Genomic DNA, 142197 nt, shown 5'->3' with positions numbered 1-142197 from the left:
GAGAGTCGACTGTAGTATAACATGGGAAAAATATGTTTGTAACGAATGCGAAGTTTTTACAATCAGCAGCTTTAGCGCCACCCTCAGAGATTGAGAGACTGCTGTTGCGTTTGGTGAGCTCGGCTTTGAGACTCTAAATCAGGGCGGGTAGTTACGGTTCAAACACCCGAATCCACCTTGGCAGTCCACAAAACAGGTACCAAAAAATTGGGTCCCTAATCTAATAATCGAAATAATGAGAGGTTAATCGATTTCCCCGCAGCAATGTGATCTAAAATTTTCAAAATCCCAACACCCTAGTGGTAGCGTCACGTGATAAGACGAGGAACCTTGAGCCACAAATCCTAACTGATCTTGAATGTCTGGTATTTTATTTTAGCTATTGGTTCATTCCCCTACCTACGAGTGACGTCACTGTGTCTATGGTTTTACAACGGTTTCTTAAATCTAGTCAAACCTGGTTTACTGGATCGCTATGATCGGCTGTTGGTGGTATGGGCAAGCAACGGACAGCGGCTCGCTTCTCGGAAGAATTCGACTGCTTTCCACACGTGTCGGTGCAGAACACTAACCGCACGTCGAAGGAGACTCGCACGTTGATGATTCGAGCGCCGGCGGTGTAATTCTGAGGCGGTGTGTGTCCGATACTTCGTGTAACGACGATTGCTTCGGATTCCAACCACGGGAGGGCGCCACTAGATTCGACGGTGTACCGCGTGACTTTTCTTGGGTGGTGTCACGTACGTGGGCCGGTGGGGGAAGAGTTTCGTTCAATTGGGAAATGGCACCGTACACTGGTGCTAACTGGTTCTCTCTCCGAAATACACCCTGACTTGGCCGCTTCTAAGTTCCTCGACAGTTTTCCAGAAAATCCGCAACCAGATAACGGACACGGCTACTCTGGCCTCGCACCCACGTTGAACGGTAGGCGGTTACCTGTTCAACGTTTACAGAATAACGTTACTAATAGTTTGCATTCCGAATTTCCACCAACGCTTACCTGACCAAACCACTATGCTAGGATAAACTGCACTAGCCACTAATGCAAAACGAAAGGCACTTTCTTTTTGAAAATTCTTTTCTAAAAAGGTTTACGAACTTATGTTTAAGTTTATTTGCATAGTTCAGACACAATTCACTTACTGTATTCCTGATTATTTCTCACACCGCTAGGCTAACAGATTTTGTAACTTTTTATAAGGCTCACTTGAAGGTCTTTCCACAATGACGGTTTCCACAAAAGTAATTTTCAAACCCCGGTTTAGATCACGCGATTGCTGATCTTTTAATCGCTTCAAACAATACACAATAGGGTAACGACTGTTTATTTCGTTCTTAATCGCTAACAGTTGGCGCCAGCGGCAAAAAGTAAGGGCAACAACCTTTCAAACATTCAGTTTCTTTCACCGGCCGCCGAGCGACGACACTGTTGTTTGTATTCCTCCCACTGATCGCGCTACGCTGGATTCTCAAATTTCTCAAACTTTCAACACAAGCGCATGGAAGAATGGTAGTCGGAGAACTGTCAAAACGTATGGAAAATAATGAAAAACGTAAATTACTTGCAATTTGGAAACTGTATCAAAAAAGTAGTGATTAGAAATCAAGTGTAAAGTGAATACATAACTTTTTGTGTTTAGTTCATCTTCCGTAGAGCTTTCATGGCTTCAGGATTTCGTTTTTACTACCACTGAAAAAGAGCCATCTATTGCCTTTTCAGTTTTGAATATCGCCCTATTGTATCGGCGCTGCGGAAAAGAAATTAGCATCTCATTTACCCTGCTACTTATTTGAGGCTATCTCATTTACCCAAACATCTCGAATCGAGACGGGGTGTCCTTGAGTTGTTTGTCATTTTTAGCCTATCTTTTCCCCAAAATTTCGGATCTCTGCAAAGTGTGCATGCGTAAATGAGATCGGCGGGTGGAACTCACAGCAATATGTTTTTTTTTCGCGCGCAAAGCAGTTCCTCGTTTCACATAGAGATGGCGCACTCAGCATTTGAAAGTAAATGAAGCTTCATTCGCTCGTAAAGCTTCACTACTAAAGGTAGGTTCACAATGGGTGTTACATGTTTCACGTCAGACCAGACCAAGCTGAGGGTCGTGGGTTCGAATCCCACCGGTCGAGGATCTTTTCGGGTTGGAAATTTTCTCGACTTCCCAGGGCATAGAGTATCTTCGTACCTGCCACACGATATACACATGCAAAAATGGTCATTGGCATAGTAAGCTCTCAGTTAATAACTGTGGAAGTGCTCATAAGAACAGCTGAGAAGCAGGCTTTGTCCCAGTGGGGACGTAACGCCAGAAAGAAGAGGAAGAAGATGTTTCACGTCAACGTTTATGTTTAGAGCGAGTTATCCGATGTTGACCGCCAAAGTGATCCGTAACTGTGGGTGATCCGTAACTGTGTGGGCATGGTATAAGAAATGAATTTAATGTTTGGAATGATACTGTGATATTGAGAGTGGTAGATAGAAGCAAGTGAAAGATACAACTACAAAGTACGAGGAAAGGGACGGGCCTAGGATTGAACCCATGCCCTTCTGCTTATGAAGCAGAAGCGGTAGCCATTAGACCACCAACCCCGTCGTATGTGATTTTCTATGTATGTGATTTACTATGAATTCAATCCAAAAAGTGAACTGGAGCAAGAATATCAATTTTGTCCCACAGTTCTTATTATATGTTCTAATGTCCTTATGGATTTTTCGGATATTCGATTAAACAAAGCAAGTGTTCTACTCGGGTATAATATGTTTTATATATTGTCGCGTGGAACCTTAGTGCAATACATCAATATCAGTTCAAAAATTTCGGCAAACCTCTGGTTGATGTCGTTATATGTGTGTTATTACTTCAATTAACCGTCACTTGAGAGATAAACACATTATTATTCATCAGAAAAGTATACATTTGATGTCATTGATTTTCCTGTAACATATTGACTAAACAATACATGACTCAAAATAAAATATTTTAGATAGGTTTTGGGATATTCTACGTTTACAGAATGGTTTGTGTGCTAAGAATACTATTTACACTGAGTCATTGACAAGAGTATGCAAAATGGTTACCGTTATCTAATTAAAATCTTAATGATAATCTAAAATACAACTAACCTTTTGGACGTAGTTTCGCCTGTATACCTACATAAAATTGGCGCTTTCATAGTTGTTGTGCTTCGATAGACGAGTTTAGCTACGCTTTCTATATTGTACAAAACCGAAAATGTTCACATTTAAATGCATCTATATTGCGATACTCATTCCATTGCTGTGATTGTTGCGTATGATCCACACTTTGCTTGACCTGATTGCTTTTCAGCACAATTTCCATATGAAACATCATAAGTAAAGTTTCTTCTAAAACGCGATTTCAATTGCTTACTAAATGTTTTGTTCATATGTTACGTCAGTCAATAAGTTTTTTTTTGGTTTTCTTGAAATGAGTTTGTAAAAGTATGCATCTGGTTATATAATTGTGTGTGATTTCAAAATTGACTTGAATGTATTTAGGTTCATGCCACCGTCTACGGTTTGGTTTTCAAAAAGTTTATGTAATGTATACCGATATTTCAGACAAAATTGTTCAATAAGTCTAAGTTTAAAAATGCTGGATTTCTTGGTTTACTTTCTCTTTCAATTACAACAATACCGTAGGAGAATTTTCCTTGAATACATAACGGAGAATGGTAAGCTTACATAGCACCCTTTGAAAGGATAATTTAGCTACTGCTGTTATTGTTATTAACGGAAGAAAAAGTAATCGAAGAACACCATTTTATTTAGATTGTGCCCTAATGAATACTGTATCTTAATTTTGTTTGTAGGCCATATATTGTATTTATAAACTATTGTTGTGTATCGAATGCACCATGACATAAGTTTTTTTTTAAACAGAATCTTAAGTAAAACCTTAGACAAACACGTAAATTACGATTAATTCTTGTAAACTTTCCCCGCAAACATGTAGTAACTCTACCTGTTATTGGTAAGTCGAAATGCACCTGTGGTTGTAAAAATTGGTCAACCCTTTTTACTTGTTAGTCTAGAAATCACTGAATTACAAATACAAATTGTACAACTGGACAAAAATCCTGCAGGAGCTTCTAGCTTTCGTCCAACCAGCTTGCTTTCCTCTATATTTTTGAAAGAGTTGTTTTATACAAAATGAATGATCACCTTAATGGAAATTCAATTTTTGCCTATGAGTTCGGATTTCAATAGACATTCGACCAATCCTCTACTTTTACGTGTAAGGAGTTTGATTTGTTCCAACAAATCTGAGGGCTGTTCTAGTGGCCAACTCTCAGCATATTTGAATTTTTGAAACATTAGAAGCAAACACAGTTGCAATCTTCTACCATCACTTATATTGCCACGATAAGTGCTTTATATTAGAGATGGTCGGGTCTCGGGTTTTGAAACCCGACGGGTTCGGGTCGGGTTCGGGTTTGAAAATTTGAAAAATTTCGGGTTCGGGTGGGGTTTGAAGGCTACAAAATTATCGGGTACGGGTCGGGTTCGGGCTTGAAAAAAGTCGGGTTGAGTCGGGTTTGGGTCGGGTTTCGTGAGAATTGTAAACAGAATAGCTACCTGAAAGCTTCCCTACACGCAAAAAAATTGTGCGGTTTGAACTACTATTTTAGGGGGTTAACTTAAGCGCTCGCACCGGCAATTTTCAGCAGACCAGAAATGCGTTTGATTTTACCATGTCTGTAGTCGAAATCAGATTGTTGTAAATTATTTCTGTCAAATGTACCAGTAATGTGGTGAGATGTACTGTAAACATAGTAAATTGGTCTGAAATTGCATAGTAGTTTCAAGAATGGGCGTAGTCAGCTAAAATAGTAATTTTTACTACAGAATTTTTTCCCGTGTATGCATCAGAAACAATGAATTTACCATCTTTTCGAGCTCGGGTTTTATTCGGGTTTTTCTTACAAAAAAATCGGGTTTCGGGTCGGTTTCGGGTCGGGTTCGGGTTTGATCAGTGAAATAATTTCGGGTTCGGGTCGGGTCCGGGTTTGCTTTCAATTATTTTCCAGGGTTCGGGTCGGGTCCGGGTTTGAAGAAATAAAATAAGTCGGGTACGGGTCGGGTTCGGGTTTGAAAAAATGTGAAACCCGACCATCTCTACTTTGTATATCTAGGTTATGTTTACCGAAAAGCGATTTTTTTATATATTGTAAGCAGATGAATTCAATTCACCTGTTAAAACTAACTGCTACTGACTAAACTAAAGAGACTAACGTCATCTCTCATGGTTCTGAGATGTATGTTTTGCAATAGCACTGGCATAAATTATCAGCCATACATCATAATGGCAAAGGTGTACTGATTTGTTATTCCCATGAGAGTTAGGTGACAAAACCAGTAAATAATATAGATACCACCGTGATATCAATCGTATCGAACGTTGCTTATCATTTGCGGAAGTGCAATTTTTTATGTGTAACGTCAAAAAGGTCAAACTAATTTTAACACCAGTTCACTACCAAGTTGATGATGAAGCTTCATTCTTCGACATTGAGTGCTACCTCACTTGCTACCCGGACTTACAATCAATGATCATCTTCCGTCGTGGTAGTAGATGTAGGTATACCTTATATTGGTGCAGATCGCGATGAACGTTCCTTGAGGTAGACGTGTATAAAATCTCTCATTTCCAATACCAGTGAAACATTCGCTAAGCATGTTGTCAAAGCGTGTGTCGTATATCTTCATTATTATTTACGACCCAATCGTTCAACCAACCGTGGTGCTGTGACTGTGGTCGTAAGTGAATAAAAGGCATGAAAAATTGTCGAAAACAACCCACTCCAGTTATTACCTATTCCATTACTGTAAGTAGGTAGGTATGCACGCAAATCTCAAATCATCGCAAACGCTCCCCAGTGTGTGCTGCCCATACTCTAACTATACAATGCTGTTCGGTTTCTGTTTTGTGTAAACATGTACCGGAAAAAAAATCCAAACACCATAGGAGGGGAAATTAGAAGATGATCTTGTGTACTGAAGCCAATTTACTTAATCGAAACGAAAGCGAAAGTAACATTCTTCTTTTCCTTTACGACTAGGTGGCGGCTACGAACGTTTCATAAACGGGCAGGTATTTTAGGCAGACGGCCCTCTCACGTGGCTTCTATTCCATAACGATGTAACGGAAAGCATTCATGAGTCATCCGTTTTTCGTGGGGCCCTAATGACGCTGATCTGTTTTATCATACGTTGCAGTGATTGAAACGGCAGCGTTTCCCAAACCGTGGATAACGTTGCATTCAACGTGTTGAATTGCAAGCACATATCTAGTCCACACGGCTTATTATAGCCTGAAAATAAGCATTTGTAATTGTAACGAAATTGTAAATTTTTTATCATAGACATCGAATTTTCGGTTTTTGAATAAAGCATTCTAAAGCAAAGGGGTTCTGAAGAAATCGGAATTCTAAGTTTTATTTATCTAGACAACAAATATATGATTGTCGTTCAGAAGCAATAAGCTTTATTAAAACTCTCAGATTAAAACAAGTGGTCCCGGCATACTTCGTCTTGCCATCAAGTAGACTGTTGAAAAACGCCCTGTGACGTCCCATACAAAACGACAGTTACACAGCTAAAAATATGTTGTAAATTTCAGTTTATTTACATGCACATATTTGGAGCATCAAAATAAACTGAAATGTCAACGATAAATCGCTTATTTTTCAATTGAATGCACTTTAAATTTACAAGATCTTGTGATATTCAAGCATCTTTAGATGAAAATTAAACGTGGGGCTTAGAGATGGTCGGGTCTCGGGTTTTCAAACCCGAAACCCGACCCGAACCCGAACCCGACGGGTTCGGGTTCGGATCGGGTTTGAAGGTTAAAAAAACATCGGGTATGGGTCGGGTTCGGGCTTGAAAAAAATTGGGTTTAGCCGGGTTTGGGTCGAGTTTGGGGATAATTGTTCACAAAGTAACAACCGTATGCATCAGAAACGATGAATTTATCATCTTTTCAAAGTCGGGTTCTATTCGGGTTTTTCTTAGAAAACTTTCTCGGGTTTCGGGTCGGGTTCGGGTTTGTACAGCGAAAATTTTTCGGGTTCCGGTCGGGTCCGGGTTTGCTTTTAAATTTTTGTCTCGGGTTCGGGTCGGGTCCGGGTTTGAAGGAATAAAATAAGTCGGGTTCGGGTTTGAAAAATGTGAAACCCGACCATCTCTACTATACCCTTCTGTTTACGCTACATTGAAATTTAAATATTTTTATCTGTGTATATTCACTCTCGTTTTTCGACTTTCCCGGTGTATATTTTGAGTTTTTAAAACACACAAACACTTTGGAACACTTCAAGATTCTAACCTCCAAAAATGTCGTGAATACCAGGTCCCAACGCATCACCTTTTCATCGATTTCAAGGCGGCATACTATGGTATCGACCGCGTAGAGCTATAGAAAATCATGAACGAGAACAGCTTCCCCGGAATGCTCACGAGACTGATAGGAGCGACGATGGAAGGTGTGCCAAATTGTGTGAAGGTTTCAGGCAAACAATTCAGCTCGTTTGGATCCCACCGGCGACTACGATAAGGTGATGGACTTTCGTGCCTGTTGTTCAATATTGCGCTAGAAGATGCCATCCGGAGAGCCGGGCTTAAGCGCCGGGATACAATTTTTACTAGATCTAGCCATTTTCTTTTCTTCGCGGATGATATGGTCATTGTCGGTCGAACATTTGAAAAGGTGGCAGACCTGTGCAGTCGCCTGAAACGTGAGGCAGCAAAAGTTGGACTGGTGGTGAATGCTATCAAGAAAAAGTACATGGTAGCTGGTGGGGCCGAGCGTGACAGAGCTCGCCTAGGTAGCAGTGTTACAATAGACGGGGATACGTTCGAGGTGGTCGACGAGTTCGTCTACCTTGGATCCTTGCTGACAGCTGACAATAACGTTAGCCGTGAAATACGGAGGTGCATCATCAGTGGAAGTCGGGTCTCCACAAGAAGCTACAGTAAAAAAGATTCAGACCCGTACCATGTACAAAGCGCTCATAAGGCCGGTAGTCCTCTACGGGCATGGAACGTGGACGATGCTCGAGGAGGACCTGCATGCACTTGGAGTCTTCGAACGTCGGGTGTTTAGGACGATCTTTGGCGGTGTGCAGGAAAACGATGTGTGACGACGAAGGATGAACCACGAGCTCGCCCAACTCTACGGTGAACCCAGTATCCAAAAGGTGGCCAAAGCTAGAAGGATACGATGGGCAGGGCATGTTGCAAGAATGCCGGACAGCAACCCTGTAAAGATGGTGTTCGCTTCGGATCCGGTTGGTACAAGAAGGTATGGTGCGCAGCGAGCTAGGTTGGAGGATCAAATGCGCATCGATTTGGCGAGCGTGGTGCAGAACCGAGGATGGAGAGATGCGGCCACCAACCGAGTATTGTGGCGTGAAATTCAAATTCGCTAATAATGTTTGATCCTTTGATATTGTCGCTTGTTCCTTCCTGAGCGACGAACACTTAATGAACGTTCAATGCGTTTATCGAATAATATTGCGAATCCGGTTCGACGCATTCATTCCAATTTATATAAACAAATTATTACAAATCCTTTACCCAACCCTTTCCCATATCTAAACTCCCAGTGTTTACTTGTGAAAGTGTAGAGGACTCCTCGGCATCCATAAAGCAAGTACAGGTCGGACTTGGTTATGCGGAGCATCGATTTTCTTCACTCCGGATAATCGAATCACTAAAAGAAAACTTAATATTTACGATAAAAGAGCATAAATATTATCATTTTTCATTGTTTTATTTATATGATGCAGTGGCGTAACCAGAAATTATATCTAGGGACAATAGGGGTCTTGAGAAGAAAAAAAAAACAGCATACACAAAAAAACTTTTTTAAACCCCACTCATTTACGGCCAAAACTGCTAAACCATTCATATTGTATATTGCAATACTAAATTATTTCAAATTTATGCATAAAAACTGAAATACAAGAACATCAAAAAACATACTCCGGATAATTGAGTCTTAAATTCCGGATATTCTAATCCTGCATAATCGAGTCGGACCTGTAGCACGTCAACATTTCCTTCCCAACCCCAAATTGACCTGCATTCGTACGCAGCCGGCGCCGTTATTGTTTATTATAATAATGCGAGCACCAGTGCTTACATACTGAGGATGCTACAGATTCCGAGTAGCGTCTGTTGGTTCCCTGTGTAAGTACAGCTGTTTTTGCAATAACGGAATAGCAACTGCGGGCGCTCATGCTCATGTTCAACAGGTTCTCAAACAATTTCTCCATAAATTTCCTTTTGGGTTCCTCAAGAATTTCAAGAGACTTTCAGGGATCCTGGAAAACATTTCAAAATTCATGATTTTTAAGGAATTATTCGTGAAGTTCCATTAGGGATACCCTTAGGAAATCACAAAAATTAACACACAAGATCTTTAGAGATTCATCCAGGAAATTCATTCAATTTTCCAGAGATTCCTTTAAGCATTTTCAATGACTTTTTACATATGCTTCTTAAGGAATTCCCATAGGTATTTCTCCAGCAATTTCTAAAACTCGATGAGTCATCCAAAATTTTCTCTACGGCTCACTCATCTTTTTCCAAATTCTTTTTATAACTGCAGAAATTTTGTCCAAGGTTCCGTCTATAAATTTTTATGGAGATGTCTCCAGAATTTTTTTATCCCCTTCAAGATTTTTGTTTTTTTTTTTCCTTCCAGGAGGATGAGGATTTTCTTGAAGAAATAAATCGAGAATTCCCTTGATGATCTGCTTGAGCAATTTCTGTAGGAGTTGATTCAGACATCTCTGAAGGAATTCCCAACGAAACATCTGGAAGGATTTTCGGAGGAATTTCAGAACGAATCCCTGGCGAAAGCCCTAGAATTCTTGGATGAATCTCTGGAAAAATGGCTAGAGAAATCTTTGGAAAGAAAATCTAGGAAATAACTAGGGACAATGGAAATTCGCGGCAAAATTCTTGAAATTTCGCGTGAGACCAAGGCGATAAATTCAAAATTTCGCGATTTTGTCGCGGTCCCATTTCGGTGGAATTACATTAGATACAGCTTTTGTTTTTTCAAATGGTATTAGGTAGTTTTATATTAGAGTGCTAATGTAAAATTAAAAAAAAAGGCTAACAAGCCATAAAGTCGTCTTAGGTAGAAATAAACGGTTATAATTTTTTTGATGCAACTTCGACTTCATGTTGATTAGATCATATTTATAGCATAGCATTAATGACTGTACAAATCATCGGTGGCTGTACAATGCTTAACTCTATCGGTTTTGAGAAATCTATATGTACTGTCGCATAATAGATTTCTAGAAACAAAACAAACATGACATGGTATACGTGAGTTATAATCGCTAGTGGAATGGAAGAAATGCTAGTTCAACGTCTTCTTTATAAGATACAGAGAACCCAAACTATATTCATAAGATAGATGATCATTCAATAGATCATATATATAAGTGAAAGACTGGATTTCGCAGTGATTTTCATATAAATTATCCCTTTTTTTACTAATTTATGGATTTTTCTTAAATTTCGCGGCAAAGGCAAAATTTTGCGAATTTCCAATATCGCTAGAAATAACCTATGAAAAAAAAGTATGAATGAATCTCAGAAGTATTGTCACGAAAATCAGAAGATGAATTCCGAGAGGGATCTTTAAATGACCGTTTGAAAATCTTTGAGAAAATTGCCTGATGATTCTTTGGAAGTATTTTTAAAAACATACTATAGGAATAAAAAAAAAACAGAGGTTTACTGGAAATATTATTAGAAGCATTCTTTGGAGCATACCTAAACAAATGCCTAAACTCAAATCCTAAATTCGTTTTAGAATTTCTTGGTGAGATCCTAGGGAAATCCCAGAAAGAATATCGGAAGGCATTCCAGGAAAAACTCATGGAGGACCTCCTGGAGAAATCACTTAAGAAATTCTTCGAACTATTTGAGGGAACTATTAAGAAACTCTTCAATAATTAATGGCAATTTTGGCAAGAAATGTTAATAGAATCGCAAGAAGTATATTCGAGGAACTCCCCGAGAATTCCTCAGAACAGTCTTACGAGAAATTCTAGGAAGAATTTCTAGAGGATCTTTAGAGCGAATCCCTGAAGAAAGCCCTGGAAAATTTCACTGGAGGAATCACGGGAAAAAAAAACAATCCATAGAACAATAGGGTCCTAAAATGTTTAATAAAATTTTGTTTTTATTTAATAATACAAAAGAGCATGTTACTGCAACTACTTTAACAATTTTTCCCGACTATATCATCATATCAGGTTTAATTCAAAAATTGGGTCCATAAATGAACCTTGACACTTTTGATTATGTTTGACGTTCGCTTAGTCGACAAAAACACCACAGAGCTTTTAGTTTTAACACTGGGGTTGTTCCTAACTGACATTTCGAAAGGGACACGGGAAACAAAATGTACCCAAAATTTCAGTTTAAGCCAAGGGGTGACAAAAACTAAAAAAAAATGTTTTTGGACTTCAACAAACAAAAAACATTTAAAAATTGAGTAAACATGTATTTTTGGCCTAAACTTAAGCGCTTGTCTCTAAAATTGGGACAGGACTTTAGGACCCTATTCACTGAAAAAAATGATGGAATCGCTTGAGAAATTCCTGAATAATCATTAAAATTACAGAAACGGCCGCTATGAAAGGCAATAATTATTAAATGGTCGGCGTTAGGTCAGAGTGGACCAAGTACAAAACTTGGGAAAATTGGATTATTCTGCCATTAGATGCAAAATAACGTTATCTCCATTTCACTTTGATCCGATTTGATGAATGTTGAAAACTGAGAGAGATATGTAACAAATTTACTCTGGATGATCAATAAAAATCAATAAAAGTATGTAGTCAGAGTGGACCAAGTGCTTTATACCATAACAACGAAAACGATCGATGCGCTGAGAAAGTCTAGAAAATGCAAGACATTTCAAGTTATTTTCCAGATTTTTTGGCATGGAATGATTCTTCTTCCCATCCATCAATAGAAACTCATAAACATGTCATAATCCGATGGATCTTATTTTGATATCTGGCCATTTACCGTATTTGAATAGGTGATCAGAAATTGCAACAATTTCTGTGCAGACAGAGTGGACCAAGTGTCAAATAGCAACAAACTGATTGATTTTTGCATTTTTTGAGTCGATTTCAGAGTTCGATAGAAGTTTATGGTAGTTCTATGGTGTATGTATGGACTGCCCTAGAACCCGCTTATTGGACCAGTATATTTTGGTCGGTACTCAAGATTTTCATGGACTATGTGCACTTGGTCCACTCTGACTGAACGCATATTTGAATATTTCTGGTCTTCAATGCCCTGACCCTTTCAAAACCTTAATTTCCAAGGTATCGTAATGCCACTGGTTTTGAGATTGAAGATATGGATTATTGAAGAAATTTACGATACTGATGTTGAAGGGTCTTGATAATATGTTCAGCTTAAAGATATGCACCCAGTTTGACCACGCAAACATTAAATGATTGTTGTTTTTCTTGAAATTGTTCAGTCAGAGTGGACCAAGTGCACATAGTCCATCAAAAAATCGTTCTATCAGAGTTTCGGATTGTGATTTTTCATGTTTATCACTTCACATTATATTGTTTGGAAGTAACACAAGGATGGGTAGAAATATTGAACCAAAATTTTACTGAGATAAAAAAATACAAAGCATTAGACTTTGAGCCCGTTTTTCTCAAAATATGAAAAATGTCACTTGGTCCACTCTGACTTAACGCCGACCAAATGTCATAAAGTGGAGCGGTCCATCCAAGCAGCGGTTGCGGTAGGTGCCAAATCACTTTAGAAATCTGAGGAGGAACCCCTTAAGTATTAGCGGATGAAACACATTGAGGAATAGAAAAAAAAAACGAAGAAATCCTGCGAAGATCTTCGAACGATGTTTCTGAGGAAAGTTTTACATGATGCTCTAGATAAATGGTTGGGAAAGTTACCAAACGAAACAAAGGATAATGTTTTGCTAGACTTTTCTGCAGGATTCTCTGAAGAAGCTTGTATGTGAATAATGTCTGTACCATTTCCTATATGAAACCTGGACTGTTTATTGAAAAGCCCACTTATGTTTTTTTTTTTAATTTACTCAAATCTTTGGTCGAATATGCTGGAGTAATTCCTGGATGAAAAGCTGGGAATCTTCAGAACTGAAGGAACTATGTATTACGGTTCTTTTGAAATTTTTCCGTTCTGTGGTAGTCGCCGAGTTCTACTAATTTGTCTTTGGTTCTACCGCAGCTGTCAAAGTTCTACCTCAGCCACTATGGTTCGAAGGTGGCCAAAACCTCAAAAATCAAAGTTGTTTTCTCCGAACTGTAATATTTTTCCCAACTTCCTTATCATATTGGTAGTTTAAATCCAAAGTTTTAGGCAGATTCAATAAATTTTGAATTTTATACAGCTCTTTGAGTGAACCGTGGACATGATTTTTCGAGAAAATTAATAATTTATCCATAGTTCACCTTCTATTTATGAATTTCAAGAGAGCTCAAACCGCCATAGTATCTTCAGAGAAGTTATTTGTAGATACATAAAGTACACCTGAATTGAACAAAATTTTCCATTGAATTTAAACAAAGTAAATTAAGGCAAAAAAAACTTAAAAAAACATATTATTTTCTATAAAAGTACCCTAAGACATTAGTAGCCCGCGAATGCCCGCGATGAGAATAAGCTCATTCGAAAGCTAAAAATAAGAGCTTTCAAATAGGGTACAAATTGTTTTGCGAAAACATGCGATAGACCACTTTCAACACGGTTGAATGTTTACGGAGCGCAATTCTAGTTGAATAATAACAATTCTGTGATACGCTAGTACGTGCATTGCAATCGTAGTAGCCATGATTTCCATTCCTAGAAAGAACGAATAACTTGCACCAATATTTTCCTCCATCTTCTTTCTGGCGTTACGTTCGAACTAGGACAAAGCATGCTTTTCAGCTTATATTTCTTATAAGCACTACTGCAGTTATTAGCTGAGAACTTTCTTTGCCGATTGACCATTTTTGCATGTGTATATCGTGTACCAGGTACAATGATACTTTGTGCCCTGGGAAGTCGGGAAAATTTACTTTACGAAAAAATTCTCGACCGGTGGACCTCGAACCCAGGATTCTCAGCTTGGTCTTGCTGAATAGCTGCGCATTCACTACTATGGCTCTCTGCGACCCTACACATACAATATTTTGGCATTATACCTTAATTAAATATTGTTCATTTGGTATTATTATGGTATTGAAGTGCTTTGAATTAAAATTTGAACAGTTACTGAATCCACCAAATAAAATAACACAAATTAGCTCGTCTTATTTACATGGTCGAACGGAACTATTTCCTTCGAATGCAACCTCCAGATAAAATTGAACAAAATGAAAAAAATATTCCCAACGTCGATTTGCTTTTGCTGCCAAAGTAAGTATGAAAACAGAATAAAGCTGTAGACATGACAATCATGCTGAAACTGATGAAATGGATGATACTTGCATTGAGGCAGGGTTAGATCTGACATATTTATGGATAAATTCTGCATGAAATTTTCACAGTTTTTCAGACATCGCAAGAATTTCAACATATATTTTTAAGTGATTTGTCAAAACACGAGTTCTTAGTGATTTTTTTTACAAATTTGGATAATTGGCATGTTAAAAAAATAAAGGTGCAAATTAGGACGAGATTAACTAATTTGCATATGATAGTTTTTGTGTATAGCTTACACTTTTGTATGTAAATTGCTCAGTTTTTCTCAAAAATTTCACTTCAGTCAAGTTGATTTTACTATTGGAGTTAGGCATGAAAAACTTAATCAACAATATATGTTAAAATTCAAGCTATGCCTGACATGCTGTGAAAATTTTATTTAAATCCGTCAGTAAATAACTGAGAACAAGCCTGCCCAAGTTGATCATTTTGTATGAAAGATTGAAAAAAAAAATACAAATGTATTGTTCAAACCTGTATATTCTAAATATCAGTCCAAACATTTGAAAATAAAAGTCCATTGTGGGCTTCATAGCCGTGCGGTTAGTGTCACCGAGGCATTTAGCCGCATCGTGCTAAGGAGTGTGGGTTCGATTCCCGTCTCAGGCCGTAAAACTTTTCGAGAGGAATGTTTTCCGACTGTGCCACTGGGCGTTGCATGCTAGTCCGTTGTCTAGTGTGGTGCTTCCTTCAAAGGGCAAATAGCCCACTGGAAGCATTAACGTGTAGTGTCTCAATAATAGCTAAATATGGCATAAAATACGTTAAATATAAGATTTCAGCTATTTTAAGGAGAGTTTGAGGTTTTGTCGGACATTTGTTCTAGATCGAACCACTGTGCGCAGGCTTGAGAATCATTGTATCATTGAGTGAAACCAACTAATCAAACTATGCTTGTGGAGTCCAAAGGATTGAAAAACAGCAGAAAACAACAGTCATTAGCGTGGTTTCCAAAGCACCATTGCAGCCGATCGATTATGCTTTGTGAAAATCAGTAATGTGACAACTGCGGTAGCTTTCTGTTCAACAATGTTAATGTTTCACACTTAAATTATTTTACGGGTTCCTGTGAAATCCCAACAGCTGAACGGTTCGGTAAAATAAATTGACGGAGTACGGTAAATTTTTACAGTATTCGGTAAAAATTCACCGGAATCCGTAAAATTCCGACGAAATTACGGTGTTTTATTTCTCCGAACTGTTCAGCTGTTAAGATAACGGTGAAGTTCACCGTAAGAGCTTAGTGTGTTATCAATTCATTTTTTCAGGGATTTCCTGTAAAATTCCATGTCAAAATTTCGTTGGTTGGTCAAAAATTTATTTCAAGCCTTCCATAAGGTTTAGATGTTGTCTGTAAATTCGTATTAGAAAATTCGAACTTGAGAAATGTTCCAAGAAATTCATCTTCATGAGTTTAGCCGAGTTAATCAAGATGCCCAAACGTATATAATAGGGTGCGGTTCATGTTTCAAAAGTTCTCAACACTAAAAGTTTGTGTGTTGCTCTGAACTCAAATCATATAAAATGAGAAACTTCTAATATTCACTCGCTTCCTTGATCACGGCCTTTTTATGTGACAGGGCCGTATACGCATTTGTTTACATCGGTGGATGACCGGTGCGGGACTGTCATCTCTGTAAAAGGACTGTCAAAGTGCTTCAAAATCAGCTGATTTTAAACGTCTCGTGAAAAGGCTGATATTTTTGGTATTGATAATTCGAGTGACAATTAGAAGTTCGGCAGTCAAAACTTTGGCGAAGTTCTTCGTCGGCATTCTAATTTAGTGCTTCGCCGACGCATAAGGAATGCCTTTGTTGGCGTAGCACTTCGTTAGAATGCCGACGCCGAACTTTTGTTGGTGATATTTCATTTCTCTTATGAACTTCGGTCTAAAGTTAATCTGAATGCACAATAAAAAGCTTGTTGAGTTATTCGTCTTTCAATGAACAAAATTTTTATTTTGTGATTTTTATCGATTTCTCGCGACTTAGAGGAGCAAAAAATCCAAAATCAATATACTGTTGTGCTCAGAAAACGTTAAGCTACCATCTGGAAACAAAATTTGCCAACTTTTAGAAAAAAAAAAATCAAAAACTCAATTGCAGTGATTAAACATGTTGGGAACCACTGACATGAAGAATACTGCAATATTCAGATGCATTATAGGTTTATTAAGCATGTATGAATGGAATGCGTAGATGGAAAAAAATACAAATATTTGTGGATTGGATAAAATGTTTCCAATTGAGCCATTCAAAATTGGAAATTGAGCAACAATAATTTCCTGCCTACTATGTCATGGTGCACATTTTCGATACGGGGTCCATTTGAAGATATGGGACTGAGGGAATGTCAGGGACGAATACCATTGTCATTATTTTAAACGCTACATTCATCATTTGTTAACTTCACACATCTTAGCTACACATTTTCGCGTGACTATACTCTCCACAATATTTCCCAGTGCACAGCATACTCTAGTACAAAATGGACGATATGACATCTTCTATAAAGTATGACATGTAAATACATTTCCAATCAATTTTCTTTTTTATTCATTCTTGTAATCTTACTTGCCTTGCCTTCGATACTCGGGTCTCTTATCAACGAAAAAGTGTCGAAACCTTATCTATTTTTTTCACTTTCCGCTTACGGTTTTTCGTTTCGTCCCACATTGGAAAGAGCAGTTCATTTGTAATTTTAAGGCACTTAATTTCACAGCCACATCGGCGTATTTTTTCCTTCTTCGTCCATCAGCTTAACTATAGTTGTCCCGTTTCAGCAATCGCCGGGCTGCTTTGATCAATGGAGTCAAGGTTCGTAGTTCCATGCAGTCCTGAAGGAACGGATGTTGCAACAATTCGTCCGCCGATGCACGTTGATCAACTTCCACCTGAAGGCAGCGGTCGAGGAAGTCCTTCAAATTGTCCGACAGTTTTTCCCAACTCTTCACGTCAGGTCGCCCATTTGCTGCGATTAGATAGAGTGCTCGCAAAGGAGCTTGATTGAGATATGGTGGTTGACCTTCGATCATTTCTATCGCCATAATACCCAATGACCAAATGTCCACCTTCTTTCCATATTGCTTTCGTGTTACAACTTCCGGCGCCATCCAGTATGGTGTCCCAACCATAGTTTGACGCTTCTCATCCCCTTCGATATTGGCACAAAATCCGAAATCAGTCACTTTGACTGATCCATCCATCCCGAGGAGCACATTGTCCGATTTAATATCTCTGTGAATAATTCCCTTTGAATGCAGAAAGCTAATTGCCTGAAGAACCTCGCGACAAACTGCGGCAATCTGGCGTTCTTTCATCACTGTTTCTGTAACCACATCAGTCAGAGGGCCTCCATCCATGTATTCCAGAATAACCCACAGGTGATCATCTGTCTCAATGTAGTAGGCCTCAAGGAAGTTCACCAGATTCCGATGGTTGAAATCTTTCAGTACATTAATTTCATTTAGGATGGACTCTTTGGATGATTGATTTTTCATATCGATTGTCTTGATCGCGACTTTGTTGGATGTATGACGATCATTAGCTATGAATACTACTCCAGAAGCACCTTTACCAACTTCGACAGTTTTCTCGTATCGTTCCAATGGATCATTCATATTGCAGATTCGCTTCAGTTCGTTGTAAACTTGCATATCAGTTTTCGGTGTACGGGCATTTTGCTCCTTTGGCCTTAATATTAGCTCGGTATCAGCGTCTAAATCGACTTTATTGACCAAATCGTATGCACTTTTGTGATTATCCAATGCCGTGCTATTACTATGAATTATCATAGTTTCTTTGTTTCCTCCTTCCAATAGATTCAAATTCTGGAAACCTTTGGACAGTTTAGGATAGTTTTTCGGCTTAGGCATTACCTGTGGCTTTGGAGGCAAGGTCATCGCCTTCTTAGGCAATGGAGGTGGAGGCGGTGTAACTTCTTCATAAATTTCCTCACTTTCAATGGAATCCTCACTCTTGTGGGCATTTTTCATATCCAAAAACTGATCAATGGATTCAGTTTCCTCATGAATGGCATCTTCGGTTATAAATGGCTTAAACGGTTCAGCTTGTTCTTTTTTCTTGATCGAGTAATTATAGAATTTGACTGCCTGATATGCTGCCTCTGGGTTTTTGCTCTGTTCATCATGCGTGATAGATGCATCCATAAGCCTGATCCATGCTTTTGGCAGTCCCTCCAGATCACCGGTGAGCTTATTTTTACTGACATGTATTCCGTGCACCACGTTCGTGGGCAAGCCGATCTCCGATATTTTGTTCCGGTCATGGTCTTTGGCAGTTTTCCTGCCGAACAAACTTTTCATCATTTTTGGGAGTAGTAGTGCTCGGATCTATGATCCTAATCTCCACAGTTCCTTCGATATTTTTTCTCGCGTAGTATCACCAACCGTAATAAACTTTCGCACCAAATTAGTATAACGAGAACAACTCACAAGTATCCGACATTAGCGAGACACAATGAAACAGGAGTGGCCCTTTCTGTCTTCTTCTTCGCACACTTTCTTCACATCGATGAAGACTTCCGTATCTTTTCGTGCACAGGTCCGATACAACGTTCGCAAAGCATGTTAATGAGATTAACAAATGAACATTTACTAAACGGGTTTCCGTAATATCAACAATCCATTTGGTAAAACACAAGGACGAATCTAATTTAAGCAAAATATTCGTAGACACATAAGGATACTCCAGACTAGTGCTCGCTCTTTGGATGAATGACGAATCACCGCACGATATGGAAGTCACCACTAATACACATCGTCTACTACAAATTAGCGAGCCAACTCACACACAAATACTGGTTGCTCGTCGATGTTTTATTTGACAGCTGGAGAATGAAACACAGTAAAAAAAATGCAAAAGACGTGCATTCCAATTAGATTGCTTGCTTACCTGCATGTAACAGGAGATAACTGGACAAAATAACTACTACGAATGATTTGATGAATGTTCCAATTTTACCTACAAATAACTGTCTGAAATTTTCTTGTGAGAGTCTTGGGCTCGAAATAAATTTTCAGAAATCAAGTGCGGTCAATGATAGTGAACATTATCGCGTTTTCGTAAACGTTTCCAGATGTTTTATTTAAAGCTAATAATAATGGTGTATTAACGTACCAATTGTGATGTTTCTCCCATATGCATTTTTTTTTTTGAAACGTTTTGTTTATGCGCATTTTTTCAACTTCTCAAATCTTTATTTTTTTTTATTTTATCTTTATTAGAGAGATTTTCAGCCAGAGGCTGGTTCATCTCTGGCTTCTTCTCAAATCAATAATTTGTAGAAATATGTAAGACCTAATCAAAGATTGATGGCTCATATGAGTCCCGCAATTGATATGAACAATTAAAATGATGTTTCTACTACCAAAAGAATCGCCCAATACAATTGAGCAGTCAAAATTGATGTATGTTCAATTGCATAAAATGAACCAACCAATGTAAAATGGGATATCTTTGATAAAGCCCCAGGGAGCAACAAATTTTGTAAAAAAATTGAAACATTTTTGGCTTGTTCTATCTTCTAATGTTCATTGACCATACAAAGTAAATCACTTGTTTTTGGATCTCCAGTTAGAATCATTGGAATTTAATTTACACTCTTGTCATCTATGAGGATTTGAATTTCGCTTTGAGTTGCATTTTGACTCTGGTGTCATCTATGAGGAATGACATTCCAAAGATACCGGGTTTGGTTTCCAGTTCCAGTTCTAAATTGAGATGTTTTTCGGCTTCCCGTATATAGTGATGGTCTTTAAAATTCGTAAGTTGATGGATATATTCCAATCAACATAAATTTAGGTGAAGATGAATCGAAGTCAAAGTTCAAATTTTCAACAGCATGAATCTGGAGAACCAAACATCCGATTGAGCTGAAAACTTAATCGATTGGTCACTAGCTGGTGGTGACCAACCGATTTGGTTTTCAGCTCAAACGGATGTTTGGTTCTCCAGATCCGTGCTCTTGAAAATTTGAACTTTGGCTTTGATTCATCTTCACCTTAAGTTGTTTTATAAAAATCCCAAATTCTCATATCTTATACTTGGTTTAGTGTTTCTTTCCAGCGGAGTTTATGATTGTATCTTTTCTTAGTGCATAAGAATGTGTAAGAAAATCTCAAACGTGAGATTTTTGAGGTAAATCTCAAAAGGTTCTACTCTCTCTTGAGATCTGATTTATTGAGAATTGAACAATTAACTTGGTAATCAAAAATTGAGTACACTTTGGAGATAACTATCATTTTCATATTTAAAGCTAAGAATCCTGTTTCGGTTAAGAAAAAGTAAAAAAAATGTTTCAAGAAATATCCATTTGAAATGCGATCAAAAAAAACTGCCCATTTCAGAAAAGTTATTTTTTCGACGTTTATTTCATTCAAGCACAAAATTATATATTTTGCCGAAAATTCATGTTTTAAAGAATACAGATATTATTTTGTTATCAAAACGAAGTTCAGTTAAATTTAAATTGATCTTGTTTGATATGGTCGGTGTACAGACAGACCGGACTACATTATATTTGAGCGTTCTACAGATACGTTAAGGACTCCGTCATTTTAGTTTTTTCCGTTGCTATTTCAATACAGATGTACCATCTAATAGATATATTCCATTATTACAGCAAATAATGCAAATATTTCGATGTTTCGAGTGCTTTAGGTACGTTTTCCGAAAATCATTAAAAAGCACTTGGTTCAGTCTGTCTGAACACCGACCATATATAATATCTTCTGTTCAAATATAGTTGATGATTTTCCATTTATTAGAAAAATGCTTAAATATAGGGTGTCCCAGAAAGTATGGTCACGGCTTTTCCATACTGCCATTTTTAAACTAGTGCAGACAAAAATCTGATTTTCACACGTATTATTCTCGCACTAACTAAGAGCAGATTTTGAATTTTGAGTATTTTTTCCACAACCTGCTTGTATATAGTGTAACATTTCTGGAAGCTCCTCTTATCAGGTTTGCACAAATCACGTTATATCTGAGTGACTTTGTTGTACAAAATTTGTGCTGGGCCATAAAGTACGTACAAAAAAAATCTGAAAAAATATATGTATCATCGCTGATACGATAAATGATCAGACTATCACCTATTTTATTGGAATCCTAAACTTAAGTATATGAAATTTGAATAGAAACTAACAATCCGCTTTCAGCTGTGGTCAATTTTAGAAAGGGTCAAACTAAGTCCTTGAGTATCCGCTAAAATATGTGAAAATCTTTAATTTGTGTTGCCTATCCAAATGTAGAGATCTTTCACATAAGTAAGGATGAAATGAATCGTTTTTATTAATATTGAAAATACCGGGAAATCTATGATTTCGTTAACTTATCTTATGTGGAGAGAAAAATTAACAATTTTTAATAATTTTATAATTTTTTCAAGTGTGTTCTAGCAAAGCCGAATAAAATATTAAACAAAAATTCGTGTGGAACATCCTCAATGTACTTGGACTCGCCACATCGAAGGATTTCGATAAAAAACATTTATTATTAGTTAAGTTCCAACAGATAAGAATTGATTTTCTAATGTCAACATTTGTAATGCAAAAGTTTATTTTATCAAACAATATTTTCACAAACATCATTTGAAATACCCCAAGGAAAAATAAAAAAAAATATTTGTTTGGAAAAATGTTGTGATATTCAAGCATGGGAAAATCGTTTCACGTTGCATTCATTTTGCTCTCCTGAGCCAACGTGTGTAACCTGTGAAGCCCGATCACAGCAACACTACATAGAAAGTGTCGCGCGTTCATCCCGAAGAGAGAGATAAAACGCAGGCAAGAAAAATTAACCAACACTCTCTGATGTGTGTGTTCATTTGTTGATTCATTCACATCAATATGAGTCGCGCTGCGAATGTATCTCAATACAATCACAAGTGAATGCAATCTTTCATTCTCCGTGATTCTTTCGGGATCGTTTGTAGGATTGCTTGCCGCGAACGTTTGTTGGTCGCGCTTTGTGCTGGCATCTGACCGATGCAAACAAAACTAATTAAAACGACTCTGCGTATGGAATATGTCCAGCTTCTAGTTACTGGATGGGGGTGGACAATTAACAAGGCATTGTACAAAAATAACGTAACGTATGAAGGGGGGTGAATTTTTCATTACTGTTGTTACAAGAAGGGTCAACGTTTCTTAAGCAATTTACACAACTGATAATATTACTGTTGAATTTGAGATGCAAATGTTAAGTAAACGTCCTCCAAATGCGGTAACAAAAAATAATCAAAGGACATCTAGCAACAATTACATAAATCACCGCCGCCCTAGCAAGAAAAATCTGTCTTTGACATCGCATTTCTTGTGAAAAATCTTACCGCGTTTGGAGTTCCCGCAATTGATATATGCATTTCAAACGCACACAGCAATATAAACTTCTATAACAAAAAAAGTTGGCTTGGCAGACGAGAGAAAGTTAAGTTGTTTAAATCCAAGAAAAAATATGCACCATGCTCGCATCCTTTTAAAATGAATTTGCTAAACGAAGTTGGGTATTCATGAATGAGCGTTATGGAATTATGAAGCAGGGGAGTAGGGGTTTGAAAATAACAAAAAGTAATACAAAATAAGCAAATTGGCCTACTGCGATACTTTTAAATTTTGAGTTTTTGGCTTCGTAGTCTAGCACACTATGCCGGGCGTTAGGTTTAACGCAAAGAAAATGATTTACGCGATTCGTTGATTCCGGATTTTAAATGCAGTCACGATATGGAAGTGTGTAACCATCATCGATCATATTTTTACACATCAGCATTCTTTCCAAATATTACATAAGTTTTTGTAACTAATGAATCTTAAACATCTGAACAATATCGCCAGTAGCCCCTTTTGATTCTAGGGACGGACACTCACGTTTTGGTTTTATTTACAATATACATGTTGGGTCTTTGGCACTTTTAACAACCAACATATGCTCTACAATTAGCCATGAAAATTTGTTGGAACAACTTCAATAATAAAATGATAAACAAAATAATAATTAAGTAAAGACCGAAAAAATATTCACAAGGTTTAGGGTATTTGTTATGTAAACATTGCTTGAATTTTTCACAAATAGTGGAAAGTTGTTGGGAGCATCACAAAGCTATCGAATCGTCATGTTTCATAAAATTGATGATAGTTTTAGGTAGAAATTGGTTAATCTATTCAAATTTTATCAAAATAATATTGCTGCAATATAGATCAAAGGTCTTAGTTTTACTACTTTTATTTCATTATCAAGTGTTGGTTTGTACATTTTACGTTTTTTGCATTCTTCAATTGCTAAAATGAACTGCTCTTACGGCATTTCCAAGCTATTGAGAACCATAAAGCTTCTTACAAAATCAAAATTTTGCTTGTTTCCAATCGTTTGAAAAATTATTCTTATACTCAATAGATTGCACTTAAAAGAAAAATCATTTTTAGTTACAAGAATTAATGTGATACTTCTTCATAGGGTTCATATGACATCAGAACGAATGTTTTTGAACATTACTAATTGATCATCGCAGTACTTGACAGGTACATCATTCGTTTGTATCAACTTAAACAATAAAGCATTCGTGACTGACAGTTCCATCAAAAAATGGTAAACTAGAAACATCATACTGCAAAGTAAAAAATATTAAAAGCACGTTCTGCTGTAAAGTTTTATATATGTGTAAAGTGTTTGAGGTCAATAGTTTTCTAAATTATGTTTATCTATGGAAAACGTTAAAAATATCACAATGGACGATAATTTATAGAATCAGTTAAAGATGAAAAAAAAAAAATCATTATTTACGATTATCAAATCAATATTGATTTTCAAAAGTATCTTGAAGGACACATTTTTTCGCTATTAATGCATCTTTTTATTGCTTGATGGATTTGCCTCATACTTTCCAAATTTGCTATGTAAAATTACATTGTACATTTACAACTTAGAAACATGCAAGAATTATTAAAATCCTGCCAAAATTCATAGAGCTGCAAATTCACAAAGTTGAAGAATATAAATGTAATATCAACTAGCGGTGTACATATTTTTCGCTGGTACGGGACACCAAATGTCTCGTTTTACCCTTTCCGTTCCACCCCCAGACGTAAAACGCTGGATCGCTAAGTCCGTCAGAGACTATTGGGCCCAAGAGTGGCATCAAAATACTTCGGCTCAGGTTCGGAAGGTAAAAGGAGATACTTCTAGTTGGGAAGAGCTCTCCTCGCTTCACGACCAGAAAATAATTTCGCGCCTTAGGACCGGACATACCCGTTTTGCCTATAACTTTGATGGTAGATCCTTCCGTCAAGAGTGTGAACAATGCGGTATTTACAACTCAGTGGAACATGTAATCTGCCAGTACCCTCTGTACGAACACCACAGACGTACAAATAACATTCCCGGAAGCATCCGCGATGCCCTCGCAAATGACCCCGCATCATTGGCGGCCCTAATTTGCTTCCTTAAGGAAGTCAGACTCTACTCCCGCACGTGACGACTCTACAACCTGATCCGCTATCAGAGAATACATAGGATTGGACAACCGGTGGGCTTCCTGAAGACCTCTCCTTCGGGGGTAAGTCCCATCCAACTAACGTAACTCCTAACGCAACCGCACCATAATTTCAATGAACCTGCAAGAATCTCCACACCGCCACGACTGGTGGGCTCCCCGAAAGATTCCGTTTTCGGGGATAAGACCCATCCAACAACAAAGTCATCAATCGCAACCATGCCAACGATCCTTTTTCTTTTGCTCGGCTGCAGAAGTCGTCGTCCAAGCAAAGGCGCACGTACCCGTTTTTTAAAGTTGTGTTTATCGTCCTACGTTAAAAACCCACAATGGTGAGACCCCATGGTTGGGCTCAAAGGCTGGCCCCTCTGACCATCCTTCTCTACTCATTTTTCGTGAGATGCCCATCTGGCATTCCCATTCAGGTGAAGAACTAGCCATATGTTAATGTGCTAAAGTTCACCTTAATAAAGAAACAAAAAAAATATTTTTCGCGATCTATTAGAGATTGTCGGGTTTTACATTTTATTAAACTGAACCCGGCTTATTTTATTTTTTCAAACCCGTATCCGACCTGAACCCGAGACAATAATTGATAACCAAACCCAGACCATACCAGAAATCAAAAATATGCCAGTGTTTAAACCTGTACCCGATATGTTTTTAGATGAAACACCCTATTAAAAATCGGTTTTGAAAAAATAATACTATTTTTACAATTCATCGTTTCTGATGAATAAGCACGCATTCCGATTGTAGATCTGTTTTTAATGCTTACCAAACCCGACCCCAATCCGATATATTTCAGGCCCGAATTCGACCATTACCCGATATTTATTTTTTAGCCTTTTAAATTCGACCCGCTCCCAAAAATTTTCAAACCCAATCCCGACCATCTCTACTACCTATGTATGTAAAGCATCATCAGCTGCACAACTTGCGGAATCAAAAGTCTATGCTATGCTATGGATCGAAAGAATGAATGCAATTTCGCATTCAGTTGCGAACCATGAATTGAATCACTTGTGAATGTTTGAGCGACAATCCTGCGATCCAAAACAAACACGCGAACTACGTTCGCTTTGATTCATTTCCTTTTGCGTTAGTCATTCGCTGTGCTCATTCTTTAGGTAGTTCATTTGTATTTAGAGTCGTAGTGTTCCATTGGGAGAGGAATCCTGTGACTGCGAATGAACAGTTGGAGCCTGACAGCACACTGAACGGATTCATAAAGAAGAACGTGAATGAATGACTTTTCCCATGCCTGGTGATATTCATTATCAAAGTCGTGCCCATACTTTCTTGGACACCCTATATACAAGATTCTTCTTGGTGATCAAACGGTTTATAAAACTTATTGAGAGAAATGTTCTGTAGAAATTATATGATTCATTCGATTAAGGATTCATCATCGTTTGAAATCAATTTCAATAAGTGAAACAAACTTTTAATTTTAACCCTCAATTTTCCAGTATTCCTTTGATTTTCGACGAACCCTTACCTTACCCTTCAATAAAAACTATCATTTTAGGGGGTTAACTTAAGCGCTCGCACCATCAATTTTCAGCAGACTAGAAATGCGCTTGATTTTATCATGCCTGTACTGCCCATAAAAACATAACTGTCCCATATGGAACAAGTAGGCATTGAGAAAATAGCGCTCAAAGTTTGAAGTTTATTTTCAAATACAAATTTTCATAATTTTCTAGTATTTTTCTGCAAGCCTTGTTCATTAAACACCACCGCACAGATTACTCATTTTGCTTCTATTGATCAGTAAAAAATATAAACTTGAACACAATTTACGTTTTGCAGTTGCTGTCTGGGTTGAAAGTTCATATAGAGACTGTTATGCCTTTATATTGCCGTCCCATGCACCAAGCTCATATTTTTCCGCAACATTTTCAAAAAAAGTATGTTAATTTTTAAGGCCCAAACGCAATGATAGCGGAACGGCAACGGAATGCGGTACCGGTTCGCCAGGATGAACCATACCATCTCGTCTGAGCTGGCAACGAATGAAATTGAACTAACACTGAGTCGACAAGCTTGTTGTAGTCCATGCTGGCGAACCGGTTCCGCTTTCCGCTGCCGTTCCGCTATCATTGCGTTTGGGCCTTTATATGCATAAGCATAATAAAGTATATATTAAACCATACATGTCGCGATGAAAAAAGGTGTTGGTTCGAAAATCCATATGGGACATTTATGCTTTTATGGGCAGTGTAGTCTATATCAGATTGGTGCGATTTCTGTAGAATGTACCAACAGTGTGGTGTGGTGTAGCGTTAACATGGTAACATGGCATGAAATTCCATGGTAGTTTTAAGAATGTCTACGCTGAAACAGCTATCTAAGATTTAATTCATCAATATTTCACCTATCTGCAGTTGAAGTCAATGGGCATTTATTATAGTTGATTTGAAACGAAAATCAATCGGGATGCATAAGGTATAGGTATAGGTATAGGTGATACCAATAACTTTCAAATTTTACCAAATCTTAGAAAATCTACTCATGATAATGCAACTTATTCACATTGTTGTGTTATACGGAATCTTCATGCTTTCAAATTATTAGCATAACAGCCACGGGCATGTTAGTCGTTGAATGCTCGGGCAAACTAAAATAGTTACGGGAAGATAAAATGGCATCGATAACATTTTAATATGATGAAAACGTCAACCACCAAATAGAACAAACCGTAGATAAACCTGCTATAGTTTATTGAAAATTACGTTACTAACATATTGGGAAAAAAAACCCTAAAAGGTTAATCACAGTGGCCTTAAAACTCAATAAAAAAAGCTTATTGAGTGAGCCAAATGCAATAACTAAAATACATTCTTCCATCAACAATCACCAGAAAAAACATGCAACTTCTTTTGTGACATTATTTGACAATAATACAACACTATTTTCTAGTTCAACATACAATTTCGGGAAATCCCGGGATTTTCCAAAATATTAAATTATATAATATATAAAATTTTTATATATAATTTGGTTGAAAGTGCACGACGCCAAGAAGTTTTGTGTTCAGTCGAGGATGGATTACCAACTGGTGAGTTCGTTTCATGCTTGTGATAACACATTTTTCCTTGAAAGCGTAACTTTTAAATAATATTAAAACAAACTTTGTATGGTTCGTCACTATAAGTGTCGGCTTTTTTCTTATACAATTTCAATATACATATATTTTTCTCTTTTTGACATTATTAAAAATTATCTTTTGAATTGTTCGACATTGTGAATGTTGACGTATTTTTTAAAACTTCTACCATATCGAGACAAAATGCACAGTAATACTCATATGTAATTTTCAAACAAACTATGTATAGATCGTCACTACAAGTGTCGGCATTATTCCTGTTTAATATAATGTAAAATATATACATGTAATTTTCAGTTTTCGTCATTAATAAAAACATCTTTTGAATTGTTCGACATTATAGATGTTGACGTAGTTTTTAAAGTTTCTACCAAAAACTTCTCGAAACAAAAATACAAAACTAGCTTTAAATATAAGTCGTATATTTCCCCCTTGTCCATGGATCGCATCATCGACCAGAGGTGACTCCCAGATCTTTTCCTCCCTCACTAATAAACACCCTTCCCGTGGTGATTGTGGAGATGCAGAGGTATTCTCGGTCTCTAGAAGCAACAATCATTACACCCTGGGAGGGAGGCACCGATACTACACACGAAATATAGAACAAAGTTTGTTTGAACTGCAAGATAACTCCAGCTTGCCAACAACAATCAAGGCAGGCTTGGGAAAAATCGCTAGTTTTCTTTTGTTGTGTACTTTCGATCTTTCCTGACAAACATGGAAAAAGGGCCACAGTTTTCTGTACACCAAATATTAATTTTCATTGGAAAAAGTAAAACCATGCGTTCTTCAATACTTTATATTCAATCAGTTGAAAGGTGCTCACGTGACATTACTTGCATTATGTGCATGAATTGATTTTCATTCAATTTTTGTCACTTTTGATGAAATGCGAAAATGTGTTTTAATCAGCTACGCGCTTTTTCTATGTTAGTCCAATGTTTGAGATCTGGGCTCACAGTGACAGTTCGTGACAGCGGAATCCCGGCTCACTATGACGTACAGAAATTTTGAATTGGTTTCTCCCTCCCAGATTACACCCATCCCAACTGACTATAAGGACTTGGCCGGCGCCGTTATTGATCAATAATATTAGATCTGCTAAAATTGCACTTCGAGAGTAAGCGGAAACTCTCATCCCTTATTAATTTGGATCGTAGTGCAATTCTTACCAGTTCCGATCAATCACGGAGTAGCAACCATTGACATGTACAGTCAGTCTATGCTATGCTATGCTATGCTATGCTATAATTTGGTTGAAAGTGCACGATCAAATTTAGAATAAATTGATTTTTTTCTACATGCTTGCAGTCTCCATATAAAACTCTTTGTTTCTATTATATGGCAAATTGAAATACTGTTCTAAAACACCAAAAAATAACTTTTGAGCATCGATGGAATTATGAACTTTGCTGTTAAGTATTATTCTACACATAAAGTTTGAATTCTGTGGCAAATTAAGCAAATAAATTGCCTTACAAGTTGGCAAACTTGTATGCAAGTTGGCTGAAATAGTCAAATTTTGCATTTTCAAAAGCCAATATCTGAAAAACTAGACGTGCTGTAATATTTTTGAAACCGGCAATGGATTCAGCAACCCTTAATTATGTAAATAGCGGTATTTTGATGCTTGAGACAAGCACGTGTTCCATAGTGTTATCAGCAGAAAGCGTATGAAAAATTCTTGTAAACAATCCCTGGAATAATTGCTTGAAATGTTCACGGAGAAATTCCTGGAAGGATGTCAGTGAAGATTATACTGGAGGAACCTATGGAGGAATAACTCGCAAAACCTATAGAAGAATCATTGTAGAGATTTTCCTGCAAAAAAAACATGGAATAATATTTGGAGGTATCCCTATAGAAACACCTTACAGAATTCCTGAAGGAATTGCTGATGGTATTCTTGGAGCCCTTTCGGAACCGGTCTAAAAAATCTAGTAACAAATTATTGGAACAATCCCTGACGGAATCACATTGGAGTTCCTGCAGACATCGCTGTAGTGATTGCGATAGAGATTAAATTGGAAGAATTTTTGGTACAATTCCTGGAGGAATCTTCGAAGGAACTCCTGGAGAAATCTCTGAAAGAATGTCTGGAGAAATGGCTGCTGGAAACATTGGAGATATTTCGGGAAGAATTCTAGATAAAATATTAGGAGGTTTTTTCGAAGGAATTTCTGGAGCTGTATTTGAGCTAGTCTCAACACATGAATAAACACGTAGCTTTTGAGCAAGACCAAGCTGATGGGACGTATCGCCAAGAACAAGACGAAGAAATTTATGTTCTGTATTTGGCATGGACCTTCCTTGGCCGAGTGGTTAAAGTCCGCGGCTACAAAACAAAGCCATGCTAAAGGTGTCTGGGTTCGATTCCCGGTCGGTCCAGGATCTTTTCGTAATGGCAATTTCCTTGACTTCCCTGGGCATAGAGTATAATCGTACCTGTCACACGATATACGAATGCGAAAATGGCAGCTTTGGCATTAATAGCTCTCAGTTAATAACTGTGGAAGTGCTCATTGAACTGAAGCTGAGAAGCAGTCTTCGTCACAGTGTGAACGTAATGCCAAAAAGAAGAATAAGAAGTGTTGGCATGGTGTCTGTTTACATCTTGATGAAAATTCATGAATCAAGAGTTGTCGCATTATGGGACTATATGATGGTCCAAAATGCATAATGTGTCACTTTTTTTTGTAGCATCACTCCTAGAGGTCGCTGAGAGCTTCTTTTAGCACGAAAATGTTCGCTTTCAGAAGTTAGGAAAAGTCAGAAAATTTTAGATTTTTATATCTTTCCTCCACAGAGTGACAGCTCCTTCAAAATGCCGATTGGCCAAAAATGACCCCAATCCACAAGAAACGTTAAAGTACTAAGAGAGGGCATCTTATACAGTGAGAGGCAAAATAAAGTGCCCACCTTACCAGTTTTCGAATTTCTCTCATTGATTTGGTTCAAATTAAAGTTAACACACCTAAATCTTTTGTGATATTTTATTTTTGATGTTCTTTTAAAGTTGCACTTACGAAATTTTGATAAAAAAAAGAATTTTACTTAAAGAAAAAGAAAATCAATTTGTATTGAAAAAAAAGTAGTGACAAAAATAAGTGCCCACTTCCTTCTTGGCCCCAGAAAAGATGATTTAAGAAAAATAAAAAGCAATTTAATAGTTAATGTGTCCTCCTTTGGCCTTAAGGACTTGCTGGAGGCTCTTCGGCATGCTTTTCACCAGGTTTTGTAGGTGTTGTGGATCTAGTTCTTCCCAGGCGCGCTCCAAGGCTTCAAAATAATTATTTTTGTTGGTAACACCAGTTTTTTCAACCCTGGCATCGAGAATCGCCCACAAATTCTCGATGGGGTTGAGGTCTGGGCTTTGTGGAGGCCATTCCAGCGGTTTAATCCGACAAGACCGGAAAAAAGACTTGGTCTTCTTTCCAGTATGCTTCGGGTCGTTGTTCTAGAGAAATATGAATTTCTCTTCAAGGCCCGTCTGGATCAGCGAAACCTCCAGATTTTCCAGCAAGATGTTAATGTAGGAATCTGCCATCATTATTCCGTCGATTTTCACGAGGTTTTCTACTCCACTCCATGAAAAACACCCCCAGACCATCACATTTCCTCCTCCATGCTTCACCGTTCCTTGGATGTGGTGCTCTGCATCACACACGAGCCCGCCGCTCTCGGTTAGACAGCTCGAGCTTCAGAAGCGCCACATCCAAGGAACGGTGACGCATGGAAGTGTGATGTGATGAAATGTGATGGTCTGGGGGTGTTTTTCATGGAGTGGAGTAGGAAGCGTCGTGAAAATCGACGGAATAATGACGGCAGATTCCTACATTAACATCTTGCTGGAAAATCTGGAGGTTTCGCTGATCCAGACGGGCCTTGAAGAGAAATTCATATTTCTCTAGAACAACGACCCGAAGCATACTGGAAAGAAGACCAAGTCTTTCTTCCGGTCTTGTCGGATTAAACCGCTGGAATGGCCTCCACAAAGCCCAGACCTCAACCCCATCGAGAATTTGTGGGCGATTCTCGATGCTAGGGTTGAAAAAACTGGTGTTACCAACAAAAATAATTATTTTGAAGCCTTGGAGCGCGCCTGGGAAGAACTAGATCCACAACACCTACAAAACCTGGTGAAAAGCATGCCGAAGAGCCTCCAGCAAGTCCTTAAGGCCAAAGGAGGACACATTAACTATTAAATTGCTTTTTATTTTTCTTAAATCATCTTTTCTGGGGCCAAGAAGGAAGTGGGCACTTATTTTTGTCACTACTTTTTTTTCAATACAAATTGATTTTCTTTTTCTTTAAGTAAAATTCTTTTTTTAATCAAAATTTCGTAAGTGCAACTTTAAAAGAACATCAAAAATAAAATATCACAAAAGATTTAGGTGTGTTAACTTTAATTTGAACCAAATCAATGAGAGAAATTCGAAAACTGGTAAGGTGGGCACTTTATTTTGCCTCTCACTGTAAATGATACACACAGATTTTTTCCGCAACTTTTTACAGCATAATTTTGAAAAACGGATAACACTCCATCAATTTGTTACGGTGTGCTAGTTGACCGAAAGCCATTACCCCGAATGGGTAATTACCCCGAACGCCACTACCCTGAATGTGCCATTACCCCGAATAGTATGAGATACAGTACAGTATCTTGTTTTGTGTGCAAAAATGCGTCTCTAATGAAGGCTGGTAATTAATGGCACGTAAAATTCGTCTGTAAAATGTTCATCATATATTTATTCTTTCGAAATATCTTGATGGCAACTATATTCTTCTCATTTTTTCTGAGACAGTGCCTGTTTATATATGTTTATGTTTCGCAATTCAAGGGTTCATTCACAAATTTCATTTCGCTAACAATTGCCATTTTTAACACCAACCCAAGCAATATTTCGCTGTATTTACAAACTTTGGGGCCCAGGGGCCATTGTCTAGTGGGGGCCCTTTTCTCAGAAAAACATTTTGATACTGTAGAATAAACTAGATATGTTTTAATATTCTTTGTAACGTTTTCATTACTAGAAGCCAAACTATTTTATAACGTTCAAAAATGCCTTAGGTCGCTTATGAACGTAAACCATTTTAAAATTTAAATTAATATAAATAACTTTTTCTCTAATATTTTATATATCTTTGAAGATTTCGTTTGTTCATAGGTAAAATTCAATGTTTTTAGGGCTTATACTTCAACAACAAAATCCTTTCGGTAATTAATTCAAATAATGCTTTTTCTTTGGCTTGTTTTAATATTCAAGTTGTTGAACAAATGTATAGATTCACTTATCAGTTTTGAATATCTAAAATCTTATTCTGATTGCATGATCAAAATAATGATGGAAAAGTCTACTCTAGAGAAAAAATCAAAGATTATAATAGATTATATTCAAGAAATTCGTCTTCGTCGAGAATAAACTTTAAGAAATCCTGCCCAGAGATTTTACCTGGAATACTATCAGGGACTCCTACAAAAATCTCTCCAGAAATTCTTCTAGAGATTCCTCTACCAATTCTCTCAGAAATTCTTCCAGCGATGATGCTTAGAGGTTTTTTTCTCCTGGAAATTGTTGAGTATTCGAACAATCCAGTTTGTATAGGAGTTCCTTCAGATATATTTTTGCTAATCCAGGATTCAACAGTTGTGACCCTAGGAGATCTTACGAAGATTTTGTGAAGATGTTTCAAATGGGAATCTTAGAGGATGAACTAAGGAAATCGATAAAAAAAAGCCAAGTAAAATCCTGGGAGATTTAAGACTTCAAAGAAAAAATATACCCCCCATGGCCTTTAGGCAAGAGTTTTGAAAATAAACTGAATATGTGAACTAAAATATATTTTTTTTTTCATTTACCTTTGCATTATTTTCGGTCGTGTTGAATTTGTTATATAAAAATGAACAATATGTATGTCAGCTTAACATTTTTCGCGGTTATTTAACAGCTTTTAATTTACGCAACTATTGACACAGACAACAACTGTTTGTTGTTAATGTGAGAAGCATTTTATGACATTGTAGTTGATGAAATACGTCCAGCTATAGAACAAGCAGATCTTTTCATCAGCTTTCGTCGCTAGTGTGCATAGATACAGAAAAGCGAGCAACACTGAGTCCTAGAAACTGTTGATTTCAAAATATGTTACACCCTATTAGAATACGATTATGGATCCTGGGGTTGCGAAGAGTTTTCATCGTCAGTGGCCCATACATCTCTTGGGCGAATCATCATCACGGTTGATTTCAGCGAATAATCTCCGAGCCAGGGCTCCCAAAGAATTCCAGTTGATTGGTGCGAACTTGGATTCTCAGCATAATAGATTCCATTGAGATTTGATTCGGCACAACTAAAAATAATTATAAATTTTAATTGAAATCTGATTCGTAATGCATGCATTCTTATAACCTGTTAAACCACCATCCACTACCGTATGTTAAGGCACATGAAAATAAACCGTTGGATTTGTCGTTTGAGTGATCATACGTGCTGAAATCTTGATCATGATGGTAACTCATCGCGTCAGACGCATTGCCGTGGTAATCAGAAACCATCAGATTGAAGTTAAACTGCTCAGTATCTATTCTAAAGGTCTTATACTCGGCATATGCAGAATTACCTTCAAAGTCGAATAGCTCAATTCTCAATTCAACGTTATCATCGTATGTTAGACTGTAATGGAAAAGAAAAGTTAGAAGCAAAAAATCTTATGACCGGCGTCTAATAGTGACCTATGAATGAAATTGTTTCCAAACCAAAATTCGTTGCTCAAATCACCAAACCCGTTCTTATATTCATTCCAAGACCGATTGAAATTCTCCTGCAAATCAGTATGCTCCCGCCGTTGGATCACTGTCCATGCTGCTCCTTCCGTTGCAAACTTACAATACCTTCTGTTTATATCTCGATTTGCTTCATTCAGCTCACTCGAACCAAAAGTATAGACACCATCTTCTCGAATGGTCAACTGATGACATCCACTCTTGTCTGGTTGATGAAAATCCACTGGAAGATAAAACAAATTTAGCAGTTTCACTAGGTCCAACTTGAACCTTCTATTACCTTTTATATCATTTTCTTCTAAATCAAGTGTTGAGATGCTGTAATCATTCTCTGTTGTATAAATGACGAAATCTTCATTTGGCTCGGTTGTTACATCCAAATGGCTTTCTACACTTGTGGAACCATTGTGTCGTTGACATTGCAAACTGTTTCTCTTCTCGATTTTATCATCCACGTTAATAACCAACCGCTCTATACGTTTCAAAAGAATATCCGCACTATTTGTGAACGTTGTAATCTCATGATCAGTTCTTTTGCAGCAGCTTAAGATTTGTTCAAATTGATTCGCTTCCAAATCATAGATTCTAATCGTTCGCTCATCAACCGAACGGAGCGTATTTGAAAGACTTTCAAGGGAACGTGAATTCTTACGGCTGACTGCAAGGTCTTTCAACTTTTTTGTGGTAATTTTGTCAAGAAAATCATCTAGCTCATCGTCGAATTCCTGAACTTCTTTCTTCGTCTTACCATTACCGTTTCCGTTCTTTTTTGGGCAACCGGCAGAATTAAGTTCCAAACGATTTAGTTGCTTCTGAAGATTGCTAATTTTAGTCATTATTGCACTTTGCTCATGTGCCTCGTTGCGATCGTTTCGACGTGCTCGATAAGAACTCGACAATGCGTAAACAGTTTTGGTTATATCATGAAGCTTTTCATTTACAATGTCGACTTTATCAAAAATATGTTGGATTTTGAAATCTAAATTAGAGAGTTTTGATTCCAGCGGATGAGGGGTGCTTTCTTGGCTTCTGTAAAACAGTGAGATCAGTAATAAATTTACGGCAATGACGCTCAACTTACTTTTTTATTAAATCTAGTTTGTGATCCACGGATTTCATATGTTCGGTCCATGCACCAATGTGGTGTTGAAAAACATCCCAAACTTGTGACTTTTCCTGCAGCGTTTTCACATTGCTATCGAGACTGGTCATCGTCGTCAAAACATTTAGCATTCTCTGTTCTAAATTTATGAGATAATGCGTATTGAATTTCTCCAAATGTGCTCTAACATCTTGCAGCTGCTTTCTGAGATCATCACGCGATGAATTATCTTCCAGTGAATCAGCAACGGATGCTGTCTCGATGTAACACACCAAACACATCAAGAACACCACAAGACTAAGCTGAAATTTGAAAAAAAAAAAAGATTAATTTGGATTTCAACTTTACGATAACTAAATATAAAATATAGTTAACAACTCCTCGTATACGCCTCTGAATATTTGCGATCGGAATCTCCAAAATCTAGCGTGCTAAATATAGGCACCGAATAGTGTTGTTTATTTACGTTATAGAGCTATCCGGCGTCGAATGTCATTGTCACGGTTGTATCACCAAATGCCGGTTTATATTTGCACATTTTTCATTCATTTTTTAACACGGAATGACGAAGCATTTTTGTATGTAGGCCCATTTAAACTTTATCATTTTAATCATCACAAAACATAAAAATGAATAATCAATTTTAACTTTATTACTTCTGGTATATTCCGTTATTCAAACATTCACACGATCAAGCTGTTCAATATAATTACTTACTGCTTGCAAACTATTACGCAGAAACATGACTAATATGCGGTCAGTACATCAGATTTTTATAAAATACTTCCATTCGAAGAAAATAATTCGCCAGACAAAAAACGATCTTTTCTACTTGAACGTTGTAATCAAACTAACGCGATGTGAAATTGTAGTCTAGCCCACATGGGATATGTACGCAGAGAATGTTGCAGGATCTTCATAACGATGCTTCATCTTATGTGCGCATGTGCTCTGTGTTCAAAAGAAGTCTGATTAAAAAATTCGATGCGCATATGTAGCACCGAAAGCTTCACTAGCTCGATATGCTGAACGTCACTTCTAAAAGGCAAACTTGCATTTACTCGGCAGTTTCTCGATCGATTTTCGTAGCATGTGGTTTGCATCTGGGAAGTAAAACATTTTTTGAAATTTACGCACACAACTTTGAAATACAGCAATACTGTTTATAATGATGATCAATTTGAATATGATATTCATTAGACTGATGCAAATTTTGAAGTTTTGCTCCCGGTGTCAATTATGATGAAAATCATTCTCCCAAAATTTGAAGTGATTTGGAAGAAATTTGGTTGTGCACACGCCATTTGAAGTTTATATGGAAAGTATAAAGCAAACCCCCGGCATAAAAAATAACAAGACAGGCTCTTTACTGGTGTAAATTTTAAGTTTGATCATAAACATTTGACGTCCCTTCTATCGTACCATATACCATCCGGACCACTAGATCATTTTTTTGCAAATTTATTAGAGGTGGATAGGACTGACGTCTTCAAGTAGCTGTCAGTTTTCAGAATATATAACATTCCTAATATACAGAATATATCACCTTCTTTATGTACACCGTGAGGCAAACCATTTGTGTTCAATCCTCTAATAGCTCACCATAATAATCTCTGGAAATGTGAACAAACTTTTCTCATGTGAACTTTTTCCGGCTACAACTTTGCCGAAGACCACATTTTGATGGTACGTAAGGATAATTTGTTATCATTGATAACATGCCTTAGTCATGCTGAGATGATTATTCAATTACTTTCAGAGCTACACTGATTTTCTGCTGCAGAACATAGTAGCCTGGATTACTTTGATCAGTACATTCTGCCACACAGTGGTCAATATCTAATATTTTTGGCAAAAATTACGTATTCTCAATATTTAATTATTGCAGACCCTGTTATGGGCAAATTCACCATATTTTGGTTTTCATAGAACAAAATTTCAACAAAATTGCGAATTTCCATACATCTTTTGGTTTTGATCTTGTTTACAAAACGAATGTTTAGGCAAACTTAGACTTTGCTAGCTGTCCGCTCTAATTTTAAATCGCGTTCGCTTAGTCCTCCGAACAATGCTTTGGTGGAGCAATTATGGGTCGCCATTTCTACTGTCGCTGGAACATTATTCATCTGTGTTGTCTACATCCCTCCAGACCGCGTTAACGATGCAGCACTAATTGACACATACGTTGAGTCGCTTAGCTAGATAACTTCTCAACTTGGAGCTAGGGACAAAGTGATCATCCTGGGTGACTTTAACATGGGCTCAATCTCTTGGCAGCGTCATTCTCTTGGTTTCTACTACCCGATTGCCTCAAGATCTTTGATTAACCAGACGTTTCGTGATCTGCTTGATGCATACAGCACTGCTGGACTCAAGCAAGCCATTGGGATTGAAAATGAACACAATCGGATGCTCGATTTGTGTTTTGTTAGCGACCAGTTATTGGAGAGCTGCACGATTATACAAGCTCCATCGCCTCTCGTCAAACTCTGCAGACATCATCCCCCCATTCTGATGAATTTCCAAATATATCCGATTCGTCACTTCCACAACACTGCCGAAAGCATCTCTTACGATTTCAACAAGGCTAATTTCAACGGTATGAATGCTTTTCTTGCGCACGTTGATTGGGACGAGATTCTTCGGGACTACGATGCCAATTTTGCAGCATCGACAGTGTCTGGAATTTTGCTGTATGCTATCGACCAGTTCGTTCCCGTAAAATCCAGACCTGAACTTGCAAAACCACCCTGGTCAAATGCTCATCTCAAGAACCTGAAAAGAGTGAAGAGGACTGCACTTCGACGACACAGCAAGTTCGTACGGACACCACGAGAGCTAGCTATATGAAGGCGAACCAAGACTATCAGCAACTCAACGACCATTTGTACAACGCCTACCAAAACCGTATGCAACGTCAATTAAGGACTAATCCCAAAATTTTTTGGCGGTACGTCAATGACCAACGGAAAGAATCCGGATTACCTTCAACAATGAACGACGGTTCATCGGTCGCCGACTCCATCGGTGGGATTGCCGACATGTTTCGTTCACAATTCAGTCGTGTTTTCACCAACGAACACCTCGATTCACATGATGTTGCCCTTGCTATCAGGAACGTTCCACGTCTTCCAGGCTCTGGGCAACTGTGCATCATAAACGATGATATGGTTATCGCAGCTAGTAAGGAGATTAAATCGTCTACGGGATATGGACCGGATGGTATACCATCACTTATTATAAAACGGTGTGTGGACACGCTTGCAAAACCGTTAACTGCAGTATTCAATCCTTCCTTGTCAACCGGTGTGGCGCGGTAAATGGCTGGGCATGGCGTACCATTGGTACCTCGCGTACCTGCAGGAATGAAATAGACCCCTTTGTGCGGTCCTTAGCCTCTTGCCCAGCAACTCCTATCCCTACCTCCTCGTGGTACTGGCCGGGTTACGAGTAACCTTGGGGAAGATCGGGTAACCAACCCCCGGTGGGAACTTTGGTCGTATGCTGACAGGGAAGGGGGGGTTTGCTTTTGCAAACCTGGAGCGTCTGTACTCCACGTTAGGAGCGGCTCACAACAGTGTCTGTTCCCCATGTCAGGGGCGGCTGATCATCGCCCGAGTGCCAGAGAAGGACTCTAAGCTAAACTGCGCACTATGGCCCTCCGAACATTTAGGGGGAATGGTCCTCCGGAAATCTAGGGGGTTGGTGTCAGGCCCTGCAAGCCAACCGTAAAAACACATCAGCACAGGAACGTCAACGAGAGAATACGGATCGGAACAATCGGCAAAGACCACAGCGACGAAAATGGACTAGCGATTGGAAACTCGGTACGTGGAACTGCAAATCGGATATGTGGAACGGAGCTCAAGAAACGATTGGTTCGACGAGGTGTGCCAGGAGGTTTTAGAGGAGAAGAATGCAGCGCGGGCTGCAATGCTGCAGCATGGTACGCGGCAAAACGTGGAACCATACAGACTGAAGCGGAAACAGCAAACCCGCCTATTCCGGGACAAAAAGCGCCGCCTGGAAGAGGTGGAATGCCAAGAGATGGAGTTGCTGTACCGTTCTCAAGAAACGCGGAAGTTCTATCAGAAGCTCAACACATCCCGCAAAGGCTTCGTGCCGCGTGCTGAGATGTGCCGGGATAAGGATGGGAGCATCTTGACGGACGGACGCGAGGTGATCGAAAGGTGGAAGCAGCACTACGATGAACACCTGAATGGCGCAGAGAACACAGGCACAGAAGATCAGGACAGCGAAGGCGATGGCTACGTCAGCACAGCGGACAGCGGAAATCAACCAGCTCCCACGATGGGGGAAGTTAAGGATGACATTCAACAGCTCAAGAACAACAAAGCCGCTGGCAAGGATGGTATCGGAGCCAAACTCATCAAGATGGGCCCGGACAGGTTGGCCGCTTGTCTGCATCGACTGGTAGTCAGAATCTGGGAAACGGAACAGCTACCGGAGGAGTGGAAGCAAGGCGTTATATGCCCTATCTACAAAAAGGGCGACAAACTGGAGTGTGAAAATTATCGTGCAATCACTATCCTAAACGCCGCCTATAAAGTGCTATCCCAGATTCTCTTCCGTCGTCTATCACCTATAGCAAACGAGTTCGTGGGAAGTTATCAAGCAGGTTTCATCGACGGCCGCTCGACAACGGACCAGATCTTTTCCATGCGGCAAATCCTCCAGAAATGCCGTGAGTACCAGGTCCCTACGCACCATTTGTTTATCGATTTCAAGGCGGCATACGATAGTAGCTATGGAAAATCATGGACGAGAACAGCTTTCCCGGGAAGCTCACAAGATTGATCAGAGCAACGATGGACGGTGTGCAAAACTGCGTGAAGATCTCGGGCGAACACTCCAGTTCGTTCGAGTCTCGGTGGGGACTACGACAGGGCGACGGACTTTCGTGCCTGTTGTTCAATATTGCGCTTGAAGGTGTCATGCGGAGAGCCGGACTTAACAGTCGAGGCACGATTTTCACGAGATCCGGACAATTTGTTTGCTTCGCGGACGACATGGATATTATTGGGAGAAAATTTGAAACGGTGGCAGATTTGTTCACCCGCCTGAAACGCGAAGCAACAAGAGTCGGGCTGATGGTGAATGCGTCGAAAACAAAGTACATGCTGGTTGGCGGAACTGAGCGCGACAGGGCCCGCCTAGGAAGCAGTGTTACGATAGACGGGGATACCTTCGAGGTGGTGGACGAGTTCGTCTACCTCGGATGCTTGTTTGCGGCTGACAACAATGTTAGTCGGGAAATACGAAGGCGCATCATCAGCGGAAGTCGTGCCTACTATGGGCTCCAGAAGAAACTGCGGTCAAGAAAGATTCACCCCCGCACCAAATGCACGATGTACAAAACGCTCATAAGACCGGTAGTCCTCTATGGGCATGAGGCGTGGACTATGCTCGAGGAGGACTTGCAAGCTCTTGGGGGTTTCGAACGCCGAGTGCTAAGGACGATCTTCGGCGGCGTGCAGGAGAACGGCGTGTGGCGGCGAAGGATGAACCACGAGCTCGCTCAACTCTACGGCGAACCCAGTATCGTGAAGGTAGCTAAAGCTGGAAGGATACGCTGGGCAGGGCATGTTGCAAGAATGCCGGACAACAACCCTGTAAAGATGGTGTTCGCCACGAATCCGGTCGGAACAAGAAGGCGTGGGGCGCAGCGAGCTAGGTGGATTGACCAGGTACACCAGGACCTGGAGAGCGTGGGTCACAGTCGAGGATGGAGAGAAGCGGCTATGAACCGAGGGAATTGGCGAAATATTGTTGGCGAGGCTTTATCAAGATAATTGATGTAAAGCCAAATAAGTAAGTAAGTAGTTGTCAACCGGTGTCTTCCCAAACTGCTGGAAACATTCATACGTATTCCCAGTTTTCAAAAAAGGCTGCAAAAGTTCGGTTTCAAATTACCGAGGTATAGCCGCTTTGAGCTCAATCTCTAAGCTATTTGAGGTGATTGTGCTACGTCAGTTAGTTCAGAGCTACGCACACTACATATCAGAAGACCAGCACGGGTTCATGCCCAAACGTTCGACGACTACTAACTTGACATGTTTCATTTCTTTCGTGACTCGCCAAATTGAAAGTGGCCAACAAGTTGACGCCATTTATACGGACCTTTCCGCGGCATTTGATAAAATGAATCACCAAATCGCCTTAGCTGAATTCGACAAACTTGGCATGAATAATACTTTACTCACTTGGCTTCGATCCTATTAAACTGGTCGTAGCATGTCGGTAAAAATTGCAGATCATGTTTCTTTGCCCTTTCCTGCTTGGTCCGGCGTTCCACAAGGCAGTCACCTTGGCCCATTCTTGTTCCTTTTGTATATGAACGATGTCAATTTCGTCCTCAAATGTTTGAAGTTGTCATATGCTGATGATGTAAAACCTTACTACACGATAAAGCAGCCACAAGATACTGTGTTCCTGCAACGACAACTCGAAACATTTGCTGAATGGTGCCGCTTGAATCGAATGTTGCTGAATACTTCGAAATGTTCGGTAATTTCGTTTGGGCGCAAACAATCTATGATCCCGTTTGCCTACGCCTTGACAGATGAGCAACTGCAACGCGAATCGACTATCAAGGATTTGGGAATTATGATAGATTCCAAGCTGACTTTTAAGGACCATGTTTCATACATTGTGTCGAAGGCTTCTGCACAGCTAGGTTTCGTGTTTCGATTCACCAAAAAATCAAGGATATCTACTGTCTGAAATCATTATATTGCTCAATAGTACGCCCTATATTAGAGTATTCTTCGGTTGTCTGGTCACCGTATTATCAAAATGAAATTCAGCGCATCGAAACTGTTCAACGAAAATTCATCCGTTTCGCTTTACGTCATCTCAGATGGAGGGACCCATTGAACCTGCCTAGTTATAGCAGCCGCTGTCAATTGATCAACCTCGACTCTTTCGAAGCAAGGCGCAACGTTGCCAAGGCCTGTGTTGCGTCCACCGCAATAGAATGCGCGACAAAACCCAAAACAAAATTTGTTGAAACACTACACGATCACCCGCGTCAGATCTCATGCTCAACACTCAATATCTCCCTAAGAGTACCCCACAGCATCTCATTGATCGTAGGATCGCACCCCGATCTAACATAGCTATCACACTCAATCAGCAGTTATTATCGCACTTCTGACCCGTCCGGTTGAATACACTCCGTTGTTAAGCAAGTGACGAAGTACAGTTCAGTTTTTCTCCCGACCGAAAACCCACAGTGCAGTGATTGTTTCCCCCCAAGAACCAGTGACCATCCCGGATTGTTCCACTTCGCCGTTGTAGGCGTAGAGGCCATCGAAGAGGATTCCCTTGCATGGACATCTTTTTGGTCCTTCGAACCGGATAATCGTTCCGTTCGAAGTGGAATCAAGTGCGCCGTCGTAGTGCAAATTAATTGCCGTCGCGTGTGTGACCCCACCATTGCTCTTGCTTTGGCGCGCATTCGTTGCCCTCTGTGGGTAATAAATCGATCACCGATAATTTGATCGGTGCTGTGTTTGATCTGCTGCTGTGGTTTGGTCGGACGAAAAGTTGGACTTCCCGTCGCTTGTCCGTGTGTGATTGGACATTGAAGAAGATCACCGCGTGTATGGCAAAAGTGAAACGAACTTTGGACTGTGACTGTGAACCAGAAAGAAAGCGCAGTGAATTGGCGCTTGTGCACAGTGGTTGAAAGTGCAGAATCAACACTAGTGTTTGGAATCGTTTTACGGGTTTGTCGACAAAACCCGCACCCCTTTTCCTGCCGTTTTTTCGGGTTTCTCGTTAAAACTCGATCCAATCGTTTATTGGTTTGGGCGTCAGAACCAGTATCATCGCGTTTCCAGGTTTGGGCGTCAGAACCTGTGCCATCGTGGGTAGGGCTTGCGAGCATTGGGTCGGCGTGGCTTCGGTGAGTACGCATTTCTAGAGTAGGCAATTTTTTCGGATTTTTTGTGTGGAGGAGTGGATTGGCATCGCCGGTTTTTTGGATTTTGCTTGGTTTGTGGTGGTTTTGGTGGTCCTTGCTTGCTGCGTGGCGTTCTTAGGAAGCAAAAGGCGCTTCGAGAGCGCTCTAAATTGATGAGTGTGACTGTGGACGCGATAAGGACCATCGAAACATTTTGTCGATGAGTATGATTGCTGTCGGAGATGCAATGAAAGGCATCATACATTGTTGCATCCCTCCCCCAACGATCGTTCCACCCAACCCCAAGCAAAACCACCCATTCGAACTCAGCAATCCACCTCAAGTATCGACGACGAGTCCGTAATCCCAGCATTACTCTCAGTCCCCGCTCCACTTGACTCAACCATCACCACGTCCGCCACCCAGCAGCCCCACACTTCCAATGCGTTGGCTGCAGCCAACTCGACCAAGACTAGCTACTCAACTGTCTTGTTGTCCACCGCCGTGGTTAAAGTCCATGGCCCTTCCGGAAGATCCACATTCGTTCGAACCCTGTTGGACTCCTGCTCGGAGTCGAATTTCATCACCGAGAGAATCGTTCAGTTGTTGAGACTGAACCGACAAAAACAAGCTGCAGTCATCGCTGGAATGGGTGGATCCACAGTCAACAGCAATCAGTGTACCGTGACCACTTTCAGTTCCGTTGACTCCACCTATTCGAACACACTTACGTTCAGCATTCTCACCAAAATCACCAATGATTTGCCGGAAAGGAAGATTGATGTTTCCAATTGGCATATCCCTTCTACTGTGGTCTTAGCCGATCCAGATTTTGCCAAGCCGCAAAGGATCGATATGGTTATCGGCGCTCAGCTTTTCTTCAGGTTCTCCAACAAATCAACCAATTCTCCAGCGTACCGTGTTCGGCTGGGTAGTTAGCGGTCCTGTAAAAACCCATGATCAATCCCGAGGCTCTGAAAGAGTCGCTCTGCTGTGCACCACTGAGGATCTCGACAAACAGTTACCTCGATTCTAGAGAGTCGAAAGTAGTCCCAACAGTCGTGGCCTTCGAAGGAGGAAACAACCTGCGATAGGCACTTCTCAGCATCCACCACCCGTAACGAATCAGGCAGGTTCGTTGTGCGCTCACCAGGAAGAAGGAATTAGGAACCACGTCGCCGGTTTGGAGACCCGGTGGATCTTATCTCGCGAGGTACTAATGCTTGCGAGCTCACCAACGCTGCTCTGCTGTGGAAGGACCCATCTTGGTTAGCATCCGACGCGTCGGAATGGCCGAGCATGTTCCCAGTCCCAAGTTCCAAAGAATTCCATCCTGAGGTCCTCGAAATGCGACCTACTACACTTGAAGCAGTCACACGTTCAGTCGAGGCCCCCGATCACCCTCTGCCCCCCAACCGCTTTTCGTCGCTGACGAGACTCAGTCGTATCGCATCGTTACACCCCGGCACGTAGCGAAGGTCAGACTTGCATCTGGCGCAGTCTTCGGCCGGCCTATCGTGAAGGTCTGTCTGCTTCCCATCAACGATGACGCTCGTTCCACTTCCACTTCTGGCGAAGAGCCTAGTATCCAGAACAACAGCGCAGCATCTGATGCCAACCTTAGATCTTAAGAGCATTGAATTGTTAGATTTAAGTACACAGTGAATTCTTGAATTTTTAATGAAATACTTCATGGTGGCCGGTATGCTGCGTCCACCGCAATAGAATGCGCGACAAAACCCAAAACAAAATTTGTTGAAACACTACACGATCACCCGCGTCAGATCTCATGCTCAACACTCAATATCTCCCTAAGAGTACCCCCCAGCATCTCATTGATCGTAGGATCGCACCCCGATCTAACATAGCTATCACACTCAATCAGCAGTTATTATCGCACTTCTGGCCCGTCCGGTTGAATACACTCCGTTGTTAAGCAAGTGACGAAGTGCAGTTCAGTTTTTCTCCCGACCGAAAACCCACAGTGCAGTGATTGTTTCCCCCCAAGAACCAGTGACCATCCCGGATTGTTCCACTTCGCCGTTGTAGGCGTAGAGGCCATCGAAGAGGATTCCCTTGCGTGGACAGCCTGTTTTATTTGCGATCTTTTGCAAGGCAACATGGATTGCCCTGCGTTGCTCAACATGCTAGACATCAATACACGGCGCCGCAATCTCCGAACTCACTCGTTTTTCAACCTTTCTGTCACTCGTACTAATTATAGCCTTCACGAACCAGTCCGAAACATGTCGCGTTTATTCAATCAGTGTTATTTTGTATTTGACTTTAATGTATCGCGTGAAAGAAATAAGTGTAACTTTAGACGTGTCTTATGTTAGTAAAAATTTGACTTCGTCGCTTTATGTCTTAGTTTTAAGAATTTTCTCATTGGGGTGACCATTCTACCTGTTGACTAATAATATCAAATAAACATTCTTCTCTAATCGATTCCTTAGACTTTTTCTAAGAAGCATTTGGGTGAAATATGTCCGCGGGGAGTGGCGGGGAGTGATTTGTATTATATGAAGCAACTTTCCTTTTATATTTTACCTACCTACAATAATACCTGTTAATTCAATGGGATTAATGTGAAACATCTCGAGATCCAAGGATGGCTGTCACAATGGCCGACCTACGCCCCTACTGACATTTTCAAAAGCACTAAACTGAAGAAATAGTTGACAAACGTTTCTAATCTTGAAGTAAATGGAAAACCGAATTAAGTACTATACTATTTAATTTCACTAGAGTTTGTAACCTTTGACATATACGCGTATTTTGATTGAGTTCTGTTTGATCTTTCGACCTTGACACTTGCTTTTGCCGGGGCGAGCGACGAGGGCAGGATCAAACATGTCGCGCGTTGGTCTAGTAAGTGAAAAAGTGGCGTGATCGATGAGTTCGGTTGGAGTAACTGAAAAAGTGCCGCGATCGGTTAGTTCTGTTTGATCTTTCGACCTTGACGCTTGCTCCTGGGCAGTGCATCAAGAAAGCCCGAACAGTTTTTTTTTATTCTTTTTGGGTCGCGCGCTAATTTTTTTTTTTTTTTTCCTGAGTGCTTTTTTATAGCCGAGCAAACGAGTGAAGCCGAAAGTGGATTGTGGCTGCTCAGTCAAGGATAACGGATCAATTGGTGAGCTCGTTTCATGCTACTATTTCTAATCTATAAAATATGTATGACTTCACATTCAATCGTTACAATGGTGGGATGTAAATATGATTTTTCAACAAACTATGGATGGTTCGTCACTGTGAGTGTCGACACAAACTCTGATTCATGATTTATTTATGTTTAACATTTTTTTTTCAGAACACCTCTTATATACCTTTATTTTTGTAATTAAAAAAACTTTGAATGGTTCGACACTACAAGTGTAGACTTGCGAAAGGTTCACTTTATTCAACAAACTTTGGATGGTTCGCCACTGTAAGTGTCAGCATAAGAATAAGAGTGTTCTATGATGTCCCAACCAATCGAGTTTTTTGTTTCTTTTCAAATGAGTAAAATATAATAACCCATGCTTTCGTCCTGACAGCTGTAGGAATGTTACATTTAGGTATTTGTTCAACAAACTTTGAATGGTTCGTCACCTCAAGTGTCGGCATAATTTTCCTCTACATAGAAATTGTTCATTTCAAATGAAAATATTATATTAACGTATAAGCATGTATATATCTCACAAATCATTGTTTATCATGGTCTAATCGCTTATCAAAGTGAATCCTATGACCCAACGATCCTTCCCATTAACAAACATCCCTCCCAGTAACCTTTGTGGAGATGCAGAGGCAAACACGGTCTCCAAAAAGCAAAGGTTACACACTAACATCCCTTCCCCCAATCCCACCTGACTGCAAGGACGTGGCCGGCGCCGTTATTGACCCTGTATAAATAGAGGCACTGAATTATGCACACTGAAGAAGATTATGGCCAATCCCAGCCGAACTTCTAGTTGATTCTTTGTGCATTTTCACTGACTTCGGTCAATCACGGAATAGCAACCATTGATATGTGTAGTCAGTCTAAGCTAAGCTAAGCTAAGCTTTGACATATACGCGTATTTTGACCTCATCTGTAAGGCTGTCTTCACTGTCGTGTACTAGACTCGAGAGTCATTTATTTCTTACAGTTGATTGGAGGAAAGGATTGTAATTGAAAGGATCCGCTATTTATTCCCTTCGAATCCCTAGATAAAGCCAAGAAATTACACCGATATTGTCCATGCATCAGAATCCTAGTCCTTACTTCTTCAAACTAGAGAACTAATCAAAAAAGAAATAGAAAACAATTCGACTCATTTTTTCTTCTTGTCTCGAGATCATTCTCGGCAACTGGGAAAATCGAGACTTGTCACTTTCAGCAAAGTTTAAAAATGTATAACAAGGGCTAATAAATGTTCCTTTGACTACTATAATATGCTGTCCTCTTCGTTTGAAGCTGTCAGAACTAGGATTCACTGGTAGATCTTTACTCCATAACGCACCAAGAAAAGGTTATCTACCCGCGTTTTGGGTCGAGAGCTCATTTTGTAATACGACCATTTTAACATACTCGGTAAGTAGGCCTTGACAAGGGTTGGTGGATTTTTTCTGCGCTTGTCATTTTTTTTCTGTTTTTCAGGTGATCTCTGAGTATTGACGAATTGGATGTGAAGCAGTAATTTTCGTGTGTAGGAGAGCTAATCTGAAGGAAGAAGGGAAGGATCGATAGAAGAGTCATCAAAACAGAAGTTTTCCGTAGCAGCTGGTGTTACGATCAATAGACTGACTATTCTGGTGCCCGACGATTTTGGTGTTCGACGATTCTGGTACTCGACGATTTTGGTGCCCGGTGACTCAGGAGGAGAAGAAAGAAGTGGAATATTTCTTGCTGCGTTGATTTCGTGCTGGTGCTGGTTTTATCCATCTAATTCTAGTGGATTGGTGTTCGTTAAGTATAATTTTTATTTGTTAATGTTTTTTCTATTGTGATTTAATTCTGTTACATAGTTCTTTATTTTCACCCCCGTCGTTTTCCTATTATGGAGACTGACGGGGATGGAGACAAATCTGCAGAAAATTCGATTCTCCAGGAATCGAGTTCATCAGATAAATCATTTCGAATTAAAACATATCCTTCAACATTTCTTGGTCCTTTTGTTGTTTATTTCCGTAAAAAGGATAAACCAATTAATGTTTTATTAATTTCTTCAGAAATTTATAAAACTTATAAGTCTGTCAAGGAAATTAAAAAAATTTCTCTTGACAAACTTAGAGTTATATTTGGATCCCGTGAAGATGCCAACTCTTTATTGGAATCTAAATTATTTTTCAATTTATATAGAGTTTATGCCCCTTCAGATTCATGTGAAATAAGCGGCGTAATTTATGATGAAGACCTAAACTGTGAAGATATTTTGAATCATGGTTTAGGATCTTTTAAAAATAAATCAATTTCGTCAGTTAAAATTCTAGAATGTAATCGTTTATCCAAATTAACTTTTACTGACAAGGATTCTTTTTATACCCATTCTAATTGTATTAAAATTACATTTGAAGGGTCAATTTTACCGGATTATGTTATAATTGATAATGTTAAATTCCATGTGAGGCTTTATTTTCCAAAAATAATGCATTGTAATCGATGCCTTCTTTTTGGACATACAGCTAACTTTTGCTCTAACAAACCTAAGTGCTCAAAATGTAATGGAAATCATTCATCCTCAGATTGTGAAAAAATTTCTGATGTTTGTTTTTATTGCAGGGGAAAACATAATTCATTAAAAGAATGTTCTGTTCACATTGCTCATCAACAAAAATTTAATCAATCTATTAAAAATAAAAGTAAATTATCATATTCAGAGGTGACTAAATCTTCTGAAAATTTTAGTTCTCCTAATATGTTTGTACCTTTATCTAGTATTGATGATAATGATCTAAATCATGAGGAAAATAACTTCATTTATAAACCTCCCAGTAAAAGAAAAAGGATTCACAAGTCATATCAAAATCATGATCCACAGCCATCAACGTCTTTCGATATTAATTTCCCCCCTTTAAATAAAACAAAATCTTCTCAAAATATACCTGGTTTCAAGAAAGATAATGAATACACTAAATATAGCAATGATGATACAAATTACAATAATTCTAGTAATAAATCTGAAAATTATATTAGAGTTTTTAGGTTTGAGTGACTTTTGGAAAAAAATAATTAAAAAGTTTTTACCATTTTTAGCTTCTATTCTTGAAAAGTTAAACTCATTTGGACCCCTCATCAGTTCCTTTTTTGCCTTGTAATGGCTAAATTTAATCTTAATAATTTGAAAATTTTACAGTGGAACTGTCGTAGTATCATTCCAAAAATTGACAGATTGAAAGCATTGATTACTAATCATAATTTTGACATTTTTTGTCTCAATGAAACATGGTTAGAAGATTCAAAATCGTTTCGTATTCCATCGTTTAATATTATTCGGAAGGATAGAAATATTTCATATGGAGGTGTTTTAATTGGAGTTCGTAAAAATATTGAGTTCAAATCTTTAAATTTAACTTCCAATTCACAAATTGAATGTGTTGCTGTTTTAGTAAAATATAATGATTTACAATTTTCTATTGTATTCTATATATACATTCCTCCCAATGTGAAATTTTCTGTAAATGATATAAAATCAGTTTTAGAAAATATCCCACCTCCTTTTTACATACTTGGAGATTTAAATGCACATAATTTAGCATGGGGTAGTGATAAAACTGATGGTAGAGGTTTCTTAATAATGGATTTAATTGATGAATTAAATCTAAATATACTTAATGATGGATCTTTTACTAGGATTGCTATACCACCTGCTTGTCATTCGTGTATTGATTTATCTCTATGTTCAAATAATTTATCAATTAGAACTGTTTGGAATACTATTGATGATCCTAACAGAAGTGATCATTTACCAATAATAATTGAAATTCAAAATCCCATCCGTAAGAAATTTTCAACTAAAAACAAATAATTACAGTCCGCATAAAAAACGTAATCCAACTCTTTGGTGGGACAATGATTGTAGTATAGCTTTAAAACATAAATCTAATGCCTTCAAAAATTTTCGTCGTTCTGGATCTAGAGATCATTATTTCTTATATTGTAAAGCTGAGGCACAATTCACTAGAACTATCAAATATAAGAAAAGAAATTATTGGAGAACTTTTATCGAAAATCTTGACCCTCAGACTTCATTATCAACGTTATGGACTGTAGCACGAAATTTGAGAAATTTTGATGCCTCTTCTCCAATCATTTCAGAATATTCGGAAGATTGGATTAGTCAATTTGCTTCTAAAATTTGTCCTGATTTTGTACATCGTTATATTCCTTTTAAAAATACAACATCATACAATTATTTTCCCGAACTTTGTGCTAAATTTTCGATTGAAGAAATGGATTTAGCTTTGTCAAGTACCAAAAATACTGCTCCTGGTATTGACAACATAAAATTTATTATTTTGAAAAATTTACCTTTAGAAGGTAAACTATATTTACTTTCTGTATATAATGAATTTATTTTACAGAACGTATTTCCTACTGAATGGCGTTTCATTAAAGTAGTTAGTATCATTAAACCTGGTAAAGATCCATCATTAGTCAATAGTAGAAGACCAATTAGTTTATTATCATGTCTTCGTAAATTAATGGAGAGAATTCTGGGCTGAAAAAAATAATATTTTTCCTTCATCTCAATATGGTTTTAGGAAAGGTCGTGGATCTCGTGATTGTATTGTAAAAGCGCAATCACAAATTGAACTATCATTCAATAGAAAACAAGATGTTGTTTCTACGTTTCTTGATGTTTCTGGTGCATATGATTCAGTTCTCATAGATTTACTTTTTGAAAAAATGAATGATTGTAAAATTCCTCCATTAATTTCCAATTTTATATGTAATTTATTTTCATTCAAAATAATGCATTTTTATCATAATGGTTCTTCAAAAATGATACGTTATAGTTATTTTGGACTACCGCAGGGTTCTTGTTTAAGCCCTTTTTTATACAATTTATTTACAAGAGACATAACTTCTATAATTCCTAACGGAACTTATTTTATCCAATTTGCTGATGATAAAGTAATTTCTGTTAGTGGAAAGAATCGAGAAGTTATTCGTCATTTCATGCAATGTTCTTTGGATAATATTCATACATGGGCTCATAATAATGGATTTACCTTTTCAGTTGAAAAAACCAAATTTATTTTATTTTCCCGAAAACATTCTCCCATTGACATCAATTTATATCTTAATAACCATCAAATTGAACAAGTATTTGATTATAAATACCTTGGCATATGGTTTGATTCAAAATTGAAGTGGAATAATCACATTAAATATATCCAAATAATTTGTTTTAAAAGAATAAACTTTCTTCGTACGATTACTGGTACTTGGTGGGGAGCTCATCCTCATGATATGATAACACTTTATAAAACAACAATACTTTCAGTGATGGAATATGGTTGTTTTACCTTTTCAAGTGCTGTTCAAACACATTTTTCAAAACTTGAAAAGATACAATTCCGTAGTTTGAAAATTTGTTTAAAATTGTTGAATTCTACTCATTCTAAATCTGTAGAAGTTTTGGCAGGTATAATTCCACTTAAAAATAGATTTCATGAGTTAAATTCTAAATTTTTAGTACAATGTTTTTCAAATAATCATCCAATAATCAATATTTTGAATTCTTTATATGAAATTAATCCTACTTGTAGACTTTTAAATTCTTTCACATATTGTAATACTGAAAATTTCATCCCATCTAACAATGGTTTTTATAATCATAATATAAATGTTCATGCATTTCGCCCATGTATCGATTTATCATTACATGCAGAACTGAATCATATTCCTCATCATTTACATTTTCATTTTGCTGATAACTTATTCAAACGTAAATTCGTTGGAGTTGACCCTGAGAAAATTTATTTTACAGATGGTTCTTTGATTAACAATACTGCAGGGTTCGGCGTGTATAATATGCATTTGGCTCATTTCTTAAAGATGGAATTCCCTTGCTCTGTTTTCATAGCTGAATTGACTGCTTTATATTTTGCGTGTAATTTGATTAAATCGTGCATTCCTAATGTATATTTTGTATGTTCTGACAGTTTGAGCTGTCTTCAAGCTTTAAACTCTGTCAAATTTTGTTTTAAATCACATCATACTATATTGATGTTAAAAAGCTTATTACATGAATTACATAGCAAGGGATATTTCATAAAATTAGTTTGGGTTCCAGCTCATTGCAACATTTACGGTAATGAACAAGCTGATTCTTTAGCAAAATTTGGTGCTTTTCGTGGTAGAATATATAAACGTATCATTTGTCCTTCCGAATATTTTTCTAAATTGAAAAGAGATTCCATAAACAGTTGGCAAACTTCATGGGATACAAGTGATAAAGGAAGATACTGTTATTCTATTTGTCCTAGGGTTAATACTATCCCCTGGTTCAAAAATTTATCTGTTGAACGGAATTTCATATGTATTTTTTCTAGATTAATATCCAATCATTATATTTGTAATTGTTATTTATATCGTATGAATTTAAAAGATACCAATCTTTGTGAATGCGGTTCATTTTATGAAGATATTGATCACATTTTATTAAAATGTTCACGTTTTATTGTACCCAGAAACAAACTTTTCAATAAAATAATCAGCTTGAAATATGAAATTCCAATTTCAATCAGAGATATTTTGGCTCAGAAATGTTTTCCCTTGATGAAAATTTTCTTTGAATTCCTAAATGAAATCTCTTACCATGTTTGATACTATCTTTTTTGTATATTTTTTGCTTTTTATTTCAGATTGACCTCACTTTGGAACTGGCATTCTACGTGATGATCCTTGTATTGGCGATTACGGTTCTGTAATGGATCCATTCCGGATGAACCTTTAGATTTAAATTTCTTATTTTATAATGTTTTAGAAAAGATAAAGAGGTTTTGTGCCTTTTTGAGAAGATTTTTACTTAAAATCACTCAAAGGGGCTTTTCCCTCTTTCAAAATTATTAGTTAAAAATAAATAAATAATAATAATACTCGTGTGGATACTCTATACCTTGAAAAACGCAGAATATTTCCAACACGAAAAGAGCCTCAAATATTATCTCGTGAACAAAATGAAAAAAGAGTTAATAGAGAATATAGAGTTGATTAGGCATGATATTTGATACTTTTTATACATTGTTGCTATTTCTGGGAAACAAAATGTCTACCATATTCCTACAGTATACCCATTAAAAAATATTTGCGAAAATCGTCATACTATGGATTATGATCATTTTTACGCAGCAACTAAAACGGATCATTAATTTAGTTAATTGTTTGATTAGTTTAATATGTCTAACCTCAGGTTTTAGTTTTGGGCATGATGTTTATCTGTGACTTTCCGCTAACAAGAGTGGGTTGGAAGCATACAATCCAATTTTATCATGGGATCATCACGCACAATCTTTGTAATAGGATCTTTGGGACCGTCCATAAATAACGTAGCATTTAATGGGGTAGGGGAGAGTCTACGAGATGTTACCAAAAAATATACAATATTTCACGAACAGTCATTCAGTGAACGACCATGTCTGCATCCCTAACACAGACATCTCTTCCGAACACCGTACTTTTGCCAGATTTGTCTTCATTCGTTTACTCTAACGTGTAAGCATTACTATTTCTGCCTTTCAAAATGTCTGAAGTCGCCGCTGCCGCAGCCCTTGCTGTCTCGCCAGCCAAGGCCTAGAAGCCAAGGGCCCCTAAGGGACAGGGCAAGCCAAAGAAGCCATCGACCCATCCCCCGGTGAACGATATGGTGGTTGCTGCTATCAAAACCCTGAAGGAACGGAACGGATCCTCCTTGCAGGCCATCAAGAAGTACATTGCTGCCAACTACAAATGCGATGTCGCCAAGCTTGCCCCATTCCTGAAGAAGGCGCTGAAGAATGGTGTCGAAAAGGGCAAGTTTGTCCAAACCAAGGGAACTGGTGCCTCCGGATCGTTCAAACTGAAGGCTGATGCTAAGAAGGCCGCCGGTGAAAAGAAAACGAAGAAGGCCGGTGAGAAGAAACCCAAGAAGGCTGCCGGAGAGAAGAAGAAGGCTGCCAAGAAACCAGCTGGAGAGAAGAAGGCCAAGAAGCCAGCCGGCGAAAAGAAAGCCAAGAAGCCAGCTGCAGCGAAGAAAGCCAAAGCTGCCGGTGCAAAGGCTGCCAAAAAGGCCGGAGGTGTAAAGAAGGCTGCTGCCCCGAAGCAAAAGGCCACCAAACCTTCGAAGACCGCCGCAAAGAAGCCAAAGACCCCAAAACCGAAGAAGGCTGCCCCAGCCAAGAAAGCTGCCGCAAAGAAGACCGCTGCCAAAAAGTAAAGTTAGCAACTTTCGGAAGCACCCGCAACTGTACTGTGAAACAGTATTCATTATCCAATCAGTCCTTTTCAGGACTACCAATGAAGATCATATCAAAGAGTTACTACTAAGAATATTCCTTTTACCGTACGATCGATCATTTTCTCAAGGTGAAGAGCACACATCTAGACAGTCTTTCAAGCTGATACCTTGACCGATTGGTCATTCGATAATCAATCGAACAATTTGTTTTCAACTTGAATGTCTGAAATTATGCTCTTGCTTGACGATTTGAGGTGTTGCTTCGATTCATCTACATTGTAACCTACGTTCTTTTTTTTCTTCTTATTTTTCAATAATGAACAACGGACTGATCTCAACCTGCAAAAGGGCCAGGCAGAGAAGTAGGTCCAGTCCCAACCAGTAGAGAAAAAAAATAATAATAAATAAATAAAAAATAAAACAAAAATACCAATCTTGGGTAAATGGTATTCAAAATTCCAAATCTTGGGTAAATGGTATTCAAAATCTACTTACATGCTAACTCCAGGGATGTACGCAGCCCATTTTTAACACAAAACAATTGCCAATTTCCTTATCGTGTATCTCGGGGGTTTTCCTTTTCGAGGTAATACAAACTGTTGCTGATGGTGTGTCTCATGCTTCTTTGCTGGAAAGCATAACTATCACTGTTCTATCCACATTGGCGGAGCTCAGCATCGCTTCCGAAGGAACGGTTGCTCCTATTTTTCACTGATCACTTTATGCGTTTAAGGAAGCAGGATCCATAATTGTTTTTCGATCATTCAAACCCGTAGCCGTTAAGGCGAAGCAGGCCGTCGTTGAAATTTGTACGCGTCGTTAATGATTGTTGCTAATTCATCTAACGATTTCGAATCAAAGAAAATCAGCTAGTTTTGCACTAACATAGCTGAAAAAGTATCAGCATACCTTATGCATGTTAGTGCGTACAGTGATTCTTTTTCAAGTCAATATAAACTATCACGACTGAGTTTTATCACTTTGAAATGCATGCTGAAAAGTCATCATTGTTGCCAAAACGAATGACGGGCCTTAAGAAGTTTTGCATTATAATGTGTTTTGTTTTAGAATGATATTCACAGTATAACATTCGTAATATTCCGTTTCGAATGAACGACATCCAAATTATAAGAAAAATGAACCATTCACAATGGAATTTCTTTCTTTATTCGTTAGGCCAGTAAATTCTGATCTTGGACGGAATGGACGCCGTTCATATGGAGTGTGAAGTTCATTAGAGTGTGAAGCAAACAAGGATGACGAAAACTTCCATGCAACAGGATGTCGTCGTTCTCTCGTCTCTACCAACACGTTCAACCAGCCGCTCGAACGAACACGCTAAAAAAATATAGAGATGATTGAAAAGTTTCAAGCACCCCTGTGCTGTGTGTCAGTTCTGTGTTATATGTTTTTAGCGTGGAAGCTCAAAGCTGAGAAAAGCTCACACGGAAACAGAACCCAACACGTTCGAACACGCTAAAAAAATATTTATAGAGAACAGAATTGATTACGATTCACACGAAATCGGGGTTTTGTAGACCAACAAGAAGTTTGTGTCATATTTTGCTATGCAGAAAAATCGCTCCTGTGCTGGTTTCTTCTTCTTTTATCGTAGGGGAAATAGGGGCATAATGAACACGTTAAGCAAATGTTCGTTTTAAGACCTTAAAATGGCAATATATTTAATTTACCCGTCGCTATTTTTAAGGTTGATGTTAGTATGACGTGCTACATTCATTCATGATGATAAAAATCATATCATATGTCAGAAAAGCGAGATAGAAAATTTGGCCGAAAACAATGCTGGTAAAAAGGTATCGGGGCAAAATGAACACCTGCATGAAATTTAGTGATTCTAATATATTTAATGACTGTCAATCGTTCCAATATGTAAAAGGGCTCTTCCTCAAACATAATAACTAAAAAGAACCTTTCTGGGTTCGTTACTTTGCTCAAAAATTGGATTTTTCCTCGGCCTTGCTTATGTGTCAATTTGAAACTGAGAAAAACTTTAAGTCAAATTTTGAAGGACAATTGAAGCAAAAAATAATCTTTTATACCGTCAAACCCTTCAAATGCAATACAGATTTCATGCGGTGTATGAACTTTTGATGAAGTATGCATATTCTCAGATATTGAGGGGGTGTCCATTTCGCCCCGTATGTTCATTGTGCCCCTAATCCCCCTACATTTTATGGCTCACAGAGATGATTGAAAAATTTCACGCACCCCTGTGCTGTGTGTCAATTCTGTGTTATATGTTTTTAGCGTGGAGGCTCAAAGGTGAGAAAAGCTCACACGGAAACACAAACCGACCCAAGTTTGGCTTCATTTCACTCAAATCGGCTCTTCCGGGCGATAGCTCCAATTTATCGTCATGTACTACCATATTAAAATGCGTTGTATTGGAGTGGAATGCATATAATTCTATATTCAGGAAAAGATAGTTTTACGCTGTTTATAAATATGAGTTTATTGTTAAATTTTATTGTGGCTGATCGACAAATGCCTAATGGTTCGATGTGTTGTTGTATGCTGGGGAGTTCCGTTTCTAATAACCAAAATTCAAAGTAAAATATACAAATAAAGGCACACTACGCATAGAGGAATTTAATTCGTTCATCGTTATTCGGTTATTAGGTCAGTGGATTCTGAAATTGGGCGAAATGGATGCAGATAATACGGGGCGTTGTTAGAGTGTGAAAAATCAAAACTGGAAGACCCAACATTGGAATAGAAGGGAAGGTTGTTCGCAATTAAAAGAGGCAAAGCATAGGCACAAATGACATAAGTTATACACATGACTGCCATACTGTCTCAAGCGCCCACAAGTTCACTAAAAGCCGTCCCCATACTATGAGACCGAAAACACTCATATTGTCAACAACAACAGTCACCCCACAGTTATGGGTAGCACTCTGATATGGATCAGAGATGGATTAAAACGGGAATATCTCATCAAACAGAGTTGCAATTACGCAGAACACATTTTACCTACGTGAGCCATAAATCTGTGCAACATCGCAATCAATTATAAGATGCTCGATCATATTTTTTCCGACCGTATTCCCACAAACGTTGATTCATAACTGTGGGGCATTGAAACCCGTACCACAGTTATGGATCATTTATTTTAATCATGTCTTGTTCTGAAAAGTGACCCTTAGTTGATCCATAACTGTGGGGTGACTGTAGTTGCGATTGTACCTTCCGTATTTTTTTTTTTTTATGAGCCATACAGTACGCGCGTCGATTCGCCGTTGAAAACCATACCATACCATAGATTCCGAAAGAAACGCCAAAAAGTATGCTTTCAGTAACATACCATTCACTTACCCAGCAGATAAAGTGCTGTTGTAGTGTTTTGATCAACTACATACATGGACCCACCTCTCTCACTGATCCCCATCTTCGGGACTATCGAAATGCAGTTTTGAATGAGGAAAACCGTGTTCTTCTAGACTTTATCAGGTTTCTCAGCTGAGGTAACCGTTACAAACTTAATCATACCGCAAGGCGGGGTAACTTTGGTAGTTTTGTGGAGTATAATCTGATTATTCCTGCACACTGTAGAAAACATTTTTATCTTAAATTTTGCCGTCGAAAGTTGGCATTACCGTAAAACGGGGTAACTTTGATAGTGCGTGACCCACAACATACTGAACGAAATAACAAAGTTTCTGTCAATCAGTTAAGCAAACCGAATGCAGAAGTAAAGAGTATTAGTATGACACTTGGAATCAAGTAAATTTGAGAATTTATATGCAAATATTAAAAATTTATAAGATTTTTCCATTTTTTAAAAGCTCACAAACAATCTGTTCTACGATCACTATTCGATGAAGCCATAATGAGTTCGTCACTTGTCCTTGACAGCCTAGTTGTAGTAGAACATGAATTCGGACTCAAATCTCTTAGCGAATACCATGCTTACATGGTGCTTTGTGCTTTGTGATTGCACAGATCACTCGAGTTAGTTTTCGCGCGTTTCCGAAGTAATTTTGCACCACAATCTGGGTGTGTTAACGATGTGGATGACGACGTTGGAAGCGGTTTGTGGGTGCTCAGTCGAAAACGGATTATCAACTGGTTTCATAGTTTTGTTTAAGATGAGTGAAATATGATGACACACATTCATTATATACAATCAATCACTGCACGGTGGTATGCGCCAGATGCTCAACAACGCATACCGAAAAAAATGAAGTTAAGCAAAACAAGCAAAAACGGAATGGTACAGTTATGCAGAATCAGCACGAACGATTGCTACCTGACAATGAAGTCCGGGTAGGAGATGCATGCACGTGAGTGGTATGAAGCTAGATGGAACTTGTGTGGATAGTTGAAGGCGTCAAAACGAACGATTTAGGTAGTAACTGTTTCTTGAGATTTCGCCGAGCTGGTTATCGTATTCGCCCTGCTAATACAGCGTAAACTTGGAAAACAGGAATAAACTTATCTGAACTCTAGAGCAACAACAAAACACACAGCCTGATGGCTACGAATGACACGGGTAGGAGATGCATGCCCAACAACAACAGTTATGCAGAATCAGCACGAACGATTGCTACCTGGCAATGAAGTCCGGGTAGGAGATGCATGCACGTGAGTGGTATGAAGCTAGATGGAACTTGTGTGGATAGTTGAAGGCGTCAAAACGAACGATTTAGGTAGTAACTGTTTCTTGAGATTTCGTCGAGCTGCTAATCGTATTCGCTCTGCTAATACAGCGTAAACTTGGAAAACAGGAATAAACTTATCTGAACTCTAGAGCAACAACTAAACACACAGCCTGATGGCTACGAATGAAACGGAGAATGTGTCGGGAGGAGGGGTTTACGAGTCGTTCATGACGGCAATCAAAAACTTGCTTGTTGGATACATAACACCGTACGATGGCAGACTGCTATTAGTAATTGAATATTGACCTGATAACTCTTTTGGGAATGTGTTTGGTGGCCCTGAAAAGGGCCGTTTTGAGAGCGGAAATATGGATACGATTTAACCTCCGAAACCGTACAGAGTACGTCCCTGACGCTTCAGAGCGTAGACAACATCCATGGCGGTTACGGTTTTACGCTTGGCGTGTTCAGTGTAGGTAACAGCATCACGAATGACATTTTCCAGGAATACCTTCAGCACTCCACGGGTTTCCTCGTAGATAAGACCAGAGATACGCTTGACTCCACCACGACGAGCCAAACGACGGATGGCGGGCTTGGTGATACCCTGGATGTTATCACGCAAAACCTTGCGATGACGCTTAGCGCCTCCTTTTCCTAGTCCTTTGCCTCCCTTACCACGGCCAGTCATTTTGTATGTTTAGTTCGGTGTTCGACTACGGTTGTAATGAAACTGATGCCTTCCGCTGGCGGACTGCCACTTTTATACCCGCACGAGGGGTGCTTTCTTCTTGCCATTCTTGCTTTTCTTATTCTTTCGGGGCTTCTGATTGGTTGCCTGCGTCGAAACAAGCATATAAAAGTAGACGTCGAGTTTTCGACCCTCATTATTTCGCCTCGTTTCAACGCATTCGTTTGGATTGTAAAACAAACTTCACCATCATACAATGGCTCGTACCAAGCAGACTGCCCGTAAGTCTACTGGAGGAAAGGCTCCTCGCAAGCAGCTGGCTACCAAAGCCGCTCGCAAGAGCGCCCCGGCTACCGGAGGAGTCAAGAAGCCCCATCGTTATCGGCCAGGAACCGTCGCTCTGCGTGAAATCCGTCGCTATCAGAAGTCAACTGAGCTGCTGATCCGCAAGCTGCCCTTCCAGCGCCTGGTTCGTGAAATTGCTCAGGACTTCAAGACTGACCTGCGCTTCCAGAGCTCGGCTGTCATGGCCCTACAGGAAGCTAGCGAGGCCTATCTGGTCGGTCTTTTCGAAGATACCAACCTGTGCGCCATCCACGCCAAGCGTGTCACTATCATGCCCAAGGACATTCAGCTGGCTCGCCGTATCCGTGGAGAACGTGCCTAAATTTGGTCTACGTTAGTTACCATTCTAAAAAACGGCCCTTTTCAGGGCCACTACCACATTCCACAAAAGAGTTATTAGGAATTATTCCCTCGGAATAACTGACGAAGTCAACTTATTCCCATATTTTCGCTAAATCCAGACTAACTCTTGGCGCATTTCGGCTAAAATACACCATTCGACTTCCAACATCTTTGTATCTCTCGCTATCGTGAAAGAGCCAATAAATCGGTTACATTACGCTACGCCTAGCCTACGCTAGCCAATTAATCGGTTACATCCTGAGCATTACGCCATTATTGTTTTTAACGGCAGGGCAGACTGAACGACGCAGGTAACGACATATGTGTTCCGTTTGTATCGAGTGCACAAATCGGTAGGCAAAATGACAATGAAACGGCTTCAGCATCAGCCGTGATTTCTCTACCCATATTTCAAACTTCTACCCCTTTATGGCAAACGATGGAGGATGTGGTGTGTGAGGATGCTCGATATTCACCTAGAAAACTTAACTCAAAGCCCACCTTTGATAATGACAAACTAACACTGCTGGCATGTTTCCACCAGCAAAACAGCACACAATCTAGGTGGAAGTTGAGAATAACATTCCTCGTAACTTAACTCTAAGCACACCTTTGTTTATGACAAACTAATAACATTCCTCTGACTTAACTCTAAGCGCACCTTTGTTTATGACAAACTAACACTACTGGGATGTTTTTTTCCACCAGCAAAACAGCACACAATCCAGATGCAAGCAGCAGTGGTTGGTGCTAAACGAATGCGATTGGTAGCACCACCAACGACGGCGAGTGGCTGACGTGCTGTGTGCCGATAGTAGTTGGATATTATTTGCAAATGACACCTATACGTACTTATACAATAGTTTACTTTACACCAAATACATAATTTCGAACAACTCTCTAGCGGTAGAACGAATATTGTCGTCCTGAAAAGGACGGTTTTGGTTTGATGCGCACGGTCTTCAGTCGAGCGGGAAGTAATTTAGGCCTTCTTTTCGGTTTTCTTGGGCAACAGAACAGCCTGAATGTTTGGCAACACACCACCCTGTGCAATGGTAACGCCAGACAGCAGTTTGTTCAATTCCTCATCGTTACGGATGGCCAACTGCAGATGACGGGGAATGATTCTGGTCTTCTTGTTATCACGAGCAGCGTTTCCCGCCAATTCCAGAACTTCAGCAGCCAGATATTCCATGACGGCAGCCAAGTAGACTGGAGCGCCAGCACCAACTCGCTCGGCGTAGTTGCCCTTCCTGAGCAGACGGTGGATACGACCGACCGGGAACTGCAATCCTGCCCGGTTGGAACGGGACTTTGCCTTTCCCTTAACTTTGCCTCCTTTGCCGCGGCCAGACATTATGAGATAGTAGGTTTGAGTTTAACTAACAGAGAAACGTTTACAAAGCGTACGTAAACTGTACTGATGGGGAATCGCCAGAACGAGGGTTATTTTATACATGCGCAGCACTGCGATGTACCAATACCAGGGAGGTAGAAGTGGAAACATCGAAACAGCAAACAAATCGAAGGGGCGTAGCGGTGCTCTCTATTCTACGAGTATAAAAGATAAACCGCTCCGGTCGAACGGCATCAGTTTCTGTTTCCCTTTGGATCGAAAACAACGTCAAACCTATAGCGATGGCACCGAAAACCAGTGGAAAGGCCGCGAAGAAATCCGGCAAGGCCCAGAAGAACATTGTCAAGGGCGACAAGAAGAAGAAGAAGCAGCGCAGGAAGGAGAGCTATGCCATCTACATCTACAAGGTGTTGAAGCAAGTCCATCCCGACACTGGCGTTTCTTCAAAGGCTATGAGCATCATGAACAGCTTCGTCAACGACATCTTTGAACGTATTGCCGCCGAAGCCTCCCGTCTTGCTCACTACAACAAGCGCTCGACAATCACTTCCCGCGAAATTCAAACCGCCGTCCGTCTTCTGCTTCCAGGAGAATTGGCTAAGCATGCTGTTTCCGAAGGCACCAAGGCCGTCACCAAGTACACCAGCTCCAAGTAAATGACGACCGACATCGAATAATCGCAGCAAACCAAAAGGCCCTTTTCAGGGCCACTATTTCAATCATAGAAAAGAGTTAAATTCGGAAAAAATGACCCTTCGCAGCGACTGTAATACTCAATAGCTAAACCGACTGTTTCGTAATGGCGAACATCATACCACCCCATCGTAGTTTGCTTACATGATTCAATGTCAAATTGATCCCCCAACTACTTGTTACCAAACTTTGGTTGTTTCAAAATATCTACTTGGACCTCTATGCTTTGCAAAAAGCCTGACTGAACTGACAATACTTACCGAATAGTGCAATGACGCCCTAAACTCAACCTGTATGATTTGCTGCCTACTTTCAGGTATCGCACAGAGAGAAAATAATATCATTATGAGTGAAACGGTCTGCCTTCTCGTATCAGACAGCAGCAAAGCAATATATCGATCTAGCCTAGTAGCAAAAGTAACATATTCAACAAAGTGAGTGAGCATTAGCCCATTACGTTAGAATCTCAAATCACGCCAAAGTACGTGAACTTAATTTCAATCTTTTAAAATATGAACCATGGAGCTCATGCTACGCTCATGGACGGCGCCGTTTGTGCTAGTGGTGAAGGTAGGGCATTAAATTTTCCCTATTGAGGTGTCCTTGTTCTCCGTACCGGAGCGGGTTCCACCAGGCCTAACGACAGACATTATATATCAGTACTCAGATCTTCAAGGCTGACGAGCAATCAATCAGTTCTACAAATAATCAACAACTGCAGCAACTTTCGGCTGCATCCCGAAAACGATTCTTAAACCGGAAACGTATAGGCGCCGTATGTACACGTACATTGTTTGGTGCTCTCGCGTTTTTCGGTTTCACATTTCGGGGATCGATTACCAAAGCTTCTTTTAATTTCTTGCTTACATGGAATTAACAGTAATGAAACCGACAGAAAGTTTAATTAACCAAACTACAACAAACGCGGCACTGACCTAACGCGTTGATTCTTATTCAGGGCTATGCATGTCCTACAGACTCGCACTGGCAGCGATGTTCTTGCGGGGTGTGCTGTCTGATATTACAGATTGTATTTTATTGTAGCGAGTTTGCAGTTATAAATTTCAACATAAACCAAAATCTTAACTAAACATTCACTATCCTGTGCAGTGCGGTGGCATCGATGGCTAAGGCAACGCATTTGTTGAAATTGGACAATCAACGGTGGGTATATCTCAAGCGGGTGAGAGTTGCTTTGTTTTTAAACGATTATGAGTTACATGACTATTTTGTTTACAGATTAAAATAAAATTGATTGATTGACATTTTTATCGAGCCCATGTTGTGGGTATGGTTTATGGAAAACCATCAAATTAACATTGTTAAAAGTTTACTTAAACCAAACCCACGAACATCGCCCGTCAGCACTGGGAATGACTTTGTTTGAGACCTGTTATGAGCCATAAGGTAACGGATTTTTCATAATATATGAATGTAAACGCAAAGAGCGACTATTGATGTTTCTAAATTCATTACCGGCAAGCATGATAGCATTGTTTCAATAGTTGCTATTAATTGTTTTATCTAGCGAAGCCACACCATATGAAGCACGAGTGCCATTACGACATGTTTACGTGGTACTTTTCTCAATGCCAGCCCAGTGTAGCGGTAATGGGCTGCTAGCGAGATTCATATACTCGCCAGACGGACATACTAAAATGTAAATATGTTTAGTGAAGAACGGAAAACTGAGTTTTAGAAAGATGTTACCAAAAAAATATACAATATATCACGAACAGTCATTCAGTGGACGACCATGTCTGCCTCCCTAACACAGACATCTCTTCCGAACACCGTACTGTTGCCAGATTTGTCTTCATTCGTTTACTCTAACGTGTAAGCATTACTATTTCTGCCTTTCAAAATGTCTGAAGTCGCCGCTGAAGCCGCTGCCGCAGCCCCTGCTGTCTCGCCATCCAAGGCCAAGAAGCCAAGGGCCCCTAAGGGACAGGGCAAGCCAAAGAAGCCATCGACCCATCCCCCGGTGAACGATATGGTGGTTGCTGCTATCAAAACCCTGAAGGAACGGAACGGATCCTCCTTGCAGGCCATCAAGAAGTACATTGCTGCCAACTACAAATGCGATGTCGCCAAGCTTGCCCCATTCCTGAAGAAGGCGCTGAAGAATGGTGTCGAAAAGGGCAAGTTTGTCCAAACCAAGGGAACTGGTGCCTCCGGATCGTTCAAACTGAAGGCTGATGCTAAGAAGGCCGCCGGTGAAAAGAAAACGAAGAAGGCCGGTGAGAAGAAACCCAAGAAGGCTGCCGGAGAGAAGAAGAAGGCTGCCAAGAAACCAGCTGGAGAGAAGAAGGCCAAGAAGCCAGCCGGCGAAAAGAAAGCCAAGAAGCCAGCTGCAGCGAAGAAAGCCAAAGCTGCCGGTGCAAAGGCTGCCAAAAAGGCCGGAGGTGTAAAGAAGGCTGCTGCCCCGAAGCAAAAGGCCACCAAACCTTCGAAGACCGCCACAAAGAAGCCAAAGACCCCAAAACCGAAGAAGGCTGCCCCAGCCAAGAAAGCTGCCGCAAAGAAGACCGCTGCCAAAAAGTAAAGTTAGCAACTTTCGGAAGCACCCGCAACTGTACTGTGAAACAGTATTCATTATCCAATCAGTCCTTTTCAGGACTACCAATGAAGATCATATCAAAGAGTTACTACTAAGAATATTCCTTTTACCGTACGATCGATGATTTTCTCAAGGCGAATCTCAAGGTGAAGAGCACACATCTAGACAGTCTTTCAAGCTGATACCTTGACCGATTGGTCACTCGATAATCAATCGAACAATTTGTTTTCAACTTGAATTTCTGAAATTATGCTCTTGCTTGACGATTTGAGGTGTTGCTTCGTTCGTTTTTTTTTTCTTTTTTTTTTTCAATAATGAACAACGCACTGATCTCGAACTGCAAAAGGGCCAGGCAGAGAGGTAGGTCCAGTCCCAACCAGTAGAGAAAAAAAAAATAAATAAATAAAAAATAAAACAAAAATACCAATCTTGGGTAAATGGTATTCAAAATTCCAAATCTTGGGTAAATGGTATTCAAAATCTACTTACATGCTAACTCCAGGGATGTACGCAGCCCATTTTTAACACAAAATAATTGCCAATTTCCTTATCGTGTATCTCGGGGGTTTTCCTTTTCGAGGTAATACAAACTGTTGCTGATGGTGTGTCTCATGCTTCTTTGCTGGAAAGCATAACTATCACTGTTCTATCCACATTGGCGGAGCTCAGCATCGCTTCCGAAGGAACGGTTGCTTCTATTTTTCACTGATCACTTTATGCGTTTAAGGAAGCAGGATCCATAATTGTTTTTCGATCATTCAAACCCGTAGCCGTTAAGGCGAAGCAGGCCGTCGTTGAAATTTGTACGCGTCGTTAATGATTGTTGCTAATTCATCTCACGATTTCGAATCAAAGCAAATCAGCTGGTTTTGCACTAACATAGCTGAAAAAGTATCAGCATACCTTATGCATGTTAGCGCGTACAGTGATTCTTTTTCAAGTCAATATAAACTATCAAGACTGAGTTTTATCACTTTGAAATGCATGCTGGAAAGTCATCATTGTTGCCAAAACGAATGACGCGCTACTTAGCCTTCATGATTGTTGCTAATTCATCTCACGATTTCGAATCGAAGAAAATCAGTTGAAAAAGTATCAGCATACTTTATGCATGTTAGCGCGTACAGTGATTCTTTTTCAAGTCAATATAAACTATCACGGCTGAGTTTTATCACTTTGAAATGCATGCTGAAAAGTCATCATTGTTGCCAAAACGAATGACGGGCCTTAAGAAGTTTTGCATTATAATGTGTTTTGTTTTAGAATGATATTCACAGTATAACATTCGTAATATTCCGTTTCGAATGAACGACATCCAAATGATAAGAAAAATGAACCATTCACAATGGAATTTTTTTTCTTTATTCGTTAGGCCAGTAAATTCTGATCTTGGACGGAATGGACGCCGTTCATATGGAGTGTGAAGTTCATTAGAGTGTGAAGCAAACAAGGATGACGAAAACTTCCATGCAACAGGATATCGTCGTTCTCTCGTCTCTACCAACACGTTCAACCAGCCGCTCGAACGAACACGCTAAAAAATATAGAGATGATTGAAAAATTTCAAGCACCCCTGTGCTGTGTGTCAGTTCTGTGTTATATGTTTTTAGCGTGGAGGCTCAAAGCTGAGAAAAGCTCACACGGAAACAGAACCCAACACGTTCGAACACGCTAAAAAAATATTTATAGAGCACAGAATTGATTACGATTCACACGAAATCGGGGTTTTGTAGACCAACAAGAAGTTTGTGTCATATTTTGCTATGCAGAAAAATCTCTCCTGTGCTGGTTTCTTCTTCTTTTATCGTACATTTTATGGCTCACAGAGATGATTGAAAAATTTCACGCACCCCTGTGCTGTGTGTCAATTCTGTGTTATATGTTTTTAGCGTGGAGGCTCAAAGGTGAGAAAAGCTCACACGGAAACACAAACCGACCCAAATTTGGCTTCATTTCACTCAAATCGGCTCTTCCGGGCGATAGCTCCAATTTATCGTCATGTACTACCATATTAAAATGGGTTGTATTGGAGTGGAATGCATATAATTCTATATTATATATATTCAGGAAAAGATAGTTTTACGCTGTTTATGAATATGAGTTTATTGTTAAATTTTATTGTGGCTGATCGACAAATGCCTAATGGTTCGATGTGTTGTTGTATGTTGGGGAGTTCCGTTTCTAATAACCAAAATTCAAAGTAAAATATACAAATAAAGGCACACTACGCATAGAGGAATTTAATTCGTTCATCGTTATTCGGTTATGTCGTAAACTGCGCTCTTATAAATACGGAACAGTAAAACACACGTCCGTTCTCACGCAAATCCGTTTCAAAACTGATTCAAAGGGAAGCTTTCATTTTTCCCGCGAACTACTTCATGCTGAGCTTTTCTACACTCTCGACGATATATAATCATCTTTATTAAAATTGAACTTCAACTTTACTTGTTCAGAATAATTACCCAAATGAACAATAATTTACCCACTTATAACTATTCCCTACATTCACCCTCTCCTCTACTCTTACTTAGAATCTATGAAATGAAAATCTCGCACTTTTTTATTCTAATCAAAGTCATAGAAAATTTAACAAGATTTTTCATATCATAGTTTATATTTTCTAATACACCGCATACAGCTCTGTCTGGTCATGCTGTTTTGGATTGAGCTTACCAGACTCGAAACATTCTATTAGCAGCAGAGTCAGAGAAAGTTTCACAAGATTCTTATCACATCATAGTTTACATTTTCTAATACACCACGTACAGTTCTGTCTGACCTTAGTCATGCTATTTTGGATTGAGCTTACTAGGCTCGAAGCATCCCATTAGCAGCAAAGTCAGAGAAAAATTCTAACAAGATTCTTTTCACATCATAGTTTACATTTTCTCATACACCACGTACAGTTCTGTCTGATCTTAGTCATGCTATTTTGGATTGAGCTTACCAGGCTCGAAGCATCCCATTAGCAGCAAAGTCAGAGAAAGTTTCACCAGATTTTTTTCATATCATAGTTTATATTTTCAAATACACCGCGTACAGTTCTGTCTGATCTTAGTTATGCTACTTTGGATTGAGCTTACCAGGCTCAAAACATTCCATTAGCAGAAAATTTAGAAAAAAAAATCTTCTCACATCATACTTTACATTTTCTAATACACCACGTACAGTTCTACCTGATCTTAGTCATGCTATTTTGGATTGAGCTTACCAGGCTCGAAGCATCCCATTAGCAGCAAGGTCAGAGAAAAATTCTAACAAGATTCTTATCATATCATAGTTTACATTTTCTAATACACCACGTACAGTTCTGTCTGATCTTAGTCATGCTATTTTGGATTGAGCTTACCAGGCTTGAAGCATCCCATTAGCAGCAAAGTCAGAGAAAAATTCTTCTCACATCATACTTTACATTTTCTAATACACCACGTACAGTTCTACCTGATCTTAGTCATGCTATTTTGGATTGAGCTTACCAGGCTCGAAGCATCCCATTAGCAGCAAAGTCAGAGAAAAATTCTTCTCACATCATAGTTTACATTTTCTAATACACCACGTACAGTTCTACCTGATCTTAGTCATGCTATTTTGGATTGAGCTTACCAGGCTCGAAGCATCCCATTAGCAGCAAGGTCAGAGAAAAATTCTAACAAGATTCTTATCATATCATAGTATACATTTTCTCATACACCACGTACAGTTCTGTCTGATCTCAGTCATGCTATTTTGGATTGAGCTTACCAGGCTCGAAGCATCCCATTAGCAGCAAAGTCAGAGAAAGTTTCACAAGATACTTTTCACATCATAGTTTACATTTTCTAATACACCACGTACAGTTCTGCCTGATCTTAGTCATGCTATTTTGGATTGAGCTTCCAGGCTCGAAGCATCCCATTAGCAGCAAAGTCAGAGAAAGTTTCACAAGATTTTTCTCATATCATAATTTACATTTTCTAATACACCGCGTACAGTTCTGTCTGATCTTAGTTATGCTATTTTGGATTGAGCTTACCAGGCTCGAAGCATCCCATTAGCAGCAAAGTCAGAGAAAAATTCTTCACACATCATACTTTACATTTTCTAATACACCACGTACAGTTCTGCCTGATCTTAGTTATGCTACTTTGGATTGAGCTTACCAGGCTCGAAGCATCTCATTAGCAGCAAAGTCAGAGAAAGTTTCACAAGCTTTTTCTCACATCATACATTACATTTTCTAATACACCACGTACAGTTCTGTCTGATCTTAGTCAAGCTATTTTTTTATTAAGCTTAGACCAGAGTTGGATTACAAATTTCGATCAAGTTTCAAATCATCTTCCAATCCACTCCAGAGTTGGATTTCAATTCTCATTACACGCAAACAAATAATCTACTGAATCCATTTCAGTGTAGACCCGACTAGGTCCGATGGTACATCAAATCCATCGACCAACGCACTACCGAGTTAGATTTCAACTTTCATTAGACCCGACTAGGTCCGATGGTATTTCAAATCCATCGACCAACTCACTCCCGAGTTGGATTTCGAATTTCGATCAAGTTTCAAATCATCTTCCAACCCACTCCAGAGTTGGATTTCAATTTTCATTAGACCCAACTAGGTCCGATGGTACTTCAATTCCATCGACCAACTCACTCCCGAGTTGGATTTCTATTTCGATCAAGTTTCAAATCATCTTCCAACCCACTCCAGAGTTGGATTTCAATTTTCATTAGACCCGACTAGGTCCGATGGTACATCAAATCCATCGACCAACCCACTCCCGAGTTGGATTTCAATTTTCATTAGACCCGACTAGGTCCGATGGTATTTCAAATCCATCGACCAACTCACTCCCGAGTTGGATTTCAAATTTCGATCAAGTTTCAAATCATCTTCCAACCCACTCCAGAGTTGGATTTCAATTTTCATTAGACCCGACTAGGTCCGATGGTACATCAAATCCATCGACCAACCCACTCCCGAGTTGGATTTCAATTTTCATTAGACCCGACTAGGTCCGATGGTATTTCAAATCCATCGACCAACTCACTCCCGAGTTGGATTTCAAATTTCGATCAAGTTTCAAATCATCTTCCAACCCACTCCAGAGTTGGATTTCAATTTTCATTAGACCCGACTAGGTCCGATGGTACATCAAATCCATCGACCAACTCACTCCCGAGTTGGATTTCTATTTCGATCAAGTTTCAAATTATCTTCCAACCCACTCCAGAGTTGGATTTCAATTTTCATTAGACCCAACTAGGTCCGATGGTACTTCAATTCCATCGACCAACTCACTCCCGAGTTGGATTTCTATTTCGATCAAGTTTCAAATTATCTTCCAACCCACTCCAGAGTTGGATTTCAATTTTCATTAGACCCGACTAGGTCCGATGGTACATCAAATCCATCGACCAACTCACTCCCGAGTTGGATTTCTATTTCGATCAAGTTTCAAATTATCTTCCAACCCACTCCAGAGTTGGATTTCAATTTTCATTAGACCCGACTAGGTCCGATGGTATTTCAAATCCATCGACCAACTCACTCCCGAGTTGGATTTCAAATTTCGATCAAGTTTCAAATCATCTTCCAACCCACTCCCGAGTTGGATTTCAATTTTCATTAGACCCGACTAGGTCCGATGGTATTTCAAATCCATCGACCAACTCACTCCCGAGTTGGATTTCAAATTTCGATCAAGTTTCAAATCATCTTCCAACCCACTCCAGAGTTGGATTTCAATTTTCATTAGACCCGACTAGGTCCGATGGTACATCAAATCCATCGACCAACTCACTCCCGAGTTGGATTTCTATTTCGATCAAGTTTCAAATTATCTTCCAACCCACTCCAGAGTTGGATTTCAATTTTCATTAGACCCGACTAGGTCCGATGGTACATCAAATCCATCGACCAACCCACTCCCGAGTTGGATTTAAATTTTCATTAGACCCGACTAGGTCCGATGGTATTTCAAATCCATCGACCAACTCACTCCCGAGTTGGATTTCAAATTTCGATCAAGTTTCAAATCATCTTCCAACCCACTCCAGAGTTGGATTTCAACTTTCATTAGACCCAACTAGGTCCGATGGTATTTCAAATCCATCGACTAACTCACTCCCGAGTTGGATTTCGAATTTCGATCAAGTTTCAAATCATCTTCCAACCCACTCCAGAGTTGGATTTCAATTTTCATTAGACCCGACTAGGTCCGATGGTACATCAAATCCATCGACCAACCCACTCCCGAGTTGGATTTCAATTTTCATTAGACCCGACTAGGTCCGATGGTATTTCAAATCCATCGACCAACTCACTCCCGAGTTGGATTTCAAATTTCGATCAAGTTTCAAATCATCTTCCAACCCACTCCCGAGTTGGATTTCAATTTTCATTAGATCCAACTAGGTCCGATGGTACTTCAATTCCATCGACCAACTCACTCCCGAGTTGGATTTCAAATTTCGATCAAGTTTCAAATCATCTTCCAACCCACTCCCGAGTTGGATTTCAATTTTCATTAGACCCGACTAGGTCCGATGGTACATCAAATCCATCGACCAACCCACTCCCGAGTTGGATTTCAATTGTCATTAGACCCGACTAGGTCCGATGGTATTTCAAATCCATCGACCAACTCACTCCCGAGTTGGATTTCAAATTTCGATCAAGTTTCAAATCATCTTCCAACCCACTCCAGAGTTGGATTTCAACTTTCATTAGACCCAACTAGGTCCGATGGTATTTCAAATCCATCGACTAACTCACTCCCGAGTTGGATTTCGAATTTCGATCAAGTTTCAAATCATCTTCCAACCCACTCCAGAGTTGGATTTCAATTTTCATTAGACCCGACTAGGTCCGATGGTACATCAAATCCATCGACCAACCCACTCCCGAGTTGGATTTCAATTGTCATTAGACCCGACTAGGTCCGATGGTATTTCAATTCCATCGACCAACTCACTCCCGAGTTGGATTTCAATTTCGATCAAGTTTCAAATCATCTTCCAACCCACTCCAGAGTTGGATTTCAATTTTCATTAGACCCGACTAGGTCCGATGGTATTTCAAATCCATCGACCAACTCACTCCCGAGTTGGATTTCAAATTTCGATCAAGTTTCAAATCATCTTCCAACCCACTCCAGAGTTGGATTTCAACTTTCATTAGACCCAACTAGGTCCGATGGTATTTCAAATCCATCGACTAACTCACTCCCGAGTTGGATTTCGAATTTCGATCAAGTTTCAAATCATCTTCCAACCCACTCCAGAGTTGGATTTCAATTTTCATTAGACCCGACTAGGTCCGATGGTACATCAAATCCATCGACCAACCCACTCCCGAGTTGGATTTCAAATTTCGATCAAGTTTCAAATCATCTTCCAACCCACTCCCGAGTTGGATTTCAATTTTCATTAGATCCAACTAGGTCCGATGGTACTTCAATTCCATCGACCAACTCACTCCCGAGTTGGATTTCAATTTCGATCAAGTTTCAAATCATCTTCCAACCCACTCCAGAGTTGGATTTCAATTTTCATTAGACCCGACTAGGTCCGATGGTACATCAAATCCATCGACCAACCCACTCCCGAGTTGGATTTCAATTGTCATTAGACCCGACTAGGTCCGATGGTATTTCAAATCCATCGACCAACTCACTCCCGAGTTGGATTTCAAATTTCGATCAAGTTTCAAATCATCTTCCAACCCACTCCAGAGTTGGATTTCAACTTTCATTAGACCCAACTAGGTCCGATGGTATTTCAAATCCATCGACTAACTCACTCCCGAGTTGGATTTCGAATTTCGATCAAGTTTCAAATCATCTTCCAACCCACTCCCGAGTTGGATTTCAATTTTCATTAGACCCGACTAGGTCCGATGGTATTTCAAATCCATCGACCAACTCACTCCCGAGTTGGATTTCAAATTTCGATCAAGTTTCAAATCATCTTCCAACCCACTCCCGAGTTGGATTTCAATTTTCATTAGATCCAACTAGGTCCGATGGTACTTCAATTCCATCGACCAACTCACTCCCGAGTTGGATTTCAATTTCGATCAAGTTTCAAATCATCTTCCAACCCACTCCCGAGTTGGATTTCAATTTTCATTAGACCCGACTAGGTCCGATGGTACATCAAATCCATCGACCAACCCACTCCCGAGTTGGATTTCAATTGTCATTAGACCCGACTAGGTCCGATGGTATTTCAAATCCATCGACCAACTCACTCCCGAGTTGGATTTCAAATTTCGATCAAGTTTCAAATCATCTTCCAACCCACTCCAGAGTTGGATTTCAACTTTCATTAGACCCAACTAGGTCCGATGGTATTTCAAATCCATCGACTAACTCACTCCCGAGTTGGATTTCGAATTTCGATCAAGTTTCAAATCATCTTCCAACCCACTCCAGAGTTGGATTTCAATTTTCATTAGACCCGACTAGGTCCGATGGAACATCAAATCCATCGACCAACCCACTCCCGAGTTGGATTTCAATTTTCATTAGACCCGACTAGGTCCGATGGTATTTCAAATCCATCGACCAACTCACTCCCGAGTTGGATTTCAAATTTCGATCAAGTTTCAAATCATCTTCCAACCCACTCCCGAGTTGGATTTCAATTTTCATTAGATCCAACTAGGTCCGATGGTACTTCAATTCCATCGACCAACTCACTCCCGAGTTGGATTTCAATTTCGATCAAGTTTCAAATCATCTTCCAACCCACTCCCGAGTTGGATTTCAATTTTCATTAGACCCGACTAGGTCCGATGGTACATCAAATCCATCGACCAACCCACTCCCGAGTTGGATTTCAATTGTCATTAGACCCGACTAGGTCCGATGGTATTTCAAATCCATCGACCAACTCACTCCCGAGTTGGATTTCAAATTTCGATCAAGTTTCAAATCATCTTCCAACCCACTCCAGAGTTGGATTTCAACTTTCATTAGACCCAACTAGGTCCGATGGTATTTCAAATCCATCGACTAACTCACTCCCGAGTTGGATTTCGAATTTCGATCAAGTTTCAAATCATCTTCCAACCCACTCCAGAGTTGGATTTCAATTTTCATTAGACCCGACTAGGTCCGATGGTACATCAAATCCATCGACCAACCCACTCCCGAGTTGGATTTCAATTGTCATTAGACCCGACTAGGTCCGATGGTATTTCAATTCCATCGACCAACTCACTCCCGAGTTGGATTTCGAATTTCGATCAAGTTTCAAATCATCTTCCAACCCACTCCAGAGTTGGATTTCAATTTTCATTAGACCCGACTAGGTCCGATGGTACATCAAATCCATCGACCAACCCACTCCCGAGTTGGATTTCAATTTTCATTAGACCCGACTAGGTCCGATGGTATTTCAAATCCATCGACCAACTCACTCCCGAGTTGGATTTCAAATTTCGATCAAGTTTCAAATCATCTTCCAACCCACTCCCGAGTTGGATTTCAATTTTCATTAGATCCAACTAGGTCCGATGGTACTTCAATTCCATCGACCAACTCACTCCCGAGTTGGATTTCAATTTCGATCAAGTTTCAAATCATCTTCCAACCCACTCCCGAGTTGGATTTCAATTTTCATTAGACCCGACTAGGTCCGATGGTACATCAAATCCATCGACCAACCCACTCCCGAGTTGGATTTCAATTGTCATTAGACCCGACTAGGTCCGATGGTATTTCAAATCCATCGACCAACTCACTCCCGAGTTGGATTTCAAATTTCGATCAAGTTTCAAATTATCTTCCAACCCACTCCAGAGTTGGATTTCAACTTTCATTAGACCCAACTAGGTCCGATGGTATTTCAAATCCATCGACTAACTCACTCCCGAGTTGGATTTCGAATTTCGATCAAGTTTCAAATCATCTTCCAACCCACTCCAGAGTTGGATTTCAATTTTCATTAGACCCGACTAGGTCCGATGGTACATCAAATCCATCGACCAACCCACTCCCGAGTTGGATTTCAATTGTCATTAGACCCGACTAGGTCCGATGGTATTTCAATTCCATCGACCAACTCACTCCCGAGTTGGATTTCAATTTCGATCAAGTTTCAAATCATCTTCCAACCCACTCCAGAGTTGGATTTCAACTTTCATTAGACCCAACTAGGTCCGATGGTATTTCAAATCCATCGACTAACTCACTCCCGAGTTGGATTTCGAATTTCGATCAAGTTTCAAATCATCTTCCAACCCACTCCAGAGTTGGATTTCAATTTTCATTAGACCCGACTAGGTCCGATGGTACATCAAATCCATCGACCAACCCACTCCCGAGTTGGATTTCAATTGTCATTAGACCCGACTAGGTCCGATGGTATTTCAATTCCATCGACCAACTCACTCCCGAGTTGGATTTCAATTTCGATCAAGTTTCAAATCATCTTCCAACCCACTCCAGAGTTGGATTTCAATTTTCATTAGACCCGACTAGGTCCGATGGTACATCAAATCCATCGACTAACTCACTCCCGAGTTGGATTTCAATTTCGATCAAGTTTCAAATCATCTTCCAACCCACTCCAGAGTTGGATTTCAACTTTCATTAGACCCAACTAGGTCCGATGGTATTTCAAATCCATCGACTAACTCACTCCCGAGTTGGATTTCGAATTTCGATCAAGTTTCAAATCATCTTCCAACCCACTCCAGAGTTGGATTTCAATTTTCATTAGACCCGACTAGGTCCGATGGTACATCAAATCCATCGACCAACCCACTCCCGAGTTGGATTTCAATTGTCATTAGAGCCGACTAGGTCCGATGGTATTTCAATTCCATCGACCAACTCACTCCCGAGTTGGATTTCAATTTCGATCAAGTTTCAAATCATCTTCCAACCCACTCCAGAGTTGGATTTCAACTTTCATTAGACCCAACTAGGTCCGATGGTATTTCAAATCCATCGACTAACTCACTCCCGAGTTGGATTTCGAATTTCGATCAAGTTTCAAATCATCTTCCAACCCACTCCAGAGTTGGATTTCAACTTTCATTAGACCCAACTAGGTCCGATGGTATTTCAAATCCATCGACTAACTCACTCCCGAGTTGGATTTCGAATTTCGATCAAGTTTCAAATCATCTTCCAACCCACTCCAGAGTTGGATTTCAATTTTCATTAGACCCGACTAGGTCCGATGGTACTTCAATTCCATCGACCAACTCACTCCCGAGTTGGATTTCTATTTCGATCAAGTTTCAAATCATCTTCCAACCCACTCCAGAGTTGGATTTCAATTTTCATTAGACCCGACTAGGTCCGATGGTACATCAAATCCATCGACCAACTCACTCCCGAGTTGGATTTCAAATTTCGATCAAGTTTCAAATCATCTTCCAACCCACTCCAGAGTTGGATTTCAACTTTCATTAGACCCAACTAGGTCCGATGGTATTTCAAATCCATCGACTAACTCACTCCCGAGTTGGATTTCGAATTTCGATCAAGTTTCAAATCATCTTCCAACCCACTCCAGAGTTGGATTTCAATTTTCATTAGACCCGACTAGGTCCGATGGTACATCAAATCCATCGACCAACCCACTCCCGAGTTGGATTTCAATTGTCATTAGACCCGACTAGGTCCGATGGTATTTCAATTCCATCGACCAACTCACTCCCGAGTTGGATTTCAATTTCGATCAAGTTTCAAATCATCTTCCAACCCACTCCAGAGTTGGATTTCAATTTTCATTAGACCCGACTAGGTCCGATGGTACATCAAATCCATCGACCAACTCACTCCCGAGTTGGATTTCAAATTTCGATCAAGTTTCAAATCATCTTCCAACCCACTCCCGAGTTGGATTTCAATTTTCATTAGATCCAACTAGGTCCGATGGTACTTCAATTCCATCGACCAACTCACTCCCGAGTTGGATTTCAATTTCGATCAAGTTTCAAATCATCTTCCAACCCACTCCAGAGTTGGATTTCAATTTTCATTAGACCCGACTAGGTCCGATGGTACATCAAATCCATCGACCAACCCACTCCCGAGTTGGATTTCAATTGTCATTAGACCCGACTAGGTCCGATGGTATTTCAAATCCATCGACCAACTCACTCCCGAGTTGGATTTCAAATTTCGATCAAGTTTCAAATCATCTTCCAACCCACTCCCGAGTTGGATTTCAATTTTCATTAGACCCGACTAGGTCCGATGGTATTTCAAATCCATCGACCAACTCACTCCCGAGTTGGATTTCAAATTTCGATCAAGTTTCAAATCATCTTCCAACCCACTCCAGAGTTGGATTTCAATTTTCATTAGACCCGACTAGGTCCGATGGTACTTCAATTCCATCGACCAACTCACTCCCGAGTTGGATTTCTATTTCGATCAAGTTTCAAATCATCTTCCAACCCACTCCAGAGTTGGATTTCAATTTTCATTAGACCCGACTAGGTCCGATGGTACTTCAATTCCATCGACCAACTCACTCCCGAGTTGGATTTCTATTTCGATCAAGTTTCAAATCATCTTCCAACCCACTCCAGAGTTGGATTTCAATTTTCATTAGACCCGACTAGGTCCGATGGTATTTCAAATCCATCGACCAACTCACTCCCGAGTTGGATTTCAAATTTCGATCAAGTTTCAAATCATCTTCCAAATTCAAATGATTCAAAGGGAAGCTTTCATTTTTCCCGCGAACTACTTCATGCTGAGCTTTTCTACACTCTCGACGATATATAATCATCTTTATTAAAATTGAACTTCAACTTTACTTGTTCAGAATAATTACCCAAATGAACAATAATTTACCCACTTATAACTATTCCCTACAGGTTATTAGGTCAGTGGATTCTGAAATTGGGCGAAATGGATGCAGATAATACGGGGCGTTGTTAGAGTGTGAAAAATCAAAACTGGAAGACCCAACATTGGAATAGAAGGGAAGGTTGTTCGCAATTAAAAGAGGCAAAGCATAGGCACAAATGACATAAGTTATACACATGACTGTCATACTGTCTCAAGCGCCCACAAGTTCACTAAAAGCCAATCTCTGGCATCACTGCTGTGAAATAGCTGTTGAACTTTGTGCTCTGCTTTTTCTGCAAAAAATTAAACCGAAACCAAAACAGAATTGCTGACTGCTGTATATTAAAGAAAACTCGCTGTTGCTGCTTTGTCATTGGACATATATGTACCTCGATCTTCATCAAATCTGCTGTTGTATTCTATCGATCATATGCTGCTGTTGCTGTAAAAGTGCTTCGAATGTGCTGCAATTAATCTCCACCATTAATCGCTCATATCTACTTGTGACTGTATCCAATCTGCGAGAATAAAGGATCTTTTCCGCTGGTTGTTTTCATTTCGCCCATCACCGCCACCCGCCCGCCATCGCCTATAATCAAGTCCTGCTGTCAATCCTTTTCCCTATCGGAGGATCTGCTGTATGAAAGATCAATACCAAACATCCATCAACACATCACCACCACCACCACCAGGATAATCCAGCGCTGCTCGTTGCTATTGGCGTTCCGGCTCAGTGTGAGTAATAATTAGCTATATTGCTGATAGGGCACGTCTAAGCCATTCGATACAACCGCACGCACGTATACATTTAGTATAGCGCCATCTTTTGGCCGACACTAAAACTATGACTCATATCAGTCTGAAAGAGTTGCCAGACTTGCTTTCGAAAGCTCTAACCGAACATGCTAATCGTCTGCTAGCGAATATCGAGCACAGCCAACAATTTTTGTCCGATAAGTTGGACGATTTCGGCGATCAGATTTTGAAGCTTAAGGCAGAAATTAACAAGCTAAAAAATGAAAATGATTGTTTGAGGAAAGACTTAGCGTTAATTTCGTCAAAAACAGATACAGTTTCGAATGTGGTCGAAAAACAGGAAACTGCATTAGACCTCCGGCGAAGATTAGAATTGTCGTCAAACGCCATTCTGTTAGGGATACCTCGGGTGCCAAACGAGAATACCAGAACTCTTGTTACCATGACATGCAATACTCTTGGTATCGATGAGGCCAATTCTATTGTTTCGTGTACTAGATTACCTTCATCTAAAACTGAGATCAGCCCAATCAGAATCGTATTCAAAGACGTGCATGCTAAGGAACGTCTAATGGAAAAAAAGCTAAAATTTGGTCCCCTGACTGCATCGATGATATCCGGAATTCGGTGGCCCAATGGTTGGACCAATAAGATTTTCATCAGAGACGATCTTTCCCCACTCGCGATGGAAATCTTTCGTGAGCTCAAAACGCTACAACCTTTGCATAAATTCCGTTACGTCTGGCCTGGACGTGATGGCGTAATATTCGTGAAGTTTCATGAGGATTCCTACCCGGTTAAAGTTCGATCACGTGATGACCTGAGGAATTTATTTTAAGTGCCCAAAATTGAAGCTGCTGATAACACTAACAGTTTCATATAAAAAATATTCCTACAATGAATTCGAACAACCTTGCAAAAAATCATCGCACTAATTCTTTGGATGCAATTTTTACACCTGCCACTCTCAATGGCCTCAATACGTTGCAAATTAACATTCGCGGAATCAACCGAATGGAAAAGCTGGATTCTCTTTGCCTTTTTCTGCAAAATCTTCCCGTTGTCATTGATATCCTTATAATTGGAGAGACCTGGATAAGAAGTGACAGAAGCAAGTACTATAACATTCCTGGATTTAAGAGTTTAGACCTGCACTTCCGCATGTTTCTGGAAGCCACTGACTTCTCATGCTTGCAACCTAACGAACGACTGTTGGCAGTTACGGATCGTTTCATGCAGCTGAAGCAATCGTTTACTACGCAGATATCGGTAAATGTCAAAGTCAAGAGGAATGTATGCCCTTGGCTTAATCTAGACATTTGGAAGTTGGGTAGAATCTCCAACAACCTTTTTCAAAGGTGGAAGAGAAATCGCCAAGATGAGCACGTCAAAGATCTGTTAACTCATGCAAATAAAAAACTGGCAGATGCTAAACGTCGTGCCAAATCTGCATACTACCAACAACTTTTTTCGACCAACAATCCCAAGCAGTTATGGAACCGGATTAACAATATGCTAGGAAATCAACTTGATTCAACTAAGCAACAAACGCTTATAGTGGATGATACTGAGATTACTAAGCCCGAAGATCTTGGAGATGCGTTCAACAACTTCTTTTCATCTATTGGAAATAGTACTGCTAGCTGCCTTAATTCAGACGGTAATATTAACAAATTCAATACTATGGACACTTGCGGTCAATCTATATTCCTGCGACCTGCCTCACCAACCGAAGTATCCAACATCATACGAGTGTTAAACAGCTCTAAAGCAACTGGAGTTGATGATTTCCCAGTATCAGCGCTTAAGAAATACAGTGCTGTCCTCTCCCCAATTATATGCACCAGCTTCAACGATAGCCTTACTTCTGGAATCTATCCCGACTGTTTGAAAAAGGCGCTCGTTTACCCTATTTTCAAAGGTGGTGACCCTAAAAATCCCAGCAACTATCGACCTATATCTGTTCTTCCTGCTATCAACAAAGTATTCGAGAAGCTTCTGTCTGCGCGTCTCCAAAGCTTTTTGGATAGTACTGCTCTACTCAATCCCAAACAATTTGGATTCAGACATGGATCTTCAACAGAAGTAGCTGTTTTGGAGTTAGTCGACGATATTGCGAATTGTATGGATAAAAAATCGGCAGCTGGGGTAGTGTTCTTGGATCTCTCAAAGGCCTTCGATACGATTAACCATTCGATTCTTCTAAAAAAACTAGACGCATATGGCATACGTGGCGTTGCTAATGATCTGTTGCGAAGTTATCTGCTGAATCGTCAACAAAAAGTAAGAGTCTCCGGGATTAGTAGTGAGTACCGTAGCAGTAACTGTGGAGTGCCTCAGGGCAGCAATCTTGGGCCTCTGCTGTTTCTTATCTACATCAACGATATTGCAAAGCTCCAAATTAAAGGACACCCTAGACTGTTCGCCGATGATACTGCAATCATGTATAAGAGCAACTCCGTAACAGAACTATTTGCAGACATGTCAAACGATTTGCGTCTGGTAACGGCGTATCTAGAAAACAATTTACTGTCATTAAATCTGCACAAAACAAAATTAATGGTCTTTGGAGCTAGAGAGAACCATGCTGCACCTCATCCAACATTGACAGTAAATGGCGTAACGATTGCAGAAGTTTCGTATTATAAATACTTGGGCATCTACATTGACAACAAGCTACGTTGGGATTGCCATATACGAAATACTGTTGATAACTGCGCATCGTTGTGTGGAATTCTAAGAAAGCTGTCGAAATATGTGCCACAACATGTTCTACTAAAAATATATTTCGCTTTTATCCATAGTCGGTATCAATATGGTATAACGACTTGGGGTACAACCTTCAACACATACCTTAAAGACATCCAAGTTCAGCAAAACAGATGTGTTAAAGCAATATTCAAATTGGATTACCTGCACCCAACAAATCAGCTTTACAGCACCACTGAACATAATATTCTGCCAATACAAGGACTGTACATCATGCGAACAGCCACGATAATGTTTAAAATCCTAAACAATCTCAATCTGCATCATAACTGGAACTTTAATGCTGCTGCACATCACCATCAGACTCGATATGCTCATTTGCTGCAGAGAACTGGCTTTAGAACGGAAGTTGGAAGAAGAAGATTTCAAAATTTAGGGCCGGCAACATACAATCGATTACCAGAAGAAATCAAGAGTGCTCGAACGATTCAACAATTCAGGCGTAACCTTATACTTTATATAAAATCTAATATTGATCAATTCATTGTTCGATAGTATTTATGTAGAACTTTCTCTAAACTGAATTCAATAATGTAACTCGACTAATTTAAATAGCTATTTCAATAAGCTCTAACGTCCCTTTTAAGGAACACTAGTTCGATAGGGATTGTGAGTATTATTCTTATTGCTTTGTAGAATGATCATAAATAATAAATAAATAAATAAATAAAAATAAAAAAAAATAAAAAAAAGCCGTCCCCATACTATGAGACCGAAAACACTCATATTGTCAACAACAACAGTCACCCCACAGTTATGGGTAGCACTCTGATATGGATCAGAGTTGGATTAAAACGGGAATATCTCATCAAACAGAGTTGCAATTACGCAGAACACATTTTACCTACGTGAGCCATAAATCTGTGCAACATCGCAATCAATTATAAAATGCTCGATCATATTTTTTCCGACCGTATTCCCACAAACGTTGATTCATAACTGTGGGGCATTGAAATCCGTACCACAGTTATGGATCATTTATTTTAATCATGTCTTGTTCTGAAAAGTGACCCTTAGTTGATCCATAACTGTGGGGTGACTGTAGTTGCGATTGTACCTTCCGTATTTTTTTTTTTTTTTTTTTATGAGCCATACTGTACGCGCGTCGATTCGCCGTTGAAAACCATACCATACCATAGATTCCGAAAGAAACGCCAAAAAGTATGCTTTCAGTAACATACCATTCACTTACCCAGCAGATAAAGTGCTGTTGTAGTGTTTTGATCCACTACATACATGGACCCACCTCTCTCACTGATCCCCATCTTCGGGACTATCGAAATGCAGTTTTGAATGAGGAAAACCGTGTTCTTCTAGACTTTATCAGGTTTCTCAGCTGAGGTAACCGTTACAAACTTAATCATACCGCAAGGCGGGGTAACTTTGGTAGTTTTGTGGAGTATAATCTGATTATTCCTGCACACTGTAGAAAACATTTTTATCTTAAATTTTGCCGTCGAAAGTTGGCATTACCGTAAAACGGGGTAACTTTGATAGTGCGTGACCCACAACATACTGAACGAAATAACAAAGTTTCTGTCAATCAGTTAAGCAAACCGAATGCAGAAGTAAAGAGTATTAGTATGACACTTGGAATCAAGTAAATTTGAGAATTTATATGCAAATATTAAAAATTTATAAGATTTTTCCATTTTTTAAAAGCTCACAAACAATCTGTTCTACGATCACTATTCGATGAAGCCATAATGAGTTCGTCACTTGTCCTTGACAGCCTAGTTGTAGTAGAACATGAATTCGGACTCAAATCTCTTAGCGAATACCATGCTTACATGGTGCTTTGTGATTGCACAGATCACTCGAGTTAGTTTTCGCGCGTTTCCGAAGTAATTTTGCACCACAATCTGGGTGTGTTAACGATGTGGATGACGACGTTGGAAGCGGTTTGTGGGTGCTCAGTCGAAAACGGATTATCAACTGGTTTCATAGTTTTGTTTAAGATGAGTGAAATATGATGACACACATTCATTATATACAATCAATCACTGCACGGTGGTATGCGCCAGATGCTCAACAACGCATACCGAAAAAAAAAATGAAGTTAAGCAAAACAAGCAAAAACGGAATGGTACAGTTATGCAGAATCAGCACGAACGATTGCTACCTGACAATGAAGTCCGGGTAGGAGATGCATGCACGTGAGTGGTATGAAGCTAGATGGAACTTGTGTGGATAGTTGAAGGCGTCAAAACGAACGATTTAGGTAGTAACTGTTTCTTGAGATTTCGCCGAGCTGGTTATCGTATTCGCCCTGCTAATACAGCGTAAACTTGGAAAACAGGAATAAACTTATCTGAACTCTAGAGCAACAACAAAACACACAGCCTGATGGCTACGAATGAAACGGAGAATGTGTCGGGAGGAGGGGTTTACGAGTCGTTCATGACGGCAATCAAAAACTTGCTTGTTGGATACATAACACCGTACGATGGCAGACTGCTATTAGTAATTGAATATTGACCTGATAACTCTTTTGGGAATGTGTTTGGTGGCCCTGAAAAGGGCCGTTTTGAGAGCGGAAATATGGATACGATTTAACCTCCGAAACCGTACAGAGTACGTCCCTGACGCTTCAGAGCGTAGACAACATCCATGGCGGTTACGGTTTTACGCTTGGCGTGTTCAGTGTAGGTAACAGCATCACGAATGACATTTTCCAGGAATACCTTCAGCACTCCACGGGTTTCCTCGTAGATAAGACCAGAGATACGCTTGACTCCACCACGACGAGCCAAACGACGGATGGCGGGCTTGGTGATACCCTGGATGTTATCACGCAAAACCTTGCGATGACGCTTAGCGCCTCCTTTTCCTAGTCCTTTGCCTCCCTTACCACGGCCAGTCATTTTGTATGTTTAGTTCGGTGTTCGACTACGGTTGTAATGAAACTGATGCCTTCCGCTGGCGGACTGCCACTTTTATACCCGCACGAGGGGTGCTTTCTTCTTGCCATTCTTGCTTTTCCTATTTTTTCGGGGCTTCTGATTGGTTGCCTGCGTCGAAACAAGCATATAAAAGTAGACGTCGAGTTTTCGACCCTCATTATTTCGCCTCGTTTCAACGCATTCGTTTGGATTGTAAAACAAACTTCACCATCATACAATGGCTCGTACCAAGCAGACTGCCCGTAAGTCTACTGGAGGAAAGGCTCCTCGCAAGCAGCTGGCTACCAAAGCCGCTCGCAAGAGCGCCCCGGCTACCGGAGGAGTCAAGAAGCCCCATCGTTATCGGCCAGGAACCGTCGCTCTGCGTGAAATCCGTCGCTATCAGAAGTCAACTGAGCTGCTGATCCGCAAGCTGCCCTTCCAGCGCCTGGTTCGTGAAATTGCTCAGGACTTCAAGACTGACCTGCGCTTCCAGAGCTCGGCTGTCATGGCCCTACAGGAAGCTAGCGAGGCCTATCTGGTCGGTCTTTTCGAAGATACCAACCTGTGCGCCATCCACGCCAAGCGTGTCACTATCATGCCCAAGGACATTCAGCTGGCTCGCCGTATCCGTGGAGAACGTGCCTAAATTTGGTCTACGTTAGTTACCATTCTAAAAAACGGCCCTTTTCAGGGCCACTACCACATTCCACAAAAGAGTTATCAGGAATTATTCCCTCGGAATAACTGACGAAGTCAACTTATTCCCATATTTTCGCTAAATCTAGACTAACTCTTGGCGCATTTCGGCTAAAATACACCATTCGACTTCCAACATCTTCGTATCTCTCGCTATCGTGAAAGAGCCAATGAATCGGTTACATCCTGAGCATTACGCCATTATTGTTTTTAACGGCAGGGCAGACTGAACGACGCAGGTAACGACATATGTGTTCCGTTTGTATCGAGTGCACAAATCGGTAGGCAAAATGACAATGAAACGGCTTCAGCATCAGCCGTGATTTCTCTACCCATATTTCAAACTTCTACCCCTTTATGGCAAACGATGGAGGATGTGGTGTGTGAGGATGCTCGATATTCACCTAGAAAACTTAACTCAAAGCCCACCTTTGATAATGACAAACTAACACTGCTGGCATGTTTCCACCAGCAAAACAGCACACAATCTAGGTGGAAGTTGAGAATAACATTCCTCGTAACTTAACTCTAAGCACACCTTTGTTTATGACAAACTAATAACATTCCTCTGACTTAACTCTAAGCACACCTTTGTTTATGACAAACTAATAACATTCCTCTGACTTAACTCTAAGCACACCTTTGTTTATGACAAACTAACACTACTGGGATGTTTTTTTTTCCACCAGCAAAACAGCACACAATCCAGGTGCAAGCAGCAGTGGTTGGTGCTAAACGAATGCGATTGGTAGCACCACCAACGACGGCGAGTGGCTGACGTGCTGTGTGCCGATAGTAGTTGGATACTATTTGCAATTGACACCTAGACGTACTTATACAATAGTTTACTTTACACCAAATACATAATTTCGAACAACTCTCTAGCGGTAGAACGAATATTGTCGTCCTGAAAAGGACGGTTTTGGTTTGATGCGCACGGTCTTCAGTCGAGCGGGAAGTAATTTAGGCCTTCTTTTCGGTTTTCTTGGGCAACAGAACAGCCTGAATGTTTGGCAACACACCACCCTGTGCAATGGTAACGCCAGACAGCAGTTTGTTCAATTCCTCATCGTTACGGATGGCCAACTGCAGATGACGGGGAATGATTCTGGTCTTCTTGTTATCACGAGCAGCGTTTCCCGCCAATTCCAGAACTTCAGCAGCCAGATATTCCATGACGGCAGCCAAGTAGACTGGAGCGCCAGCACCAACTCGCTCGGCGTAGTTGCCCTTCCTGAGCAGACGGTGGATACGACCGACCGGGAACTGCAATCCTGCCCGGTTGGAACGGGACTTTGCCTTTCCCTTAACTTTGCCTCCTTTGCCGCGGCCAGACATTATGAGATAGTAGGTTTGAGTTTAACTAACAGAGAAACGTTTACAAAGCGTACGTAAACTGTACTGATGGGGAATCGCATTTTTTTTTTTTGCATTAAATTCATGTTTATTTTTCCATTTGTTTTACAAAAAATATTTTTACAGATTAAGAGTTTGACCAGAGTGGTCCTTCAGCTTTGTTTGCGATGGTGAATTTTGGTGGATGTTTTTCATGAAGATGGTTTTACCCTAGTTATTATTTTGGCCTTATTGGCTCTGGTGGTTTTTAAAAGAAAATTTGTTATCCTAGCTACTATTTACAAGACTACAATAAAATAAAATTTGATAACCTAGGGGGGAACGAGGTCCCGGATGACCTGCTGGCCAGATTGGTGGCAACGAGCCCTGAATTTCTCGATTGAGTCACCAAAGCGCTCTTCTAAAGTTTTGATCTCGGCCAGACGATGGACCTCGGTTGTCCTCGTTCTCGGAGGACTGTTGAGGATCATCCGGAGGAACTTATTTTGGGTCCTCTGGAGCCTCAGATGGTGGGTTTTAGCGCAACTCTCCCAGATTGGAACGCCATATTCAATTACTGGAAGAATGACCTGTTTGTAAACAGCAAGCTTGTTCTTCAAAGACAGAGTTGACTTCCGGTTGATGAGTGGATAAAGTGCTTTAAGCAAGATATTGCTTTTGATGACCGTTTTGTCAACCTGCTGTCTGAAGAGAAGCTTGCTGTCTAACGTTAGCCCAAGGTAGTCGGCTGCATCAGACCATTCCACCGTTGATCCACCGAGGGTGATTTTACAATCCTCAGCCGGAACAAGTCTGGGGGATTTGGAATAGGGGAAGAGGATGACCTGGGTCTTCGCTGCGTTGATACAGATCTTCCAGCTGTTCAAATAATCTGACAAGACGTTCAGGCCTCTCTGGAGTCGAGATGTTAGTGCTCTCGTGAATCTGCCGCTGTAGACGACTGATGTGTCGTCAGCGAACAGTGACAGAGAGCCGCCTTCAGGGAGCTGAGGCATGTCCGAGGTGAACAGGTTGTATAGTAGGGGACCTAAAATACTGCCCTGTGGGACACCTGCGGGGATGTTGTGAGGGTCTGAGTTGACTCCATTAAGGGAAACCCTGAACGTCCTGTTAAACAGATAGTTTTTGATGATTTTCACCAAATAGGTGGGAAGATTGTATCGGTGCAGCTTGTACACCAGGCCGTCGTGCCAGACGTTGTCAAATGCTTTTTCAACATCGAGCAACGCCATGGCGGAGGATTTGGCAAGGGACTTGTTCCGCCTGAGGATGTTGGTTACTCGAGTCAGTTGGTGCACGGTTGAACGACCGCGTCGAAAGCCAAACTGTTCCTCGAGCAAGGTGTTGTTTTGATCGGCTGCCGAAAGCAGCCGTCTGTTGATCGCTTTTTCAAGGAGCTTTGATAACCCTGAGAGAAGGCTGATGGGTCGATAGCTTTTGGGGGAGGAAGGATCCTTCCCAGGTTTCTTAATGGGGATGACTTTTGCTGACTTCCACGACGAGGGGAAGTAGCTAAGTCGAAGGCACTGATTGAAAATCAGTGCCAGATGTTGGTAGAACTGGAGACTCAATTGCTTGAGCTCCAAGTTCAGGATGTTGTCGAAACCTGGGGCCTTCATGTTTTTGGATGTTTTGAGATAGGCCAGCAACTCGTCAGCAGTGATCTCCAACTCCTCCGAGAAGTCGTTGGGAGATCGGTGTAGGTTAGCTGCGTGTTCGGAAACAGCAGCGTCGTGTGGGCTAGGAATGTCTAGCCCTAGATTGTGGGAGCTGACGAAATGCCGACCTATCTCAGCAGCCTTCTCCGCAGGGGTTATCAAGCGATCCTTAGAGTCGGTGTTGTCTAATGGGATCAACGGTGGAATAGGTCTGGGTTTGGATTTCAAAAGTTTGGTCATCTTCCAGAATGGCCTAGCACAATCTGGGAGAGAGCGGATCTTGTTGGAAAAATCATCGTTCCTGAGGTCCACCATTCTGGCCTTGATTATTTTGGATATGCGATTGACTTCGCTTTTCAACGCAGGCAGACCAGAGCGTTGGTACTGCCTGCGTTTGGTGTTCCTTAAACGAATGAGATCTTTGGTAACACGATCGATAAAAAGGGTGTTGCTCACCTGACCAGATGCTGGTACATGCTGTTCTCGGGCCACGGAGATGGCCTCTTCGACGCTCTGCAGATGCCGGTCGATGTCTTCAGCGGACGCCAGGGGAGCCTCGTACTGGATGTTAGCGTCGACACACCGCTGGAATTGGCCCCAGTCGACACGGTGGTAGTTGCGCCGGGTGACCCGATGCCGGTTGACCAGGGAACCAACTTCTGCCACCACCGGGTAGTGGTCCGAGCTCAGGTCCTGGTGAACGACCGGTTGGGAGATGTTGTCGGCCATGTTGGTCAGGAAGATATCAATGGTCGCATGGGCCCCGGACCGGCTCAGGCGGGTGGGTGAATCCGGGCTCAGGATGGTGTAGTGGCCTTCCTCCAGGTCCTGTTGTAGGATGAGGCCGTTCCTATTTCGCCGGGGGTTTCCCCAGATCTCGTGCCTTGCATTCAGATCGCCAGCCAGGATGAACTGTCCCTGCCGCCGTGTCAGTTTGACGATGTCTTGCTTTAGGGCCGCCGATGTTCCGTCGTTGATGTTGGTTTGCTTCGGGCAGTACGCCGCGATGATCGTGATTGGGCCGATGGAGGTTTCCACCCGAACACCTACGGCCTCGATGACTTTTAGTTGGAAGCTCGGCAGCAGGGTGCAGTTTACGTTCCTCCGCAGAGCAACCGCAACGCCTCCACCTTCGGATCCGCACCGGTCAAGCCGCACGAGCCGGAAGTCGGGGATGAAGATGTTAACTTCCGGCTTGAGGTGCGTCTCCGTGATCACGGCTATGTCGATGCCTTCTTGGTCCAGGAAGGCGGACAACTCTCGGTTTTTGCTCCGGAGGGAGCAAGCGTTCCAGTTGAGGATCTTGGTGGTGGCCTCACGGGCCATATTTGGCGAGAAAGGCGAATACCACCGAGTTGGCGGCGTTGATCTGCTCCGACTTGGAACGGCAGGCGCGCAGCCGTTGGAACAAGTCCCTGGTGTACTCCAACATTTGCTCCGGAGTGTACAGGGAGCCGTCGTCGGAGGGAGGAGTGCCGGGGACACTGCGTCCAGGATTCCCCCATCCAGGAGGGGGCGCATTCTGCACCGGAGGGGCGGCGGCGGCGGCCGCGAGGCGATGCTGAACGGAAGGGGCCGACTGGCGGGATGCCTGCCGGTGGGTTGGCTGGAGCGGTGGCAGATTGGGCACTTGGTAGCGGGGCGTCGGGAAGTGCTCCTCAGTCAGCGGTGGGGGTGGTTGGCGCTGGCGTTGCCGTCCCAGCTTCTTGGCGGACGCTTGCTGGCGGATTGCCAGAAACTCCGCACGTTTGGGGCAGTTGCGGCTGCTGCCCTCGTGGTTGGCGCCACAGTTGGCGCACTTCGGCTCGATGCCCTCCATCGGTTGGCAAGTCGTGGTGGCGTGCGCACCGGCACATTTACCACAGCGGGGCTTCATGTGGCAGTTTCGTGTCCCGTGACCGAGCGCGAGGCAGTTGCCACACTGCGTCACGTCTCGCTTCTTCGGGCGGTAGCGCTCCCATTCCACCACGATGTGGAAGAGCGCTTTCACCCTCGTCAGGCCCGCCATGGTGGTGGACCCCTTCTCCAAGTGGGCCAGGTAGAGCTGGTCCCGATGTCGTCCTCCTTGTGCTCTCCGGATGGGGAACACATTCGTTAGCTTGAGTCCAGCCGCCTTCATTTCGTCCACGATTGCCTCCGGGGTGAACTCCGGCAGCCCTCGGACGAGAACTTTCAACGGCTTGCTGCCGGGGGCATCGTGGGTGTAGAATTCCACCCCTTTTGCCTTCAGCAGCTTGCCGGCCTTGTCGAAGTCGGCGCCCGAAGCGCACATGATTTTGGTGCCGGTATGGCACAGCTTGAACAGCGGCCGGATGTTGTTGGCCGCTAGCTCGGATCGCAGCGCCGAGAGGTCCTTCGACGCCGTGAAGAGGGGGGGAACCTTCGCGCCCGGGGGGGCTTGGTCCACAGGCAGGGAGGCAAACTTGTTATTTGCCAGCAGCCTGCTGTATGCCGCCGGGTTGGCATCTTCGTTTCTGGCTCGTTTCGGCGCGCTGGTCTGCCCGCTGTCGGCCAGCGGGGCGGGGGTCGAGGCGGAGTCCGCCTTTTGCTTCCGATTGCGACCCATCGCTATGGGCCGCGGTTGCTCTGCTTCGACTAGCAGAGATGCTTTCTGGCTAGCCACCCCTAGGAGGTAGGTTAGCGCCGGAGAGCAGTCGCGGGAGCGGGAAATCGCGAAAAAAGAGTGCACTTCGCACACGCACGGAAGAGAATTCGAACTTGTGTCTCGCAACTCAAAAAGACACGCAACCGTTCACAACGGCAGTTCGATTCGGAATGATGGGGAATCGCCAGAACGAGGGTTATTTTATACATGCGCAGCACTGCGATGTACCAATACCAGGGAGGTAGAAGTGGAAACATCGAAACAGCAAACAAATCGAAGGGGCGTAGCGGGGCTCTCTATTCTACGAGTATAAAAGATAAACCGCTCCGGTCGAACGGCATCAGTTGCTGTTTCCCTTTGGATCGAAAACAACGTCAAACCTATAGCGATGGCACCGAAAACCAGTGGAAAGGCCGCGAAGAAATCCGGCAAGGCCCAGAAGAACATTGTCAAGGGCGACAAGAAGAAGAAGAAGCAGCGCAGGAAGGAGAGCTATGCCATCTACATCTACAAGGTGTTGAAGCAAGTCCATCCCGACACTGGCGTTTCTTCAAAGGCTATGAGCATCATGAACAGCTTCGTCAACGACATCTTTGAACGTATTGCCGCCGAAGCCTCCCGTCTTGCTCACTACAACAAGCGCTCGACAATCACTTCCCGCGAAATTCAAACCGCCGTCCGTCTTCTGCTTCCAGGAGAATTGGCTAAGCATGCTGTTTCCGAAGGCACCAAGGCCGTCACCAAGTACACCAGCTCCAAGTAAATGACGACCGACATCGAATAATCGCAGCAAACCAAAAGGCCCTTTTCAGGGCCACTATTTCAATCATAGAAAAGAGTTAAATTCGGAAAAAATGACCCTTCGCAGCGACTGTAATACTCAATAGCTAAACCGACTGTTTCGTAATGGCGAACATCATACCACCCCATCGTAGTTTGCTTACATGATTCAATGTCAAATTGATCCCCCGACTACTTGTTACCAACCTTTGGTTGTTTCAAAATATCTACTTGGACCTCTATGCTTTGCAAAAAGCCTGACTGAACTGACAATACTTACCGAATAGTGCAATGACGCCCTAAACTCAACCTGTATGATTTGCTGCCTACTTTCAGGTATCGCACAGAGAGAAAATAATATCATTATGAGTGAAACGGTCTGCCTTCTCGTATCAGACAGCAGCAAAGCAATATATCGATCTAGCCTAGTAGCAAAAGTAACATATTCAACAAAGTGAGTGAGCATTAGCCCATTACGTTAGAATCTCAAATCACGCCAAAGTACGTGAACTTAATTTCAATCTTTTAAAATATGAACCATGGAGCTCATGCTACGCTCATGGACGGCGCCATTTGTGCTAGTGGTGAAGGTAGCATTAAATTTTCCCTATTGAGGTGTCCTTGTTCTCCGTACCGGAGCGGGTTCCACCAGGCCTAACGACAGACATTATATATCAGTACTCAGATCTTCAAGGCTGACGAGCAATCAATCAGTTCTACAAATAATCAACAACTGCAGCAACTTTCGGCTGCATCCCGAAAACGATTCTTAAACCGGAAACGTATAGGTGCCGTATGTACACGTACATTGTTTGGTGCTCACGCGTTTTTCGGTTTCACATTTCGGGGATCGATTACCAAAGCTTCTTTTAATTTCTTGCTTACATGGAATTAACAGTAATGAAACCGACAGAAAGTTTAATTAACCAAACTACAACAAACGCGGCACTCACCTAACGCGTTGATTCTTATTCAGGGCTATGCATGTCCTACAGACTCGCACTGGCAGCGATGTTCTTGCGGGGTGTGCTGTCTGATATTACAGATTGTATTTTATTGTAGCGAGTTTGCAGTTATAAATTTCAACATAAACCAAAATCTTAACTAAACATTCACTATCCTGTGCAGTGCGGTGGCATCGATGGCTAAGGCAACGCATTTGTTGAAATTGGACAACCAACGGTGGGTATATCTCAAGCGGGTGAGAGTTGCTTTGTTTTTAAACGATTATGAGTTACATGACTATTTTGTTTACAGATTAAAATAAAATTGATTGATTGACATTTTTATCGAGCCCATGTTGTGGGTATGGTTTATGGAAAACCATCAAATTAACATTGTTAAAAGTTTACTTAAACCAAACCCACGAACATCGCCCGTCAGCACTGGGAATGACTTTGTTTGAGACCTGTTATGAGCCATAAGGTAACGGATTTTTCATAATATATGAATGTAAACGCAAAGAGCGACTATTGATGTTTCTAAATTCATTACCGGCAAGCATGATAGCATTGTTTCAATAGTTGCTATTAATTGTTTTATCTAGCGAAGCCACACCATATGAAGCACGAGTGCCATTACGACATGTTTACGTGGTACTTTTCTCAATGCCAGCCCAGTGTAGCGGTAATGGGCTGCTAGCGAGATTCATATACTCGCCAGACGGACATACTAAAATGTAAATATGTTTAGTGAAGAACGGAAAACTGAGTTTTAGAAAGATGTTACCAAAAAAATATACAATATTTCACGAACAGTCATTCAGTGGACGACCACGTCTGCATCCCTAACACAGACATCTCTTCCGAACACCGTACTGTTGCCAGATTTGTCTTCATTCGTTTACTCTAACGTGTAAGCATTACTATTTCTGCCTTTCAAAATGTCTGAAGTCGCCGCTGAAGCCGCTGCCGCAGCCCCTGCTGTCTCGCCAGCCAAGGCCAAGAAGCCAAGGGCCCCTAAGGGACAGGGCAAGCCAAAGAAGCCATCGACCCATCCCCCGGTGAACGATATGGTGGTTGCTGCTATCAAAACCCTGAAGGAACGGAACGGATCCTCCTTGCAGGCCATCAAGAAGTACATTGCTGCCAACTACAAATGCGATGTCGCCAAGCTTGCCCCATTCCTGAAGAAGGCGCTGAAGAATGGTGTCGAAAAGGGCAAGTTTGTCCAAACCAAGGGAACTGGTGCCTCCGGATCGTTCAAACTGAAGGCTGATGCTAAGAAGGCCGCCGGTGAAAAGAAAACGAAGAAGGCCGGTGAGCAGAAACCCAAGAAGGCTGCCGGAGAGAAGAAGAAGGCTGCCAAGAAACCAGCTGGAGAGAAGAAGGCCAAGAAGCCAGCCGGCGAAAAGAAAGCCAAGAAGCCAGCTGCAGCGAAGAAAGCCAAAGCTGCCGGTGCAAAGGCTGCCAAAAAGGCCGGAGGTGTAAAGAAGGCTGCTGCCCCGAAGCAAAAGGCCACCAAACCTTCGAAGACCGCCGCAAAGAAGCCAAAGACCCCAAAACCGAAGAAGGCTGCCCCAGCCAAGAAAGCTGCCGCAAAGAAGACCGCTGCCAAAAAGTAAAGTTAGCAACTTTCGGAAGCACCCGCAACTGTACTGTGAAACAGTATTCATTATCCAATCAGTCCTTTTCAGGACTACCAATGAAGATCATATCAAAGAGTTACTACTAAGAATATTCCTTTAACCGTACGATCGATGATTTTCTCAAGGCGAATCTCAAGGTGAAGAGCACACATCTAGACAGTCTTTCAAGCTGATACCTTGACCGATTGGTCACTCGATAATCAATCGAACAATTTGTTTTCAACTTGAATTTCTGAAATTATGCTCTTGCTTGACGATTTGAGGTGTTGCTTCGTTCGTTTTTTTTTTCTTTTTTTTTTTTCAATAATGAACAACGCACTGATCTCGAACTGCAAAAGGGCCAGGCAGAGAGGTAGGTCCAGTCCCAACCAGTAGAGAAAAAAAAAATAATAAATAAATAAAAAATAAAACAAAAATACCAATCTTGGGTAAATGGTATTCAAAATTCCAAATCTTGGGTAAATGGTATTCAAAATCTACTTACATGCTAACTCCAAGGATGTACGCAGCCCATTTTTAACACAAAATAATAGCCAATTTCCTTATCGTGTATCTCGGGGGTTTTCCTTTTCGAGGTAATACAAACTGTTGCTGATGGTGTGTCTCATGCTTCTTTGCTGGAAAGCATAACTATCACTGTTCTATCCACATTGGCGGAGCTCAGCATCGCTTCCGATGGAACGGTTGCTTCTATTTTTCACTGATCACTTTATGCGTTTAAGGAAGCAGGATCCATAATTGTTTTTCGATCATTCAAACCCGTAGCCGTTAAGGCGAAGCAGGCCGTCGTTGAAATTTGTACGCGTCGTTAATGATTGTTGCTAATTCATCTCACGATTTCGAATCGAAGAAAATCAGTTGAAAAAGTATCAGCATACTTTATGCATGTTAGCGCGTACAGTGATTCTTTTTCAAGTCAATATAAACTATCACGACTGAGTTTTATCACTTTGAAATGCATGCTGAAAAGTCATCATTGTTGCCAAAACGAATGACGGGCCTTAAGAAGTTTTGCATTATAATGTGTTTTGTTTTAGAATGATATTCACAGTATAACATTCGTAATATTCCGTTTCGAATGAACGACATCCAAATGATAAGAAAAATGAACCATTCACAATGGATTTTTTTTTCTTTATTCTTTATTTCTTTATTCAGGAAAAGATAGTTTTACGCTGTTTATAAATATGAGTTTATTGTTAAATTTTATTGTGGCTGATCGACAAATGCCTAATGGTTCGATGTGTTGTTGTATGCTGGGGAGTTCCGTTTCTAATAACCAAAATTCAAAGTAAAATATACAAATAAAGGCACACTACGCATAGAGGAATTTAATTCATTCATCGTTATTCGGTTATTAGGTCAGTGGATTCTGAAATTGGGCGAAATGGATGCGGATGTGGGTCACAGGCGAGGATGGAGAGAAGCGGCCATGAACCGAGGGAATTGGCGAAATATTGTTGGCGAGGCTTTATCAAGATAATTGATGTAAAGCCAAATAAGTAAGTAAGTAGGATGCGGATAATACGGGGCGTTGTTAGAGTGTGAAAAATCAAAACTGGAAGACCCAACATTGGAATAGAAGGGAAGGTTGTTCGCAATTAAAAGAGGCAAAGCATAGGCACAAATGACATAAGTTATACACATGACTGCCAAACTGTCTCAAGCGCCCACAAGTTCACTAAAAGCCGTCCCCATACTATTGTAGCATACCCTAATACACAAATGTCATACATGCAAAGTCAAACTGTAATAAAATTTACTCACCAATAACAAAGCAACGACCGTGCGCAAAAACGCATAGTTATGCAATTGTAAACAACACATCTGGAAGTCATTAACCACCAAGGCGCACCGTTCTATCGACTCTCTCTCTACCTCTACTTGTGTGGCGCGAGGGCCGATAGCCCGCAGCGCGGAGGATTCAAATTACAAAGCCATGGGCACTTGAAGCAAATAACCCAAAAGAATCGATAATGCAAGGATAGGCAATTTTGGCTATTTGTCACTCCAGTCGTCTCCTTTACATATCTATATCACTCTTTCAGACACATGCACTGTATTGTATTTGACAGGGTATAAAAACCCTAGAACTTTCAGACAATAAAGGATTCTTTTGATTTAGCTCGACCCAATTGGATGTTATCCAATCTTGGCTATCGACCACTACGTTGAAGACTCCAATGCGACCCACTTGGTGAATACCAGGATGGCTATCGCACCGTAATTAAAGTAAGTCCGTCGCGTTTGCACCGTAGTCGTGTTCGTTAAGTGAAAATTGGATAAAACCAGGAAATGGCGACCGTTCCGATCGAACCTGATGAATAAACTTAGTGATAAGTGCATATAGTGAAACCCAATAGTTGAAGATGGGTAAAACAAGTTCGAAGTCTGACGTAGTGCATAATGCGGACCCACAAGTACGAATAATCAACAACCAAGAATATCATGCTGAAATGTTACAGCAGCACGAAACACTAATTTATTTGATCCTGGGCATAGTGGCTACTCAGTTACTATTGACTCTGTACTTCATGCTGAAGAAACGCGAGCGCAATCGAGCGTTCAAATTGGCCAAAAGTGTGAACAATTTGGCAGAAGCGTGAGTGATAGAAAATTTAAAAAACAGAAAAGTCAGTGGAAAAAACACAACAAATCTGATCAGTGTACCTGTGCCATTCATGCAAGGAGAACTGCAATGAAAAAGTGTGAACTAAAACCTACAAAATGGCAACTCTTAATTTGCTAAAATCAGTGCTTGAGCAATTGGATATTGCCAGGGAAAGGTGCATGGAAGTTGAATTTGCAGTGAATGCTAACGTTAAGAAACTATTGCAAATCTTATCAGATCAAGGACTGTTACAATTAGTGATCTGTAATAACGAACAAATCATAGTGAAAGTGAACAAAGAGGCATCAAGTTTTAGTGCATTGTCACAACTAATCACAGTAAGAAGAACAAACTTGTTACAAATAGCTGCAAAGCTGGTGCCGACTGTGATGGGTAATTTACTCATTTTTACAAGGATGGGAGTTATGTCCCACCACGAAGCTTTACACCAACGTATGGGAGGTCAAATAATTGGAATGGCTTTCTGACCACCAGTGATCGTGTTAGATAGAAGCTGTGACCATAATTGCGACCGCCCACGTTTGTTTTATTCTACACACCGGGCGTTAAGTGCAAATATTCACGAGACAACACGAATTACCCGAAGCAGTGAAATTGAGTGCCAGTGCGTGAGGATTACCAACGAGACGAACCCTGATGAAGTAGTTTTGTGTGCCGCTCCATGCCGACTGATACGACGACTGATGCAGTTAAATAACATGTCGCTGCCAGATGTACCAATCAAGTAACATAATACAAAGGTATGAACATAACTGAAAATAGATTTATTATTGATGAGGGCATGAAAAGTTTGAATAATATCCTGAGGAATTTAAATAAAGCGCCCAATAGAAAATATAGGCAATTTACATTAAAGCAAAAATTGAACCATGCAAAATTAAATTACGGGCGAATTACAGATGCCTTAGCTAAAATTGAAACGGTGATAGAGGAGTCAGAATTATTATTTTTAACTAAGGGAGCTCGACAAGTTTACAGTGACATACATATTTTAATATCAACCAAGCTTGAATTCGCTGCAATACATGAAATCAGCATATTCTCATTAGGTTATGCAATTCTTTTTATCAACAAATTAAAAAGTAAAATTAGTCCGAAGATGGCAAAAGTAGATATTAAAACTGGTGCCACACTTATTCATGTGTATGATGGTAACCCAACAAATTTAGATACATTCCTGGATTCGGTTGCACTTTTCGCAGACCTCGTTGATAACGATAACGCAGCCGCATCACAGGATGTTAAAAATGCTGCTAAAGCCACCGCACTTCGATTTATAAAAACCCGACTAACAGAAGCTGCTAGGCAAGCAATTCCAGAAAATGCGACTCTCGATCAATTGATCGACGCATTAAAGGCAAACTGTTCGCCGAAAACCACAGCTGATAACGTTTTAGCAAAGCTAAAAAGTACAAGGCAATCAACTTCCGCAGAGGCTTTCTGTACAGAAGTAGAGAAGCTCACCCAAGAGTTGAAGACTATCTACATTAGGAATAGAATTCCAGCAGATGTGGCAACCCAAATGGCCACCAAAAGTGGAGTTGACGCACTAATTGCCGGTACGAAAAATTCGGAAACAAAAACAATATTACGCGCAGGAACGTTTACTAAAATAAACGATGCGATTCAAAAATTACATGAGAATGATGCAACACAAAAGGTTCAGGGATCTCATTCAGAAGATAGAGCTAAATCTTCAAACGGTATTCAAGCACAAATGTTTATGGCTAACAGGAACCAATACCGAGGCCGTGGACGAGGTAGCAATCTTAACTACGGACGAGGAAACTATAATTCTTACAACAGATATGGAGGCAATTGGCGAAATAATAATTTCAATCATCCACAACATTACCAACCGCGTTTCCAAAATACGAGAGGGCAAGGGAACTATCGGGGTCAATGGAACCATAGAGGACGACCATCGATTTACCTTATGCAACCTAATCCACAAATGATGAACCAATCGGTTCAGCAACAACCTCTAGCTCAACAAATGCAACAAAATACTCAACAATCAATTATGCCAAATCAAAATTTGCAAAATAATCAAACACAAATGCCAAACCAACATTTTTTAGGCACACCGTTTGGACGGTAGGCACTATAAATGCAGCCGTCTCTAATTACGTAAATTTATCTTTAGATTTATCAGACACTCGATGTACCTTCATAATAGATACTGGTGCTGATATATCTATTATAAAGGCAAATAAGGTGAAATCTACTCAAATTTACTATCCAAACGAGAAATGTATTATTTCAGGAATTGGTCATAACGGAATTTCGTCACTAGGTAGCACTTTTGCTAAAATATCTATTGAAAACGTATCAGTAGAACAGAAATTCCATATAGTAGAAAATGATTTTCCAATTCCAACAGATGGAATCATTGGAAGAGATTTTTTAACTAAATATCATTGCAAAATTGACTATGAACCATGGTTGTTATCCTTTACGATAGACCAAGTACAGATTTCAATACCAATAGAAGATAATTTTCAGAAAATGTTGTTTCTACCATCTCGTCATGAAGTTACTCGATATATACCAGGAATGCAGTTACAAGAAGATATGGTTGTATATTCACAAGAAATTCAACCTGGAATATTTTGTGGCAATACAATAATATCAGCCAAAGAACCCATATTCAAATTTATTAATACTACAAATGACGTAGCTTATATCGCATATGCAACTTTCAAACCAAAAATGCAACCGCTTAAAAATTTTCATGTCTGTAAACCCAAGAAGGCTAACAAAACTCAATCAGAACGACGAGCAAAAATCTTGTCAGAAGTCAATATGCATGAAATTCCCACTTACGCGAGAAATGATTTTGAAAAATTAATAACTGAATATGAAGACACTTTTTGTCTGCCCGATGAAATTTTAACATTCAACAATTTTTACAAACAGAACATTAACTTAAACGACAATGTTCCTGTGTACATTCCAAATTATAAAACAATTTATTCGCAAGGAGAAGAAATGGAAAGGCAAGTTCAAAAGATGCTACAAGAGGACATTATTGAACCTTCTGTGTCATCTTATAACTCGCCAATACTACTAGTACCGAAGAAATCAGAAAACAATGATAAAAAATGGCGTTTGGTAGTAGACTTTCGTCAACTAAACAAAAGAGTTCTACCAGATAAATTCCCTTTACCAAGAATTGATAGCATTTTAGATCAGCTTGGTAGAGCTAGATATTTCAGCACTTTGGATTTGATGTCTGGTTTCCATCAAATCCCCTTAGAAGAAAATTCAAGAAAGTTTACAGCATTTTCGACAAATTCTGGTCATTATCAATTTAAACGACTACCATTTGGATTAAACATTAGCCCGAATAGTTTTCAAAGAATGATGACCATCGCTATGGCTGGGTTAACCCCAGAGCGTGCATTTGTCTATATAGATGATATTGTGGTAATTGGATGTTCTTTGAATCACCATTTGCAAAATTTAAGATCAGTTTTCGAACGATTGAGAAAATACGAATTAAAATTAAACATTTCGAAATGTAAATTTTTCAGAACGGAGGTTACATATTTGGGCCATAAGTTAACGGATAAAGGAATAATACCTGATGAATCAAAATATGAAACAATCAAGAATTACCCTATTCCTAAAAATGCCGACGATGTGCGAAGATTCGTTGCTTTCTGCAACTACTATCGCAAATTCGTCGAAAATTTTTCACAAATCGCATATCCTTTGAATCAACTTCTTAAAAAGAATACTAAATTTAATTGGACTTCGGAATGCCAACATGCATTTAATCTTTTACGTCATAATTTAATGTCTCCTAGGATATTACAGTATCCCGATTTCTCTAAAGAATTTACATTAACGACAGACGCATCCGATATAGGTTGCGGAGCTGTCTTGTCACAGGCTACAGAAGCAGGAGACCAACCAATAGCTTTCGCTAGTAAAACCTTTACACAAGCAGAGAAAAATAAACCGACCATACTTAAAGAATTGTTAGCCATACATTGGGCGATAAATTATTTTAAACCGTACCTGTATGGTAAACGATTCACCATCAGAACCGATCATAGACCACTTGTCTACCTTTTTGGGATGAAAAATCCTACCTCAAAGCTGACAAGAATCAGAATTGAATTAGAAGAATTTGATTTTGATGTTGTATATATTAAGGGTAAGGAAAATGTAGCAGCTGACGCATTATCACGTATAGTTACTACATCAGATATGTTAAAAGCAGTAGATGTACTAGTTGTAAATACTAGATCTATGACAAAGAAAAATATCATTAGCAATAATAAGAAAAATATAAATGAAAACACAGAGATTGATCACCTCTTGTGCTATGAAATTGAAAATCCCTATGAAGCAAGAAAATTAATGAAACTGTCGACAGAAATAAAAAACAATGCAATCAAATTTAAAATATTGAAGAAAGATAACAAAACACTTCACGCACAAGTGCACGAAGATGTCAGAAATGGAAGTCACGCATTAGTGCATGCTCTTCCAAAAATTGAAAAAATTACAAAGGGATTCAAAACGAGGAAAATAGCAATGTCTGCAGATGACTACATATTTAAAATGGTACCAATCAATTTATTCAAACTAATGGTAAATAAAACATTAAAGGATTTACAAATAATTATTTTTAAAGAACCAATCTTCATAAACAACATAGATGATATTAGGAATATTCTAACTAATCATCATAATACCCCTATTGGAGGTCACGTAGGACAGCATCGTCTGTACCTCAGACTCCGTGGAAAATACAAATGGCATAATATGAAAAATTCTATTGTTCAATTCGTCAAGGCCTGCGAATTGTGCAAAAGAAATAAAATATTGAAGCACACTATACAACCAATGGTGATAACAACAACACCGTCCAAAGCATTCGAAGTAATTTCCATCGATACGGTAGGTCCACTACCTAGAACACCAAATAACAATCGTTACTGTATTACTATACAGTGCGACTTAACAAAATATATCAAAATTATTCCAATTCAAAATAAGGAGGCAAATACAATCGCAAGAGGTATAGTTCAAGAATTCATATTAACATATGGACACTTTACTGAAATGCGTTCTGATCAAGGTACCGAGTATAATAACGAGGTAATAGAACAGATCAGCAAAATTCTTGAAATCAAGCAAACATTCTCAACCCCATATCACCCTCAATCAATTGGATCATTAGAAAGGAATCACAGGTGTTTGAACGAATACCTGCGATCGTTTACTAATGAACATCAAACTGATTGGGATGACTGGATTAAATTTTACGAATTCGCGTACAATACAACACCCCACACCGAACATGGTTTCACACCGTTTGAGTTAATTTTCGGAAAAAAGGCAAACCTTCCACAGGATATTATACAAACCAGTAATGAACCAATATACAATTTTGATTTATATAAGAACGAATTAACATATAAATTACGTAAATCACAAGCAATAGCAAAGGAGAAATTAATTATACAAAAACATCAAAGAAAAAAACAATTTGACAACAATATTAATCCACTACCGATTTCAATCAATGATACAGTATATCTGAAAAACGAAAATAGAAGAAAATTAGATTCGTTTTATATTGGACCTTATCAAGTAATATCAATTAGCGAGCCAAACTGTGAAATAAAACATGTCAATTCTGGAAAATCTTTAACAGTACACAAAAACAGACTAATAAGAGCATAATTAAGAAGAGCTTAATTTTAAGTAAGAGTTCCACCGAGCCTAACCTCTAACAAAAAATAGTAAAAATAAAAAAATAAGTAAATAGATGAGGTAGGTGAATGTTCCGAGCTTCAAAGCTACGGAGTGAAAAATTCGGTTAGAACTATAGTAGAATTAAGTACCAACATTGTAAAAATATATATATATATATATATATATAATCATTTGTAAGAGTCAACTGGAGAGACATTTCTTTTAGAATAATTTCATTACATTACATTATTCTCCCAAAGGGGGATGGTGTAGCATACCCTAATACACAAATGTCATACATGCAAAGTCAAACTGTAATAAAATTTACTCACCAATAACAAAGCAACGACCGTGCGCAAAAACGCATAGTTATGCAATTGTAAACAACACATCTGGAAGTCATTAACCACCAAGGCGCACCGTTCTATCGACTCTCTCTCTACCTCTACTTGTGTGGCGCGAGGGCCGATAGCCCGCAGCGCGGAGGATTCAAATTACAAAGCCATGGGCACTTGAAGCAAATAACCCAAAAGAATCGATAATGCAAGGATAGGCAATTTTGGCTATTTGTCACTCCAGTCGTCTCCTTTACATATCTATATCACTCTTTCAGACACATGCAATGTATTGTATTTGACAGGGTATAAAAACCCTAGAACTTTCAGACAATAAAGGATTCTTTTGATTTAGCTCGACCCAATTGGATGTTATCCAATCTTGGCTATCGACCACTACGTTGAAGACTCCAATGCGACCCACTTGGTGAATACCAGGATGGCTATCGCACCGTAATTAAAGTAAGTCCGTCGCGTTTGCACCGTAGTCGTGTTCGTTAAGTGAAAATTGGATAAAACCAGGAAACTATGAGACCGAAAACACTCATATTGTCAACAACAACAGTCACCCCACAGTTATGGATAGCACTCTGATATGGATCAGAGTTGGATTAAAAAGGGGATTTCTCATCAAACAGAGTTGCAATTACGCAGAACACATTTTACCTACGTGAGCCATAAATCTGTGCAACATCGCAATCAATTATAAAATGCTCGATCATATTTTTTCCGACCGTATTCCCACAAACGTTGATTCATAACTGTGGGGCATTGAAACCCGTACCACAGTTATGGATCATTTATTTTACTCATGTCTTGTTCAGAAAAGTGACCCTTAGTTGATCCATAACTGTGGGGTGACTGTAGTTGCGATTGCACCTCCCGTATTTTTTTTTTTTTTTTTTTATGAGCCATACTGTACGCGCGTCGATTTGCCGTTGAAAACCATACCATACCATAGATTCCGAAAGAAACGCCAAAAAGTATGCTTTCAGTAACATACCATTCACTTACCCAGCAGATAAAGTGCTGTTGTAGTGTTTTGATCCACTACATACATGGACCCACCTCTCTCACTGATCCCCATCTTCGGGACTATCGAAATGCAGTTTTGAATGAGGAAAACCGTGTTCTTCTAGACTTTATCAGGTTTCTCAGCTGAGGTAACCGTTACAAACTTAATCATACCGCAAGGCGGGGTAACTTTGGTAGTTTTGTGGAGTATAATCTGATTATTCCTGCACACTGTAGAAAACATTTTTATCTTAAATTTTGCCGTCGAAAGTTGGCATTACCGTAAAACGGGGTAACTTTGATAGTGCGTGACTCACAACATACTGAACGAAATAACAAAGTTTCTGTCAATCAGTTAAGCAAACCGAATGCAGAAGTAAAGAGTATTAGTATGACACTTCGCGTCAAAGCTATTTTCGTTGGAATCAAGTAAATTTGAGAATTTATATGCAAATATTAAAAATTTATAAGATTTTCCCATTTTTTAAAAGCTCACAAACAATCTGTTCTACGATCACTATTCGATGAAGCCATAATGAGTTCGTCACTTGTCCTTGACAGCCTAGTTGTAGTAGAACATGAATTCGGACTCAAATCTCTTAGCGAATACCATGCTTACATGGTGCTTTGTGATTGCACAGATCACTCGAGTTAGTTTTCGCGCGTTTCCGAAGTAATTTTGCACCACAATCTGGGTGTGTTAACGATGTGGATGACGACGTTGGAAGCGGTTTGTGGGTGCTCAGTCGAAAACGGATTATCAACTGGTTTCATAGTTTTGTTTAAGATGAGTGAAATATGATGACACACATTCATTATATACAATCAATCACTGCACGGTGGTATGCGCCAGATGCTCAACAACGCATACCGAAAAAAATGAAGTTAAGCAAAACAAGCAAAAACGGAATGGTACAGTTATGCAGAATCAGCACGAACGATTGCTACCTGACAATGAAGTCCGGGTAGGAGATGCATGCACGTGAGTGGTATGAAGCTAGATGGAACTTTTTTTTTTTTTTTTTTTAATTTCTTTATTAGTATCATTCCAAACATTACATTCATTTCTTATATCTAGGTGTTCTGTGTTATTTGACAACACTATCATCCTAATTTGGTAAAACAAATTTAAGATTTAATTAACATTTTGTTAATAACATATTACATTTCATTTGCCGTAGCAGTTCAGTTTTTTTTACAGGTGAGTTGATTTCACCTGCTTATAAGAGAAAAAAAACGTTTTTAATATACTTAACCTAACTTAACCTAAACATATAACGCATTAATCGTGGCAATAGAAGATTGTAACGATTTTTGCCTGAAATTATTTATTATTTTATTTGACATTTGTTCCAATGTTTCAACATTGGATATTCTATGTAACTCATTGGTACTATACCAGGGAGGAAGCCTCAGAATCATTTTCAAAATTTTATTTTGATTTCTCTGCAGAGCTTTCTTCCTGGTATTACAACAGCTAGTCCATATTGGTACAGCATACAACATGGCTGGCCTGAAAATTTGTTTGAATATCAACAGCTTGTTCTTAAGACAAAGTTTTGATTTTCTGTTAATAAGGGGATAGAGACATTTTACATATTTATTACATTTGGCTTGAATGCCCTCAATGTGATTTTTGAAAGTTAAATTCTTATCTAGCATGAGCCCTAGATACTTAACTTCATCTGACCAATTTATTGGAACCCCTCTCATCGTGACAACATGTCTACTTGAAGGTTTCAAATAAAGAGCTTTTGGTTTATGTGGGAATATTATTAGTTGAGTTTTGGAAGCATTAGGAGAAATCTTCCATTTTTGCAAGTATGAAGAAAAAATATCCAAACTATTTTGCAATCGACTACAGATGACACGCAGGCTTCGTCCTTTGGCGGAGAGGCCTGTGTCATCCGCAAATAAAGATTTTTGACATCCCTGAGGTAGCTCAGGTAAGTCAGATGTGAAAATATTGTATAATATTGGTCCCAAAATGCTGCCTTGGGGAACACCAGCTCTTACAGGAAGTCTTTCAGATCTGGAGTTCTGATAATTAACCTGAAGTGTACGATTTGACAGATAACTTTGAATTATTCTAACAATGTATGTTGGAAAATTAAAGTTTTTTAATTTTACAATCAAACCTTCATGCCAAACACTGTCGAATGCTTTTTCTATATCTAGAAGAGCAAGACCAGTAGAATAGCCTTCAGATTTGTTGGAACGGATCAAATTTGTTACACGTAAAAGTTGATGAGTGGTCGAATGTCCATGGCGGAATCCGAACTGTTCATTGGCAAAAATTGAATTTTCGTTGATGTGGGCCAACATTCTTTAACCTTTTAACCTTTTTAACCTTTTCAAAAAGTTTACTGATGGAGGAAAGCAAACTGATTGGACGATAGCTAGAAGCTTCTGCAGGATTTTTGTCTGGTTTTAAAATTGGAACAACCTTAGCATTTTTCCATTTGTCAGGAAAATATGCTAATTGAAAACATTTGTTAAATATATCAACTAAAAATGATAAGCTACTTTCTGGAAGTTTCTTGATGAGGATGTAGAAAATTCCATCATCGCCAGGAGCTTTCATGTTTTTGAATTTTTTAATAATAGTTCTCACTTCTTCCAAATCAGTCTCCCAGGCATTTTCGAAAACGTTCTCTTGATTAAGAATATTTTCGAACTCCTGAGTAACTTCATTTTCAATTGGACTAGTAAGTCCTAAATTAAAATTGTGCGCACTTTCAAACTGCATAGCAAGTTTTTGCTTTTACGGAATTAGTTAGTAATAATTTGTTTTCCTCTTTCAATGCCGGTATTGGCTTCTGAGGTTTTTTCAAGATTTTCGATAATTTCCAAAAGGGCTTAGAGCCAGGGTCCAATTGAGAAATTTTATTTTCAAAATTTTTGTTTCTTAATTGAGCAAAACGTTTCTTGATTTCTTTCTGCAAATCCTGCCATATAATTTTCATAACAGGATCGCGAGTGCGTTGAAATTGCCTTCTCCTCACGTTTTTAAGACGGATCAAGAGTTTAAGATCATCGTCTATAATCACGGATTCAAATTTTACTTCACATTTTGGAATTGCAATGCTCCGGGCTTCAACAATGGAATTTGTTAAAGTTTCAAGAGCATTGTCAATATCAAGTTTAGTTTCTAAAGAAATGTTAACATCAAGATTAGAGTCAACATACGTTTTATATATATTCCAGTCGGCTCGTAAATAATTGAAAGTGGAGCTGATAGGATTGAGAATCGCTTCTTGGGATATTTGAAATGTAACAGGGACATGATCAGAATCAAAATCAGCATGAGTAATCATTTGGCTACAAAGATGACTAGAGTCGGTTAAGACCAAATCAATCGTAGATGGATTTCTAGAAGAGGTAAAACATGTGGGGCTATCAGGATATTGAATTGAGAAATATCCTGAAGAGCACTCATCAAATAAAATTCTGCCGTTGGAATTACTTTGAGAATTATTCCATGACCGATGTTTGGCATTAAAGTCACCAATGACAAAAAATTTTGACTTATTGCGAGTCAATTTACGCAAGTCAGTTTGGAGCAAATTAACTTGCTGCCCAGAGCATTGAAAAGGCAAATAGGCAGCTATGAAAGTATATTTACCAAACTGTGTTTCAACAGAAACACCTAAAGTTTCAAAAACTTTAGTTTCAAATGATGAAAACAGTTGATGTTTTATACGCCTATGAATGATGATTGCAACTCCCCCACATGCCCCATCAAGTCGATCATTACGATAAACAAAAAAGTTAGGATCTCTTTTGAGTTTAGATCCAGGTTTTAAATACGTTTCGGTAATAACTGCTATATGCACGTTATTAACCGTAAGAAAATTAAACAGCTCGTCCTCTTTACCATTCAGAGAACGAGCATTCCAATTTAAAATATTTAAATTATTATTTGGATCCATTAGAAAAACGTAATCCAATAACAATTTGATTTGTAAATTTTACACCTACTTGGACTGCTTCAGTCATAGTGGTGGCTTTGAACATTGCATCAATCATTAGATTCAATTGTTCAGTTAGAAAATTAAAATCAGAGGCAGACATGTCATGTGATTTCCCATTGGAATTTCCGGTAGACGAAGAAGCGGAGTTACCTGTGGCGGTAGGGTTTTTTCCATTTGATTTGAAACAAGTAGAATGGGTACCCATGGATCGAACAGGGGAGGAGTTCGAATTTCCTGCTACGATATCGGCAAAGGATTTACCGTGGGTAGATACATTCGAAATAGAAAGATTCGAACGGCTACCCGACGGAATAAAATTACTTTGTGAATGAGCATGATTATGATCTTCCTGATGGGTATGATTCATGATCAAGCGATCGTTAACTGAAAAATGAGCATTGTTCGATACTCTACCAGGCAAATTCCGGAAACGACCGTTATCGTAACGGATATTATCTTTCATCTGCCTGGCACGAGCCTCAATGACCTTTTTGCGTGAAGGACAATTCCAAAAATTGGACTTATGGTTAGCCCCGCAATTACAACATATGAATTTGGTGGTATCTTCCTTCACTGGACAGACGTCTTTGGCGTGAGAAGAACCTCCGCAAATCATGCATTTAGCATCCATGCGACAATTTTTTGTACCATGACCCCACTTTTGGCACCGACGGCACTGAGTGGGGTTCTGGTAATTTCCTCCAGGTTTCTGGAAATGTTCCCATGTCACACGGACATCAAATAAAAGTTTTGCTTTTTCTAAAGCTTTAATATTATTTAGTTCTTTTTTGTTAAAGTGAACTAAATACAATTCTTGAGAAAGCCCTTTCCGAACAATGCCAGATTGGGTTCTCTTTTTCATAATGATAACTTGGACTGGGAAAAATCCAAGTAAATCATTTATTCCATTTTTGATCTCTTCAGGTGACTTATAGTCACTTGAGAGACCTTTCAAGACAACTTTGAACAAACGTTCAGTTTTGTCGTCATAAGTGAAAAACTTGTGCTTCTTCTCTTCAAGATGTCTGAGAAGAAGTTCACGATCTTTAAGAGTTTCCGGCAAAACGCGACAGTCTCCTTTCTTTGCGATTTGGAAGGAAACCTTGATTCCCCTAATGGAGTTCAAGATATCCTGCCTAAATCCCCCAAATTCGGAACAACTGACCACGATAGGCGGCACTCTTTGCTTCCTCACTTGAATCAAAGAGCCTGGGCTAGAGGCTGCTTCGATTTGGTGTTCGGAAAATTTGTCTAGAGCATCGAACTGATTGCTCATTTCGATACAATTATTCATTTCACCCTTGGAAGAAAGTTCGCATTCCGGGGAAACGTCCTTTCTTCCATTCTTGCCACGAGTAGTGACAGTTTTAAAACCCACTTTTTTGGAAGGAAGTAGTGAATTCAGAGATTCACCCTTCCTTTTGTTAGTTGTTAATACCATGTTTAATTAATAAACGAAAGAAGACGTGACCTTCGAAAGGTTTTTTCCCAAGACGGTGTCCAAGAAGGATTACCACCGCTAGCTTTCGCCAACGGGTCCAACGAAAAATCGAAGGCACGGGTCCAAACAAGGATCGTAAAGGGATCAATAGTAGAAAAAATAGTACTGAAAAGTACTGTTTTAGTAGCACTGAAAAGTACCGTTTTTAATTTTAGCGCTGAAAAGTACTGTTTTTGTAGCACTGAAAAGTACTGTTTTATTGCTTTAGGTAGTTTTTAAGAAAACTTCCAAGAGCAGAGAGAATTCGTGTACGCACAGCACGAAGGTACGATGCGCACTGAAGCTAGATGGAACTTGTGTGGATAGTTGAAGGCGTCAAAACGAACGATTTAGGTAGTAACTGTTTCTTGAGATTTCGTCGAGCTGCTAATCGTATTCGCTCTGCTAATACAGCGTAAACTTGGAAAACAGGAATAAACTTATCTGAACTCTAGAGCAACAACAAAACACACAGCCTGATGGCTACGAATGAAACGGAGAATGTGTCGGGAGGAGGGGTTTACGAGTCGTTCATGACGGCAATCAAAAACTTGCTTGTTGGATACATAACACCGTACGATGGCAGACTGCTATTAGTAATTGAATTTTGACCTGATAACTCTTTTGGGAATGTGTTTGGTGGCCCTGAAAAGGGCCGTTTTGAGAGCGGAAATATGGATACGATTTAACCTCCGAAACCGTACAGAGTACGTCCCTGACGCTTCAGAGCGTAGACAACATCCATGGCGGTTACGGTTTTACGCTTGGCGTGTTCAGTGTAGGTAACAGCATCACGAATGACATTTTCCAGGAATACCTTCAGCACTCCACGGGTTTCCTCGTAGATAAGACCAGAGATACGCTTGACTCCACCACGACGAGCCAAACGACGGATGGCGGGCTTGGTGATACCCTGGATGTTATCACGCAAAACCTTGCGATGACGCTTAGCGCCTCCTTTTCCTAGTCCTTTGCCTCCCTTACCACGGCCAGTCATTTTGTATGTTTAGTTCGGTGTTCGACTACGGTTGTAATGAAACTGATGCCTTCCGCTGGCGGACTGCCACTTTTATACCCGCACGAGGGGTGCTTTCTTCTTGCCATTCTTGCTTTTCCTATTCTTTCGGGGCTTCTGATTGGTTGCCTGCGTCGAAACAAGCATATAAAAGTAGACGTCGAGTTTTCGACCCTCATTCCGAATCGAACTGCCGTTGTGAACGGTTGCGTGTCTTTTGAGTTGCGAGACACAAGTTCGAATTCTCTTCCGTGCGTGTGCGAAGTGCACTCTTTTTTCGCGATTTCCCGCTCCCGCGACTGCTCTCCGGCGCTAACCTACCTCCTAGGGGTGGCTAGCCAGAAAGCATCTCTGCCAGTCGAAGCAGAGCAACCGCGGCCCATAGCGATGGGTCGCAATCGGAAGCAAAAGGCGGACTCCGCCTCGACCCCCGCCCCGCTGGCCGACAGCGGGCAGACCAGCGCGCCAAAACGAGCCAGGAATGAAGATGCCAACCCGGCGGCATACAGCAGGTTGCTGGCAAATAACAAGTTTGCCTCCCTGCCTGTGGACCAAGCCCCCCCGGGCGCGAAGGTTCCCCCCCTCTTCACGGCGTCGAAGGACCTCTCGGCGCTGCGTTCCGAGCTAGCGGCCAACAACATCCGGCCGCTGTTCAAGCTGTGCCATACCGGCACTAAGATCATGTGCGCCTCCGGCGCCGATTATGACAAGGCCGGCAAGCTGCTGAAGGCAAAAGGGGTGGAATTCTACACCCACGATGCCCCCGGCAGCAAGCCCTTCAAAGTACTCGTCCGAGGGCTGCCGGAGTTCACCCCGGAGGCCATCATCGATGAAATGAAGGCGGCTGGACTCAAGCCGACGAGTGTGTTCCCCATCCGGCGAGCACAAGGAGGACGACACCGGGACCAGCTCTACCTGGCCCATTTGGAGAAGGGGTCTACCACCATGGCGGGCCTGACAAGAGTGAGAGCGCTCTTCCACATCGTGGTGGAATGGGAGCGCTACCGCCCGAAAAAACGAGACGTGACGCAGTGTGGCAACTGCCTCGCGTTCGGCCACGGGACCAGGAATTGCCATATGAAGCCCCGCTGTGGCAAATGTGCCGGTGCGCACGCCACTTCGACCTGCCAGCCGATGGAGGGCACCGAATCGAAGTGCGCCAACTGCGGTGCAAACCACGAGGGCAGCAGCCGCAACTGCCCCAAACGTGCGGAGTTTCTGGCAATCCGCCAGCAAGCGTCCGCCAAGAAGCTGGGACGGCAACGCCAGCGCCAACCACCCCCACCGCTGACTGAGGAGCACTTCCCGACGCCCCGCTACCAAGTGCCCAATCTGCCACCGCTTCAACCAACCCACCGGCAGGCATCCCGCCAGTCGGCCCCCTCCGTTCAGCAACGCCTCGCGGCCGCCGCCGCTGCTCCATCGGTCCGGAATGCGCCCCCTCCTGGATGGGGGAATCCTGGACCCAGTGCTTCCGGCACTCCTCCTCCCTCCGACGACGACGGCTCCCTGTACACGCCGGAGCAAATGTTGGAATACACAAGGAACCTTTTCCAACGGCTACGAGCCTGCCGTTCCAAGTCGGAACAGATCGACGCCGCCAACTCGGTGGTATTTGCGTTCCTATCCAAATATGGCCCGTGAGGCCACCACCAAGATCCTCAACTGGAACGCTTGCTCCCTCCGGAGCAAAAATCGAGAGTTGTCCGCCTTCCTGGACCAGGAAGGCATCGACATAGCCGTGATAACGGAGACGCACCTCAAGCCGGAAGTTAACATCTTCATCCCCGACTTCCGGCTCGTGCGGCTTGACCGGTGCGGATCCGAAGGTGGAGGCGTTGCGGTTGCTCTACGGAGGAACGTCAACTGCACCCTGCTGCCGAGCTTTCAACTCCAAATCATCGAGGCCGTAGGTGTTCGGGTGGAAACCTCCATCGGCCCAATCACGATCATCGCGGCGTACTGCCCGAAGCAAACCAACATCAACGACGGAACATCGGCGGCCTTAAAGCAAGACCTCGTCAAACTGACACGGCGGCAGGGGCAGTTCATCCTGGCTGGCGATCTGAACGCAAGGCACGAGACCTGGGGAAACCCCCGGCGAAATAGGAACGGCCTCATCCTACAACAGGACCTGGAGGAAGGCCACTACACCATCCTGAGCCCGGATTCACCCACCCGCCTGAGCCGGTCCGGGGCCCATGCGACCATTGATGTCTTCCTGACCAACATGGCCGACAACATCTCCCAACCGGTCGTTCACCAGGACCTGAGCTCGGACCACTACCCGGTGGTGGCAGAAGTTGGTTCCCTGGTCAACCGGCATCGGGTCACCCGGCGCAACTACCATCGTGTCGACTGGGGCCAATTCCAGCGGTGTGTCGACGCTAACATCCAGTACGAGGCTCCCCTGGCGTCCGCTGAAGACATCGACCGGCACCTGCAGAGCGTCGAAGAGGCCATCTCCGTGGCCCGAGAACAGCATGTACCAGCATCTGGTCAGGTGAGCAACCCCCTTTTTATCGATCGTGTTACCAAAGATCTCATTCGTTTAAGGAACACCAAACGCAGGCAGTACCAACGCTCTGGTCTGCCTGCGTTGAAAAGCGAAGTCAATCGCATATCCAAAATAATCAAGGCCAGAATGGTGGACCTCAGGAACGATGATTTTTCCAACAAGATCCGCTCTCTCCCAGATTGTGCTAGGCCATTCTGGAAGATGACCAAACTTTTAAAATCCAAACCCAGACCTATTCCACCGTTGATCCCATTAGACAACACCGACTCTAAGGATCGCTTGATAACCCCTGCGGAGAAGGCTGCTGAGATAGGTCGGCATTTCGTCAGCTCCCACAATCTAGGGCTAGACATTCCTAGCCCACACGAAGCTGCTGTTTCCGAACACGCAGCTAACCTACACCAATCTCCCAACGACTTCTCGGAGGAGTTGGAGATCACTGCCGACGAGTTGCTGGCCTATCTCAAAACATCCAAAAACATGAAGGCCCCAGGTTTCGACAACATCCTGAACTTGGAGCTCAAGCAATTGAGTCTCCAGTTCTACCAACATCTGGCACTGATTTTCAATCAGTGCCTCCGACTTAGCTACTTCCCCTCGTCGTGGAAGTCAGCAAAAGTCATCCCCATTAAGAAACCTGGGAAGGATCCTTCCTCCCCCAAAAGCTATCGACCCATCAGCCTACTCTCAGGGTTATCAAAGCTTTTTGAAAAAGCGATCAACAGACGGCTGCTTTCGGCAGCCGATCAAAACAACATCTTGCTCGAGGAACAGTTTGGCTTTCGACGCGGTCGTTCAACCGTGCACCAACTGACTCGAGTAACCAACATCCTCAGGCGGAACAAGTCCCTTGCCAAATCCTCCGCCATGGCGTTGCTCGATGTTGAAAAAGCATTCGACAACGTCTGGCACGACGGCCTGGTGTACAAGCTGCACCGATACAATCTTCCCACCTATTTGGTGAAAATCATCAAAAACTATCTGTTTAACAGGACGTTCAGGGTTTCCCTCAATGGAGTCAACTCAGACCCCCACAACATCCCCGCAGGTGTTCCACAGGGCAGTATTTTAGGTCCCCTACTATACAACCTGTTCACCTCGGACATGCCTCAGCTCCCTGAAGGCGGCTCACTGTCACTGTTCGCTGACGACACATCAGTCGTCTATAGCGGCAGATTCACGAGAGCACTAACATCTCGACTCCAGAGAGGCCTGAACGTCTTGTCAGATTATTTGAACAGCTGGAAGATCTGTATCAACGCAGTGAAGACCCAGGTCATCCTCTTCCCCTATTCCAAATCCCCCAGACTTGTTCCGGCTGAGGATTGTAAAATCACCCTCGGTGGATCAATGGTGGAATGGTCTGATGCAGCCGACTACCTTGGGCTAACGCTAGACAGCAAGCTTCTCTTCAGACAGCAGGTTGACAAAACGGTCATCAAAAGCAACATCTTGCTAAAAGCACTTTATCCACTCATCAACCGGAAGTCAACTCTGTCTTTGAAGAACAAGCTTGCTGTTTACAAACAGGTCATTCTTCCAGTAATTCAATATGGCGTACCAATCTGGGAGAGTTGCGCAAAAACCCACCATCTGAGGCTCCAGAGGACCCAGAATAAGTTCCTCCGGATGATCCTCAACAGCCCTCCGAGAACGAGGACAACCGAGGTTCACCGTCTGGCCGAGATCAAAACATTAGAGGAGCGCTTTGGTGACTCGATCGGTAGATTTAGGGCTCGTTGCCACCAATCGGACCAGCAGGTCATCCGGGACCTCGTTCCCCCCTAGGTTATCAAATTTTATTTTATCGTAGTCTTGTAAATAGTAGCTAGGATAACAAATTTTCTTTTAAAAACCACCACTAGGGTAAAACCGCAAAAATAACAAAACCATCTATCAAAATCCAACTTTAAGACCAAAGCTGAAGGACCTATCGGTCAACCTCTTGACATGTAAACCAATTACCTTGTAAACCAAAAATTGCAAATAAACATGAATTTAATTTAATGAAAAAAAAAAAATTCGACCCTCATTATTTCGCCTCGTTTCAACGCATTCGTTTGGATTGTAAAACAAACTTCACCATCATACAATGGCTCGTACCAAGCAGACTGCCCGTAAGTCTACTGGAGGAAAGGCTCCTCGCAAGCAGCTGGCTACCAAAGCCGCTCGCAAGAGCGCCCCGGCTACCGGAGGAGTCAAGAAGCCCCATCGTTATCGGCCAGGAACCGTCGCTCTGCGTGAAATCCGTCGCTATCAGAAGTCAACTGAGCTGCTGATCCGCAAGCTGCCCTTCCAGCGCCTGGTTCGTGAAATTGCTCAGGACTTCAAGACTGACCTGCGCTTCCAGAGCTCGGCTGTCATGGCCCTACAGGAAGCTAGCGAGGCCTATCTGGTCGGTCTTTTCGAAGATACCAACCTGTGCGCCATCCACGCCAAGCGTGTCACTATCATGCCCAAGGACATTCAGCTGGCTCGCCGTATCCGTGGAGAACGTGCCTAAATTTGGTCTACGTTAGTTACCATTCTAAAAAACGGCCCTTTTCAGGGCCACTACCACATTCCACAAAAGAGTTATCAGGAATTATTCCCTCGGAATAACTGACGAAGTCAACTTATTCCCATATTTTCGCTAAATCTAGACTAACTCTTGGCGCATTTCGGCTAAAATACACCATTCGACTTCCAACATCTTCGTATCTCTCGCTATCGTGAAAGAGCCAATGAATCGGTTACATTACGCTACGCCTAGCCTACGCTAGCCAATTAATCGGTTACATTACATTACGCCATTATTGTTTTTAACGGCAGGGCAGACTGAACGACGCAGGTAACGACATATGTGTTCCGTTTGTATCGAGTGCACAAGTCGGTAGGCAAAATGACAATGAAACGGCTTCAGCATCAGCCGTGATTTCTCTACCCATATTTCAAACTTCTACCCCTTTATGGCAAACGATGGAGGATGTGGTGTGTGAGGATGCTCGATATTCACCTAGAAAACTTAACTCAAAGCCCACCTTTGATAATGACAAACTAACACTGCTGGCATGTTTCCACCAGCAAAACAGCACACAATCTAGGTGGAAGTTGAGAATAACATTCCTCGTAACTTAACTCTAAGCACACCTTTGTTTATGACAAACTAATAACATTCCTGTGACTTAACTCTAAGCGCACCTTTGTTTATGACAAACTAACACTACTGGGATGTTTTTTTTCCACCAGCAAAACAGCACACAATCCAGATGCAAGCAGCAGTGGTTGGTGCTAAACGAATGCGATTGGTAGCACCACCAACGACGGCGAGTGGCTGACGTGCTGTGTGCCGATAGTAGTTGGATATTATTTGCAATTGACACCTAGACGTACTTATACAATAGTTTACTTTACACCAAATACATAATTTCGAACAACTCTCTAGCGGTAGAACGAATATTGTCGTCCTGAAAAGGACGGTTTTGGTTTGATGCGCACGGTCTTCAGTCGAGCGGGAAGTAATTTAGGCCTTCTTTTCGGTTTTCTTGGGCAACAGAACAGCCTGAATGTTTGGCAACACACCACCCTGTGCAATGGTAACGCCAGACAGCAGTTTGTTCAATTCCTCATCGTTACGGATGGCCAACTGCAGATGACGGGGAATGATTCTGGTCTTCTTGTTATCACGAGCAGCGTTTCCCGCCAATTCCAGAACTTCAGCAGCCAGATATTCCATGACGGCAGCCAAGTAGACTGGAGCGCCAGCACCAACTCGCTCGGCGTAGTTGCCCTTCCTGAGCAGACGGTGGATACGACCGACCGGGAACTGCAATCCTGCCCGGTTGGAACGGGACTTTGCCTTTCCCTTAACTTTGCCTCCTTTGCCGCGGCCAGACATTATGAGATAGTAGGTTTGAGTTTAACTAACAGAGAAACGTTTACAAAGCGTACGTAAACTGTACTGATGGGGAATCGCCAGAACGAGGGTTATTTTATACATGCGCAGCACTGCGATGTACCAATACCAGGGAGGTAGAAGTGGAAACATCGAAACAGCAAACAAATCGAAGGGGCGTAGCGGTGCTCTCTATTCTACGAGTATAAAAGATAAACCGCTCCGGTCGAACGGCATCAGTTTCTGTTTCCCTTTGGATCGAAAACAACGTCAAACCTATAGCGATGGCACCGAAAACCAGTGGAAAGGCCGCGAAGAAATCCGGCAAGGCCCAGAAGAACATTGTCAAGGGCGACAAGAAGAAGAAGAAGCAGCGCAGGAAGGAGAGCTATGCCATCTACATCTACAAGGTGTTGAAGCAAGTCCATCCCGACACTGGCGTTTCTTCAAAGGCTATGAGCATCATGAACAGCTTCGTCAACGACATCTTTGAACGTATTGCCGCCGAAGCCTCCCGTCTTGCTCACTACAACAAGCGCTCGACAATCACTTCCCGCGAAATTCAAACCGCCGTCCGTCTTCTGCTTCCAGGAGAATTGGCTAAGCATGCTGTTTCCGAAGGCACCAAGGCCGTCACCAAGTACACCAGCTCCAAGTAAATGACGACCGACATCGAATAATCGCAGCAAACCAAAAGGCCCTTTTCAGGGCCACTATTTCAATCATAGAAAAGAGTTAAATTCGGAAAAAATGACCCTTCGCAGCGACTGTAATACTCAATAGCTAAACCGACTGTTTCGTAATGGCGAACATCATACCACCCCATCGTAGTTTGCTTACATGATTCAATGTCAAATTGATCCCCCGACTACTTGTTACCAACCTTTGGTTGTTTCAAAATATCTACTTGGACCTCTATGCTTTGCAAAAAGCCTGACTGAACTGACAATACTTACCGAATAGTGCAATGACGCCCTAAACTCAACCTGTATGATTTGCTGCCTACTTTCAGGTATCGCACAGAGAGAAAATAATATCATTATGAGTGAAACGGTCTGCCTTCTCGTATCAGACAGCAGCAAAGCAATATATCGATCTAGCCTAGTAGCAAAAGTAACATATTCAACAAAGTGAGTGAGCATTAGCCCATTACGTTAGAATCTCAAATCACGCCAAAGTACGTGAACTTAATTTCAATCTTTTAAAATATGAACCATGGAGCTCATGCTACGCTCATGGACGGCGCCGTTTGTGCTAGTGGTGAAGGTAGGGCATTAAATTTTCCCTATTGAGGTGTCCTTGTTCTCCGTACCGGAGCGGGTTCCACCAGGCCTAACGACAGACATTATATATCAGTACTCAGATCTTCAAGGCTGACGAGCAATCAATCAGTTCTACAAATAATCAACAACTGCAGCAACTTTCGGCTGCATCCCGAAAACGATTCTTAAACCGGAAACGTATAGGTGCCGTATGTACACGTACATTGTTTGGTGCTCACGCGTTTTTCGGTTTCACATTTCGGGGATCGATTACCAAAGCTTCTTTTAATTTCTTGCTTACATGGAATTAACAGTAATGAAACCGACAGAAAGTTTAATTAACCAAACTACAACAAACGCGGCACTGACCTAACGCGTTGATTCTTATTCAGGGCTATGCATGTCCTACAGACTCGCACTGGCAGCGATGTTCTTGCGGGGTGTGCTGTCTGATATTACAGATTGTATTTTATTGTAGCGAGTTTGCAGTTATAAATTTCAACATAAACCAAAATCTTAACTAAACATTCACTATCCTGTGCAGTGCGGTGGCATCGATGGCTAAGGCAACGCATTTGTTGAAATTGGACAATCAACGGTGGGTATATCTCAAGCGGGTGAGAGTTGCTTTGTTTTTAAACGATTATGAGTTACATGACTATTTTGTTTACAGATTAAAATAAAATTGATTGATTGACATTTTTATCGAGCCCATGTTGTGGGTATGGTTTATGGAAAACCATCAAATTAACATTGTTAAAAGTTTACTTAAACCAAACCCACGAACATCGCCCGTCAGCACTGGGAATGACTTTGTTTGAGACCTGTTATGAGCCATAAGGTAACGGATTTTTCATAATATATGAATGTAAACGCAAAGAGCGACTATTGATGTTTCTAAATTCATTACCGGCAAGCATGATAGCATTGTTTCAATAGTTGCTATTAATTGTTTTATCTAGCGAAGCCACACCATATGAAGCACGAGTGCCATTACGACATGTTTACGTGGTACTTTTCTCAATGCCAGCCCAGTGTAGCGGTAATGGGCTGCTAGCGAGATTCATATACTCGCCAGACGGACATACTAAAATGTAAATATGTTTAGTGAAGAACGGAAAACTGAGTTTTAGAAAGATGTTACCAAAAAAATATACAATATTTCACGAACAGTCATTCAGTGGACGACCATGTCTGCATCCCTAACACAGACATCTCTTCCGAACACCGTACTGTTGCCAGATTTGTCTTCATTCGTTTACTCTAACGTGTAAGCATTACTATTTCTGCCTTTCAAAATGTCTGAAGTCGCCGCTGAAGCCGCTGCCGCAGCCCCTGCTGTCTCGCCAGCCAAGGCCAAGAAGCCAAGGGCCCCTAAGGGACAGGGCAAGCCAAAGAAGCCATCGACCCATCCCCCGGTGAACGATATGGTGGTTGCTGCTATCAAAACCCTGAAGGAACGGAACGGATCCTCCTTGCAGGCCATCAAGAAGTACATTGCTGCCAACTACAAATGCGATGTCGCCAAGCTTGCCCCATTCCTGAAGAAGGCGCTGAAGAATGGTGTCGAAAAGGGCAAGTTTGTCCAAACCAAGGGAACTGGTGCCTCCGGATCGTTCAAACTGAAGGCTGATGCTAAGAAGGCCGCCGGTGAAAAGAAAACGAAGAAGGCCGGTGAGAAGAAACCCAAGAAGGCTGCCGGAGAGAAGAAGAAGGCTGCCAAGAAACCAGCTGGAGAGAAGAAGGCCAAGAAGCCAGCCGGCGAAAAGAAAGCCAAGAAGCCAGCTGCAGCGAAGAAAGCCAAAGCTGCCGGTGCAAAGGCTGCCAAAAAGGCCGGAGGTGTAAAGAAGGCTGCTGCCCCGAAGCAAAAGGCCACCAAACCTTCGAAGACCGCCGCAAAGAAGCCAAAGACCCCAAAACCGAAGAAGGCTGCCCCAGCCAAGAAAGCTGCCGCAAAGAAGACCGCTGCCAAAAAGTAAAGTTAGCAACTTTCGGAAGCACCCGCAACTGTACTGTGAAACAGTATTCATTATCCAATCAGTCCTTTTCAGGACTACCAATGAAGATCATATCAAAGAGTTACTACTAAGAATATTCCTTTTACCGTACGATCGATGATTTTCTCAAGGCGAATCTCAAGGTGAAGAGCACACATCTAGACAGTCTTTCAAGCTGATACCTTGACCGATTGGTCACTCGATAATCAATCGAACAATTTGTTTTCAACTTGAATTTCTGAAATTATGCTCTTGCTTGACGATTTGAGGTGTTGCTTCGTTCGTTTTTTTTTTTCTTTTTTTTTTCAATAATGAACAACGCACTGATCTCGAACTGCAAAAGGGCCAGGCAGAGAGGTAGGTCCAGTCCCAACCAGTAGAGAAAAAAAAAATAATAAATAAATAAAAAATAAAACAAAAATACCAATCTTGGGTAAATGGTATTCAAAATTCCAAATCTTGGGTAAATGGTATTCAAAATCTACTTACATGCTAACTCCAAGGATGTACGCAGCCCATTTTTAACACAAAATAATAGCCAATTTCCTTATCGTGTATCTCGGGGGTTTTCCTTTTCGAGGTAATACAAACTGTTGCTGATGGTGTGTCTCATGCTTCTTTGCTGGAAAGCATAACTATCACTGTTCTATCCACATTGGCGGAGCTCAGCATCGCTTCCGATGGAACGGTTGCTTCTATTTTTCACTGATCACTTTATGCGTTTAAGGAAGCAGGATCCATAATTGTTTTTCGATCATTCAAACCCGTAGCCGTTAAGGCGAAGCAGGCCGTCGTTGAAATTTGTACGCGTCGTTAATGATTGTTGCTAATTCATCTCACGATTTCGAATCGAAGAAAATCAGTTGAAAAAGTATCAGCATACTTTATGCATGTTAGCGCGTACAGTGATTCTTTTTCAAGTCAATATAAACTATCACGACTGAGTTTTATCACTTTGAAATGCATGCTGAAAAGTCATCATTGTTGCCAAAACGAATGACGGGCCTTAAGAAGTTTTGCATTATAATGTGTTTTGTTTTAGAATGATATTCACAGTATAACATTCGTAATATTCCGTTTCGAATGAACGACATCCAAATGATAAGAAAAATGAACCATTCACAATGGATTTTTTTTTCTTTATTCTTTATTTCTTTATTCAGGAAAAGATAGTTTTACGCTGTTTATAAATATGAGTTTATTGTTAAATTTTATTGTGGCTGATCGACAAATGCCTAATGGTTCGATGTGTTGTTGTATGCTGGGGAGTTCCGTTTCTAATAACCAAAATTCAAAGTAAAATATACAAATAAAGGCACACTACGCATAGAGGAGTTTAATTCATTCATCGTTATTCGGTTATTAGGTCAGTGGATTCTGAAATTGGGCGAAATGGATGCGGATAATACGGGGCGTTGTTAGAGTGTGAAAAATCAAAACTGGAAGACCCAACATTGGAATAGAAGGGAAGGTTGTTCGCAATTAAAAGAGGCAAAGCATAGGCACAAATGACATAAGTTATACACATGACTGCCAAACTGTCTCAAGCGCCCACAAGTTCACTAAAAGCCGTCCCCATACTATGAGACCGAAAACACTCATATTGTCAACAACAACAGTCACCCCACAGTTATGGATAGCACTCTGATATGGATCAGAGTTGGATTAAAACGGGAATATCTCATCAAACAGAGTTGCAATTACGCAGAACACATTTTACCTACGTGAGCCATAAATCTGTGCAACATCGCAATCAATTATAAAATGCTCGATCATATTTTTTCCGACCGTATTCCCACAAACGTTGATTCATAACTGTGGGGCATTGAAACCCGTACCACAGTTATGGATCATTTATTTTAATCATGTCTTGTTCAGAAAAGTGACCCTTAGTTGATCCATAACTGTGGGGTGACTGTAGTTGCGATTGCACCTTCCGTATTTTTTTTTTTTTTTTTTTTTTATGAGCCATACTGTACGCGCGTCGATTTGCCGTTGAAAACCATACCATACCATAGATTCCGAAAGAAACGCCAAAAAGTATGCTTTCAGTAACATACCGTTCACTTACCCAGCAGATAAAGTGCTGTTGTAGTGTTTTGATCCACTACATACATGGACCCACCTCTCTCACTGATCCCCATCTTCGGGACTATCGAAATGCAGTTTTGAATGAGGAAAACCGTGTTCTTCTAGACTTTATCAGGTTTCTCAGCTGAGGTAACCGTTACAAACTTAATCATACCGCAAGGCGGGGTAACTTTGGTAGTTTTGTGGAGTATAATCTGATTATTCCTGCACACTGTAGAAAACATTTTTATCTTAAATTTTGCCGTCGAAAGTTGGCATTACCGTAAAACGGGGTAACTTTGATAGTGCGTGACCCACAACATACTGAACGAAATAACAAAGTTTCTGTCAATCAGTTAAGCAAACCGAATGCAGAAGTAAAGAGTATTAGTATGACACTTCGCGTCAAAGCTATTTTCGTTGGAATCAAGTAAATTTGAGAATTTATATGCAAATATTAAAAATTTATAAGATTTTCCCATTTTTTAAAAGCTCACAAACAATCTGTTCTACGATCACTATTCGATGAAGCCATAATGAGTTCGTCACTTGTCCTTGACAGCCTAGTTGTAGTAGAACATGAATTCGGACTCAAATCTCTTAGCGAATACCATGCTTACATGGTGCTTTGTGATTGCACAGATCACTCGAGTTAGTTTTCGCGCGTTTCCGAAGTAATTTTGCACCACAATCTGGGTGTGTTAACGATGTGGATGACGACGTTGGAAGCGGTTTGTGGGTGCTCAGTCGAAAACGGATTATCAACTGGTTTCATAGTTTTGTTTAAGATGAGTGAAATATGATGACACACATTCATTATATACAATCAATCACTGCACGGTGGTATGCGCCAGATGCTCAACAACGCATACCGAAAAAAATGAAGTTAAGCAAAACAAGCAAAAACGGAATGGTACAGTTATGCAGAATCAGCACGAACGATTGCTACCTGACAATGAAGTCCGGGTAGGAGATGCATGCACGTGAGTGGTATGAAGCTAGATGGAACTTGTGTGGATAGTTGAAGGCGTCAAAACGAACGATTTAGGTAGTAACTGTTTCTTGAGATTTCGCCGAGCTGGTTATCGTATTCGCCCTGCTAATACAGCGTAAACTTGGAAAACAGGAATAAACTTATCTGAACTCTTGAGCAACAACAAAACACACAGCCTGATGGCTACGAATGACACGGGTAGGAGATGCATGCCCAACAACAACAGTTATGCAGAATCAGCACGAACGATTGCTACCTGGCAATGAAGTCCGGGTAGGAGATGCATGCACGTGAGTGGTATGAAGCTAGATGGAACTTGTGTGGATAGTTGAAGGCGTCAAAACGAACGATTTAGGTAGTAACTGTTTCTTGAGATTTCGTCGAGCTGCTAATCGTATTCGCTCTGCTAATACAGCGTAAACTTGGAAAACAGGAATAAACTTATCTGAACTCTAGAGCAACAACAAAACACACAGCCTGATGGCTACGAATGAAACGGAGAATGTGTCGGGAGGAGGGGTTTACGAGTCGTTCATGACGGCAATCAAAAACTTGCTTGTTGGATACATAACACCGTACGATGGCAGACTGCTATTAGTAATTGAATTTTGACCTGATAACTCTTTTGGGAATGTGTTTGGTGGCCCTGAAAAGGGCCGTTTTGAGAGCGGAAATATGGATACGATTTAACCTCCGAAACCGTACAGAGTACGTCCCTGACGCTTCAGAGCGTAGACAACATCCATGGCGGTTACGGTTTTACGCTTGGCGTGTTCAGTGTAGGTAACAGCATCACGAATGACATTTTCCAGGAATACCTTCAGCACTCCACGGGTTTCCTCGTAGATAAGACCAGAGATACGCTTGACTCCACCACGACGAGCCAAACGACGGATGGCGGGCTTGGTGATACCCTGGATGTTATCACGCAAAACCTTGCGATGACGCTTAGCGCCTCCTTTTCCTAGTCCTTTGCCTCCCTTACCACGGCCAGTCATTTTGTATGTTTAGTTCGGTGTTCGACTACGGTTGTAATGAAACTGATGCCTTCCGCTGGCGGACTGCCACTTTTATACCCGCACGAGGGGTGCTTTCTTCTTGCCATTCTTGCTTTTCCTATTCTTTCGGGGCTTCTGATTGGTTGCCTGCGTCGAAACAAGCATATAAAAGTAGACGTCGAGTTTTCGACCCTCATTATTTCGCCTCGTTTCAACGCATTCGTTTGGATTGTAAAACAAACTTCACCATCATACAATGGCTCGTACCAAGCAGACTGCCCGTAAGTCTACTGGAGGAAAGGCTCCTCGCAAGCAGCTGGCTACCAAAGCCGCTCGCAAGAGCGCCCCGGCTACCGGAGGAGTCAAGAAGCCCCATCGTTATCGGCCAGGAACCGTCGCTCTGCGTGAAATCCGTCGCTATCAGAAGTCAACTGAGCTGCTGATCCGCAAGCTGCCCTTCCAGCGCCTGGTTCGTGAAATTGCTCAGGACTTCAAGACTGACCTGCGCTTCCAGAGCTCGGCTGTCATGGCCCTACAGGAAGCTAGCGAGGCCTATCTGGTCGGTCTTTTCGAAGATACCAACCTGTGCGCCATCCACGCCAAGCGTGTCACTATCATGCCCAAGGACATTCAGCTGGCTCGCCGTATCCGTGGAGAACGTGCCTAAATTTGGTCTACGTTAGTTACCATTCTAAAAAACGGCCCTTTTCAGGGCCACTACCACATTCCACAAAAGAGTTATCAGGAATTATTCCCTCGGAATAACTGACGAAGTCAACTTATTCCCATATTTTCGCTAAATCTAGACTAACTCTTGGCGCATTTCGGCTAAAATACACCATTCGACTTCCAACATCTTCGTATCTCTCGCTATCGTGAAAGAGCCAATGAATCGGTTACATTACGCTACGCCTAGCCTACGCTAGCCAATTAATCGGTTACATTACATTACGCCATTATTGTTTTTAACGGCAGGGCAGACTGAACGACGCAGGTAACGACATATGTGTTCCGTTTGTATCGAGTGCACAAGTCGGTAGGCAAAATGACAATGAAACGGCTTCAGCATCAGCCGTGATTTCTCTACCCATATTTCAAACTTCTACCCCTTTATGGCAAACGATGGAGGATGTGGTGTGTGAGGATGCTCGATATTCACCTAGAAAACTTAACTCAAAGCCCACCTTTGATAATGACAAACTAACACTGCTGGCATGTTTCCACCAGCAAAACAGCACACAATCTAGGTGGAAGTTGAGAATAACATTCCTCGTAACTTAACTCTAAGCACACCTTTGTTTATGACAAACTAATAACATTCCTGTGACTTAACTCTAAGCGCACCTTTGTTTATGACAAACTAACACTACTGGGATGTTTTTTTCCACCAGCAAAACAGCACACAATCCAGATGCAAGCAGCAGTGGTTGGTGCTAAACGAATGCGATTGGTAGCACCACCAACGACGGCGAGTGGCTGACGTGCTGTGTGCCGATAGTAGTTGGATATTATTTGCAATTGACACCTAGACGTACTTATACAATAGTTTACTTTACACCAAATACATAATTTCGAACAACTCTCTAGCGGTAGAACGAATATTGTCGTCCTGAAAAGGACGGTTTTGGTTTGATGCGCACGGTCTTCAGTCGAGCGGGAAGTAATTTAGGCCTTCTTTTCGGTTTTCTTGGGCAACAGAACAGCCTGAATGTTTGGCAACACACCACCCTGTGCAATGGTAACGCCAGACAGCAGTTTGTTCAATTCCTCATCGTTACGGATGGCCAACTGCAGATGACGGGGAATGATTCTGGTCTTCTTGTTATCACGAGCAGCGTTTCCCGCCAATTCCAGAACTTCAGCAGCCAGATATTCCATGACGGCAGCCAAGTAGACTGGAGCGCCAGCACCAACTCGCTCGGCGTAGTTGCCCTTCCTGAGCAGACGGTGGATACGACCGACCGGGAACTGCAATCCTGCCCGGTTGGAACGGGACTTTGCCTTTCCCTTAACTTTGCCTCCTTTGCCGCGGCCAGACATTATGAGATAGTAGGTTTGAGTTTAACTAACAGAGAAACGTTTACAAAGCGTACGTAAACTGTACTGATGGGGAATCGCCAGAACGAGGGTTATTTTATACATGCGCAGCACTGCGATGTACCAATACCAGGGAGGTAGAAGTGGAAACATCGAAACAGCAAACAAATCGAAGGGGCGTAGCGGTGCTCTCTATTCTACGAGTATAAAAGATAAACCGCTCCGGTCGAACGGCATCAGTTTCTGTTTCCCTTTGGATCGAAAACAACGTCAAACCTATAGCGATGGCACCGAAAACCAGTGGAAAGGCCGCGAAGAAATCCGGCAAGGCCCAGAAGAACATTGTCAAGGGCGACAAGAAGAAGAAGAAGCAGCGCAGGAAGGAGAGCTATGCCATCTACATCTACAAGGTGTTGAAGCAAGTCCATCCCGACACTGGCGTTTCTTCAAAGGCTATGAGCATCATGAACAGCTTCGTCAACGACATCTTTGAACGTATTGCCGCCGAAGCCTCCCGTCTTGCTCACTACAACAAGCGCTCGACAATCACTTCCCGCGAAATTCAAACCGCCGTCCGTCTTCTGCTTCCAGGAGAATTGGCTAAGCATGCTGTTTCCGAAGGCACCAAGGCCGTCACCAAGTACACCAGCTCCAAGTAAATGACGACCGACATCGAATAATCGCAGCAAACCAAAAGGCCCTTTTCAGGGCCACTATTTCAATCATAGAAAAGAGTTAAATTCGGAAAAAATGACCCTTCGCAGCGACTGTAATACTCAATAGCTAAACCGACTGTTTCGTAATGGCGAACATCATACCACCCCATCGTAGTTTGCTTACATGATTCAATGTCAAATTGATCCCCCGACTACTTGTTACCAACCTTTGGTTGTTTCAAAATATCTACTTGGACCTCTATGCTTTGCAAAAAGCCTGACTGAACTGACAATACTTACCGAATAGTGCAATGACGCCCTAAACTCAACCTGTATGATTTGCTGCCTACTTTCAGGTATCGCACAGAGAGAAAATAATATCATTATGAGTGAAACGGTCTGCCTTCTCGTATCAGACAGCAGCAAAGCAATATATCGATCTAGCCTAGTAGCAAAAGTAACATATTCAACAAAGTGAGTGAGCATTAGCCCATTACGTTAGAATCTCAAATCACGCCAAAGTACGTGAACTTAATTTCAATCTTTTAAAATATGAACCATGGAGCTCATGCTACGCTCATGGACGGCGCCGTTTGTGCTAGTGGTGAAGGTAGGGCATTAAATTTTCCCTATTGAGGTGTCCTTGTTCTCCGTACCGGAGCGGGTTCCACCAGGCCTAACGACAGACATTATATATCAGTACTCAGATCTTCAAGGCTGACGAGCAATCAATCAGTTCTACAAATAATCAACAACTGCAGCAACTTTCGGCTGCATCCCGAAAACGATTCTTAAACCGGAAACGTATAGGTGCCGTATGTACACGTACATTGTTTGGTGCTCACGCGTTTTTCGGTTTCACATTTCGGGGATCGATTACCAAAGCTTCTTTTAATTTCTTGCTTACATGGAATTAACAGTAATGAAACCGACAGAAAGTTTAATTAACCAAACTACAACAAACGCGGCACTGACCTAACGCGTTGATTCTTATTCAGGGCTATGCATGTCCTACAGACTCGCACTGGCAGCGATGTTCTTGCGGGGTGTGCTGTCTGATATTACAGATTGTATTTTATTGTAGCGAGTCTGCAGTTATAAATTTCAACATAAACCAAAATCTTAACTAAACATTCACTGTTGCCGACACTGGCAGCACTGGGAATTTGAATTGCGAATCGACCCACAAAGGCCCCCGGTTGGACTTAACACGCAGCGACTGACAATGACCGTGCGCAAGGCTCGATGCGTGCAAAATGTCAAGATAAGGGGAGAGTGATAATTTGCGAGTCATGTAAACAGCAGCAGTTGAACCGGAAGAAATTTGTGCTATATTATTGAATTTTTGAATATCCTATCGGGTCGATTGATTGTACTTGATTACTAGCTTGCTCTGTAAGTTGAACATATTCTCGCTGCACAATTTGAATATTGAATTATCATAGGTTTGTTTCTTAAATAGATTAGCTTAGTATCCTCAGGAGTTACCATCCTTTTGTCTGCGGTCGCAAGAGAACGATATTACAATCGTAGGTTCTAACCTATTCATATAGATATATGCTTAAGATTAAAAACATGATCCCCCCAATTTAGAAGAACTTCTCTATAAGGAAACACGTATTAAGATTGTTGGAGTAGAAATAACTAAGGAGACCAGTTGTGAGTAGCAATGAATTCGATAAAGTACACCATTTAATAAACGCTATTTCCAGCTTAAAGAACTCGGCACAGAACAACACCAGTGCAGCTTCTGTTAAGAGGTCCGAAATCTCCCAACAATAAGCTTTAAGAACTGCTTCGATCACCAAACGAGAAAGGAAGGATGCCGGAAACAGATTTGTTCGACTGCAAACTATGTCGGAGGTCGAACAACGTAGATGATATGGTCTTCTGTGCGGCGTGCCAGGAGTGGTACCACTACCAGTGCGTGGGAGTAACCTCAGCGGTGGCCAACGAAAGTTGGATGTGTGCACGATGCGCGGCTTTACCGTCGTCCACACGGATTGGCGAGCTTTACGGAAGTGATCCGCTATTCCCGGCCACTATCGTTACTGTATCGTCAGTGAAGGCCACCGAATCATCGTCGATCGTAGCTTCAACCTCTTCAGTGGTATCGCTTTGCAGCTAGCGCTGGATTACCACTGGCAGCAACTGCAGCATCTCCAATTACGTCTTCTACTGCAGCTTCTGGTCCAGTTCCGCCTGCAATCGCTGGACCATCCGGCTGGCTACCTACAACGACGACGGCTATAAGCGCTACTAACTATGGCCAATCACTGCTGACGGAATCCAGGCACGAGCGAGTCTACAATGGGTACAAGAGCATCGAGCATTCCTTGAGCGGCAAATGGAGGAGAGTCATAAGAAGGAGTTAGAGAGGAAGAAGGCCATGCTAGGGCAACTCGCGAACAATGCCATGCAAGGCGTTATAACGGAAGCGACATCGAATAACCTTAATGAGCAATCCGCTGCGGTTGGGACAGTAACGTTGGAGGCTGGCTGGGGAGAATGATCGGCGAGATGGAAAATCTGTCGCTCACACCAGCGAGCACGGAGACAAGGATGACAGCACCGTCGGTATCCGTACTCAACAACAGCTCCACACCAACAACTGTGGGTTCTGCTGACCGAAGCGTATTCGATCCATCCTTATCGTCGCTGCTTCTTGGAGTGCCTAGTATTATGTCCAGAGCTTCCACAAACTCCTTTCCATTCAGGTCAAGTACGACTACAATGCCGTCTGTTTCCTTCATATTGTTACCCGCAGCCGGTCCGAGATCCCTCTTCAACAATTCGGTGCGTTCCCAATTAGCACGATTCCTACTATGAGTCTGAAGCAACGCTAATTTGACGAACGTGGTAACTGCCTGTCCAACCGTTCCCATTCCATCGATTCCGCAGGGGCCGGTTTATGGTGGGTTGTCAGTGAATGCAAGTATTACCCAGAATGGAACCATTTCCCCATTCCTCACAAGGTTCCTTGGGTGGGCATCCTTGGGTTAACGTACCTCAAGCTCCTCAATTGCCTCAAACGTCCCCATTTTCCGTTTGTCCCAACGCAGCAACAATTGTTAGCGCGACAAGTCATGCCGAGGGATCTTCCTCTGTTTCGGGGGGATCCGGAAGATTGGCCGCTATTCTTTAGTGCCATACACTAATTCGACGGCTGCATGTGGCTACACCAATGTGGAGAATTTGGCCCGACTTCAGCGTGCGCTTCAAGGTAAGGCCTTCGAGGCAGTAAAGAGCCGTTTGCTGCTTCCGGCTTGCGTCCCACAAGTCATGTCTACTTTGTACATGCTGTACGGAAGACCGGAACTGATCATCCAAACATTACTGGAAAAGGTTCGTGATACTCCCGCTCCAAAATCAGATAGGTTGGAGACATTGATTACTTTCGGAATGGCGGTACAGAATTTATGTGACCACATCGAGGCAACGGGGCAAGTTGCGCACATGTGCAACCCCGTCTTACTGCGAGAGTTGGTCGACAAGATTCCGGCACAACAACGTTTTAAACTGGGCATTGTATAAGCAACAGTTCACGGGAGTAAGATTTACGCACATTCGCTGGCTTTATGTCTATGTTAGTGTCAGCTGCTTCGGACGTCACCGTTACATCGGATTCCAAGCAATCGCGATCGGGCCGTGGAGAGCGTGGAAAAGATAAGAATTTCCTCAATGCTCATGCCGTAAGTGAAAAGGATTCGAAACCGTTTAAGCAAAAGAGGAGTTACACAAAAACAGACGTCAAGGAAGTGTTGTGTTTGACCTGTAAACGGGCGTAACCATAAGGTGAAGGACTGTGCAACGTTCAAAAGATGGGACCCGGATACCCGCTGGGAAGGCGATTCAAGATCATCATTTGTGTCGCATTTGCCTAGGCAAACACGGACGGCGTCCTTGTAAGCTACAAGTTATTTGCGGACCTAGATGGGTGCCAGCAGCGACACCATCAGTTTACTGCACTCCAGCAGTCAGAAACTTCTACCCCCAGCTAAAGAAGGCCAAAAAGCTGTTAAGCAGAGCGATAACCTGGAGAGAGGCTTAATGCGCACCATGCTACAAAAAAATCTACACTATTTCGAATCCTTCCCGTTAAAGCTATTTTGGAAGGGGAAATCTGTAGAAACCTTTGCGTTTTTGGATGACGGATCGGAGATGACTCTAGTGGAAGAGTCGATTGCAGAACGGTTAGGCATCGATGATGGTGAACCACTCCCCCTTTGCTTAACTTGGACTAGCAATGTGACTCGCCAGGAACCAGATTCTCAACGTGTTTGTCTGGAAATTTCCGGAGAAGGCAAAAGCGAAAAGTTTTCCCTGAAGGACGCAAGAAACAGTTTCTAGCCTAAACCTTCCGAACCAAACGCTGAAGTACGGTGAACTAGCCCGACGATATACGTACCTTCGTGGTCTTCCAGTAACCAGCTATGAATCAGCCACACCTGCATTCTGATTGGCTCAAACAATGCTAGCCTGACCGCAACGCTAAGCCTGCGTGAGGGTCAACTAGGTGACCCTTTGGCCAGCAAGACTCGACTCGGTTGGTCGATATACGGGTATACGGCTGAAGGAGAAAAGGCAATGAACTTTCACGCTACATGTTTGCGAATGTCGACGAGAATGTCAAGCTGGTGAAGATCTGCACGATCTCGTCAAACAGTACTTCACGGTCGAGAGCGTCGGAGTTTCAGCGGACAAGGGGCCGGAATCGCAGGAGGACAAACGCGCCCGCCAGATTTTAGAAGAAACCACGAAAGCGCATCGCAAACAGATTCGAGATAGGACTGCTCTGGCGCCATGACCTTGTGGAATTTCCAACAGTTTTCCCATGGCAATGCGTCGTTTGGAATGCTTCGAGCGAAGGATGAAAAGGGATCCGGAGCTGCGAACAAGCGTACAGCAACAGATTAGCGAATATGTTGAAAGCAACTATATCCACGAGGTAACGCGGGATGAAATGAGTCTACAGACCCTCGAAGGGTATGGTATTTGCCGCTAGGCGCCGTGAGAAATCCGAAAAAGCCGGGCAAGACTAGGCTAGTTTGGGATGCTGCTGCCAAGGTAGGGGGGTGTGTCTTTTAACTCCATGCTGCTCAAAGGACCCGACTTGCTGACACCTTTGGCTTCAGTGCTATGCAAATTTCGGGAAAGGCCGGTAGCAGTTAGCGGAGATCTGAAGCAAATGTTTCACCAGTTCAGAATCCGCCAACAAGATGCTCACAGTCAGCGGTTCCTCTACCGGGAGCACCCATCACAACCGGTTAAAATATTCGTGATGGACGTCGGTACCTTTGGGGCCACATGCTCTCCCTGCCAAGCCCAATACATTAAAAAATCGTAACGCGAAGGAACACGAAGTAGAATTTCCCAAAGCAGCGGAAGCTATCGTGGAGAAACACTACGTCGATGATTACCTCGACAGTTTCGACACGGAAGCGGAGGCAATCAAGGTTGCTCTTGAAGTGAAGGAAGTGCACTCCAGAGGAGGATTTGAGATCCGGAATTGGCATTCCAACTCAGACGCCCTTCTGCGGACGGGTCGGGGAACCCAGGGGAATTCAACCGAAGGCCATCAGCATCGATTTGGAAAGCGAAGCGGAAAGAGTTCTAGGCCTCCTATGGTTGCCGGAGGAAGATTCTATTGCATTTGCTACTGACCTGCAACTAGAAGGTATTATACCGACAAAGCGAAACATCCTACGTTGTGTCATGAGCCTGTTCGACTCACAAGGTATCTTGTCACACGTAACGATACAAGGACGTATGATCATTCAGGACACCTGGCGCAAACAGACGCAATGGGACGACGAAGTCGTTGAAGCAGTCCGTATGCGCTGGCTTCGATGGACGGAGCTGTTTAGGAAGGTCGGTCGAATGAGACTCCACAGAGCCTACTTTCCAGGATACACTGCGACTGAGATTGGTGCAGTAGAGCTGCACGTTTTCACGGATGCGAGTGAGGAAGCATACGCATGTACGGCATACTTTCGGGTAGTTATAATGGGAAATGTGTAGTGTTACGCTGGTGATGGCCAAGGCAAAGTAGCACCTTTGAAGTCTTTATCAGTACCTCGCCTGGAGCTGATGGGAGCACTGCTGGGAGCAAGGTTAGCCAAAGCAGTGAAAGAATACCACACACTTCCAATATGCCGGCGAGTTATGTGGACAGACTCGAAGACAACGCTGGCGTGGATTCAATCACAACATCATCGCTACCGACAGTTTGTGGCTTTCCGAGTGGGAGAGATCTTGAGCAAGACAGAAGCCGCCGAATGGAGATACGTTCCCACGCAACATAATCCAGCCGATGATGCAACCAAGTGGGGAAAGGGTCCTAGCACGGATGTGATGTCCCGATGGTTCCGCGGACCCGACTTCCTCTATAAGCCAGAAATAGAGTGGCCGGAGCAAAGATCGACGCAGTCGCAGGAGACGGATGAAGAATTGAGGCCCTGCATGGTACACCAACAGAAACTATTTGAGGATATCTACAAGATCTGTAAATTTTTCGAAGTGGGAACGCTTACTTAGAACAGTCGCATACGTTCACCGTTACATTGGACAACTGCAAGCTTAAGAGGAAGAAGAGAAGCTGACCATGGGGGCATCTGCAGCAGAAAGAGTTGCAAAAGGCAGAGAATAGCCTGTGGCGCACAGTACAGTCATCAGCGTACCCAGATGAGATCGCTGCCCTAAAGCAAGGAAACGGGATCTCGAAGAAGGATATCGATAAGACTAGTCCAGTATATAAACTCTCGCCGTTCTTAGATGAGCACGGGGTCATGCGAGTAGACAGTCGTATCGGAGCAGTCCCATACGTTACGTACGACTTCAAGTTTCCGATCATCCTGCCACGAAACCATCAACTTACCAAGCTTGTCATCGACTGGTATCAATCGTCGATATCTACACGCTAATCACGCAACGGTACAAAATGAAGTTTCATCAACGCTTCCACGTCTCCAATCTTCGCTCCGCGATACGTCAAGTCACAAAGGAATGCCAGGCTTGTAAGATCGCCAAAACAGTACCAACATACCAAGGATGGCTCCTCTTCCAGAGTCACGTCTAGCAGCCAAGGAACGGCCCGTTCTCCTACGTCGGGCTGGATTATTTCGGACCTATACAGGTTCGTATAGGGCGTAGTTGTGTAAAACGATGGGTCGCGCTGTTTACGTGCCTCACTGTTAGAGCCGTGCACTTGGAGGTGGCTCATTCCCTGTCTACGGAGTCTTGCAAGATGGCAATTCGTCGGTTTGTGGCGCGTCGTGGATCACCTGTCGAAATTCGATCGGATAATGGCACCAATTTTCAGGGGGCCAGTCGTGAACTGCGAGAATCAGATTGGGGTGATTGGTCAGAAACTGGCGGAAACCTTTACAAATACGAATACACGATGGGTTTTCAACCACCCTCTGCGCCGCACTTTGGAGGTTCATGGGAACGACTTGTAAGATCCGTCAAAGTCGCACTCGGTTCACTGTGCGGTAATCGAAACCCGGACGATGAGACTTTGTTAACGGTCCTGGCGGAGGCCGAGTCTATAGTTAACTCTAGACCGTTAACCACCATCCCTCTAGAAAGCGTTAGCCAGGAGGCGCTAACGCCGAATCATTTTATCCTGCTAAGCTCGAGCGGAGTTGTGCAACCTTCAACAAAACTGGCAGAACCGACAAAAGTAACGCGGACCAACTGGAACATGGCTAGACAGCTAGTGGACCAATTTTGGCGGCGATGGATCAGTGAATATCTGCCGACTATAGCTCTAAGAAGCAAATGGTTTGGCGAAGCTGCGAAACTGAAAGTAAACGATCTTGTGCTAATCGTGGATGAAGGTCAACGTAACGGGTGGATGAGAGGTCGGGTAGTAGCTGTGATTCCGGGAGCTGATGGCCGAATTCGCCAAGCCATGGTCCAGACTACCAAAGGATTGTTCCGGCGCCCGATGACTAAGTTGGCAGTACTCCAGGTGCAAGGCCGATAGTAACACAGAAGCGGTAGGCAGACCGGAAGTGCGTTACGGGTCGGGGGATGTTGCCGACACTGGCAGCACTGGGAATTTGAATTGCGAATCGACCCACAAAGGCCCCCGGTTGGACTTAACACGCAGCGACTGACAATGACCGTGCGCAAGGCTCGATGCGTGCAAAATGTCAAGATAAGGGGAGAGTGATAATTTGCGAGTCATGTAAACAGCAGCAGTTGAACGGAAGAAATTTGTGCTATATTATTGAATTTTTGAATATCCTATCGGGTCGATTGATTGTACTTGATTACTAGCTTGCTCTGTAAGTTGAACATATTCTCGCTGCACAATTTGAATATTGAATTATCATAGGTTTGTTTCTTAAATAGATTAGCTTAGTATCCTCAGGAGTTACCATCCTTTTGTCTGCGGTCGCAAGAGAACGATATTACAATCGTAGGTTCTAACCTATTCATATAGATATATGCTTAAGATTTAAAACATGATCCCCCCAATTTAGAAGAACTTCTCTATAAGGAAACACGTATTTAAGATTGTTGGAGTAGAAATAACTAAGGAGACCAGTTGTGAGTAGCAATGAATTCGATAAAGTACACCATTTAATAAACGCTATTTCCAGCTTAAAGAACTCGGCACAGAACAACACCAGTGCAGCTTCTGTTAAGAGGTCCGAAATCTCCCAACATTCACTATCCTGTGCAGTGCGGTGGCATCGATGGCTAAGGCAACGCATTTGTTGAAATTGGACAATCAACGGTGGGTATATCTCAAGCGGGTGAGAGTTGCTTTGTTTTTAAACGATTATGAGTTACATGACTATTTTGTTTACAGATTAAAATAAAATTGATTGATTGACATTTTTATCGAGCCCATGTTGTGGGTATGGTTATGGAAAACCATCAAATTAACATTGTTAAAAGTTTACTTAAACCAAACCCACGAACATCGCCCGTCAGCACTGGGAATGACTTTGTTTGAGACTGTTATGAGCCATAAGGTAACGGATTTTTCATAATATATGAATGTAAACGCAAAGAGCGACTATTGATGTTTCTAAAATTCATTACCGGCAAGCCATGATAGCATTGTTTTCAATAGTTGCTATTAATTGTTTTATCTAGCGAAGCCACACCATATGAAGCACGAGTGCCATTACGACATGTTTACGTGGTACTTTTCTCAATGCCAGCCCAGTGTAGCGGTAAATGGGCTGCTAGCGAGATTCATATACTCGCCAGACGGACATACTAAAATGTAAATATGTTTAGTGAAGAACGGAAAACTGAGTTTTAGAAAGATGTTACCAAAAAAAAATATACAATATTTCACGAACAGTCATTCAGTGGACGACCAATGTCTGCATCCCTAACACAGACATCTCTTCCGAACACCGTACTGTTGCCAGATTTGTCTTCATTCGTTTACTCTAACGTGTAAGCATTACTATTTCTGCCTTTCAAAATGTCTGAAGTCGCCGCTGAAGCCGCTGCCGCAGCCCCTGCTGTCTCGCCAGCCAAGGCCAAGAAGCCAAGGGCCCCTAAGGGACAGGGCAAGCCAAAGAAGCCATCGACCCATCCCCCGGTGAAACGATATGGTGGTTGCTGCTATCAAAACCCTGAAGGAACGGAACGGATCCTCCTTGCAGGCCATCAAGAAGTACATTGCTGCCAACTACAAATGCGATGTCGCCAAGCTTGCCCCATTCCTGAAGAAGGCGCTGAAGAATGGTGTCGAAAAGGGCAAGTTTGTCCAAACCAAGGGAACTGGTGCCTCCGGATCGTTCAAACTGAAGGCTGATGCTAAGAAGGCCGCCGGTGAAAAGAAAACAAAGAAGGCCGGTGAGAAGAAACCCAAGAAGGCTGCCGGAGAGAAGAAGAAGGCTGCCAAGAAACCAGCTGGAGAGAAGAAGGCCAAGAAGCCAGCCGGCGAAAAGAAAGCCAAGAAGCCAGCTGCAGCGAAGAAAGCCAAAGCTGCCGGTGCAAAGGCTGCGCAAAAAGGCCGGAGGTGTAAAGAAGGCTGCTGCCCCGAAGCAAAAGGCCACCAAACCTTCGAAAGACGCCGCAAAGAAGCCAAAGACCCCAAAACCGAAGAAGGCTGCCCCAGCCAAGAAAGCTGCCGCAAAGAAGACCGCTGCCAAAAAAGTAAAGTTAGGCAACTTGTCGGAAGCACCGCAACTTGTACTGTGAACAGTATTCATTATCCCAATCAGTCCTTTTCAGGACTACCCAATGAAGATCATATCAAAGAGTTACTACTAAGAATATTCCTTTACCGGTACGATCGATGATTTTCTCAAGGCGAATCTCAAGGTGAAGAGCACACATCTAGACAGTCTTTCAAGCTGATACCTTGACCGATTGGTCACTCGATAATCAATCGAACAATTTGTTTTCAACTTTGAATTTCCTGAAATTATGCTCTTGCTTGACGATTTGAGGTGTTGCTTCGTTCGTTTTTTTTTTCTTTTTTTTTTTTCAATAATGAACAACGCACTGATCTCGAACTGCAAAAGGGCCAGGCAGAGAGGTAGGTCCAGTCCCAACCAGTAGAGAAAAAAAAATAATAAATAAATAAAAAATAAAACAAAAATACCAATCTTGGGGTAAAATGGTATTCAAAATTTCCAAATCTTGGGTAAATGGTATTCAAAATCTACTTACATGCTAACTCGCGAAGCGATGTACGCAGCCCATTTTAAAACACAAAATAATCAGCCAATTTCCTTATCGTGGGTATCCTCGGGGGTTTTCCTTTCGAGGTAATACAAACTGGTTTGCTGATGGTGTGCTCTCTATGCGTTCTTTGCTGGAAATGCATAACTCCATCACTGTCTATCCACATTGGCGGAGCTCAGCATCGTTCCGATGGACGGTTGCTTCTATTTTCACTGATCACTTTATGCGTTTAAGGAAGCAGGATCCATATTGTTTTTTCGATCATTCAAACCCCGTAGCCGTTAAGGCGAAGCAGGCCGTCGTTGAAATTTGTACGCGTCGTTAATGATTGTTGCTAATTCATCTCACGATTTCGAATCGAAGAAAATCAGTTGAAAAGTATCAGCATACTTTATGCATGTTAGCGCGTACAGTGATTCTTTTTCAAGTCAATATAAACTATCACGACTGAGTTTTATCACTTTGAAATGCATGCTGAAAGTCATCATTGTTGCCAAAACGAATGACGGGCCTTAAGAAGTTTTGCATTATAATGTGTTTTGTTTTAGAATGATATTCACAGTATAACATTCGTAATATTCCGTTTCGAATGAACGACATCCAAATGATAAGAAAAATGAACCATTCACAATGGATTTTTTTTTTCTTTATTCTTTATTTCTTTATTCAGGAAAAGATAGTTTTAACGCTGTTTATAAATATGAGTTTATTGTTAAATTTTATTGTGGCTGATCGACAAATGCCTAATGGTTCGATGTGTTGTTGTATGCTGGGGAGTTCCGTTTCTAATAACCAAAATTCAAAGTAAAATATACAAATAAAGGCACACTACGCATAGAGGAATTTAATTCATTCATCGTTATTCGGTTATTAGGTCAGTGGATTCTGAAATTGGGCGAAATGGATGCGGATAATACGGGCGTTGTTAGAGTGTGAAAAATCAAAACTGGAAGACCCAACATTGGAATAGAAGGGAAGGTTGTTCGCAATTAAAAGAGGCAAAGCATAGGCACAAATGACATAAGTTATACACATGACTGCCAAACTGTCTCAAGCGCCCACAAGTTCACTAAAAGCCGTCCCCATACTATGAGACCGAAAACACTCATATTGTCAACAACAACAGTCACCCCACAGTTATGGATAGCACTCTGATATGGATCAGAGTTGGATTAAAACGGGAATATCTCATCAAACAGAGTTGCAATTACGCAGAACACATTTTACCTACGTGAGCCATAAATCTGTGCAACATCGGCAATCAATTATAAAATGCTCGATTTTTTCCGACCGGTATTCCCACAAACGTTGATTCATAACTGTGGGGCATTGAAACCCGTTACCACAGTTATGGATCATTTATTTTTAATCATGTCTTGTTCAGAAAGTGACCCTTAGTTGATCCATAACTGTGGGGTGCTGTAGTTGCGATTGCACCTTCGTATTTTTTTTTTTTTTTTTTTTTTTTTTTTTTTTTTTTTTTTATGAGCCATACTGTACGCGCGTCGATTTGCCGTTGAAAACCATACCATACCATAGATTCCGAAAGAAAACGCCAAAAGTATGCTTTCAGTAACATACCGTTCACTTACCCCAGCAGATAAAGTGCTGTTGTAGTGTTTTGATCCCACTACATACATGGACCCACCTCTCTCACTGATCCCCATCTTCGGGACTATCGAAATGCAGTTTTGAATGAGGAAAACCGTGTTCTTCTAGACTTTATCAGGTTTCTCAGCTGAGGTAACCGTTACAAACTTAATCATACCGCAAGGCGGGGGTAACTTTGGTAGTTTTGTGGAGTATAATCTGATTATTCCTGCACACTGTAGAAACATTTTTATCTTAAATTTTGCCGTCGAAAGTTGGCATTACCGTAAAACGGGGTAACTTTGATAGTGCGTGACCCACAACATACTGAACGAAATAAACAAAGTTTCTGTCATCAGTTAAGCAAACCGAATGCAGAAGTAAAGAGTATTAGTATGACACTTCGCGTCAAAGCTATTTCGTTGGAATCAAGTAAATTTGAGAATTTATATGCAAATATTAAAAATTTATAAGATTTTCCATTTTTTAAAAGCTCACAAACAATCTGTTCTACGATCACTATTCGATGAAGCCATAATGAGTTCGTCACTTGTCCTTGACAGCCTAGTTGTAGTAGAACATGAATTCGGACTCAAATCTCTTAGCGAATACCATGCTTACATGGTGCTTTGTGATTGCACAGATCACTCGAGTTAGTTTTCGCGCGTTTCCGAAGTAATTTTGCACCACAATCTGGGTGTGTTAACGATGTGGGATGACGACGTTGGAAGCGGTTTGTGGGTGCTCAGTCGAAAACGGATTATCAACTGGTTTCATAGTTTTGTTTAAGATGAGTGAAATATGATGACACACATTCATTATATACAATCAATCACTGCACGGTGGTATGCGCCAGATGCTCAACAACGCATACCGAAAAAAATGAAGTTAAGCAAAACAAGCAAAAACGGAATGGTACAGTTATGCAGAATCAGCACGAACGATTGCTACCTGACAATGAAGTCCGGGTAGGAGATGCATGCACGTGAGTGGTATGAAGCTAGATGGAACTTGTGTGGATAGTTGAAGGCGTCAAAACGAACGATTTAGGTAGTAACTGTTTCTTGAGATTTCGTCGAGCTGCTATCGTATTCGCTCTGCTAATACAGCGTAAACTTGGGAAAACAGGAATAAACTTATCTGAACTCTAGAGCAACAACAAAACACACAGCCTGATGGCTACGAATGAACGGAGAATGTGTCGGGAGGAGGGGTTTACGAGTCGTTCATGACGGCAATCAAAAACTTGCTTGTTGGATACATAACACCGTACGATGGCAGACTGCTATTAGTAATTGAATTTTGACCTGATAACTCTTTTGGGAATGTGTTTGGTGGCCCTGAAAAGGGCCGTTTGAGAGCGGAAATATGGATACGATTTAACCTCCGAAACCGTACAGAGTACGTCCCTGACGCTTCAGAGCGTAGACAACATCCATGGCGGTTACGGTTTTACGCTTGGCGTGTTCAGTGTAGGTAACAGCATCACGAATGACATTTCCAGGAATACCTTCAGCACTCCACGGGTTTCCTCGTAGATAAGACCAGAAGAGATACGCTTGACTCCACCACGACGAGCCAAACGACGGATGGCGGGCTTGGTGATACCCTGGATGTTATCACGCAAAACCTTGCGATGACGCTTAGCGCCTCCTTTTCCTAGTCCTTTGCCTCCCTTACCACGGCCAGTCATTTTGTATGTTTAGTTCCGGTGTTCGAACTACGGTTTGTAATGAAACTGATGCCTTCCGCTGGCGGACTGCCACTTTTATACCGCACGAGGGGTGCTTTCTTCTTGCCATTCTTGCTTTTCCTATTTCTTTCGGGGCTTCTGATTGGTTGCCTGCGTCGAAACAAGCATATAAAAGTAGACGTCGAGTTTCGACCCTCATTATTTCGCCTCGTTTCAAACGCCATTCGTTTGGATTGTAAACACAAACTCACCATCATACCAATGGCTCGTACCAAGCAGCTGCCCGTAAGTCTACTGGAGGAAAGGCTCCTCGCAAGCAGCTGGCTACCAAAGCCGCTCGCAAGAGCGCCCCGGCTACCGGAGGAGTCAAGAAGCCCCATCGTTATCGGCCAGGAACCGTCGCTCTGCGTGAAATCCGTCGCTATCAGAAGTCAACTGAGCTGCTGATCCGCAAGCTGCCCTTCCAGCGCCTGGTTCGTGAAATTGCTCAGGACTTCAAGACTGACCTGCGCTTCCAGAGCTCGGCTGTCATGGCCCTATCTGGTCGGTCTTTTCGAAGATACCAACCTGTGCGCCATCCACGCCAAGCGTGTCACTATCATGCCCAAGGACATTCAGCTGGCTCGCCGTATCCGTGGAGAACGTGCCTAAATTTGGTCTACGTTAGTTACCATTCTAAAAAACGGCCCTTTTCAGGGCCACTACCACATTCCACAAAAGAGTTATCAGGAATTATTCCCTCGGAATAACTGACGAAGTCAACTTATTCCCATATTTTCGCTA

General features: G+C 41.5%; 22 protein-coding genes, 1 long non-coding RNA gene and 2 pseudogenes across 24 annotated transcripts; 14 read left to right on the top strand and 11 right to left on the bottom strand.

Annotated features, from left to right (window-relative positions):
• Positions 1–5806: 5806 nt before the first annotated feature.
• Positions 5807–6450, top strand: LOC110680735. The gene is made up of 2 exons (XR_002502970.1): positions 5807–6016; positions 6085–6450. It is a non-coding gene; the product is annotated as an uncharacterized LOC110680735 (long non-coding RNA).
• Positions 6451–17063: 10613 nt separating this feature from the next.
• Positions 17064–19299, bottom strand: LOC110680730 (annotated as a pseudogene). The gene has a single exon (XR_002502969.1). The product of XR_002502969.1 is annotated as a serine/threonine-protein kinase PAK 1 pseudogene (transcript).
• Positions 19300–34077: 14778 nt separating this feature from the next.
• On the bottom strand, positions 34078–36918 carry LOC110680731 (angiopoietin-2-like). The gene is made up of 6 exons (XM_021856522.1): positions 36764–36918; positions 36026–36348; positions 35225–35973; positions 34894–35167; positions 34571–34834; positions 34078–34511 (listed from the first exon to the last, which is right to left on the bottom strand). The coding sequence occupies exons 1-6, from the start codon at positions 36788–36790 to the stop codon at positions 34328–34330; spliced, it is 1821 nt and encodes a 606-aa protein (XP_021712214.1). The 5' UTR covers positions 36791–36918; the 3' UTR covers positions 34078–34327.
• Positions 36919–54805: 17887 nt separating this feature from the next.
• LOC110680733 (histone H1B-like) lies at positions 54806–55357 on the top strand. Its single transcript, XM_021856524.1, has one exon. The coding sequence runs from the start codon at positions 54806–54808 to the stop codon at positions 55355–55357; it is 552 nt and encodes a 183-aa protein (XP_021712216.1).
• Positions 55358–60170: 4813 nt separating this feature from the next.
• LOC110680729 (histone H4) lies at positions 60171–60798 on the bottom strand. The gene has a single exon (XM_021856521.1). It carries the CDS (start codon positions 60689–60691, stop codon positions 60380–60382), a length of 312 nt encoding a protein of 103 aa, XP_021712213.1. The 5' UTR covers positions 60692–60798; the 3' UTR covers positions 60171–60379.
• A 21-nt stretch (positions 60799–60819) lies between these two features.
• LOC110680725 (histone H3) lies at positions 60820–61411 on the top strand. Its single transcript, XM_021856517.1, has one exon. The coding sequence runs from the start codon at positions 60948–60950 to the stop codon at positions 61356–61358; it is 411 nt and encodes a 136-aa protein (XP_021712209.1). The 5' UTR covers positions 60820–60947; the 3' UTR covers positions 61359–61411.
• An 816-nt stretch (positions 61412–62227) lies between these two features.
• LOC110680726 (histone H2A) lies at positions 62228–62834 on the bottom strand. The gene has a single exon (XM_021856518.1). It carries the CDS (start codon positions 62733–62735, stop codon positions 62361–62363), a length of 375 nt encoding a protein of 124 aa, XP_021712210.1. The 5' UTR covers positions 62736–62834; the 3' UTR covers positions 62228–62360.
• Positions 62835–62912: 78 nt separating this feature from the next.
• LOC110680727 (histone H2B) lies at positions 62913–63448 on the top strand. The gene has a single exon (XM_021856519.1). The coding sequence runs from the start codon at positions 63017–63019 to the stop codon at positions 63389–63391; it is 375 nt and encodes a 124-aa protein (XP_021712211.1). The 5' UTR covers positions 62913–63016; the 3' UTR covers positions 63392–63448.
• Positions 63449–65240: 1792 nt separating this feature from the next.
• Positions 65241–66076, top strand: LOC110680723 (histone H1-like). Its single transcript, XM_021856514.1, has one exon. The coding sequence runs from the start codon at positions 65293–65295 to the stop codon at positions 65971–65973; it is 681 nt and encodes a 226-aa protein (XP_021712206.1). The 5' UTR covers positions 65241–65292; the 3' UTR covers positions 65974–66076.
• Positions 66077–84401: 18325 nt separating this feature from the next.
• Positions 84402–85303, bottom strand: LOC110680728 (histone H4). Its single transcript, XM_021856520.1, has one exon. It carries the CDS (start codon positions 85187–85189, stop codon positions 84878–84880), a length of 312 nt encoding a protein of 103 aa, XP_021712212.1. The 5' UTR covers positions 85190–85303; the 3' UTR covers positions 84402–84877.
• A 22-nt stretch (positions 85304–85325) lies between these two features.
• LOC110680724 (histone H3) lies at positions 85326–85909 on the top strand. Its single transcript, XM_021856515.1, has one exon. The coding sequence runs from the start codon at positions 85446–85448 to the stop codon at positions 85854–85856; it is 411 nt and encodes a 136-aa protein (XP_021712207.1). The 5' UTR covers positions 85326–85445; the 3' UTR covers positions 85857–85909.
• An 827-nt stretch (positions 85910–86736) lies between these two features.
• LOC110680737 (histone H2A) lies at positions 86737–87307 on the bottom strand. Its single transcript, XM_021856528.1, has one exon. The coding sequence runs from the start codon at positions 87242–87244 to the stop codon at positions 86870–86872; it is 375 nt and encodes a 124-aa protein (XP_021712220.1). The 5' UTR covers positions 87245–87307; the 3' UTR covers positions 86737–86869.
• A 4573-nt stretch (positions 87308–91880) lies between these two features.
• LOC5578464 (histone H2B) lies at positions 91881–92345 on the top strand. The gene has a single exon (XM_001656937.2). The coding sequence runs from the start codon at positions 91914–91916 to the stop codon at positions 92286–92288; it is 375 nt and encodes a 124-aa protein (XP_001656987.1). The 5' UTR covers positions 91881–91913; the 3' UTR covers positions 92289–92345.
• A 1784-nt stretch (positions 92346–94129) lies between these two features.
• Positions 94130–94971, top strand: LOC110680736 (histone H1-like). The gene has a single exon (XM_021856526.1). It carries the CDS (start codon positions 94188–94190, stop codon positions 94866–94868), a length of 681 nt encoding a protein of 226 aa, XP_021712218.1. The 5' UTR covers positions 94130–94187; the 3' UTR covers positions 94869–94971.
• A 15376-nt stretch (positions 94972–110347) lies between these two features.
• On the bottom strand, positions 110348–111223 carry LOC110680746 (histone H4). The gene has a single exon (XM_021856536.1). It carries the CDS (start codon positions 111037–111039, stop codon positions 110728–110730), a length of 312 nt encoding a protein of 103 aa, XP_021712228.1. The 5' UTR covers positions 111040–111223; the 3' UTR covers positions 110348–110727.
• A 4385-nt stretch (positions 111224–115608) lies between these two features.
• Positions 115609–116131, top strand: LOC110680741 (histone H3). The gene has a single exon (XM_021856531.1). It carries the CDS (start codon positions 115668–115670, stop codon positions 116076–116078), a length of 411 nt encoding a protein of 136 aa, XP_021712223.1. The 5' UTR covers positions 115609–115667; the 3' UTR covers positions 116079–116131.
• Positions 116132–116901: 770 nt separating this feature from the next.
• LOC110680742 (histone H2A) lies at positions 116902–117551 on the bottom strand. The gene has a single exon (XM_021856532.1). The coding sequence runs from the start codon at positions 117450–117452 to the stop codon at positions 117078–117080; it is 375 nt and encodes a 124-aa protein (XP_021712224.1). The 5' UTR covers positions 117453–117551; the 3' UTR covers positions 116902–117077.
• Positions 117552–117629: 78 nt separating this feature from the next.
• Positions 117630–119564, top strand: LOC110680743 (histone H2B). Its single transcript, XM_021856533.1, has one exon. It carries the CDS (start codon positions 117734–117736, stop codon positions 118106–118108), a length of 375 nt encoding a protein of 124 aa, XP_021712225.1. The 5' UTR covers positions 117630–117733; the 3' UTR covers positions 118109–119564.
• Positions 119565–119950: 386 nt separating this feature from the next.
• LOC110680739 (histone H1B-like) lies at positions 119951–120793 on the top strand. The gene has a single exon (XM_021856529.1). It carries the CDS (start codon positions 120010–120012, stop codon positions 120688–120690), a length of 681 nt encoding a protein of 226 aa, XP_021712221.1. The 5' UTR covers positions 119951–120009; the 3' UTR covers positions 120691–120793.
• A 1856-nt stretch (positions 120794–122649) lies between these two features.
• On the bottom strand, positions 122650–125026 carry LOC110680745 (histone H4). The gene has a single exon (XM_021856535.1). The coding sequence runs from the start codon at positions 124768–124770 to the stop codon at positions 124459–124461; it is 312 nt and encodes a 103-aa protein (XP_021712227.1). The 5' UTR covers positions 124771–125026; the 3' UTR covers positions 122650–124458.
• On the top strand, positions 124781–125490 carry LOC110680740 (histone H3). Its single transcript, XM_021856530.1, has one exon. The coding sequence runs from the start codon at positions 125027–125029 to the stop codon at positions 125435–125437; it is 411 nt and encodes a 136-aa protein (XP_021712222.1). The 5' UTR covers positions 124781–125026; the 3' UTR covers positions 125438–125490.
• A 769-nt stretch (positions 125491–126259) lies between these two features.
• LOC5578465 (histone H2A) lies at positions 126260–126909 on the bottom strand. The gene has a single exon (XM_001656938.2). It carries the CDS (start codon positions 126808–126810, stop codon positions 126436–126438), a length of 375 nt encoding a protein of 124 aa, XP_001656988.1. The 5' UTR covers positions 126811–126909; the 3' UTR covers positions 126260–126435.
• Positions 126910–126987: 78 nt separating this feature from the next.
• On the top strand, positions 126988–127523 carry LOC110680744 (histone H2B). Its single transcript, XM_021856534.1, has one exon. It carries the CDS (start codon positions 127092–127094, stop codon positions 127464–127466), a length of 375 nt encoding a protein of 124 aa, XP_021712226.1. The 5' UTR covers positions 126988–127091; the 3' UTR covers positions 127467–127523.
• A 9334-nt stretch (positions 127524–136857) lies between these two features.
• Positions 136858–137714, top strand: LOC110680732 (annotated as a pseudogene).
• Positions 137715–141100: 3386 nt separating this feature from the next.
• LOC5578474 (histone H4) lies at positions 141101–141414 on the bottom strand. Its single transcript, XM_021856513.1, has 2 exons — positions 141232–141414; positions 141101–141178 (listed from the first exon to the last, which is right to left on the bottom strand). Exons 1-2 carry the CDS (start codon positions 141412–141414, stop codon positions 141101–141103), a joined length of 261 nt encoding a protein of 86 aa, XP_021712205.1.
• Between the last annotated feature and the right edge of the window lie 783 nt (positions 141415–142197).

This window comes from Aedes aegypti, unplaced genomic scaffold (assembly GCF_002204515.2).
Source record: "Aedes aegypti strain LVP_AGWG unplaced genomic scaffold, AaegL5.0 Primary Assembly AGWG_AaegL5_hic_scaff_1759_PBJ_arrow, whole genome shotgun sequence".
In the NCBI taxonomy this organism is placed as follows: Eukaryota; Metazoa; Arthropoda; class Insecta; order Diptera; family Culicidae; genus Aedes; species Aedes aegypti.
The sequence above is the reverse complement of the archived record's forward strand: the minus strand, read 5'-3'. Positions and strand labels throughout refer to the sequence as shown.

Bases quoted from the DNA above. Each gene is read 5' to 3' on its own strand.
- LOC110680731 (XM_021856522.1), bottom strand. From the start codon at position 36,790: ATGTTTCTGCGTAATAGTTTGCAAGCA. The intron at 35,974-36,025 runs GTAAGTTGAGCG...ACTGTTTTACAG, and splicing joins AAACTAGATTTAATAAAAAA to AAGCCAAGAAAGCACCCCTC. The intron at 35,168-35,224 runs GTAATAGAAGGT...TTTATCTTCCAG, and splicing joins AGAAGAAAATGATATAAAAG to TGGATTTTCATCAACCAGAC.
- LOC110680733 (XM_021856524.1), top strand. From the start codon at position 54,806: ATGGTGGTTGCTGCTATCAAAACCCTGAAGGAACGGAACGGATCCTCC.
- LOC110680729 (XM_021856521.1), bottom strand. From the start codon at position 60,691: ATGACTGGCCGTGGTAAGGGAGGCAAAGGACTAGGAAAAGGAGGCGCT.
- LOC110680725 (XM_021856517.1), top strand. From the start codon at position 60,948: ATGGCTCGTACCAAGCAGACTGCCCGTAAGTCTACTGGAGGAAAGGCT.
- LOC110680726 (XM_021856518.1), bottom strand. From the start codon at position 62,735: ATGTCTGGCCGCGGCAAAGGAGGCAAAGTTAAGGGAAAGGCAAAGTCC.
- LOC110680727 (XM_021856519.1), top strand. From the start codon at position 63,017: ATGGCACCGAAAACCAGTGGAAAGGCCGCGAAGAAATCCGGCAAGGCC.
- LOC110680723 (XM_021856514.1), top strand. From the start codon at position 65,293: ATGTCTGAAGTCGCCGCTGAAGCCGCTGCCGCAGCCCCTGCTGTCTCG.
- LOC110680728 (XM_021856520.1), bottom strand. From the start codon at position 85,189: ATGACTGGCCGTGGTAAGGGAGGCAAAGGACTAGGAAAAGGAGGCGCT.
- LOC110680724 (XM_021856515.1), top strand. From the start codon at position 85,446: ATGGCTCGTACCAAGCAGACTGCCCGTAAGTCTACTGGAGGAAAGGCT.
- LOC110680737 (XM_021856528.1), bottom strand. From the start codon at position 87,244: ATGTCTGGCCGCGGCAAAGGAGGCAAAGTTAAGGGAAAGGCAAAGTCC.
- LOC5578464 (XM_001656937.2), top strand. From the start codon at position 91,914: ATGGCACCGAAAACCAGTGGAAAGGCCGCGAAGAAATCCGGCAAGGCC.
- LOC110680736 (XM_021856526.1), top strand. From the start codon at position 94,188: ATGTCTGAAGTCGCCGCTGAAGCCGCTGCCGCAGCCCCTGCTGTCTCG.
- LOC110680746 (XM_021856536.1), bottom strand. From the start codon at position 111,039: ATGACTGGCCGTGGTAAGGGAGGCAAAGGACTAGGAAAAGGAGGCGCT.
- LOC110680741 (XM_021856531.1), top strand. From the start codon at position 115,668: ATGGCTCGTACCAAGCAGACTGCCCGTAAGTCTACTGGAGGAAAGGCT.
- LOC110680742 (XM_021856532.1), bottom strand. From the start codon at position 117,452: ATGTCTGGCCGCGGCAAAGGAGGCAAAGTTAAGGGAAAGGCAAAGTCC.
- LOC110680743 (XM_021856533.1), top strand. From the start codon at position 117,734: ATGGCACCGAAAACCAGTGGAAAGGCCGCGAAGAAATCCGGCAAGGCC.
- LOC110680739 (XM_021856529.1), top strand. From the start codon at position 120,010: ATGTCTGAAGTCGCCGCTGAAGCCGCTGCCGCAGCCCCTGCTGTCTCG.
- LOC110680745 (XM_021856535.1), bottom strand. From the start codon at position 124,770: ATGACTGGCCGTGGTAAGGGAGGCAAAGGACTAGGAAAAGGAGGCGCT.
- LOC110680740 (XM_021856530.1), top strand. From the start codon at position 125,027: ATGGCTCGTACCAAGCAGACTGCCCGTAAGTCTACTGGAGGAAAGGCT.
- LOC5578465 (XM_001656938.2), bottom strand. From the start codon at position 126,810: ATGTCTGGCCGCGGCAAAGGAGGCAAAGTTAAGGGAAAGGCAAAGTCC.
- LOC110680744 (XM_021856534.1), top strand. From the start codon at position 127,092: ATGGCACCGAAAACCAGTGGAAAGGCCGCGAAGAAATCCGGCAAGGCC.
- LOC5578474 (XM_021856513.1), bottom strand. From the start codon at position 141,414: ATGACTGGCCGTGGTAAGGGAGGCAAAGGACTAGGAAAAGGAGGCGCT. The intron at 141,179-141,231 runs GTATTCCTGGAA...GAACACGCCAAG, and splicing joins AAACCCGTGGAGTGCTGAAG to CGTAAAACCGTAACCGCCAT.